The 144,179-nt window shown below is 37.4% G+C and overlaps 6 protein-coding genes across 21 annotated transcripts in view; 3 read left to right on the forward strand and 3 right to left on the reverse strand.

Moving 5' to 3' along the window:
* Positions 1 to 8,511: 8,511 nt before the first annotated feature.
* ccdc18 (coiled-coil domain containing 18) lies at positions 8,512 to 35,416 on the reverse strand. Of its 5 annotated transcripts, none has more exons than XM_059035029.1 (30): positions 35,320 to 35,416; positions 34,409 to 34,542; positions 33,931 to 34,117; positions 33,455 to 33,625; positions 33,017 to 33,126; positions 32,612 to 32,740; positions 31,973 to 32,069; positions 31,635 to 31,756; positions 31,143 to 31,443; positions 30,618 to 30,724; positions 30,137 to 30,276; positions 29,076 to 29,296; positions 28,524 to 28,634; positions 27,171 to 27,302; positions 26,740 to 26,874; positions 26,228 to 26,305; positions 25,946 to 26,062; positions 25,248 to 25,415; positions 23,751 to 23,867; positions 20,099 to 20,258; positions 19,192 to 19,405; positions 14,658 to 14,757; positions 14,407 to 14,502; positions 13,580 to 13,648; positions 12,123 to 12,263; positions 11,640 to 11,777; positions 10,701 to 10,913; positions 9,763 to 10,284; positions 9,167 to 9,240; positions 8,512 to 9,003 (listed from the first exon to the last, which is right to left on the reverse strand). In XM_059035029.1, the coding sequence occupies exons 2-29, from the start codon at positions 34,510 to 34,512 to the stop codon at positions 9,193 to 9,195; spliced, it is 4,248 nt and encodes a 1,415-aa protein (XP_058891012.1). In that variant the 5' UTR covers positions 34,513 to 34,542; positions 35,320 to 35,416; the 3' UTR covers positions 8,512 to 9,003; positions 9,167 to 9,192. The 5 variants fall into 5 exon arrangements, with proteins under 5 accessions (XP_058891012.1, XP_058891013.1, XP_058891010.1 ...); XM_059035030.1 differs by having other exon boundaries at positions 29,076 to 29,293; positions 35,166 to 35,411; XM_059035027.1 differs by having other exon boundaries at positions 35,166 to 35,411.
* Positions 35,417 to 37,289: 1,873 nt separating this feature from the next.
* LOC117416683 (metal-response element-binding transcription factor 2-like) lies at positions 37,290 to 44,958 on the reverse strand. 4 transcript variants are annotated; one of them, XM_059035033.1, is made up of 15 exons: positions 44,878 to 44,958; positions 43,693 to 43,891; positions 43,388 to 43,469; positions 42,280 to 42,375; positions 41,868 to 41,968; positions 41,535 to 41,683; positions 41,356 to 41,451; positions 41,179 to 41,247; positions 40,955 to 41,078; positions 40,303 to 40,370; positions 40,008 to 40,178; positions 39,695 to 39,791; positions 39,520 to 39,578; positions 39,328 to 39,429; positions 37,290 to 38,051 (listed from the first exon to the last, which is right to left on the reverse strand). In XM_059035033.1, exons 1-15 carry the CDS (start codon positions 44,928 to 44,930, stop codon positions 37,694 to 37,696), a joined length of 1,824 nt encoding a protein of 607 aa, XP_058891016.1. In that variant the 5' UTR covers positions 44,931 to 44,958; the 3' UTR covers positions 37,290 to 37,693. The 4 variants fall into 4 exon arrangements, with proteins under 4 accessions (XP_058891016.1, XP_058891015.1, XP_033883909.2 ...); XM_059035032.1 differs by having other exon boundaries at positions 39,328 to 39,432; XM_034028018.3 differs by having other exon boundaries at positions 39,328 to 39,432; positions 44,718 to 44,896.
* Positions 44,957 to 70,171, forward strand: LOC117417138 (divergent protein kinase domain 1A-like). Of its 2 annotated transcripts, none has more exons than XM_034028997.3 (6): positions 44,957 to 45,074; positions 49,041 to 49,122; positions 66,252 to 66,386; positions 66,984 to 67,091; positions 67,312 to 67,488; positions 68,143 to 70,171. In XM_034028997.3, exons 2-6 carry the CDS (start codon positions 49,069 to 49,071, stop codon positions 68,953 to 68,955), a joined length of 1,287 nt encoding a protein of 428 aa, XP_033884888.1. In that variant the 5' UTR covers positions 44,957 to 45,074; positions 49,041 to 49,068; the 3' UTR covers positions 68,956 to 70,171. The 2 variants fall into 2 exon arrangements, with proteins under 2 accessions (XP_033884888.1, XP_033884887.1); XM_034028996.3 differs by lacking the exon at positions 44,957 to 45,074 and adding an exon at positions 48,455 to 48,921.
* Positions 70,172 to 70,319: 148 nt separating this feature from the next.
* LOC117417200 (large ribosomal subunit protein uL18) lies at positions 70,320 to 76,247 on the reverse strand. Its single transcript, XM_034924789.2, has 9 exons — positions 76,230 to 76,247; positions 75,888 to 76,031; positions 75,129 to 75,198; positions 74,908 to 75,023; positions 74,680 to 74,814; positions 73,533 to 73,735; positions 72,230 to 72,407; positions 71,036 to 71,124; positions 70,320 to 70,474 (listed from the first exon to the last, which is right to left on the reverse strand). The coding sequence occupies exons 1-9, from the start codon at positions 76,245 to 76,247 to the stop codon at positions 70,375 to 70,377; spliced, it is 1,053 nt and encodes a 350-aa protein (XP_034780680.2). The 3' UTR covers positions 70,320 to 70,374.
* A 2,996-nt stretch (positions 76,248 to 79,243) lies between these two features.
* LOC117416722 (ecotropic viral integration site 5 protein homolog) lies at positions 79,244 to 137,064 on the forward strand. 7 transcript variants are annotated; one of them, XM_059035040.1, is made up of 21 exons: positions 79,245 to 79,534; positions 94,874 to 95,106; positions 101,814 to 102,003; positions 102,963 to 103,187; positions 104,232 to 104,306; positions 104,501 to 104,626; positions 105,225 to 105,368; positions 105,476 to 105,565; positions 105,990 to 106,087; positions 106,170 to 106,230; positions 106,557 to 106,610; positions 108,368 to 108,400; positions 108,851 to 108,997; positions 111,768 to 111,902; positions 112,398 to 112,538; positions 112,861 to 113,019; positions 114,718 to 114,864; positions 117,077 to 117,172; positions 125,921 to 126,016; positions 126,871 to 126,948; positions 133,441 to 133,570. In XM_059035040.1, the coding sequence occupies exons 2-20, from the start codon at positions 94,955 to 94,957 to the stop codon at positions 126,943 to 126,945; spliced, it is 2,244 nt and encodes a 747-aa protein (XP_058891023.1). In that variant the 5' UTR covers positions 79,245 to 79,534; positions 94,874 to 94,954; the 3' UTR covers positions 126,946 to 126,948; positions 133,441 to 133,570. The 7 variants fall into 7 exon arrangements, with proteins under 7 accessions (XP_058891020.1, XP_058891023.1, XP_033883991.1 ...); XM_034028100.3 differs by lacking the exon at positions 126,871 to 126,948 and having other exon boundaries at positions 79,246 to 79,534; positions 133,441 to 137,064; XM_059035037.1 differs by lacking the exons at positions 125,921 to 126,016; positions 126,871 to 126,948 and having other exon boundaries at positions 79,244 to 79,534; positions 133,441 to 137,064.
* A 1,599-nt stretch (positions 137,065 to 138,663) lies between these two features.
* Positions 138,664 to 144,179, forward strand: part of LOC117416725 (zinc finger protein Gfi-1-like) — a 9,028-nt gene continuing 3,512 nt past the window's right edge. Inside the window, exons 1-3 of one of the 2 annotated variants that reach the window (XM_034028107.3) lie at positions 138,664 to 138,800; positions 142,250 to 142,474; positions 143,365 to 143,565. In XM_034028107.3, coding sequence (XP_033883998.1) covers positions 142,363 to 142,474; positions 143,365 to 143,565 — 313 coding nt within the window. In that variant the 5' untranslated portion in view covers positions 138,664 to 138,800; positions 142,250 to 142,362. Of the gene's footprint in view, positions 139,204 to 142,249; positions 142,475 to 143,364; positions 143,566 to 144,179 lie in introns of both variants that reach the window. The other variant, XM_034028108.3, reaches the window with a different exon arrangement.

A 144,179-nucleotide genomic window follows, 5' to 3' on the forward strand; every position in this document is an offset into this window, starting at 1 on the left:
CTTTTAACATAGGGAAGTATAACCCACAGCATTGCACAGACTGAAGCAGCTCGAAATGCTAATTATTGTTTTTTGTAAATGAACAGGGCATTTCAGCTATAAGCCTAGAAACAACTTAAAAAAAGACAGCAATACCAGCACTTTCATGCCTTCCATTACTTATGTGTGCTTTACTGTGCATACAATAGTGTTTACACTCTACTATGACTTCATAGTTGTTTCTAAAATAAAGGCAAGTACACAAAAGTATGACTTTCTTTTGGACAGCCTCACTCTGCTCCGGATGTGTGAAAAACACCTGTGGTGGCAGGTAAATTGAGTCTGTCCTAAAAAGTCAGCAGCCATTGCCCCACATTGTACTGCAACATTGCAAAGGAAAGAGACTGGAGAGGTGGACTTCACTGTTATAAACAGATGGACTGGAACAACACACTGCACTTATAACTACATGTTACAGATGTTATTGTCCTAATGTGGTACTATGATGTGCTGTATGATGTTCAGTAAGATGATTTTTTTTTTTCCATTATTGAAGTTGACATTTTTTTATGTGTACATGTTGTACTCGTGAAAGGTCCTGATGTGGATCACGTGATCTGGTTCTGCATTAACAGATGTGGTGAGGATGTAAGCTACGAACTATGATTGAGAAACCTCTTTCCTCTACTCCTACATAAATGTTTGTTTGTATATCATTATTTGAAGACCAAAGGCCGGCTTCCCGATCTCCTAATCTCATCACACTGTAATCCTAGGAAACAAAGAGGAAGCATGAAAAACAGAAGCAGCATAATACCTACCAGAAATGAATCCCAGGGCGGGGCTTCTGTTTAACTGAATTTAAACATATTTACACTAACTAATGCTTAATGCAGTGAAATGCTTAACACTTTTCTGCCAGATAAGCTAAGCATTCGTTCAGTCTTCTAAGTCCTGTTACCTGATTAACAAAAATACATTAAAATAAGGTCTGATACTGTATAGAGCATCATAGAAAATGAATACAGTTTCTTATGAGGACATTTTATTTACACAACACACGCACACCCACACATATAAAATTTGGAACTTAATTTGATACAGATGTGGGTCACATGCTATCAATCTGAAACACAGCCTTTGTATGCAACATTCTGTTGCATTGAGATAAAAAGTTGTATGCCTGTTGAAAATATGTATTTATTTTCATGGCAACTTTGCAAGCCCAATAAGAAAAGCGTATATCAATTATAACAAGGGAAAGAACAAGGACAGACTTCAGATGATGAGCAAATCTGGACAACTTTAATACCAAAAATACATACATATACTGTATATTTATAAAAGATTGATATAAATAATCAAGAACTCACTGAACCATCAGTGCATGGGAGGAAGGCAGAAAATGGATGACACAGACCACTCTGTCTTCTCCAGAGCTTTGCAATGAACCACACAGGGCTCCTGCAGGCTCCTCTGGCAGTTAACTGTTACACAAGATCACATTCCAGCAAGCTGCAAGATTTAAATAGCATTAACCTACCTAACAAGCCCTGTATTGTTTTGCATACTGCAAGGAAAGCAGAAGGAAAATTAAATTAATTTCACGCTCACATAAACATTACAAAACAATGTCTAAAAACACACAGCAATCACAATACTCCTCCCAAATTGTAGGGAGGAGTAAAAATAGCAAGAAATACAGCTCAGCTAGGTGTATCTCTTCAAATGTTTTTGAAGCTACCTGTTTTAAACATGCAATCATTTGTGTTTCCAGGAGGGATGAACACAATTGTAGCCTTTCCCCACGGCAATAGGGGGGTGCCCCATATCAGCCATTCCCAGAGATTATGGAGCACTATGGTATTGCAAGAGGGTTGTTTCCTGCCAGAAAACTGCCTGTTCAGACATAGGCTTGTATCTTTATCTTTCAGTGTGGTGTAATGAGATTTCTTTGACAGACGGCTAGTTGTTCTTTTGATTCATAAAGGGAAGCCAGCAATAAGGCTTTTGTCAAGGCAATCAGGCTCACTTCTTGACTGTTTGTCAAACAACATTAATCTTAAACTGGTGTCAAAATGAACTGGTGGATCCTTGGGCTGTAATTTGGGTGTGGCACTTTTTCAGATGGGAGCACTCTTCAATTATAGACATATTTAGCATGGCTCTAACTACAGAGTGTACAGCAAAGCTTACAGAAACCAAAACAAAACTCCCTTACAACATTCTGAAGATGAGATGAAAATAATGATCAACCCTAGCAGGATAAAGCACAGCAGACGGGGAGTGGGAAACCTCGGATACTGCCATGACATTCTCTTCATACTCAATGTTGGAGGACTGGAATGAAGCACAGGCGATTGGTTTACATGACACTGAGGAATACACATGGTTTAAACTCTTTTAGAATCTTCCATCCTCTCTAACCACTCTCCCGGTCCCTCCAGTAAACCCCTGCAATACAAATACATGTGAACCAAGCTCTATTTAGTGTAACTGGATAGGTGTATTAATATATATATTTCTTCTCTTTATATGTTGATATGAATGGTTGTCATGGCTGTCCTATATGAATTGATTTCTTTCTACATTTCAGAAAATGTAAGGTCTGACGTATTGCAGTACACGGTTGTGGTGTTTCCTAAACAGCACCATCTCTGAAACAAGCTGTTGTTACATACAAAGAAGTGTGAAGCAGTGTGCATGTCACATCAATCGCAGTTTACAATATGAGGCTCACATTGTTTGTTGTGGACACTACATTAGCCTATCCTAATATTAGGTGCAGTATGCTGCTGAACAAGACTGGATTAATGCAGGACAATCCAGTCTCCTCTGGTTTTTTAAATGCCAGAAGTAGGTAAGAATAACTGGTTGATTTAGGAACTAGTTACTGATACATTGCATGCATTCCAACAACCAATATTCTCATTTAATAACACTGAAAGGTCCTCAATACATCTTTACCGTTTACATATTTAAAGCTGCAGTGTCCCACTCCAGTGTTCATCTTCACTCGCATATAAGGAGAGCTCTGCTTGCTGCACTATTCCTATGGTGCACTCAACTGTGAAATTCACTTGGTGGCTCCCTTGTCACCATTCTCTCCTGTAAAGGCATTTCTTTACAATCTATTGTGGCAAATGAAGGCTCACATGTTTGTTGTCTTACTTCAGCACAGTATACCTCTTCTACTCAAAAACATAAAAATAAAAATAAATGAAACCCCAAAATTAGTTTGGAAACAGAGCAGTGGTAAAATGTCTCTATCGATGGCAGTGAAAAGCATATTATTATTATTTGTTTCTTAGCAGACACCCTTCTCCAGAGCGGCTTACAATTACAAGATAACACATTCTTTTTACATACAATTACCCATTTATACAGTTGGGTTTTTACTGGAGCAATTTAGGTAAAGTACCTTGCTCAAAGGTACAGCAGCAGTGTCCCCTACCTGGAATTGAACCCACAATCCTCTGGTCAAGAGTCCAGAGCCCTAACCACTACTCTACACTGCAGCCGCTGTGCATTGCGGGCTAACTTTCACTATAGGTCTGTGTTGGATTGTACATGGCCTGTAGATATAAGACTGCAGTCTTCTACTCCTTTCACGGTATGTAGAGTAAAACCTGTATTTACAGTCACCTGAACTAAGCAGTCACCCAGAACATTTGTTTTTGCAATACAAATGAAAGGTAGAGGCTCCTTGAATAAGCAACCACAGATGTTCAGTCTGTGTGGTGACCAGCCAATTCTGGTTTAATGTTTAAGTAATGGTTCTCTCTTGTCCCCTTCAGTCAGGTTTGGCTCCTGTCCTGAGGAAGTCCTAAAAAATGTCTATTTCTGTGCTCTGAAAGAGGTCTGGTTTGTACAAATGCTTCCCTGGTGTGGTGTGTCTCATAGCAATCACACTGCACACCACTGAGCATTTGCTGTTGAGATTCCTTTAAGAGGTTGACATTATGAAAGCGGGTAGCTTGACAAGTTTAATTAAGGAATAAAAGGATGTGAAAAATAAAACAATAGACCATGAGAAAAAAAGACCACCTATTCGCTGTTTTCATTATGCTTTTCTCATTTACAGCGCTGAAGAATATGCATGCCAGTCCCTAAAATATCCTTAGATTAAAGTTGCGGTCACATGTGTTTGCCATTTACAGCAAAAGTTGAACACAGCATTTAATTCCATTAGCCTTTGCTCCAGCAGTCAAAAGTGAACTGTCATTCAGAAGCTGGATCAAACCCATTCTAGTTGCTGTGTAGCAATATACAGAGCTTGTTTAATAGAGTAGGCAAGGAGGCGTGGAAGGGGTAGATTTATGTTTATCAACTGCCATCCAAAGTACTTCTTGATTTTTTTTTTTGTGCAGTTGGCAAGCCAGACCCCAGATGTTGAAACCTAAAGAAGATTAAAGTAGCAGTGCAAAGATTCATATCATTTCCTACAAATGAAATGCAAATTAGATTTTTTTTTTTAAACAGAGGGTTAGGCTTACCCAGTATTTGAAGTACTACAGTTACAAGGGCACATTACCTTAGTGGAGTTCACAAAGCCTTAGCATGTCAGCAGATACACACAGCTTGGCTTTATGTACATGTGAAACCAGCCCCAGCCTGTTTCTTTCTTTGTTTAATGAGTCAAACACTTGGGGCCTAGGTGGCACGGCAGGATAATTCCCTACTCCCTTATTGCCTTTTTAGTCTCGAGGGGTTTTGTAGACTTATGAAGACCCAGAAATGGACAGCAGGGCAGGATTGAGGGATCCTGCCGAGACTGTATTTTACTGTATCCAATGTGATTGTCCCTCATCTTTCATAAGCAATGAATTCACACAAAATGACTTCTGTTCAGACAGTGTTAAGAGAAGTGCAATGTGGTTAAGAGGTCATAACTATTTAAGTTAGTATATACTGTACCTCAAGCCATTTGTGATTACACTAGGATCTGTTTTTAGTGAATCTAAAACAGCTGCTTTTCTGCGTGCACACAACATGCATTTCTTGAGAACAGCCATGCAGCACTTTAAGAAGAAAGTTCTGTGTGTGGAAAAAAGAGAATGTAACTCTGACTTTTACATTCCCTTTGGAAGGGAAAAAGTATTTCACTCCAGCACATTGACAGAAATGTGTGTTCAGCTTTTGCAAATGTTTGTAAACCATAAACTGGGACCCGTAACAAAGCTGTCCTTTGCCCATATTTACACCACAGGAAGCGTATCAATTGTTTCTATAATCACACTTTCACCTCCCGGGGATTATAAGTTTGACAAACAGAGGCTCCTCGTGAACTCCTGACTGACAGATCCAGCAGGCAAGCATGTATCAGTGGGTTAAAACTCTGGCTCACAACAATGCAGTTTCCCTCTAGTCAGGACTACATGGATTAAAGAGCTAAACACATCTCAAAACAAAGTGGACTGAATACTTACGGTGTGTGTTAGTGTGAGAAACACATTCATTCATGTGGGCATTTCGCTCACTTTTCTTCTTTTTCAGTCAATAAATCTGTATAATGTTTGTTTTCATGGAGAGGTCGAACTCTTAACAGATTGAATTTTAATAAACTTGTCTTGTAATAACATAGTATAGTGCTGCAGTTATTTCTGTTGAAGCCACATCCTAGTTTGTTTGCTGTTTATATTGCAGGTTGATCCCCAATTTGAAAAGGAACTGATTTCACAAGCATTTGGAAATGCAGCATTGCAAGTTCAGAAGCACAATGTCATTAACATGGTAGTTAACTATTTCATTTATATATCAGAATGCTAACAAATGTGTCTTCATATCCTCTATTATTGTGTTGCCCAGGAAGAATTACACATCTTTTCATGAGTCAGAAAAAGCCACAAAGACCTTTAGAGGTCTTAATAATCTTCGCAATGCCTGTCTGAAATAATCCAAAAAGATTTGTTTCTGTATAACACAGTAGTATTAGTGGAGTACAACCGGAATCTTAATTTCTAACCGCGAGGCACATTTCATTTCATACACTGAGGCACAAACTGTTGCAAACAAAATGTATGACTTGAAATAACTACAATGTTTTTCACACTGTTTCAAGTGAAGTCATTACAAACTCGAAATTTTGCCTACTTGATGTATTTTTTTTTTTAAAGAAAAACAAAGAATGCCTGAAAAAATAAAGAATTCTTATTTTGTTTTTCAACATCTTACATTCATTGATAACCAAGCCAAGCTCATTTCAAGGAGACTTGGGAACAATAGTTGTAGATAATGGTGACGCCGCTAAGGACATAGCAGAAAGGCGAGGAAAGGCATGTTGGGCACTTTCCCATTCAGATCGTTTGGTTGGATAGGATGGCCTCCTCTTGGTGACTAAACAAGGTCTGTGTGCTATCAGTCCTAATGCATGGCAAGGAGCCAATCTCACATAACAGGACACACGATTCTGAAGTGCTCTCCCCACAGTGGATGAAAAGAGCCTGCTGGCAGCAATGCAAGAGAGGAACGACAGTACGAGAGATCAGGCGATAGGGATGCCTCCCCTCTTCATAAGATAGTGACAGTGGCTACGGTCTCTCCATGTGTTGAGGATGAAAAGGGCAGGCTGGTAAAGAAGGCTGGACAGGCTGCTGCTGCTGTGGTGGTGAAGGGCTTGGGGAAATGAACGAGAAGTCAATCTATCAGTGACTCACAGCTACAAAAATACGAATACATTTATAATATAGTACTGGTATGTTTATTGTTGGTGTTAAGTTGAAGAGTTAGGGTTCTTTCAAATTTGTACAGGAGCAGAAACGTATTAAGTCTGGCCCTTTGAGTACCTAGATTATGAAAACTGACAGGGCACAACTCTTTAAACTGACATAACAGGACACGTGTTTCTTTCAAAATTGCACACCTATATAATGGATGGATGTGCACAGCAGAGAGCATGTGTGGAACTATTGTGTGAGCTACAATTACTTTAAAAGCAATGTGTACTCTGATCCCTTGTTAACTTGACAGAAATGACTAAGGTAAAAAATTATTTCTGTACCTACACAACACACAGCTTTCAAACCCATTCACCCACTTCCTCTTAATGGCACGACATCCTATTACCTCTAAAGATGACACATATTACATTCCAAAATGTATAACCCTAGCGAAGACACAGATTGCATACAACTCGAAAAATAGTGCAGTTCACACTAGCTGCTGTAAATAAGCATGTCATAAATGCACCAGAAAACATAAAAGGAGAATCAACAAGCTGCTGTGAATGAGCTGCTTAATAAACCCCTCCACCTGAATGTCAGACGAGGACTGAGAAATATAACTCCTATGAGAAGCATGCATGATGACTTACTGAACTGCAGCACCATTGAGCAATGAATCAGACATGGAACCACAACGTGATGCTACTCCCAGTACCATCTCATCTTTTACACTTGCATTAGAAGGCAGGTTCTTCCATGTGCATGAACAAATAGAAAAAAAGTGTTACTGCAGCATACTGCTAAATGAGGAACAAGTATGAATTTGCTCTGGCTACGCCTGTGCAAGGAGGCTACAAACGTGGTAGATGACTCTCTCTCTCTTCAGCGCGCACGCAAGAACTTGCAGACTTGATACAACTGTGTTGAAAATTTAAAAAGAAACCAAAGGGATTTTTAACTAAAGGTACCGGGAATATAGGCTGGTTTATACTTCTCTCGCAGACAAAAGCCGTACGTCAGCTGCAGACACGTCTACGGGTGCACCAGAAGGATAGAAGCACCCCCAAGTTGCAAAGTTTTAGTAGCTACTTTCATCCAGTCTGCTTTACTGCCGGTGTCGACTTGTGACTAGGGTTGCCAACAAGCGCCGCAATCCCGCGACACTTTTAGACAGAACGGGATTTTAAAATTGCCCCTAAACTGAACGAAGTGAATGTGTATATTGGGCTCCTATATATTTGCTAAAATGAATACCGTTGCTGAATTACTATGAGTAACAAACAAGTAAAACTGATCAGACGTACTGAACAGCTGAGCAACGTTACTGACTTGATTGGGAGAGTAATTGCATGTTATGGGCGGTTTAATATTAATGAACAGAAAATAAATAACGACGTTAACTTATTAGTGACTAATAACAGTAATACAAATAAATACATTGTATACATTATTGTTGTTATTATTATACAAGTGTTTGCTGCGCTTGGTATTTAAGCACCAATATTCATTTTAGGAAAGGTTAATTTATACTTTAATTTCATTCAGTTTAGGGGGAAGTTTAAAATCCTGTTCTGTTGTTCATGTTTATGAACTTCTTCTATTAAGAGTTCCTCAAAAACTTCCTCTATTGCGCTTCACCTGCTTGCGACCACGTGACAACTGTTGGATTTTTTTTAACATCATCCGATCCTGTGCGTTTTGCAATCTTTGACACACAAGAAATGGCAGTACGACTTTTCAAAAAAGACTAATCTCGCGGCAGTGCAGATGATGTAATTCCGACCGTCAGAGACCACTTGCTGATACCAATATAAACCAACCTTATGAGACTGCACGCCCAGAGGTTCTGGGGCTGAGCCCCGGCACAAATTAAGCACTGGTTACACAGTAAAGTCACGAAAGCATTTATTTCACAAGGCTGGATAGCATCTTCAAGTCGGGTTTGGAGTTGAAACTTGATTTTTTCATTTACTTGATCACTTTGATCACTTGATTTGTGCTTTTTAAAATAGACTAACGTTATAAGACATTGTTTGCCACAGTGGCAAAGTCTTGCAGGCCTGCAGAACTTAAAAATGCTCAAATGAAATGCGAATAGTGCATGATATATAGTGCTTAAATAACTAGAACACACACACACACACCTCCAGACTCTTCAGAAGGCCCGAAGGCTAATTGTGTTTAATTCACAGCCAAACCCAGCAGCAGCCCACAATCACATTCTCATTATTCTTGCACTAAATCACTCCTATTTTTTTTTTTAAAAGGACATTTTCTCATAATAGGTGATGCAACACGGCTCCTTGACTTTGTAAGCATTATCGTCTCAGTGGCTTTCGCACCACTGTCCTCGTCACTGGTGCTGCAGCAACAAAGACAAAGGATTTATCAAAAACCAAATATGTGCAGAATACAGTGCAGCACAATACTCCCATTGTTACAGACAACATATTTGTGCAGTGCTGTGTTATCATCAGAATCATGTTTTATTAGTTTACAAATTGGATTAAAATAATGCTTCATACCTGTATGGCTACTTTTCTGAAAATTCCTATGAAAGAGAATTTCTCTTAGATTTTAATGTGGATGCTCTTTTCTTCTGAAAACAAATATAAATATTTCGATGTACAAACAAATCCATATGGTCACTTTTACCACCTTTACGAGAAGTAACATTTTCAGATTTTACTTATTTACTTGAGTACTATAAAAACATTTATAATCACTGCACTGCCACATTCTTTACAAAGAGTACTTGAGATTTATAGCAGGGGAAAAGATGATGCATGTTGATAATGTTTCATATTGAAAATCTATCTCTGGCAATGGCAGGTTTTAACCTATTCTCTTTAACACACTTACTACAGCTGGAGGTCTGCTTATAGTCATCAGCATTTAAGTATTCAATATGGACACATTATAACTTCTCATACTGACGACCAAACAACCTCAATTGAAAGCGCTGCTGAAGTCAAACTTTAATACAATTTGCTTATGGTATAAAATATTAAAATGAGCAATACAAAATTGTGCATCTGTCAGACAATGCTTGATTTTGCTATTTTTGCTTGACGGCAGTAGTATTTACTACAACTGGAAACACTACATCTACCTATAGTACCTGGTGATCAGTGATCTGCTTCAGCCCAGGCAAACCTGCTGATCTGTGAAACGAGGCTGGCTCAGTCATCTCATTGTTGATAAACCTTAACATGCCACTCAAAGTGTCCAGGTCAGGCTTATCACTATCAGACACATCAGAGTCTATCAGAGTCTCATCAGCCACCGTGTAAGTCAGAGGATTAAAAGAGGATTCATCCTGAATGCATGTGCCATCATTTTCAATGCTGCCCTGCATTCCTTTGTTAGATTTGATGAGTGGCATCATTGAGTCTTCAAGGCTGTCTGCTATACTCCTTGGAAGGTCCAGGGAATCAGTGTCTGAACAATGAGGATTGGTATCAGAAGCACTTCTGGATTGATGGAGGTCCCTGAAGCTTGACTGGGTTTGCATTAGCGATTCATTGACATGTGCATTACACTGCCCCACAAAAGACAGCATTGAAAGACTGGAAGTGTTCTGCAGTCCCACTGTTCTTTCATAACTGGAGATTTTGGCTTGTAATCTTGCTACTTCTGATTCCTGGAATATAAAATAAATAAATAAATAAATAAATAAATAAATAATCATTCAAGCAGTTGAGTGTAAACTAGAAAAGGAATATTTCACTAAGTAACGTATTTCTGAAAGTAGTTTGCAAAGAGTTTTGAGATTGTCTTGTGATGTTGCTGGGCTGATCATTTTTTGTTTGAATTTTTTTGGACCGATTTCAGAAAAGCAATTATATGTTACAGTAAATGAATGACTGTATAGTCCTTGATTTCTAATGGGGTACATACAAGTAAAACAGTCTTAAGTGATATGTGCTTGTTACTAAACCCAATAAAAAACAGTTTATTTTAAAAAGTAAGAGCGTTTAAAAAGTAATGCGAAACATCTAGTAGTGGCAAGCTACCTCTTGCACTATAATATAAATGTTTACATCACTGCAAACCCACTTTAATAACCAGAGCTTCATTCGCAGCCTGGATCACCCCGTCTCGGATGTGCAGTTCTGCCTGTAGATTAAGAATGTTTCTCTCAGCCTCTTCCAGCTCCCTCTTAATCTCATGCAGCCGCTCATTCAGGTTATCCTGAGTGCTTTTGAGACTGCTGGAGAGTGTGCCAGTGGACATCAGCAACTTGGCTTGGCTTTCCTGCAGTCCTAAGAGCTGAAAGAACAGAATTCACCCTGTAGTTTGTCTATCTGAACTCACCTACCTCTGAGCATTAATTACATTGTTTGTAATATAGCAAATGAACAACAAAAACAGTTCCAAACACTCTTTATCTGCTGTACTTTCAGACCATGCTGTTAAATAAAATGATGCATATTTTCCTGGGCAAATACTTTTTTAATGAATAAGTTTGTTGCATGCTAATTGCACTGCCTTCTGCAAAACTTTTAAAATGGAAAACCATAATCCAACTACTGTAGCAGCACTGGAAGAAAGGAACAAACTGCAGCTTTCTTTCTGTTCTTGATTTCATTCAGATGCACTATTTGTTTGCACTGCTCATGGAATGAGTGCTCCAGGGGCTCAGAATGCTGTCTGCAGTGGTCAGTTTCAGTGTCGCCTGTTGGGTTCTCCAGAGATTCATGAGTAAATATAAAAACACAGTCATACCAGAAACTGAGTTTGTAATTTAAAAAATAAATAAATTAAATTAAATTAAATTAAACCACGATATTGGTAAATTGTAGGTTTTCATGTTCTGAAGTGGTTGGTTGAAGGCACCACAGTTTGTAAATGGTATCTTTTTTTGCAACTAGAGGCTAATAAGGGGAAACAGACATCTCTTTAGGTCACACCAGTTGACAATAATTTGTCAGCTAGCTCAGTTCCCATGGCAAGGGGAATTCACATACGAGTTTTGCCTCATACTAGCAGTTTTACCTCCTGCCTGTGGGCCTCTCGTAATTGCTCCATCTCTTCCTGCAGTGCCTTCAGCTTCGCCTGCATTTGTACTTCTACCTGTCTGGACCGGGCCTGTGCGGCTCCCAGCTCTTCTGCTAATCGTATTGTATTGGCCTCCTACAGCAATGAAATGAAAAAAGTCATAGGAAATGCCCAATTACAGCAGCAGAGATCTCAGGCAATAAATGTGAAGGGCTGCTTTGTAGAGCTATTTAAAATACATGTATAAAATATTGAAAGGTGTTACTATAGGTTGGGGGTCGATTACATTTAATATATTTATTATTAAATATATACCTACCTAAAAACCAAGAACAACTATCTTTTAAAAGGGGAACTAGTTCTATTTTGTTAATCACACCACCTGACTAGATTGAAATTGATGATACACAAATAAACAGGTAGATACATGTATGAAGGCATCATCTTAGTTGGATCCAGACAACATAAAGTGTCGGCTACCTTCTCCTGGGAGAGCTGGATGGTCTCATCGAGCTCTTGGGCAAGCCGTTCCCCTTGCCTGCCAGCCTCCTGCAGCTCCAGGTGGGTGTGCTGCAGCTGCTCCTGGGCCAGCCTGACCTGCTTCCCCAGCTCCAGAGCTTCCTACAAGGCAGAGCAGCAAACACAGCGTGCACCAGGTGTTCATTTCCTGCTGTGGAACCCTGCCGCAAGACACCTGCATTCACCTTTTAGCTACCCTGCTGACCACATTCAATCAACTGGGAGAAATTATTTAGGTAAACTGGAATTCCAGGCAATAAACAGAGTAAAGCATACTTCATGCTGTTATGGGTAGTAAGTGGTGATTTCAGAACTGTAGCAATGACGCTTTCATAAATGTATGGGTATGCTGCATAAACATAACAGAGAAAAAAAAAGAAACACATTTGAAATGGTACGTGTTTTTCCTCCCAGAGATGGGCCTTGATAAGTTCTTGTTTCTCATCGAACAGACCAGCCTGTATTCACAGTTAGCAGCAGCAAGTTAGGCAACACAATCAAGTGGAGTGCAACACTAGCAAAAATACTTTAGTATTGGTAACATTCAAAATTATGAGATCAAACAGACTTTCCACCCATCAGAAACTCAAAATAAGGCAATTTCAGGCTATGAAGAGGTGTTAGGACTGTGGATTGCTCTTCTGTGACGAGGGAAATTCAACAAATGGTCATATACCGTAGTCTTCATTAGCCCAGCTGATCAGAGGATAGAACTCTGCTTGTGAAGGAATGTGTTGTAACAACTGGAGGAGTGTTCCTTTTTTGTTAAATATCGTTCAAACTGATGGAGGTGACATGCATCCCCCAGGGCATTTACTTACTAAAATTTCACAGCAATGGGATTGACGATAAATGTAAGGGTAAGAAAGCATGGCGAGGGGGGGGTAAAGGAATTGCACGCGAGTAGTTCTCACTGCACATTTAGAGAAACCACACACACCTCCAAACACACAGTGAGCCTGGAGAAACCACACACACACCTCCAACACACAGTGAGCCTGGAGAAAACACACACACACCTCCAAACACACAGTGAGCCTGGAGAAAACACACACACACACACACCTCCAACACACAGTGAGCCTGGACAAAACACACAAACCAGCAACACACATTGAGCCTGGAGAATACACACACACACCTCCAAACACACAGTGAGCCTGGAGAAAACACACACACACCTCCAACACACAGTGAGCCTGGAGAAAACACACACACACACACACACCTCCAACACACAGTGAGCCTGGACAAAACACACAAACCAGCAACACACATTGAGCCTGGAGAATACACACACACACACACATGGTGCAAGTTCAGCTCTCTTCAGCACCTCGCTTTACTACACATAAAAACAAAAACACCACGAAGACTAAATTATAAACTCCACTATTCCCTGTCCCACTATTTCCTACCTTTTCAAACCTGTGTTTCTCCTGGAGTTGCTCCTTTGTGAACTCTAGCCTCTCCTCTAAGCTCTCAATCTGTACAGAGAGGACAGTAGCAGGTTAGGAAGGAGGGTCTGTCGAGGATTTCATTTATGAGATCAAACAGACCGATTTACACAATGTTAGTTAACTATCAGTGTATCATTGCAGACTTTTGTCTCCAAGAGATATATTTTCATGGTGTATTTTCATGGTGCACTTCTCACAACTGTCTGCGTTTAAACAGCTGAACAACAATGAAACTGATTTTAGTATCGATGTATGAGCAATTTAAGTGGACAAAATGTTATGTATCCAAATCTTATACATGGTACCGTGACATATTTTTTACATTTTCACTTTTTTTTCACTGTAAATAAATTCATATATTTAATCTGTGATAGAATGGGGCCTGTGAGTTTTATGTAACTTCATGTTAACCAGAAAAAAAAAACACCTTTTTAAAATTTCTACTGGCTACTGGTGGAGTTTAAGTTTCCTGTAATTATTTATTTGGCAACACTGGCTTCTTAGCAAGTGAAAAAGCAAAGCAAAAAATTTTAAAAAATATAAACACTTTATAGTTTCTGTTGGTAGGTTACAAACGGAACATCTTCCAGGGTTAAAAATATATATATAAAAGATGGGGTGGGAGGCAGATACAGGCTAGAGAATCAGGCACTCATAGAGAGATTCAAACATGGAAGCCAAATGAATGGATCTGGGAAAACGATATAAAAAGCTGGACGTGTCTTTACATAGTAACTGGAGATTCTGTCAAAAAACTGAATGTGAAATGTGAAAGGCATTCTTACCAGTCTATGGCCCTCTTTAACCTCAGCTTCTAATCCAATGATTTTCTGCTCCATTTCGTTTTTGTGTGCACGGACTGTCACGTCCAGCTTTGTAATCTGAAATGTGAACGTGTTTATAAATGACAGGATTGAAGTACAGTTAGTATAGAAGCATTAGCTTCCTGTCCACACACATGTACAACAGCATCAGATGTACATGTGAAGAAGAAGGTGCTCCAGACAACAGTGAACAGGTTGAGAAGCTGCTTTACCTGGTCAGCTCTCTGTTTGAGTTCCCACTGCCTCTCCTTCAGCGCCTGATCCATGTCTAGAAGCTCGTTGTTTCTGTCTTCCAACTCACCCTTACACTCTCTGCAGTGAAAAAAAAAACAAAAAAACAAGAACTACGAAATCACAATCAACAGCTTCTTTCCACTTTGACCCCTTTCACATACACCTTCACAAACAGGTTGACCTTGAACTCAATGGAAAGCCACACACAAAGCATGTGTCAAAGCACAGACAGAAGTTTACAAGATCAAAACAAGACAAAGTAAAAATATATCACTTGTAAATTTCCCCAAATTCGAATGCTAATTCTAATCACACGCAAATAAGCAAGACACACAGAAAAGTCTGATCTTAAAGTGTAAAAAACAGCACCTATTATGGGACTTAGCGTGAGTCAGCCCTTTCTGTTTTATTTATTTTTTAATTTTTACATACAACTATGGCCAAAAGTTTTGCATCACTTAGAATTTTAGGCTTACATAATTAAAAAAAAAATATTATATATATATACACACACACACACACACACACACACACATAATATATAAGGAACTCAAAGGAACTAAAATGAGATCGCAAAAGTCTACCGGAAGCCATAATAGTAGTACAGTATATGAAAAGCAGTATGTTAACATAACATTATTCAGCAGGTTTCATTCGACTTTATGAAGCAAAATGTGTTAATTCTATAGGGTGATGCTAAACTTTTGGCCACAGCTGTAGATTAAATGTTATTGGTTTTAAAAAAAAATCCACTGTGCATGGTCTGTATTACTGTACAGAAAAGGAAGGGGTGGGAGTTGAAGCACTGAAACTCATTTGGGAGTTTCTGTAACTCAGGTGTGCACAGATTTAGAGGTTACTCCCTGTATGGCCCCAGGTGAGGGAAGGGAAACAAACATCATAACCTTGCTTCACAAATCTGCTGATCATGAGGATTATTCAAGTTTTGACACTGATCCAACTGGCTAAACCAAACCAGTTTTTTGACTTTCTGCAGCATTGTTTATCTTCTACACTGAAGGGCATACTGTAATGGGAACGACAACATTAATTGAACGGTTTAACATGATATATATACTGTATATATCTATCTATCTATCTATCTATCTATCTATCTATCTATCTATCTATCTATCTATCTATCTATCTATCTATCTATATATATATATATATATATATATATATATATATATATATAGCCATCATTCAAACAATCACAATTTAAAACTATGTGGTGGTTTAGTGTTCATTTGTATTGGACAGCATTAGTAATGGAACATGACAGAGGATCATTGTATACATGTGTACCAGATGCAGAGACAATCGCTCAAAAGTGTACTGTGTATATATCAAATTAGCTCAATGACCGTCATATTATGGCAGCGATCAAGGCCACCAAAACATTTAGCATACAGTGTTTATATAACTCTGCAAATATGAAGTCACTACCTCTACTGGTCTCTGAGATATACAGCTTTGATAGTGTGGTGGCACAGCTTTGTCAAATTACAAAAGGGTTAATTTATTTTTTATACTACCCAGGATCAAACTGGAGAATCGTGGAGAATGAAGCCAGTATCTGAAAGCTAAGTTTGTGTCATCAGGAAAACAATATGCAGCCATTCTAGGTAAAAGGCGAATGGTGCAGTTATATTTTCTGCAACATTGAAAATGGCGTCTGGTATCTAACGGTTTAATAGAAATCAGTAGTTTCAGAAGTGGAGGCACTGCTAACTGCAGAACGCCAGGTCCCTTTAGAAAAATGATGTGTGTATGACCTCGACGATGAAGGCTTATTCCTCGTATTTGGCCAACTACTCATACTTTGACAGATTGCTTGTTAGAATAAATACATATGCCAGAGATCAGTCAAAAAATCTCCCTTTCTCACAATCCAAAGAAGAAAACATGGTGTGGAAGTAACGTTCCTTCAGGATGAAACTAAAAACATGGCAATCACTGGCATGAGCACGACACAAATAGCTTGCTTAAAAACTGGGATCTTAAAAACAGTACTTATCTGAAGAGACGGTCAGACGTATTTTTCAAAATGCTCAAATTCTTTTGCAAAGCATGATTTGATAAAAGTTAAGGCAGTTGAGCTTGTAAACATGTCTTAAAACAGGAAGTACACAGTACTGGGTTATTTGTGTAATGGCTTTTACAAGCCAGATGAAATGGCCATTTCACGGATACTGGTTATATCTGGGTAGTTAAACTTCCAATTATTTCAATTTTAGAGCTGCTAAAAGAAATGTGTTTGTCCTTATTTTATCATTTTACATGTTCTATCTCTTAAATCTTTTCAAAATCTAGGTTACGACCTTGTTAATTTGAATTTTTCTTTTAAGGATGTGCTTTGAAGCTGTACAAAAAAAATCACACTCTATCCACCCCACTCTCGCATGCTTTCTGAAGAAAGCGGACTTCTGTTATATCTTGTGCTATCTAGGTTCTGCATTTAAGATATGACTGTATTGTACATTCCAAGGTATATTTATAGTATGTATCAACTGAACAATTCATAAATACTAATTTGATTTGAACTGGAATTTGGAAATGCTGTATATTTTATAATGCATATGAAAGATTTAACCCACAAACCAGTAGTATATTCAGTGGCCTGTCCAGAGCAAGGCAACAACAATAAAAGGCTACCAATCAGCTAACAGTTCTGCATCTTGCTCACACAGCTTAAACAGGACACACTAGGTCAAACAGACAATTCCAGTTTAATGGGAGAAAATCCATTTTTGGCTGGAGTTGTCCGAGAGATCCAATGGGCCCTACATTCCACAGTGCTTAATACAAAATTACTTGTTTAATGATGTGAAATATCATTTTCTTTTCTTATACCCTTCCACATTTTCTTTGAACACTTAAATTGCGTTCACTTTCACAATGCATGTCCCTTTAACTTAAAATGAAAGGGCATCTTCAACACCACAAGGGAAAGTAAAAAAATCCAATATGTTTGCTTGTGAAATGTACTTCCATTTGAAGGCATTACAATCTACCTTTTTTTGGTACAGCAATACCCAGAGTGGTTTATTACTGGGCCTAGCTTTTCAAGGTTTATTTGTGTTTGTTTTGTTTAATTTTTTTGACTTTAGAGCTGTGTGTCTGTATTTTTTAGTGGGTATGTTGGTACATTTTAATATCAGTTTAACTGTACTGTAGTACTACAGGTAGGGTTGGAACAATAATCGATTATCGTGATATTATCGATAATGTTTTTGCATCGATAATTGTATTGCGTTGAAAAATAATTATCGATAATCATTTTATCGTCCGTTACCCACTATGATATGCTTGTGTGTAACAGTAACTCTGCATTGAAGCAGTAAGACAGGACTTAACTGTGCGTGAGGCGTAACACATGATCTGTGCTCACTGCGTAGTGGGAAGTTGTAACATGTGACGTAAGATTCACCAAGTAAAGGCAAACGTTTGAGCTAATGGCGATGGCAACTGCAGAAACTACCAAACCTTCCGAAAAGATTTTAGAAAAAAGAAACAGCATCAGTCCTGTGTGGCAGTTTTTTGGAGTGACAGAAAGTGATCCGCAAGGTAATAAGCCCGTCTGTAGGCAGTGTGGAAAAGCTGATATTTTTGAGTCGCAATTTATAATTTTTTTTTTTTTTTTAAAACACTATTTTTAATAAGTAGCCTATATTTCAAAAGTTGAAAAGCTACCAAACAAACATTTGGTTATATTATTTGTGCTTTTTAGTAACCAACCATTGTTTCATAACTTTTATTAAAGATGCTGGTCTTTTTGAAAATTGTCTAGTTTTATTTCTTCTAAACTCGTAGAGGCAGTTGTCATATTGCTTAAGTATATATAGCTTTAAATTTGATAAATTCCAAGACATTTTACATATGTTATTTTTTCAGCCGATAATCATGATTATCGTGATAATTTACAGCCGATAATTGATAACTGAAAATGTCATTATCGTCCAACCCTAACTACAGGCAGGTAAAATTCTGTTTAAAATTGTGCCCTTTTCTAGAAGAAAAACAAAACAAATAACACCATAAAGAGATAAAAACAAAATAAAATAAACTCTTGCCCGACATATAAAACACACAATACACAACATTTCAGATAAAATGTTATTAAGAGGTTTTTCAAAACACAAAACATTCAACTGTACTGGTAACAGAAAAAAAGACAAAAACTAATTAAAACATTTAAAATAAATTATATATCTATATAAAGTTAGAATTTTCTTTTGTATACAGAGTTTACTTAGAAGTACAACCTTTCTTTTAAAGAGACAAAAGCAGGTTACAGAACCAGTGCTCATAAAATACAGGTCTGAATCAGTTTCCAGTGAGGGCAGTGTGATTTACAGGTGAAGCAGCTGGAGGCAGGGTCAGGTCCACAGTGGTGAGGTGCAGAGAGGAGAGCAGGAGATGCAATGAAGAAGACAGTCAGGTCACAAGTCCTGATGTTGTGTGTGCAGTTGTTCAGTGCTGGGGGTCCTGAACGGGGCTCAGACTCACCTCAGCTCTGTGGCGAGCTTCTCAATGGCTGCTTCCTTCTCCCCGGTGGAGAGCTGCGTCTTCTGCAGCACGTCGCTCAGCTCCTGGAGCTGCCCCATGGTGTCCACCAGCTCCCCCCGCACCTTCATCAGCTGGGCCTCCAGCAGAAGGGTCCTCTGCAGGGAGTTGCGCCGGTCAGCCTCACTGCGATGAAGCTTCTCCTCCAGGTCTATCACTGAGCGGTGAACAAAGGTTCTTCAAAATACAGTATCTGCATCAATGTGTGACATTACAACATGCAAGCCATAGGACCCCGAGGTCTGAAGAGGGGTTCAGGTTTCTACTAAAGCAGAAAGGTTGCTTGAGTGCAGTATCTGTGCCTGTGTGTTTATCTGTTAGTTTTGTACCTCAGATTCAAAAAGGACACGCAAAAAGGTGCCTGTTTTGTAAGTGCAAGCAGATGGTTGAAGCTGCTTTCTTTTGCTACAGTTCCCAAGGCTAGCACAGAACTGGCTTCCCTTTTCTTCCTCATAAATTATAAAATAACCACTAAAGTAACACATAGTTTTATTTTTTTTTAAATGAAGGAGATTACAGTCTGTATCTAGAGAAAAAAAATGCAAACCTACTAGCTACAATGCTGTTAACTTCAAGCTATTTTCCTTTTTACTACTGATATGTATTTTTACTTATTATTCTAGAAAAATAAATACTTCAACCACTATGGTAATGGGTAAAATAAATAAATAAATAAATAAATAGAAATCTAATTCAAATTATGTTTCTGCAAATCCTTCAATCCCAAAACGAAGCCTAATAAACAGTATAAATTACACACACCACTGGCTAAAATGAAATGTTCCTGTAGCAAGATTGCTAACAGGCAACATTACAGTACCGAGGCTGGTAATAGGTAACGTTATTGTACCAAGATCAGACTTCTTGTCCAGCTGTCCCTGTGTTTCATGCAGGGTACACTCAAGCAGGTCGAGCTGGCTGGCCTTGGTGTTGCTGTCTCTTCTCAGCCTCAGGAGCTCCTTCTCCACCTCCATCAGCTTGTTCCTGCAGTCATCCATCTCCATCTTCATCTGTCTGAACAGCAAAACAGGGACACACAAGCAGGTTAGACACCACCACGGCACGGACACTGCCAGGGATGAAGGGGAGCAGCTCTTTATATAGACAGCATGAAACACCCTCCACAAAACCAGACTTTATGAAGCGTAGGAGTCATGAGACTGGAGATAGCCTAAAGCAACGTGACATTCCTAATCCTGGCCTCAGAAAATACTGGGAAATGTACACAAAAATCGTATTCATGACAGAGTATAGCTGACCAGTCTCGACAGTAATTTAGTTTTACTTGATAAATAATGCATGTGGTTTGGCTTGATGGTTATCTACAAAGAAAAACATAACCAAAGCCAATATTGTTTTGCACGCCATAAAAAGTTCAATGCACAGCAGTTTTATATTAATACAAAATAAAATTGTTAATTCAATGGATATATATTATATATATACAGTATATATATATATATATATATATATATATATATATATATACACATAGACACACACACACACAGTGTATATATATATATGTATATATATATATATATATATATATATATATATATATATATATATATATATACACACATACACACACACACACACACACAGTGTGTGTATATCTCAATCATCATCATCATCTTTAGCCTTTTTTCAATCTGCTGGATGAAGGCCTCCCCAAGATTCTTCCACAAAAGCCTGTCTCCTGCGTCCCTCCTCCACATTGTTCCGGCGTGTTTCCTAATTTCATCTTGCCATCTTCCTGGAGGTCTTCTTCATGGTCGCTTTATATCGCTTGGGATCCAGTCTAGTATCTCCTAGATCCAGCAATGGTCTGTTCTTGCTACATGTCCGTCCCACTGCCATTTCAGTTTTTTCGCTCTTATAATAACATTGTACACTTTTGTTTGTGTTTATTCCTTCCTTTTCCTGTCTCTTCTTGTTATTCCCAGCATGCATCTTTCCATACTCTGTTAAGTCGTTTGTAATTTTTGAGTCATTTTTGCATTGAGGGTCCAGGTCTCGCATCCATAAATTAGCACTGGTAGCACAAATTGGTCGAAGATTTTCTTCTTGAGGCATTTAAGAACCATGCTTAAATCTTCCAAAGGCACTCCAGACCATTTTTACTCTTCTGTTGATTTTGCACATTTGGTTCTCCGTTGCCGAAACTAACTGTTCTAAGTATACGTAGTTATTGACTTCTTCAAGCTTGATCCCATTGGCTTCAATTGCCTGTGGAGTGGTATATTTATTGAACATGACTTGAGTCTTCTTCAGATTAATTTTCAAACCCGCTTTGATGCTAGCCTCATGTAGTTCTTGTATTCTTGTTTGTAATTCTTCTGAGCACGTTGTAAATATAAGGATGTCGTCAGCAAATCGTAGGCGATTCAAGTAGGCTCCACTGATCTTCAGCCCCTTATTTACCCAATCCAGTGTTTTGAAAATGTCTTCTAGATTGGCCGTGAAGAGCTTTGGGGAAATTGTATCCTTGACGAACTCCTTTTTTAATCTTGATTTTGTCGCTGTTTTTATGGAGTCTTACTGTGGATGTTGCATTCTTCAATATGGTGCAAGTCTCTGTACGTTTTCTCAGTTCCTTGTCTTTTGAGAGAGTTTAATACAGATCTTGTGTAAACAGAGTCAAAGGCCTTTTCATAGTCGATGAATACCAATGAAAGTGGTAGTTCGTACTCGTTGCTGGTTTGAATCACTTGCCATACAACTTGAAGATGATCCATTGTGCTAAATCCACTCCTGAATCCTGCTTGCTCATTTGATTGTGCCGAGTTAAATTTATCTTAAAGTCTGTTAGTGAGTATCTTGGTAACAATGTTGTAGATTATAGGAAGTAATAGGTGTGTAGTTCTTGGGGTCTTCTTTGTCTCCTTTCTTATGTAAAAGTATCACCGATGCTTTGTTCCAGTCATTTGGCACTTTCTTTTGCTTAATACAATCTGTAAAAATATGCAACGGTATTTTTGTCACTTCTTTGAATATCATTTTACCCCTGTGGTAGTTTAGAGACTATGCTAGATTGTTCTGCATTATAATACAAATGCCAAACAATTGAAGGAGCCAATTGTTTGTACAAGGACTTGATCTATGTTATCAGACCATTTGTATTTTAAAGAAATGCTTACTGCTTGATAGGATTTTTTTTACTTGTTATGGTGTGTTCAGAAACAAATGTCTATATCAAGTTTAATCAAATTCAGGCAAATTGTTCACATACAACCTTCATAAGAGGATCTATAAAATCCAGAAATTGTGTAAAGCAGGTGAGATAGATCCTAAAAAAATCTCAAGAATGACCATAGATAACTTTAATCAGAATAAGATGAACGGCTCTCAACAAATATAACGTGTCCATTTTCATTATCTTGAGTTTGTTTCTGTCAAAAACCTCTGCCATTGAATCTCCATAACCAGTTAATTATAATTGGATTACTGGTTCTCTGAATATGTGCAAACAAGCTCCTCCAAAAATAGCCTAGTTGTGGGGGATATGAATAACCCACAGGGGATAATGACTGTGGAAAATGTAATTATGTCAAAGCAATGAACTATTTATAAAACAGGGTGCTTTGTTATTTATTTACTGTGGTATTCAGTAAAAGAAGGATCCCTGAACATATTTATAAAGCACAGTGTAGTACTGCATTCGTCAAGCTTCAATCACAAGGCATGTAAACAAGACACTTTACATCAGCATGAACTGAAAGTCATGAGCCTTGTCATGTTTTAAAAATACGTTTCGTTTAGATTTAGGATTCCGTACCAAAATCTTCAAGTGCCACTATCAACCTCAAACTAAACTCTGACATGTTGCTTGTGTAACAATACCTCAACGCTTTGTAAAAACACTGCCACAGTAGGGTTGTTTTTTCTTGCACAAAAAAACATCCTAATGCACATAATCTTTAACATATAGAAGCCAAAAGGCCTCATGGTCATAATATAGCATCCATATTAAGGTCACAGGTCTATGTGATAAGCACTGTAACATTTTGATACAAAAATCTTAAATTCCTTGTAAAAGCACATCAAAAATAAATCGTTCTCGCATGTGGAAACCTGTCATATGAAAATCTTTACGGTTCCATTTTATAATTAGATTAAAAGTAGATTCTGTATTAAACAGTAAGCTATAAAGACAAATATGTATCCCTTTTTTTTTTCTTTAAGGATTTTGCAGTCATAAGCTTTTTAACACCAAACACTAAAAGCTTATTTTAGTGCTCAGCCAGCCATGATAGAGGGCTCATAATCTTATTGGAATCTCTCTCTGTAATGGCATTTAGCACCCTAATATAATCCAGTATAAAAAAAAAAACAAAAAAAAACATTGTAACAATGCCCAATGGAGAGGACGTTACTGGTCAGAGAATTGTCAGGAATGCCCACTGCCTTGAACAATGTTCAGGTCATTTTCTCCATTGTGCCCACAGGCTGATTTTAATGAAACACTCCTACTTCATAGCAGAAGAAAGTCAGACCACCTGCCTTTCTTTATCTTCAGATTCCTGATAGACTTTCCGAAGCTTCTCTTCTGTGTTCCCCAGCTCTTCCTTCGCAGCCTGCTTCTGCTTCTGAAGTTCCTGCTCTAATTTGGAGACCTGTCATGAAATAAAAATCAGAATACGAGCATTGTAAAATAGCATGGGAGCGATGTAAGACTCGTACCTTCTCTTGTATTACAACCCCCACTGTTATATTGGGATTGGGTCAGCTAGATGCAGAGGAAAATGAAAATGTCCAGCCAAAGCAGAAGTATAATGTAAAAAACAACTGCTAGAGCCCCTTTTATATCAAGCATTTCCCACACATGGTGATCTGCACATAACGAGGGCTCTAATTTTGTATTTACAGCTAAGGCTGGTATGTAAGTTAAGCACATTTCCTTATACTTACCAAATCTCTGCCTAAATGGATATAAAAAGACAAAAAAATAAATAAAAAAAATAACTTGCAGCTGTTTTATTCTGAAGAATGTCTTGCATGTTGGTTGTTTTTTTTTTTAACTCAATTACAAAGAAGGATTGTGACTTTAGAGGAATTTAGGACTGTCAGAGCACAATATCCTCAAAGAAATGGGGTTTTAACAAAGTACCCCAGGACAGCACCCAGATTCCCTGCTGGAGCAGCTCCAGAATATCCAGGAGCAAGGTTACCACGTGCACATCTGGCAGGAACTACTTTTTTCTGATTATATCTCAAACAAGGGATGTAATTCAAGGAGTTATTGGTAACATCATCTTTATATGCCTTATCTCAATAAGCAGAGTATACACTTAACAGCCAGCAAATGTGTTATTTGAATTTATGTCTAGGTTTGGCCACACTAAACAGAGTACTGTACAAAGGCTAGTTTTATAGGCATGCCATGTGTTCCATGACATTTTCCTGCAGACATGGAAAACCATTCCACTCCAATTACAGACTGCCCACACCCCTGGCAGGTATTTACCAGAGGGTTCGCAAGATAGCTCATAGCTGATAAACATTTCACCTAATTCAACTGGAAACTCTGAAAGCACAGTAAACAGACCCACAGCAGTCGACTCCATCCAATTCAGGTTTCTAACTGAAAGCTGGTCCATTCCAAAGGATTTTTTAAATTTCTTTAAACTGATTTCAGATAGATGGGATTGTTCTTATGAAGCCTAGATAACTCAAAAGTTTGACATTCATCCAGTGAAATTTGCAACATTCTTGTGAAAGTAAATTCAAATTGTTGTTATAAAATCAGCAGCTAGAACTGTGTCCAATATTTTCCACACTAGGCAAACTGCAGGCAAATTACTCCTGAGTAGATCTTTGGAATGGGCAATGTGCCCCTTTCGAGGCCTTATACTAACCTTGACAAGGGCTTGTTACTAGATGTGTAACTAGTTTTATTACCAAAAATGTTGAAAAGGCCACTTTTAAGTATTAAGCAATCTGGCAAGCTGGTGTAAGCAGCTCCATACGGCTCACTTGTTGACTCCCGTGGGTACCTGTCTCTCGAGCTCCGTCTGGCTGTCCTCCAGCTCTCCGATCCGGCCGCTCCCCTGCAGTAACATCTGCTGCTGCTGCTGGAGGGTCTGCTGCAGGAGCACGTTCTGTTCGCTGGTCTCCTGCAGGGTCAGCATGCTGCACTTCATCTCTTTCTGCAGGAGATGGACCTGAAGAACACGCACATACTCAAACAACAAGCAAGCATTCCATGGGCCACTGGCTGGCACTTTGAACAGCAAATGGATTCAAATGCATACTTCTGTTGCTTCGATTTCTCAAGCCTTTCAACTAAAAGTACACTCACATGCCTACAGAAAAAAGTTAGGAGTCCACAACAGTAGTGATTGCAACAGAAAGCTGGTTAGAGACAACCATTGAAAGCATTTTTATTCTAATATTTTTTAATTAAAATTAATGATGAAAAATGAAAAAATAAATCTGCAAAATTTTAGGTAGCATTTTGTTTCTTTTTTTTGCATACACTTGTGCTTGAACGTTCATGTCTGTTTGGGGGTCATTCGTTCAAAGTTCATGATGGTTTCACACATCCATTTCCGATTTTTTTAGTTCTAGGCTTGTGTCACACAAGTTGGTTAACAGAAATCTATCACGTTATGCAAGTCCTGAACTAAACACAGTCTTGCGAGTGCTAAACCCTACATCTAGTACAGAATGTGTTAACAAGAAGCTGGTTCACCTCTTCAGACTTTTTCTGTAGCTGCATCTCAAAATGCTCCTTGTGGTCTTCCACTTCCCGCAGGTAGAACTTTAATTCATCTTTGCAAGTTGACAGTGCTGCCTCAAGGTACCTAATCTATAAAGATTCAGAAAGATAAAACACTGTGGTCAGTTTTTAAAAGAAAAGAAGCTTGATTCTTGTACATACAACACATTTCTCTTGTAATGAACTGTACTGGCATGTCTAAAACAGTGTGAACAATATGTAGCCCTTTAGGTGTACTTTTTAAATGAGACACACCTTCTCTGCTGCTTGTTCAGCTTGGTCCTGGAAATCCCGGAATGCTTCGTCATTCCTTTTAGTTTTTATTTCCAGCTCCTGTGAACACACAGCAAATTCTTACCAATACATAAATCAAAACAGCCATGTTACCATCCACTGCACCCAGCATTTTCCAACACACTGTTTCAAAGTTATTAAACACAAGATTTAATAACTTTTAAAGTAAAAAAGTAGTGAGAAGCAACTAAAAACTTGTAACTGCTCCTATTTTAATCTGTGCACTTATAGTCCATTGGCTGTCAAATTGTTCACTAAATATTTTGCAATTGCTGAAATGGTAAATGTTTGATCCTGAAATACAAAAGAATTTTGGAGAAAGTGCAGCGCTCCACAAAATGTTATTAATTTACTACCAAATGCAAAGCAACTGTGTGCGACACACTCCACCCCCGAAAAAGAGGACCAGTTCAATTGTGGCAGGTCCTGGCAGCCAGACCCTTGTCAGCCAAGCCCAGTCCAGCACAGCTCACCTGTTGGGTCTGTGCCAGCGCTGATTCCAGGGACTCTACTCTTCGGTGCTTGGCCTTGCTGTCCTGCTGCAGAACGGACAGAATTCTGGCCTGCTCTTTCAGTTTCAGCTGCTTCTGCTCAACATCACTCTGGAGCTAGTGAGAACACCCCATGCAAACAAATGATACACTTAGTGAAGAATGTCCCTGTCTTTGGAGAACAAAAACCAAGCAGAAGCGTAAACGTATTATATTTATTTATATTTACAGGATCACAAGCAGCACTACTAAGGTATTCATGAGAGGGTAAACTATATGATCACTAATGGATTTTATAAGCATATAAACCATTTACATGCCAATCCTGTGAATCAGTATTTTTAATATAACAATAATTATTAGTGATGTGTATTATTAGTGTCACTGATTTAAAAAAAAAAAAAAAAGCTTACCATTTCAATCTTGCCCTCCAGTTCTTTGCACTGTTCAATGTGAAGTTTTTGCGCATTTTCACCTGCCAACAGAATATCCTTCTGTTCTTTTTTTAAAATCCTTTTCAAGCTTTGAATTTGGTTGTTGCTTTCCTATCAAAATAGAAAAGAAATAAGAGAATTTGTTTGTGATGTATTATATAGTCCAAATAATGGCCATAATTAGGTACACAAATGTTAAATAAAATCTTATGGCTGTTTTTCACAGTAGCAGCATAACACACATTACGACATATAGGCAAAGTTTGCAACTGCAGTTTGGAGTTTGGCAACTGGAAATTTTTACTTAGCAAACAGTGGCACCAGGTGGCTAGATGACGAGATTGATAAGACTTAGAAGGTTAAAAATAACTACAAGGCTAAATTTCTTCCTTCAATCTGAAATTCAAGATTTAAACTATTTAACTTTTTTATTTTTTATTTGTGCAACTGAGCTTTGTAACATATTATTAAAGCAGATCATGGTTTAAACAGAGTGGCATTTGTTACAATCAAGACTGTGACAGAGAGCGAATGAATCTGAGTCAACAATCTCCTCCCGACCTGTGAGGGCATGGTATAACAGGAACAGTGTGCCCCGGACTGGATGGTTTGACAGTTCATTCCAGGGTTAGTCGGAAATCGGCCATCCAAAAAGGGGGCGAAGCCACAATACTAGAAGTCAGCGCCTTACTGCGGTAGGCGATGTGTCAGTCATGGATTGGAGGAGACGTGATTGCACTCACTACCAAAGGCGGCGTGACAGAAGGTATATCAGGGTGTGTGGCCGAGTGATCTGTTCCTCTGTTATGGTTACGGAATGACTGTGAGGAGTGAAACGAAACCGTGAATGTTAAGTGTTGTAATGTCTGTCTCATTAACTGCTGTTATTTGGCATTGTAGATGGCTAAATATCCAGGAGCTGTCGCTATTCAGCCAGCATCAAACCCGGACTGCACTGCACCACATAGCATTATTGCACGTATTCACAACACCACTTGCACCAGGAGCACTCACTGTTGGACTGGTGATTGTGTAGGTGTTTTAAAGTGTGTGTGTATTATTACTATACACATTGTTGTGTACAATCACTGTTATTATTTAAAAGCTTTAATAAAGCTTTGTTATTGAACTGTTGTTGGACTGTTGTTTCTAAGCACTGCATCACCTCTACACCTGTGCACTACAAACCACTTTACCACAAGACACATTAAAGTAATCGGTTTATAACTGACGAAGTGTAGATGTCTCTTTCTCTTTTCTTTAAAACAAATCTAGCTTATTTCTAACTGACGGCTGATAGACATTGAATTTTAAACCGTGTTGACAAGTTACCATCAGCTCCAGCTCCAGATCAGAAGTTCTCGATACTGCAGTGGAGTATGCATTGGACTTCTCTGCTAGTTGCTTCTCCATTGCTGAAAGCTGAGAATTTCTCTTCTTCATCTGCATTTTACAAAAGTGTTAAATACACCATCACAGCAGTAAATACAAATTTAGAGCTACAGCATCAGGGTCATAAAAAGTAGGTCGCTGTGACCATGTGACACATGTGCATGTCCTTTCACATCTTCAGCAAAACAAAAAAAAAAAAAAAAAAAGAAAGAAACTTCTCTTTGCTACAGAAATGTACAAAGGGATACGTGAATTCTACAGGAAGAGCATTGATATTGTAGAACAACACACTGGCAGAAAACTACAATCTAGTATCCAAAGAACTTTTCTCACCACAGTTTGTCTAGCTAATCACAGGAATGGTTCAGACGGCTATATGCTATTGAGACCTTATCTGAATCTCTACTGGCTGCATTGAGTTGGGCCAAGCTGCTAAAACAGAAACGCACATAATATAAAAAGCACAGCAAGCTCTCGTCACTCTACACCGACCTCTTGCTCCAGTTTGTTTGCCTCGGCTGCCTTGTCCAGCAGCTCGTTCTGAATCTCCTGAAACTGACTGGTACGCTGATCCATACGGGTCTGCAGGGAGCAGATCTCAGCTTCTGCCTCCACCAGCTGGGACTGCAGCTTCCTGATCTGACTCTCCTGTCTCCTCTTCTCCTCCTCAAGACCAAGGATCAAGGGCTGCAGCTGCTGGTACTTTTTCTCTGCTTAAAAAATAAGAAGCTGTAATAGGTTTTGTGTGTTGATACAGCTGAAGGATGAATAGTCAATGATGCATGAATTGATACGGTTATATAGATGCAGCAAAATATAGATGGATTTTAGCATCATTTATAATTCAGGATGCTGGTCGGACATCGACTGTGTTGCTTTTACTTTGCAGAGTTTGTATCTTTGTTTCCTTACTCTATGTAGGTGATTTTTTTGCACATTTGTATTGTTGTTATTTTTCTATAGTGACTGGCACCATATATACTGCTCTAATTTGAAAGTCCAAATGGGCTATAAGACTTAGAAACCAAGTCACTAAACCAAAAGTGTTTGCCTGCACAATCCACACTAATTTGCCTTAGGAAATGAGTTCAACAGGCATTTATGACACTGCCAACCTAAAGAAGAGCAAATGTGGTTGCATTTTCAGGACTGTTGTGTAAAAGATATACATAAAATATAAAATTATTATTATTATTATTATTATTTATTTCTTAGCAGACGCCCTTGTCCAGGGCGACTGACAATTGTTACAAGATATCACATTATACAGATATCACATTATTTATTTTTACATACAATTACCTATTTATATAGTTGGGTTTTTACTGGAGCAATGTAGGTAAAGTACCTTGCTCAAGGGTACAACAGCAGTGTCCCCCACTGGGGATTGAACCCACAACCCTCTGGTCAAGAGTCCAGAGCCCTAACCACTACTCCACACTGCTGCCCTGTCAGTTCAAAATCAGCTGTAAAAGACACACAGACAATATAACACAGGCAGACAGTCAGACAGAGACACACACCATGCCTTCTGAAATGAGTGATATGCTCACCTGGCTTCATACTCGACAGCTCTGTCTGAGTGCTGCTTGCGCTTCCCTGGTTCGTCTGAGAGAGGTGCTGAGCTGCCTTTCTGAAGGTGGACTCTGCCTGAAGCTTCTGAATCTCTGCTTCCTTCACAGAGAGCTGCAGCCTGGTTAGAAAAAAGGGAACAGCTCATATCATAAAGCAGGAGTTCCAACAGTCTTTTTTTTTGTTTGTTTTTTAATCGATTCTAAATTATTACTAGTAGCTGATGATATGGGAAACAAAAAGCTATGTTAACTATTTAAAACACTGAATAAAATGCCCAAACCAGTTATCTTTAACAGAGTTGTTTGTTTTGTTGTTTGGTGCTTTTTAAAAGCCTCTAAGGAGAGGACAGTGCCATAATGATAATTAAATCCTGGAATATGTTTAATTTCAGCAAAATATCCTGTATAAATATCTTTCAATGTCACAGTACAATACAGTTCACATCATCTGTTACTATACCTGAGGTCCTGAACCAGTGCTTTTGTTTGTTCACTGCTGTTGCCCAGACTTGAAGACAGTGAGTGGTTTGAACTGCTGGGTTTAGTATTTATTGTTCCAACTTCCACCTTTAAAAACAAAAAAAGCATTGTAAGGCGATCACATTCAAACATTATAAAACATTTCAAACATATGAAATCAAAATACAGTAAAGGTTTTTCAAATCAACATTTTTAAATGAGCCTGGTTGGAAAATGTCTGCTAAAGGCCATTTCTTTATGGTTGCACAGTAAACTAGTGCCATCCACATTGAGGCCAGCAGCAAAGTAATCATAAGGAAAGACTGTATGACACAGTATTCTTCCAGATGTACAAGTCATATCCTTTAAAAAAACAAATAAAACAAAAAACATAATTGTAACAAATCAATTTGTCACATAATTATACAGAAGTACTGAATACTGTACGTAATGACTAAGACTTCACTTAATTCCATGCCTACAGAATGCAAACGATCTGCAGCTTTTGTTTTAAATCAGCAGCTACCTCTCTGTTATTTAACTGTGACAGGATGGACTCCAGGCTGGCCAGCTCAGACTGTGTCTCTTCAATTTCTCTCTGGCACTCAACCAGTCTCTCACTCTGCTGAGTCGTGAGAGTTCTCAGTTCCTGGTTTTCCCTCTTCAAGGAGCCCCTTTCTTCTAGAATCTTATCTTTAGCTGTCAACTCTGATTCTAGTATAGAAATCTTCTGGTTGGATTCATTCAGGGCACATAACAGCTCCGTCTTTTCAGCCTCCATATTACTCAACGTTACTTGATCTTTGCTGGATCCTTCGTTTAGTTTCCTGTGGTAGAATAGTACAAAAAATAAAAATATTGAAGTCCTGCATTTTGTTACAATGTGTACAATGCCACATGACACATGTTTTGTATAGACAGTTCTGTGAGTTTCGCTGTGCTCAGTTTATTTGTAAAACGAACATGGGATTATAAAAAGTAAATATACAAGGACTTGTATATAAAAATGCTAAAATACCTAATGTGGCGTCTCATTCCCTCCATTTCCTGCTCAAGTGCAAAGCATTTCTTCTGAAGCTCTTCTCGTTCACTTTCACACTGCACCAGATTGCTCTTTAGTCTTCCTTCATTTTCACAGAGCTTAAAAAGAATAAATCTAAATTACTGGGTGCTGTAGTCACAGCGTATGTCATTTCCACTCCCAGGCAGAGCAGTGTTAGTAAACTACAAATAGAAGGGAAAAAAACAACCATTGTATTCAAACCTTTCTAGTTTGGAGGCATTCATTAAAACCAGGTTAACTAGAAAGCCTTTATATTCAAATCAAGCTGTGCACCACGGCCTGCTTGCTCTTACCTTCTTCAGTTTTTCTGAAAAGATGTCTTTGTTTTGTTGAAAAGCTACAGTCAGTTTTTCTGCGTTAATCAGGGCTTCATTCCTTTGTTGTTCAGCTCTGAGAAATAAATAAATACATCTGTCTATAGGAGATTGGTGACTTCCTCTAAATATGCTGAATCGCAGTCCACTCATTAATTCAATCATTTAAGAACGACCAATAAATTTCAAAATCAATTTCAAGTAATAAATGTATGTATTGGGCAGCAGTGTGGAGTAGTGGTTAGGGCTCTGGACTCTTGATCGGAGGATCGTGGGTTCAATCCCAGGTTGGGGACACTGCTGCTGTACCCTTAAGCAAGGTAATTTACCTAGATTGCTCCAGTAAAAACCCAACTGTATAAATGGGTAATTGTATGTAAAATAATAATGTGATATCTGTATAATGTGAAACAATGTGTATAATGTGATATCTTGTACAATTGTAAGTCGCCCTGGATAAGGGCGTCTGCTAAGAAATAATAATAATAATAATAATAATAATAATAATTGAGCTATGGCTTGAATAATCAAAACTCAAGTCTTTGTTTACCCTAACTCTATAAATGGTAGCTGGACAGATGATGCAAAAAATAACTCTAACAAAACTAAAAAACATACCTTTTCCCCAGTCTAGACTTCTCAGAGAATTCAGTTTTTGCTCTCCTCAGTTCCTCCTTCATCTTCTCCATTGCTCTCTCCATGGTCTTCACAGTCTGATGACTCTCTTCCAGCTTCTCTTCTGCATCTCTGGTAAGAAAACAGAAAAAAAAAAAAGAATGGTTTTTAAAACCGTAAAATTCTCAATGGATCCACAAGGCAAGGGCAACCGTATGGCAAGCTTCCCCAAACAGAACCACCTTCCATGGGCAAAGGGGAGATCAGCCTTCATGCCCATCCCACTATTGCATACTGCCAGGCCACTGATGGAAGGAGTAGTAGTCATGCATTCCCTAATCCCCCAAAATGACAAAGAACAGGTGTTACATTGAACTTTTTAATAAATGTGCAGCAGGGGATGCTTGCCTTAGTGCATTCTCTTGAGCTTCAACTTCAGCCTCCAGGCCAATGATCTGATCTTCCAACTCTGGCACACTGACAACTTTCGATGTAAGGGTTGATTCCAGGATCCGAATCTGTAAAATGTAAATGAAAAGGTCAATTTAACTGTTGCCTTTGCTACGCTCCCACCACCCATGGACACGACGCTTAGGTACGGTACTTATTAGTGTTACAAACAAATGCTTCACAGATCATTGTGGAGCACATTGGAATATTTTCCAAGATATTTAATAACTGTGTTTTAAGCCAACTGAAGAAAGTCTCTGGCTTCAGGATATGAGCTACAACAAGCTTTTCCTAACTGCAGGGAAAGTGAAAAGCGAGGACTTGAAAGTTTAACACCCAAAATGGAAAATTGGCTTCAAATATAAAAATGACTGTTCCTTGCCAAAAGATACCCACCTTTGATTTAGAATCTGTCAGTTCAAACTGTACGGACTCCAGGTCAGTAAGTAGCTGATGATTCTCTGAGATCAGAGAGTTATTCTCCTCCTGGATTACACTAAGCTTCTTCCGCAGTTTCTCATTTTCCAGCTCTATCATCCTGGAGGATGAGGAGAGACCTGAAAAGGACTAAAATCAAAGTAGCGTGAGACGATCTCGATGGACCTGCCTAGCTACTGCTGCATGCCATGTAAGCATGTCTTTTATGATTAACTTAAGGTCTGTGATAGGGGGAGGAATGGGCATCCTCATTTAATCACAGGACAATGCACATGGGCTGGTTCCCTGTACAACAGTAGTATTTATTTGCTTAAAAAGGTATCCAATCACATATACATCTAAGTCTAAGATTTACCATTCACCAAGATTATCAATTGTAAAATATTTACCAAGGTCATGCAATTGTGGCAATGCACCTGGCAATTGGTTCTTACTCTAGAACTGGTGTTGGCTCCAGCACTGTTCGAAGGCCTCTTGTGTTCAGCCATTCTGCGGCTCCTTGTGATGTGTTGGCTGCTTGATAAAGGTTCTGCTTCATCAGGCCAGTCCAGGTCTTCCAGCGTTAATCCAACAGGAAAACTACATTGGGAACTGTAGTCTGAGTGGTCGCTTGAGTTGTCCCTGATTTTAAAAAGTAATGACAGCTTAATGTGGGAAGCAATATTTTTCTTTTTTTTTTTCTCGTTATTGAAGAACTACATAGTGTCTGTTGCACATTCGGGACCAATTGTTTTACAGGCTCTGAAAGAGATTTTAAGGTTTGTTTATTCTCTATACTGCGAAAGTAGAAATATTCCCTACCAAAATAACATCTATGTGCTATTGTTTATTGGTGATAAATAGTGTACATGACTTTAAAATGCCTACACAAAAATAAAATAAAATAAATAAATACAACGACAGAGAACTTACTTAAGTTCTTCTCCTAAGTTCTGCAAGCTCTGTTCTGTGCACTTCAATCGTTTCCTTATAGCCACCACATTTGCTGTCAGGTTTTCTTCCCTGTTTTGGAACATTTATAACGCACTCTGCCAAGCAGTCATGCCCTGTAATTTTATGAAACAAAATTACAATTAGGCAATTAAAAGTTACAGAAAAATAAAACATCATGCAAAATTAGTGGCGGTTGCAATAAACCAGGGAGTGAAATCAGATTATATATTTAAATGTACAGTTCTGTCGTAGATCAACACCTGGGTTCGACAGAACCGATACGTTTTCTTTCGTGTTCTGTCTTATTAAAATTGCCATACCAGACAACGAAAGCAAGTCATATATTATTGACATATTTGATTTTCCTAGAGCTAACAGATACATAATCATTCTCACCTTCTAGTGCACACACTGTAGGATTATTATTATTATTATTATTCGGCGAGTTAAAATTACCAGTCTCGGTTTATTAATGTTAAACTATTAAGGCAGTATAATGTCTTTCACTCTGACATTACTGTATAGAGAGGTTTGTTCTTGACGAGTTGAACATTTGATACTGGTAGATTAGATTAACTATGATAAAAATCACTAGCTTTCAAGACCTTGAAAGTCTCTTCTTCGGGCGCAAGCGGACATTTAAAGAAATGTGAGTTTTTGGTTACTTTTGCATGCAAGAATTGTCTGAAACTGCAATGATAATATATAAACAAATAGATGCAGGTAGATCACCTACCTGTAACACTAACAATAGTAATGTATCCGAACTTCCAAAATTAAAAGGCATCACACATATACCATAAAACAAAACCAGTACATAAATATATTAAATTCAGTACAACTTTGCCGGTTACTTGTTTTTCAAATTATGAACATCGGTTCCGAAATACCATTTAAAGACGTAAATTAATGTTAATTTACAAATCCGTTTCTCCTGCCAGTTGCGTTGACACACTGGAAAAGAACATTGGCGAGCGCCGCGTTTTATGATTGGATAAAAGGGAACGGTCGAAAACATCTGTAGTTAAGATGATTGGTTTGTGTAGACACCGGAACTAGGACACCCGCGAATGAAGGCGCGTCTTGATACCATAGATACCAGGCATACGGTTAGAGTACAGCAAAAGAAAACAATTAAACACTGGGGGTAGCATTGATATAACGTACAACAGAAAGTCTTTGTTTGCAACTCCTTGCTCGGTGTGCCTGATGTATGTAACGATAACGTACACATACATACAAATTATAGTTTTAAAGGTCGACATACATCGTGCGAAATAGAATGACCGTAGTTACGAATTACTATGTCATGCATAGAGAACATTGGAAAGCACCTTTTCCCAGGAAAAGTTATTCAAATTCAACTATCATAACGTATATTTACAGAAGTTTTTCTCATTTGTATCAAATCCTACTTGCCTTCCATTTTTAATGAATTTAAAAACATGGTTAGCACTCCTGATGTTGCGGACATGGGTTTAATCTACAGTAAATAGGGTGTAGTGGGGGTCCAAATATTGTTAACAATGTTTGTTATTCTTATGCAAAAACAATGTTGTTGATTTTCCCCCCAGAATAAATTTCCCTTAATCTAAAATGTGTCTCTTTTTACATTAGACAGACATTGGTTTGTAATAGAAGGTAATGAAGTCGATGGACATTACATTAAACACAGCAGTACAAAGAAAGAGTCTTGTTCATTTTTAGAGGTTTTATTCTTTGGCCAAAGAAGCCTGTTCAAAGCCAGCAGAAAACAAAAAGTCTAACACTGGCAAAACAGAAAAAAAAGCTTTATTACATGTATTAAAAAAAAAATAGGAAATCATTGATGTTGATTTAAAAAAAAAGAAAAAAAAAAGACAGGAGGTATCAATGTCAAGGTAAAAGACTAGCCTCAAAATGTACTCTTCAAAAACACTGTGCATTTAAGACAACACATTACATTTAAAAGGCTACTGAAAATTACATGAGAACATTAAACAATATATACAGGGCAAAGTTTCTGCAAGCATCCTATTGTTGAAAAAGGAAGTTTCAAACCAGCACTGTTTGTGCTGCTTTGCTGTCGACATCTTTTGTCCACTATTCATCAAAATGCAGTCCATGTCATTTCCAAACAGGTTCAAAAAATATGTACAATAAACGTTGCTGATGACATCCTGAGAGATAAATACAAACTGTATGTACCAATTTAAGACAGATTCTAAATGCATATTTGCAACCAATAGCACCAGAAATTAGTCAAAACGTAACTAAATACTGCAAACTCCTCCTGAAGTAGAGCTATGGCAAAACTGTTTAACTTGAAAAATTGCTCTATTCTTGTTTCTTCAATACTTTCAATTGCATAGGGAACAGTTTACTAAAATACAAACCAGCAAGAAAATATGTTAAGACATTAACGGCTAGTCACATAATATTTACATTTAATAGGTTTACATATGTAGAGCTATATCGCACACTTCACATTGAACTTCCACATTTCTGTGAAGGACAATAGCAATAACACAGTACTTTGCCGGTGTAACTTGTGTTTGATAGTTATTTACTAATTAAAAATGCATTACAATTGAACAAAATCAATTTATCGACCTGTTTACAAAAAGGATTATCAAAATGTTTTGTCTGAAAAAAAAAGGCTTTGCAGTTAAACATTTTCTTGTTAATCCAGATCCCCAATAATGTATTAATGTACAGAAATACCCTTCACATTTCAGAAGAATCAAGACATACATGTCATTTAATACAATACATGAAATGCGTAAAATATTTTGTAGGAAATGATAGATATTTTGTGCTGCCAAAACACTTTGTCCGATAACATCTGCTGAATTATAAATTGTATTCAAATCACAAAACCTTTTTTTTTTTTTTTAATTACCTTCATTTACTTGAATCAACTTTAAAAGAAAGGGCAAATCTATGTCGATTTGTATATGTGAAAAGTTCACTAATATTTTTGGATCCTCTTTATATTCATACCAACAGCCTAAGTAAAACTGGGTATAGCAATACTGCTCATTTAGTAAAAGAATCAGATTGTACAAAGGAAAACCTAGCACTTCATAGGATAATGAAATTCAGTACAGCCAATTATACCTCCACTCGTACATCACGTGCTGGTCTGAATATGTTTGACTGGCAGATGGGATCCTTTATATATAAAAAAAAATAAACACCCAGTCACATTATTCATTCCTTCTCAGCCACATAACATGCCCTTACAGAATGAATATATGCAGTGAACATAATGCAACTCCAAGCTCATGATGCAGTAACTCCCTCCCATTCCACAAGATACTGCACTTTCCCGTCGAGAGTTACACGACGAGCCAAAACGCGGTATTTTTCCCCACAAGCCATTCTTCCAGCAGCACCAAAATAATTAGTGATGGAATTCTTCAGGTGATTTAGCTGCACCTCCTGATCTAAATTGCTAACAAGGTCGGTGTCTAATCCTGAGAACTGACAGTCGTCCTTGGGTTCCTCTTCGTCGATCTCGGGGTTTGAGGTCTGGAGTGTCCTTCGAGGTCGTCGTCCTCGCCTCTTCCCTCTTCTCAGAGGTGGGTGAGCGATGGGCCACAGTTTGCCTGCACGGGTTCTTCTGCTGGAGCTACAATGACTAAAACAAAAATACAGCCGATTAGCATACAACTGCCTTGAAGCAAAGAAAGGAAATATATTCTAAAACTATCTATAAAACTTTTTTTCTTTTTTTAAAAGCTAAACTGCAGGATACATTTAATAGTAACACCACCCAAATCAGGAATAGACAGGGGCTGGTTTGGATTATACTGAATTTGTAATCGTGGTAATAGAGTCAGCACTCACATATCCAACCCTATAAAATTTGGACTTCAGTGATGGTTAAACGCGTGCGACGCATATCTGATTATTTCATTTTGGCCCGTTCCAACCCTTGTACGTTTCAGGGAACACAAAAAAAAATAAAAAAAAAAAAAAAAAAATAATACATAGCTGAAATTTTAAAATAAGTAGGCTTCCATTTAGATGTACTGTATTGATTTTGTTGGTACAGTACTATATTTTCATCAGAATAAGTATTTTAATTCAGAACGAAGTTTCTGAAAATATCCCTTGCCAAAACTAAAGGGACGACATATTAACTACAACACAATACATACTTTTAAATCCAGCACATATTGCAGCAGTATGTAAAATTTCCCATTAACGACCTAACAGCAAAATTAAATATTAATGTTATCCATGCACAGAACTGCGTAAAACATAAAAGGCAATGCAATTTAGCAAAAACAAAAATGTTGCCAGAATTAACAGGATCCAAAGTTAGTATTCAAAATTGCAGAATATAGTGCTCGATAAGGCCCTAATGTAAGTTCACTTGCAAATGAAGGTGCACAAAAAAACTAAAGATCAGACAGAGGGATAAAAACAAACAAAAAAAAAACCACATCACAGGATCTAGAACTGTTTAAGGATTAACTGTTACATTACCCTAGCTTGTCTCATTCGCTTTGTTTTAGCTGTATTTTCGTGGACTGAAACTAGAGGAAGTGCTGTGTAACTGCACAATATAAAGACAGACTGATTCGGCATTCAGGGAGGTTTTTATATATAAAAACGTGGGCTGCAACGGATATTCAGATAAATTGTAACATTGAAGAGAAGAGATTGGCTTTAATTAATGCACTTTAGTAAATTTTATTTATATATATTATATATATATATATATATATATATATATATATATATATATATATATATACACATATATATACACACACACACACACACACACACACACAGGGATTGATTGATTCTTTATACAAGGGTGGTAAAATGCGACTGACGTGTATCAGGGTAACGGATATCCGAGTGCTGACTGTACCATAAAGTTGCTTAATTTAGTGAGTTACCTCGACTGTCTTGAAATGCTTGTTGAGGTAGTTTCAGTGGTGCTTGCAGCACCAGTCGATTCCACATCTGAGGTACTCGAGGACTGTGCAGATTTATCACTCCTGCTAATTATGAATACATAACATGTGCCAATGTCAGCAAATAACTTATATTTTATTATTATTATTATTAACAACAACAACAACAACCACCTTTTTGAAGAATGCAGATCCAAGGTATTGTTTTCAAAAACCGGTGGTTCGTCCAGATCCTAGCATTAAAAAAAAAGAGAGACAAGAAACTTGAGTATGAGATCTCACTGGCAAATTTAAAATGATACTCTACATGCATACAAACAAGACCCATTTACAGGGTTTTTATACTAACCTGGGTTGAAAGCTCCGAGGACCGTCTCAGTTTTGCAAGTGTTTCAAGTGAATGACTTACACACTTTCTTTTTCTTCCTACTCCATTTGTGATTTCACTGGTAAAAAATAATGTATTAAGGTTGTACTTAAAGTATATATCATTTAAAAGTATATATAATTGTCCAAAGCTTATTATACACACAAAACATCGCAGGATTAAAAAATAAACAAAATAAAACTTGACTTAAGTAATTTCTTAATTTTGATGGGTGGCAGACATGCCTTTACATGTATGTTTTTGAAATGCACCAGTATTAGAACATTCATTTTACCTGCTGTCTGGTAGGGGCTTCGTAGACTTTCTGCCCTTGATTTTGATTTCATGGGAAGCTCTCTCTGGCTCTTGTGCCGTTTTCGAGTCTGTATTCCGAGGAGCAGGAGGAAAACGAATTCTCAGCCCAAACAAATGTTTTTTTTTCTTTATTTCTTTCCCAGACATAAACCTTAAAAGGATTAAAGGAAAATGTTAATACTGTACAAATACAGATCACTTTTTAAATAAATCTATCAACTTTCTAATCTCTTTAGCGCAATCAAGAAGTACAAAATGTAATTGTCGACACTTACATGGTTTTGTTTTTATTTAGTGCTTCTAGAATATTATCGTATCTGTCGCATTTTGGAGTGTCTCCAAGCTGGAGATAAAAACAAAATTATAATCAGCTTTACAGTGTTCATAGTAGATAGAACTCCAGAAATTAATTCTCAAATAGAAACAAGATTTAAGATCACTAATCTGAACACATTACAAGTACTTATGAATTCTCAAAGACCGTATGCACTTATACACCAGGAGAATTTTTGTGTATGAACTCTCAGATTCAAAACTACAGTAATGTGCTCAAATCCAACTGCAATATTCCCTACATGAAACAAACCCAATTACACCACACCCATAAATCCTTGGAAGCCATTATTAAATTACATGGTTATCCGTTATATGAACGGACACATTTATTAGTGTGCCAGAAGGACACTGACTAAGCTTATTATTAACCCTTTTAATCTCATCTGCATATCACATATGGTATAATATATGGTTTAATATTTTGCAATCACCGTATCATATTGTGTTTATAATACAACTAACATTTTTATATAAGTTATACATTGCACGTTCCTGGATAGATCTTTAATTGTGTTTGTTGCAAGGAACAGGATCGAGTTACTTACAGAAGCTTTTCTGCATACTAAAATACTGTGTGTTTTAGAAACTTACATTAGAAAGTTGTAGTCTGTCCCAGTTGTCATTAATGTATGCCATCAGCTCCAGCTCTGAATCGAAGTATTTTTTCTTATGAATAACACTTAGATTGTAAAGGCTCAGGTGTGCTATATCTACCCTGTAAATATCAGACAACAATTAATACTCATACAAAAATTTAGGTTGTTTATTGAAATTAGAAAATCTTATATTAAAAGCACAACAAATACATTACTTACCATCGTAAGGGTAGACGTTTGAGGTACTCTGGTCCAGAATTGCAAACAGAACAAATAAATACATAGAACCTAAAAAAAAAACACAAGAATGTTTAAAAAAATGCAACTAATTTTTTTTTATCTATATCTATCTATCTAAATAAAATTATTGGTATAATAAAAGGTGGACCACCTTACCTGTCTCCATAAAGCATTGGCTTTTGGAAACACTGTATGCAGGCCTCATGAAACCACTGTCTACATTTACTGCACTGCAGCATCTTCAGGTACCAGCTGTGAAAGAGCATCAACAATCCTCAGCCAGTCATATATTTACATGTTGTAATATTATAAAACCTTATAAAAATTATACTCACTCTCCAGGCCCCCCACAATAGCAGTAACATTGCTGGATATTAGTTTTATGGCCCTCATCCCACACCAGGTCCTCCAACGTGTATGGCAATGCCTGCTTCATGACTTGCAGAGCTTTGGCATTCGGTCCTTTCTTAAGAGCGCCACCTCTCTACAATACAAGTTAAAAAAAAAAAAAACAGGGGGGTTTAAAAATGCATTGTGCTCAAGGTTTCTAAAAAATATCTAATTAAGTCAGAAACTTCTGTTCTCACTAAATCAATGGCTTTTGTTAACATTGCTGAAAACAGTTCTAGAAGATAGCTTTAGAATTTCCTCAAATAACTGCATTTTACCTTGGTTGTCGTTGCAAAAACACACTGGCGACAAAGCCACTTCTCATCCGATCCAATCACGCTGGAATCAATGTTTGGTGCATGGCATATCTGGTGATACCCTGCAGTACAAAGAATGTGTTTTAAATTAAGTAAAAATTTAGTTAACTCTTAAGCTGCACACTGGAAACTATGTTAGGTCCCATTATATGTAACACATGAAGTAACCTTAGGTAGGGAAATTAAATTTGGTTTTAAATTGTAGCAAAATCAAATTATGTAAGAAAAAAGGAAAATAAATGCAAACTAGTGACAGTCCTGTCATAACACTATGCTGAGGAAGCAATAGTTAAATGATCATTACATGTTTACAGCTAAGCACAGGAATGTGTCACATTTACCACAGACAAAACCAATTAACAATGAGATTTACCTTGCCCACACTTATCACAGATAACAATCTCATTTGGTGCTTCCGAGTTTTCCTCCTGGCATATTGTGCAGACCATCTCCCCACCACCACTGGCTCCTGAAATGGTAGAAAGCTATTTTACTATTAAAAATGAGAACAAAACAAGAAACAAGAAGAAAAAAACGCAGCACTTGCTGAAAACATAAAACACAAATATGAATTTAAAACACACAATCAGTACAATTCATCACAGTTCTGTGCTTTTAAAATATAGCAAAGTAAAGGTGAATTAGTATTCAAAGTCAATTGGTTATTGGTTAGCTGTAGGAGCTGGTTCAGTGTAAAATCCTAAACTAAAATCAGACATCATAACAATTCTGAAGCATGAGAGTGAGTAACATCCTTTATCTCCAATACAGGGAAAAAAACATTTTATATATATATATATATATATATATATATATATATATATATATATAAAATACAAACACATTAAAAAAAATAAATAAGGAGGCACAAGTACAAACATCAACACTAACAGAGATTTTAAAATACCTTCAATTATCACGTCACCGGATGACTGAAATATGTGATATCCTGTAACAATTGTAAGTTGCCCTGGACAAGGGCGTCTGCTAAGAAATAAATAATAATAATGACTTGTACAGCCTAAAGTTTGCGTATGCCCAGAGACCCAGAAGTCTGTCAACTGCTCAAAATTAAAATCAAATTCAACATAAGCATGAGCTGGATTGGAAAAGACAGAACAAACCGAGAAAGAAAATAAAACCCAGAGCCAAATGTTTATAGGAAAAATGTCTTTAGTAAACTAAACCATAACAATTTACAGCAACTTTGGACCACACTTACTGATGTTGATGTTCTTCCTTTAAGAAAAAAAGTTAATTGAAAACATAGAAATTAATTTCTTAGATTCATATTTTGCATGGAAAATAAAGGTCCATCTACAAGATATAGCCACATCAATGTTGATATCAAATCTAACGAGACATCTAATGTTTTAATTTTTTCACAAATGTATGAACCCCACAAAACACAAGACAAGCAGTACATCTAGTATGTTTATATTAAAGAATTATACCCACTGCAATCCAACAAAGTCACTTACCAGTTTGTATGTCCTTCCAGAGAACCCAGGATTTCGAACTGTCTTCAAAGACAACAAAGCAGCTGTGTTTATGTTTGTTTATCTGGAAAACCAATCAAATTGGAATGTGGTTTGTTACAGAAGAAAAAAAAAAAACTTCATTACATGTTATCTTTGCATTATATTATGAGGACATCACTAATCACATCCTGTGATAAATGTGGCATATTCAAGATATATTATAATGTTGATCAAATGTTATTCCACACTGAAATATTGTGATGTTAAAACACAGAGAAAAAAATAATACAACTTGTCCAAATTACCTTTGTGATAGTCCCAAGATAAAACAAGCCATCTGACCATCGGGCTAGGACATCTTGGCCTTCTTCAAATTTCCTGGCAAGCTTTTTTGTTTTCTGTCCATCCTTGAATGGCAGTTTAGCCAAGGACACAGGGGTCTTATGGGTTCTGTGGGACTGCGTTTTCTTGTGGACAGATAAATTCCCCACTCCCGTAGCGTCTCTGTTTAACAGAAAATACAACACTTTTACCAATGGGCATTCACTCAAATTCTGCTTGTTTAGTGGCAATGTCACCCAAAGCCACCTTGGTTGCAGTACTGTGTTTTGGAGGAATGGTTAATTAAAGCGGTAAGGCACTGGGGTAAATATATATATAATAAACACGTCACAATAAAATAAATGCTGTCTCTGGGAATCACCCCAGTATCTTACATACACCGACCTGCACGATTAAAACTGCCCAGTTGCGTGCTGCTGTAAATTACAGTACTCCAGTGCAAAGTTGATGCATGCATCAGGAAATGTTATTATTGGCAGGAAAGCTATTGCGTTTTGTTTTCTTATTTGTAAATGGCAACTACCGTATTTATAAATAGTCTACTACAAAAAAACTGCACCCCCTTTCGTTTCCAACAAAACCCTATACATTGTTTGTTTATGTTCATAGAGCGAAACACAACCGTACTGTAACTAGCCAATTAAAACATGCCTAACCTGCTGTACTAAATATATTTAAACGTGCAATGCTGTTTTCAGCTTATTTTTTCTCTTCACAAATATGAAACAACATCCCACAAATACAGTAGTGTACGTACGGCTCAAGGAGTAGCGTACGTACTAATTCTCTTTGTTATACGAACAATAACACATTCATTACCGATCAAACAAAAACATCAATATCGAGAATCATAGTGGGTACCTATTTAAAAAAAAAACGATAAAATCACCAAGGTAATGTAAAATTATATGTTTTATTGACTAGTCTCATTTTGTGATGAATACCCGGTACATAAAAACAACTCCAAGTAGAATCACTATATATTTACCTCATTCGGTCTCTACAGCTTGACAAACCGCTTCATACAGTAAAATTTTCTATATCTACAAAGACTTGCGTCTTCCTCCTAATAAACGGCCTTCTGCTACAAATGACCAGAAGTTTCCTCACAGTCTAATTTCCAAAGTGCTAGAAAATTACAAACTGACCCCTCTCCCCCAATAAATTCGCCATTTTGGTTTCCCGCTGAGATCGATTGCATTCTGGGAAATATCTGCACACCGGAGACATCTTCCCACCAGAGCTAGATTTGACCAGTATGCAGTTGCGGTGAAAAATGAAAGGGGGCCCTCTATATGTACAATTCAATTGCCTTCCTGAATATTACGAGAAAGAAAGGACAACGGTATGTGTTTTATTATTTAATTAAGCTAATTGTTTAAAAAAAACAACAACAAAAAAAAAACACAGAGATTCATTTTATTATTTATTTCTTAGCAGACGCCCTTATCCAGGGCGACTTACAATTGATACAAGATATCACATTATTTTTACATACAATTACCCATTTAAACAGTTGGGTTTTTACGGGAACAATCTAGGTAAAGTACCTTGTTCAAGGGTACAGCAGCAGTGTCCCCCCCACCTGGGATTAAACCAACGACCCTCCTAACCACTACTCCACACTGCTGCCCCTTTTTAATTATGTTAGATACCATAATTTGTCCAATTTTAATTATGTTACATACCATAATTTAACCAGTCTCAATAATATGTTTGCATTGCCTCGCATCGGCAGCTCTAAATGGATATTTGTTTTTTCAAATGATCGATCGTTGTTTTGTATAATCCTCGTAAAGAATGAGTTGTGCTGAATCGTGATGGTTTGCAGGATCAATGATTTATTTCATATTAGTATTCACAACAGGATTTCAACAGTGAATCCCCATCAACACCAGGGGATCCTGGGAGAAGATTCAGTTTATACTGTAACACTGATCACGTTGAAACAATGACACTTTCGACCATTTGAATAGAGTTTTTTGGGATCTATCTATCTAGCTATCTATCTATCTGTCTATCTATCTATCTATCTATCTATCTATCTGTCTATCTATCTATCTATCTATCTGTCTATCTATCTCTATCTATCTACAGTATATGTAGAGTGTCCTACGGTAAATTCTGTTGCCAATGCAAAATGCAATTTTTATTTGTTTTAAAATCATGGTTTCGCTTACTGTGTTATCCAATTGTGTTATCCTTGAGGACAGCAGTGTGGAGTAGTGGTTAGGGCTCTGGGCTCTTGACCGGAGGGTCGTGGGTTCAATCCCCGGTGGGGACACTGCTGCTGTACCCTTGAGCAAGGTACTTTACCTAGATTGCTCCAGTAAAAACCCAACTGTATAATGGGTAATTGTATGTAGAAATAATGTGATATCTTGTAACAATTGTAAGTCGCCCTGGATAAGGGCGTCAGCTAAGAAATAAATAATAATAATAATAATAATTGAGGAACCAACAGACCACAACAACCAGCAACTTCAACACAATTGATATGGAACAAATGTTGCACATTGATTCAGTGACAAACTGGTTAGGGTTCCACGAAACTGGTACATACCTTTGTGAAACTATTGGGTGGCATGATTCTACCAATCTTTACACCATTGTAAACTAGCTTGTGCTGCTAATAGGCCTTGGTACAGAATAATTCCATTGCAAATTGAAAGGGATGTATTAAGAACATAAGAACATAAGAAAGTTTACAAACGAGAGGAGGCCATTCAGCCCATCTTGCTCGTTTGGTTGTTAGTAGCTTATTGATCCCAGAATCTCATCAAGCAGCTTCTTGAAGGATCCCAGGGTGTCAGCTTCAACAACATTACTGGCAATGGCCAAAGTTTTCTCATCTGCTCGCTATGTATATTATCCACATTGTTAATAATTCATAATTTCAGTTCAGAACTGAAGATAGTAACATCCTTTATTCAGTGAAAATCAATGTCAATCCTCTATCTGCTGTCACATTGCACATTTACATTTTGTCTTGCAGTACGTTTTACTGGAATGAAGGCTTTGTATCTTTAGGTCTGCTCATAATTCATATCCGTTATAGGAATTTAAGACACGTCAAGTGTCGTAAAGCATAGTGAAACCATACTTAAGCACACAGGTGCAGAAGTACAGCTATGGCCAAAAGTTTTGCATAACCTAATAATTTTAGGATTGAGACACAATTTATGATATTGCAAAAGTCTACCGGCAGCCATAATAGCAGTACAGTATTTAATGTTAGATTTCAAAATGTCACATTTTTCAATTTGTGTCAGTTTTTCATTATGTATATGGAAAACTACAAAGCGGTATATAATTCAATATATTGTAGCGATCTCGGTTAATGGAGGCATGCGCATTACACAGGGCAAGGCAATCCACACACAGGCGGAGGACGGGCGTGAAACCGGAACCTCTCGTACTAAAGCATAGTGCCAATACTGCTGTACAAAAGAGCCGGCTCCTTTGCAAGGAGCGTATATCAGGCTTGTGTCTCTGTGTGTGATTACGTCACCTACCAGCCCTGCTGCTGCCTTCCCCCGTGCTCACTACACTCTCCCCTGCCAAACTTGCTCATCAGGCTACAGTCTGACAAGTGCGTGCTGGGGTACCTGCATCCCACTGCTAACACCAATGTAACGATCTCGGTTAATGCAGGCAGGCGCATCACCCAGGGCAAGGCAGTTCACACATAGGCGGAGGGTGGGTGCGAACCCAGGACCTCTCGCACGAAAGCATAGCGCTGATGCCGCTGTACAAAAGAGCCGGCTCCTTTGCAAGGAGTGTATATCGGGCTTATGTCTTTGTGTGTGATTATGTCACCTACCAGCCCTGCTGCTGCCTTCCCCCACGTACACAACAATATGTTAACATAACATTATTCAGCAGGTTTCATTCGACTTTATGAAGCAAAATGTGTTAATTCTATTATTTGTTTATTTAGCAGACGCCTTTATCCAAGACAACGTAATGAGATGAGGGTGTGTGAACTATGCATCTGTTGCAGAGTAACTTACAATTACGTCTCACCCGAAAGACGGAGCACAAGGAGGTTAAGTGACTTGCTCAGGGTCACACAATGAGTCAGTGGTTGAGGTTGGATTTGAACCAGGGACCTTCTGGTTACAAGCCATTTTCTTTAACCACTGGACCACACAGCCTCCTTAATTCTATAGGGTGATGCAAAACTTTTGGCCACAGCCATGTAGACTAAATGTTATTGGTTTAAAAAAAAAATCCACTGTGCATGGTCTGTATTACTGTACAGAAAAGGAAGGGGTGGGAGTTGAAGCACTGAAACACTACTGCAATAATACCGTGGATGTAGTGATGCCATGGAGAGCAAGGACAGCACCGGTTCAACACAGACAGTCTACAAGGAGTTGGAACTGTTCTGAATGGAGATGTGACCATTCTTTATTATAAGCAATATTTTCCCTTCTGGTAAATTGGGGTGAAAATCACCTGCATAGTCTGTTCTCTGTTGCCCTGTCTTTGACATGAAATCACTTGCAAACTGACAGTATATTCACCAGTATATTCTAAAATTGCCCTTCAAATACAAATATAATGCACATTAACTCAGTTGGGAGTTTCTGTAACATCATAACCTTGCTTCACAAATCTGCTGATCATGAGGATTATTCAAGTTTTGACACTGATCTAACCGGATAAACCAAACCAGTTTTTTTTTTTTTTTAAACGTTCTGCAGCATTGTTTATCTTCTACACTGAAGGGCATACTGTAATGGGAACGACAACTTTAATCGAACGGTTTAAAAGTCATATAGTAAAGCCCGGTAAAGGAAAAGCATACTTATTTTACTACACCAATATATCTATGTGGAAAGAATACTTATAAATAAAACCCAACTGGGAGGTTATTTAAAATACCGTAAGTCTAACTTCTCCACTCGCTTGAGCTTTCACTATAGAAACCCACTGTACTGTGTATTTTCGATTTTAACTCGTCTGACCTATTTTGTGTCGGCGAAAAGCTTATGCTGTTCTTCGCCTTTATATTATTCTGTGTTGAATTGAAGAAGACGAGCGAGTCGAGTATCCAGCGGTGGACTGCTAACAACAGCTGCAGTACTAAAGAGAAAGAAAAAAAAGCAACAGAGAAAGGAGGTGCTGTATTTGTATCGGAGGGTTAATAGTCCAGACCCATCCAACAGGAGGACAGGAATGACTGGGTAACACAAGTATCACATGATATTATTAATGAACATCTGCGGTTCCTTGTTTCCATTGTAAATATGCGGGCACTGGTCGTTGTGCGATTCTAATTCGGGGTCTCCTTTGCTTTCCGCAGGCTGATGTGGTGAGATGTGCTGTTTGTCATGGCGAGGGGGCTGTTTTCATGGGCCTGGCTAAGAAAGCCTTACTATATTCAGGTAGGCCAGCGGGAAAACACTTTCTCAGATCAATATTTGGTTTACAATTTGCTCTACGATTATCAAGACGTGTGTCACTGAATGAGTGTCTTGTTGAATGCTGCGTGTTTGCAATACTTACGGTAAGCGAGAAAGGGAATACATTACTTTCAAAATCAATGCCTTTCACCACGGCCTTAAAACTTTTAAGGTTTAACGACTTTACCACAAGTATATTTCGAAACCATTCTGGTCTATAAGCGTATTATATTTCGCAACTGCCTTTCCGTTAACGATAGCTTTTACTTTAGTTAGCAGACATGTAACGACCTTAAAAATAATATTATTACAGAAAGGGCGATGCACTGAATGCCAATGCAACACAAAAGGTTGTAAATATTCACGGACGCGTATTAACGAGTTCTGACTGCAGAAAGGAACGCATTCAGTCAGGCATTTGAAGTAACGTGCTCGAGAGGAGACGAGCTGTAGATCATGAGCATTTTGCTATGACGATTAACGTAGAGGTAACGGATGCAATTATAAATAACACTTGTTTTTGCACTCCTATCATGAAACAAATGTTTAAACCCGTATGTAGTAGTTCAGATTCTTAATTTTGGTGTAATACTCGAATGTTCATTTTTAGCTCGACAGCCTACGGGGCGATCTGATTGGTTGTGATGTACCATCAAAATGCACGTTATTTAGACAGACAGTGCAATGTATTTGCCTTTCCAAGTTTCCGCACTAATGTATTAGAAGAGTTTTTATAGTTATTTATTTGATACATCACACAAGTAGTTGTACTGTGGCTAACAAAACATTTTCATAAATCTTACCCAGATATTGTATGGCGTGTGTATTATTTTTAGTAACCCATAATGAGTTTGTAATACACACATTTTTGAAGCAAGAAAAACATTTTTGGCACCTGCAAAAATGTTTCTGTGTTTTTTGGTAGCTCCTTTTCTACTTTTTTTTTGGTTCCAAGCATTTTTTTAAAATAAATTAAATAATTTAAAAAAAAAAAGATCCAAAAGAATGGTTTATATTAGCCGTTTTGGTGTAGCATTTCTGCAGCATCATGAACAAACCTGTTTTCAGGGTAATAGGGTGTTATAGAACATTTTCAACTGCAAAATTTCCTTTGATTATCACCATCCTTGATTTGTCTCTTAAATGGGTTTAGGAGTACTACCTATACTATCTTATTGTTTGAGGTCATCAGCATACTGAAGGTTAAGGACTGAGAAAAGACCTCCACAGTATTTTTTAATTCTTTAATTAATGCTCGTCTTTGCCCCATGCAGTGTTGTTTGTCCAACAATGCATATTAGGTGTGACAAAATATGTTTGTTTTTGGTGTGGAAATGAGTATGAAGGTAAATAGAGAGTTGTATACTGAAATACAGACCCAGCAGGGTTTCTGTTAGTTGACCTGTATTTAGAGATTTCTTCTCCTGTTCATATCCACTTCTGATCTGATATAATGGTACTAAGAGAGGTCAGGGCGTGACATTCTCCCAGCAGCTGAGGTTGGAGTGTGCTTTATTTTCTTATTCCACCTGTTCCTTTGCGGCCCGCTGTGCAGCTAGTTCATTGTTTAAAACAAACTGACACGCAGAAGACGTTCTGTTACCTGCCCTTTCTAGGTGAAAAGAATCTATTAGAAAAGCTTCCTTTTTCTGCATGCAAGGACTGTGCTCTAAGGACTTGCTTAAAGAACATTTACTTTTCATATCTCATTTCACACAAGACACAGCTCTCTGGTGAACATTTCTATTCTTTCGGTGACCTCTTTCTGGGATTGCTGAGTATTTTCGACAGGATGTGCAAGCTAGTTTCAAATTGCATTTTTTTGGTTTTGTTCAGATTAGACATTTTGACTGCCGGTGTGCTGTTACAATGTATTTTGTTTTGAAAATGCAGTCGGTACACTTGTTCCATTGATCTGTGTTTCCTTGTATTTAAATTCGAAGTAAAGCTGTGGTTCACTTTCCTTTTTCTGATCCCCCTGTTCATTCTTGTGATTAGCTTAGTGATTTACTGAGCAGGGAGCTGAGTTGTTGTATATGATTCAAGATAAATTGTCCAGCCTATCAAATAAATCAGTTACATACCACTGGTCTTGGAGATGACGAGGCGATTGCCCCCGGAAAGGAGACACGGGTGCTGTGATACCCAAGCACAGGTTGACAAGCAGCAGCTGTTGGCTACATTTTCAGCTGCCGCAGTCTATTATTATTATTATTATTATTATTATTATTATTATTATTATTATTATTATTATTATTATTATTATTATTTATTTCTTAGCAGACGCCCTTATCCAGGGCGACTTACAGTCGTAAACAAATACATTTCAAGAATCACAGTACAAGTAATAATACAATTAAGAGCAAGATATATATACAATGACTTTGGTTCTAGCAAGTACAAGTATGACAAAATACGATTCAATAATACAGCAGATAACAGTGTCAGTGATAGTTACATCAGGATATAATTAAATACAAAATACTACAGATTAAATAACACTTGACAGATTACTGTACTCTAAGGTACAGGATTAAATGCAGTAAAATATAAGAGCAAGTAAAGCGCATTTAAGGAAGGGTGATAAGTGTCCCGGGGGAAAAACAGAGGAGTTCTACAGGTGCTTTCTGAAGAGGTGAGTCTTGAGGAGGCGCCGGAATGTGGTCAGGGACTGGGCAGTCCTGACATCTGTAGGAAGGTCATTCCACCACTGCGGGGCGAGGGTGGAGAAGGAGCGGGCTCTGGAGACAGGGGAGCGTAAAGGAGGTAGAGCCAGTCTTCTAGTGCAGGCGGAGCGGAGAGGTCGAGTGGGGGTGTAGGGAGAGATGAGGGTCTGGAGGTAGCTGGGTGCAGTCTGGTCAAGGCATCTGTAGGCTAGTACAAGAGTCTTGAACTGGATGCGAGCGGTGATCGGGAGCCAGTGGAGTGAGCGGAGTAGTGGAGTTGCATGGGAGAAGTGAGGCAGAGAGAACACCAGGCGAGCAGCAGAGTTCTGGATGAGCTGGAGCGGACAGGTGGCGGACGCAGGGAGGCCAGCCAGGAGGGAGTTGCAGTAGTCTAGGCGGGAGAGTACCAAGGTCTGAACCAGTCTATCCTCCCAACAGGTGTGTGTGATGGAGAGGAGGATAAAATTGATGACCAATCGCTATCAGTACAGTACAATATGCACTTGTAAAAGTGAAAAAGATAAGTTTCTTCACGTAGATACAATAGACGTTTTGGCGTGAGCTTTGATTACTCTTCTGAAATGAGCGGATTTGAACCCTTGCCTGAGAAGATGAAAGGCTTTTATAGCCTAACAATAAGTAACTTGTCAAGATGATAATTGAAATAAATAATGCACTAAAAAACCTTCATAGATAAGAAGGAAGTATCACAGCTTGACCTTTGCACAAACTTAGACGTAAATCAGAACAGCTTAGAGTGTAAACCAATTGTCGGTTTCTGTGTGTCTTTTCTGAAGCTTTTCAAAACGCAATTGTGAATCTGAAGCAGAAATAGTGGAACTACTCCGTGAGGCAAATAGCCAGGCTTCAGCTTCAGCTGCAACGTGCTGCAGAAGGAGGTTATACATGACATAGCCAAGATGTTTTATATCATGCTAAAGCAAATATAAAAAGTGCATTACCATTTATCCCCAGATGTATTTTTTGTTGTTGTATGTTCTATTCAGCAACATACAGTATGAATTAATAGTCCCTTGGTAACACTAACCCTGAGGCATGATACACACAGCCCATGACATTTAGATCCCTCAGCATTCTTGCAGTTAACCATTTGAAACCTTTCAAGTACACTTCACTGGCAAATGGAGAATTCTTGCTGAGTTTCCTGATTCCTTCCAACAGTCACGCATGTCTTCTGAAGGTCAATACAGGGTCAGATATGCGACGTTGTACTGTATCTAAATGAACAGGAAGTTATATAGAGATATCTCTAAATGGTTTATATATATCTTTAAATGAACAGGAAGTTATTTTGAGATATCTTTAAATGATTTAGATATATCTGAAAAATATTTAATGATCTCTCAAAAACATTTTGAGATATCTTAAAATGATTGAAAGATATCTGAAAATGCATTTTAGATATCTGTAAATCATTTAGAGATATCTCTAAATGTATTTTAGATATCCTAAAATGATTTAGAGATATCTTAAAATATTTAGAGATATCTATAAATTAATTTGAGATATCTCTAAATGATCATTTGGCTTGCCATAGTTAACATGTTATAGTGCAGGTCTAAAATTTATATTATATTTACATATCTTACGTCTCGTTATGAGCAGGTACTGTAATCCCTTTCAAAATAAATACAGTGCATTTGTCATCCACAAAGCTCAAAAGTATTTAATACACGCAGCAGTCATACAATAAAAAAAAAAGTTTTTAAACCGACATTCAAATCTTCAAGGGAAGAGCATGCCAAAAAGAATCCTTACAAAAATGTGTGTTTGTGTGTTTTTTTTTGTGAAATCAGGTCAGTTATTGTATTTTGTTTCATAATAACTGGATATATTTTATTTAAAGTGCATAATACATACAGTATAAACTGAAATAATGCAAAAACGCCAGTGGGTCGGATTGTGGGTGGGTGGGTGGGGGGGGGGGGGGGGGGCTATAAGGTGATTTTTTATTCAAGTCCTTGAGTATGGAACTAACAGAAAAGAGAAACCTGCTTGGAGGGGCTGGATGGATAGAGCTGTTCTGTCCTTTCCTACTCCTTTAAAAGAAAAAACCTGTGCTCATTAAATCTGTCAAACTTGATAAAGGAAAGTCATTATGAAGCCAGCCTCCAGTGGGTTTCAAAAGCATGGCATTTACAATGGCAGGAGAGTGCTGAAATGCGCGCAGTCTGCCTCAATGTAATGTTAGAGTTGTGGTATTTGCTTCCTTCATTTTGTTTCCTTTATAGTATTAAGGTACCATTATATTTCTATTTGAGCAACTGAATTGTCTGTATAAATACAGTGTATGCCCCACACTGTATTGTGGGTCTATTTGGACACCCTTCTTTATACAGTGGAGTGCACAGGTACCCTACTGAACAGAGCAATAAAAAAAGAAACAGAGCATTCTTCTTGAGAAGAGAACAGAATACCAGCTACTGCAAAAATTAATTACAGTTTATATAGCGGAAACAAGTCCTCTAATCTTAATCATTTCAGTCATTGTTGTTGCATGGCTGTATACAGATATATGAATCATTTCGTAGATCAGGGAGATCCAGTCAAATAGCATTAAGCATTTGGCATGATCCTGCACTAGCAAATCTCTGGGGAGGATATGAATTGAGCGGTTTGCAGGGATAGTTCTCATTTGATACAGTGGCAGTGGTTGATACAGTGGATTAAATGCTGCAGACTCTTTCAAACACAATAAAGCCCTGCAGTGCAATCCACTTGTTAGGTAACAGCATTGCTGCTTTCCAAGGCATTGGGAATTTGAAGCTGGCTCATCTGCCAGCATTGAATTGATTAATGGTTTTCCAGGACAGAAAGGTTGTGATTGATAAATGGTGGCTCCCCAGAGCTATCCTGCTGCTTGTTGTCATCTCTCAGAAATTGATGCGAGTCCTTGATGTAAGCGAGCCTTTTAAACGGTTCTCTGTATGGGGAAGGAAAAACAATGCCAAGTGAATTAGCGCTGTTTAGGATTTTGCATTCTTCTCGTATAATCTGTAATTTCGTCTTTTGCTAATTCATTTGCCAGTTTTAAAACACACAATAATGACTATCGCGATATTGAACTGTCGTTTTTCATAAGTAGCATATCATAATTTATTACTTTTTAATTACTGTCTATGGGAGTTGTCCTAATCTCTTTAGTCCATTACCACCTAAAGTACTTACCAACTCAAAACCTTTGGAGAGAAATGGAAAAGCAGCAGAGGTTTCTTTTAGATGAGTGTTTGATCATAATTAACTGAGAGCTGTACAAAATAAATTAATACATCGAAGTACTAAAAGTAATATAAAGGTGCCATTAGTAATACCTAAAGATAAAACTGATCACGACAGCAGTGGACAATAACAAATCAGGCAAAATTCAGCACTTTTGCACTCCGAACATTCAACTTGGTTGTGCAATTGAAGGAGAAAGACATACACATGTCAAAGAAACACAGCTTTTATTTTTGTCTTTTTCTAGACTAACTTGTTATCTGCTGATGACAACAGATGAAAGCCTCCCGTGGTATTCAAACTGCAGGGTGTGGATCAGGGGTGGCCAGAGTTCCATCCAGACTGAAGTAGTTCAGTATCTCATTTTACCTGTTTAACCTGGAGAGGAATGGCCCCACAAGACTGGGATTGGACACCACTGGTGTAAATTAAATCACAGGGCATGGATAAGTTGTTGTGTGTGCTACCTTGTCTCCCGTGTGAGGTCAGAACTTTAAATGGTTTCTCTCGCCACCAACAAGCAAGTCCATTTTATATTTAAGAGTGTATTGGAACACTTCATTGTGTGCTGAAAGTGCTTTTTGGTTTGACAGATTCAGTTTTGTGAAAAGAGTTATTTACTGTATCAGCAGAATTCATAAACCAACATTCCGTTCAGACAAGCTTCTACCACTGAAATATTTGTGGAAACTCTTCATTCTGTTTCCTAATACAGGTCTAGCACAAGAGGTTCATAGCTGATAGCCCACGTGATTCTCATCCGTAAGATAGCAGCCTGCATGTTCCTCTTGTTTTTTTATATCTTGTAAATTGTTTCTTAGATCAGATATGACACAGAAGATTCACACGTTCAGTACTGTACTTTTGTTCACTTAAAGCCCACAAGGTGAAAACTTGGTTTGTTAGAAAAACTACTGTTTTAAACCAGAACTTTGCAAGAATAGTCTTATATTCAGTTGTTATCCAGAACTGCTAAGAAATTGGAAGCTGAACATTTTCACAGATCTTTTGTAGGTCAGGAGTTCTGGCACTTTTCCATCGGCACCATGGAACCAGTCTCTAAAGCTCAGTGTAATCTTTATGAAATTGCAGCTGCTGCATTTGCAGTCCACAGTCCAATCCCGGGCATTACACAAAGCCAGAAGGTAGTATTTCCACTTTTTTTTTTTTTATAGAATTTCCATATATATAGGCCTACATTTCTTTACTGGTGTACCAATTGAAACCAGTTTGACCTGGGTATTCTGCTGATGGAAATGGACATGACTGATTTCAAAGCGATTTCAGCTCTGTCCCAATGCCAGATGGAAGTACAGAGTGCAGGGGTATTAACATTTCAACTGTAGCCAAGTTCCATCGCTTAGATCGCATCGCATAGAGAAAATAGTCCCATTGGAAATGTATATGGTAACATTTATACTCTGAGGGATACTAACTCTTAAAATACACACATAATTAATGTAATTAGTCAGGAGGAACTTCCATCTCAGCCTGTTGGTTTCTATAGGCAGATTGTATTCAATATACCATAAGCATTTTTCATTATATGAAGAGAATGCTCACACAGCTGATTTGTGCCTTCATTCACTTTTAAAGGCTGAACTACGCCAGTTCAAAACACAATGCGTTTTATTAACTTTTCAATGTTGAACAGCTAATATTACTGTTCTTGCTGTTGTGAATGTTATCACAGTAGAAGTTAAAGTTAATGCGTTCTGTGGGTATCAGATGAAGATGATACTCCCGCTGTGGCCAGAGCGATTAAGTGTCTTATTGAGCTGTTGGTTTTTCCAAACTCGGATTGCTTTGCTTGAGTGTATTGTTTTGCAGGCACTTGTGCACGCTGCTCTTAGTGCTGCCTCCTGTTCAGTCACGTCAACAATCAGTTCCCGGAGTGAATTATTCTTGGAATAAGAAATAACAGAGACCACCAGGAAATGGATTCATATTACAAATATTAAATCGATGCTCTGCTACATTCTGATGCTTCATCATTTAAAATGTATGCAGATCTTCCAATGTGTTTTAAAGTTATTAGTTAAATATAAATATATATTTTTATAAAATCTATTGAAAGGGAAGGTCATCACTCGGATGTATTGCTTTTTGTCTCAGAACAATAGTGCGTGTATAATGTTATACAATAATTATATAATTAAAGGGATTGCGCAAATGTGATCACAGAAATAATTCTAATCAACGATTATCTTTATTTCATAGCAGAACAGTCAGAAATGTTAATTTGCCTTTTTAATGTAGAAGTACAAAAAGGAAAGTGTTTAATACTTGAGGCTGAAAAGAATTGGCAGGGATAATATGATAAACACTGAAACAATTGTGCTTATTGTTGTACCTTAATTTAGACAAAAAGTCTTAGTGTTATAAGATTAAGACATCTTCTGTAGTCCTGAACCTAACAGTTTGAATCTGTTGGGATGTTCATGCTGTAATTCAGCCACAGCCTGATGATGATGATGATGATGATGATGATGATGATGATGATGATTCAATTATTAAGCCACCAGGAGACCATGCTGGAGAAATCCTTGATTAATCTGTACATATACTTATTGTTCAATGTATGAATTCCAGTAGCCCTATGACCTGTGTTGTGCATCTTAAAAGACGTTTGTTGAACCTGGTTTTGATATGATGTAGAAACTGAAAGTTTTGAAGAGGCAGGTAGCTGCATTAATACATCAGAAAAAATGTCAATTTTCATGTATATTGAGAGTCCGAGATGGTCTATAAATAAATATTTAGATTTGTCCATTTACCTATATATATATATATATATATATATATATATATACAGTACTATGCAAAAGTTTTAGGCAGGTGTGAAAAAATGCTGTAAAGTAAGAATGCTTTCAAAAATAGACATGTTAATAGATTATATTTATCAATTAACTAAATGCAAAGTGAGTGAACAGAAGAAAAATCTACATCAAATCAATATTTGGTGTGACCACCCTTTGCCTTCAAAACAGCATCAATTCTTCTAGGTACACTTGCACAAAGTCAGGGATTTTGTAGGCATATAGTCAGGTGTATGATTAAACAATTATACCAAACAGGTGCTAATGATCATCAATTCAATATGTAGGTTGAAACACAATCATTAACTGAAACAGAAACAGCTGTGTAGGAGGAATAAAACTGGGTGAGGAACAGCCAAACTCAGCTAACAAGGTGAGGTTGCTGAAGACAGTTTACTGTCAAAAGTCATACACCATGGCAAGACTGAGCACAGCAACAAGACACAAGGTATTTATACTGCATCAGCAAGGTCTCTCCCAGGCAGAAATTTCAAGGCAGACAGGGGTTCCAGATGTGCTGTCCAAGCTCTTTTGAAGAAGCACAAAGAAACGGGCAACGTTGAGGACCGTAGACGCAGTGGTTGGCCAAGGAAACTTACTGCAGCAGATGAAAGACACATCATGCTTACTTCCCTTCGCAATCGGAAGATGTCCAGCAGTGCCATCAGCTCAGAATTGGCAGAAAACAGTGGGACCCTGGTACACCCATCTACTGTCCGGAGAAGTCTGGTCAGAAGTGACCTTCATGGAAGACTTGCGGCCAAAACGCCATACCTCCGACGTGGAAACAAGGCCAAGCGACTCAACTATGCACGTAAACACAGGAACTGGGGTGTAGAAAAATGGCAGCAGGTACTCTGGACTGATGAGTCAAAATTTGAAATATTTGGCTGTAGCAGAAGGCAGTTTGTTCGCCGAAGGGCTGGAGAGCGGTACACGAATGAGTGTCTGCAGGCAACAGTGAAGCATGGTGGAGGTTCCTTGCAAGTTAGGGGCTGCATTTCTGCAAATGGAGTTGGGGATTTGGTCAGAATTAATGGTCTCTCTTCAATGCTGAGAAGTACAGGCAGATACTTATCCATCATGCAATACCATCAGGGAGGCATCTGATTGGCCCCAAATTTATTCTGCAGCATGACAACGACCCCAAACATACAGCGAAAGTCATTAAGAACTATCTTCAGCGTAAAGAAGAACAAGGAGTCCTGGAAGTGATGGTATGGTCCCCACAGAGCCCTGATCTCAACATCATCGAGTCTGTCTGGGATTACATGAAGAGAGAGAAGCAACTGAGGCTGCCTAAATCCACAGAAGAACTGTGGTTAGTTCTCCAAGATGTTTGGGCCAACTTACCTGCCGAGTTCCTTCAAAAACTGTGTGCAAGTGTACCTAGAAGAATTGATGCTGTTTTGAAGGCAAAGGGTGGTCACGCCAAATATTGATTTGATGTAGATTTTTCTTCTGTTCACTCACTTTGCATTTTGTTAATTGATAAATATAATCTATTAACATGTCTATTTTTGAAAGCATGTATATGCGTATATATATATATATATATATATATATATATATATATATATATATATATATATACGGTATATATATAATACATGGATGAAGGCTATATTTGCATCCTGAGCCATTCGAAAAAAGTCATAATACCACAGTAGTGACGTCAAAAAGTGATAATTCCTCTAGAGGAAAATATACTTGAACTTTGACCCATTCGACTCCTCAAGACCATCGCTTTCAATTCAAACACAAAATGTCTCGTTTTCAATCACTCAACAACACCCACAGTACAGAAATGTTCATTAATGATCAACCAAATAAGAATATGTTAAAAAAAAAAAGAAAAATTATGTAAAGCTATAAGAGAAACTGGAGAGGAACGGGAAATTAAAACAAGGTAAAAGCAATCATCCAAATAAAGCTGAAGCACTAACGGATAATGACATAGAACGTCTGTACAGTACTGAAACACTACATTTAAAAAAACAACAACTGTACTGCTGAACCTCATCTTATTTAATATTAGCATCATAATGGTATTCATGTATTATAAAAAATAATAGATGGGCTTCTTCAGTGAGTTACAGGAAAACAATTCCATCTTGGGTTTCTATGACAGTTTATAAATTACTCGACTTTCGGTCTCGTAATTTATGATGTCACAGAAACCCTAGATTGAATTATTTTCCGGTAACTCACTGAAGAAGCCCATCTATTATTCTCTCTCTCTCTCTCTCTCTCTCATTCATATATATATATGCCCGGGGATCACATATAAAAACATTTAGAATGGTACATAGAAACAAAGCCAACAAACAAAGAATGAAATCAATAATTACTTATTGTAATGTCTAAAGCACAGCAGTTATAATTTCATAGTGCTTGAAGTGCATTACAGACGGTATTAAGGAGGCTGTGTGGTCCAGTGGTTAAAGAAAAGGGCTTGTAACCAGGAGGTCCCCAGTTCAAATCCCACCTCAGCCACTGACTCATTGTGTGACCCTGAGTAAGTCACTTAACCTCCTTGTGCTCCGTCTTTCGGGTGAGATGTAAATGTGGGTGACTCTGCAGCTGATGCATAGTTCACACACCCTAGTCTCTGTAAGTCGCCTTGGATAAAGACGTCTGCTAAATAAATAAATAATAATAAATAATATTACAACAAAATGTAACCAGACCCCCAATGCATGAGCTCAAACGATCTCCGATTATAGCCCAGGACACCCATCTGCAGGAAAAAGGAGTGGCTTCAACATTTTCTTTTAGTTCTACGTGCCTGCTATACTGTAGGCATGTACAAAACAGACTAGAAATGCACTGACTGCTCCTAGCCTAGTGATCAGCCACTTGGATCAATATTCCTTTTGCTTTGCTGGTACAGTAACACTGCTGTGCTGTAGATGGTGCTGGTGACTACTGCAGGCATATAGAAATGAAGAGAAGCTTCTGAACTCAGTATTCTAAGCACAATCACACAGTAATGGCAGTAAGAATGACAATGAAAGAATTCTAGCAAAGTAAGGCTTTCTATTTATTTTGCTTCCACTTGATTATGGGCCACGGCTATTAATGTATACCTTCTTAATTTGCTTTAAAGGCACTGTCACACTGCAGGACTATAAAGTTATATTATTTTATAATGGACTGTGACAGGTTGGCCGAGTTGTGGTGACGTTCCCAGACCAGAAAGCTGACGGAGACAGACACACATGTACTACGGGTGAAAAGCGCTCTTGTGCGCCGTTTGTATTGAAAATTAAAAATAAACAAAAAGGTTGTACAAAAACACTGCTCACAGAGCAAAGATAAATGTTCAAACAAAAACAAAATCACAAACACAAACTGACACCAAACAAATTCAGTGCTTCCTGCATGCTTAGCAATTGCTTTCTTTCAGTTGGCGTTTCTCTCGCTCTCAAATACCTCCTGTCTGTACACCCACGACCAACACAGAAAAACACAAGCATATATATATATATATATATATATATATATATATATATATATATATATATATTTATATATATGTACCTCACCTTAATTACAACCCCTTAAACAATAACCCAATAAAAGGCTCCAGCCACATTCTCAGGAGCTGTCTGGCAGTGACAAGCTGCTACCATCGCATCTGCCAGACTACATCCAAACCACATCCAAAGCGAACAATAGCAAAGAAAACACATTGTACATTCAAAGCATACAATAACATCCCCCATTTAACTAAACTTAAACAATGCATTTGAAATCATGCAATACATTAAATCACCCATTTTCCAAATAAGCAAACAAACATTTATTTACACACAGGGATTTGCCCTGCCCCCTCTCATTATGTGTAGGGCTTTTCCTCTGCCCTGCCTCGTGGACAAATGTGTGATTTAGTTCACTTGTAGAATTAACTGTGAACTGTGGGGAAATCTGTTTAGTATATCTACTGTACAGCTAACGCATACATTTTAATAGTACAGTTTTGATTGGTGTGCAGTATTTGTTCTTGATAGCTGTGGATATGTGTCAGTAATTGTGTTTTTTAATCCATTTGCTGGCAGTGTTTGTTGTATGATATTTTCTTCTTTCACACTGTACAGACTATGTGTCTTGTTGCGCCTTCGTTTGTCGTATTCGATTTTTAAAAGGTTTTACGTACTGTGTGTGTAATTACGGCAGTAATGCCCCCCCCCCCCCCCCCCCCCCCGAAATTGAATTCCCATTTGCTACTGTTTTGTAATGGAGGGTTAATTGTTTTTCCACCAGTCATCAGGACAATAAATGTCCTCTGTGCCAAAAAATCAATCCTCTTAATTTGTTTTCAGTACAGCAGATATCCATCAATCTTTAATGAGGCATCTTCAAGACAGCCAAAAAATTTGTTTACAATGAACAGTCTTGCATTTCTGTTCAGTATGTGCTTTATGGTATCATATTGTATATCAGCATCTAGAAACAGTGAATAGTAGGACCCTACTTGTTTGTGATTCTCTCTGACTCATTCCTTTATTATATAATACACAGCCCTGTGATAACGTAGCATAAACATCTGTTGTGTAACAGTAATCACTAACATTGAGTGGTCTGTTATTGCACATTATGATGTCCTTGGTTGTTTTATGCCTAATTTAAAATAAAATGTAGTGTTTGCAAAGGGTAGTTGGGACAGTATTTTGCTAATAAAAAAGTGCATACCAATCATTAACTTCAGGCCATTTTAAGTACTGTAATAAAACAAGAAGTGTTATTAATAATTAAATTGCAGTATAATGGCTACATAGGATGATCTGTTATAGCCTCAGGGGTCCTTAAAAATATGTTGCTAATGTATACCTCGTAAAATGGAAAGCATTTTCCCTTTTACTGGTCCTCCCCCACATACAAGCCCTTCCAAGATTAGACTAAATGTGGCTCTTCTACAAAAGGGCTGGAAATACACAGGGGTTGGCCAAAGCAAACTTTGAAACACTGACTCTACTGTGTAACAATGTCACCATGGGCAGCAAGGGTGGGACTGATTCAATGTGACGATGTCTGCAAGGAGGACCTTTGAATTGTTCTGGACCGACGGGGACAGTCCTCATTATTGTCTCTAATTCCTTTAGGGAATTCCAATAGATTGATCCAGTATTTGTTGTTAGATACAGAAGCACGTGCCTCTTGAGCGTCTACTATTAGTCCTCTATCAAAGCCAGTCTGATCTGTTGTGCCCATTGTGAATATATCTGACTTGCAACAGTCAATTTACATATTAAAGTATGTGTTACATATGTTGTGTGTTCCCAGTTTAACCTTTGTAGGTGGCACTTTAAAACGATGGCTGGAAACCCATGGGATACCATTTATATATTCTCTAAATTAAAAGGACAATATTTCAAATTACAAAGCACAGTTCAGGAAGGAATTATCCGAACCAACTGCTTTACACTTTGATTACAAGAGTAGTTATGATTGTCTTGCTTTCGGATCTCCACATGCCTCTTGCTGTGAAATCACAGCATTGTGTATTAAAGGCTTTTTTTATTACTGCAGCTGGTCTTCAGCTTTATTAAATGAAACCCCTCTTTTGACCTCAGGAGTCTCGGCTAAACTCCTCTGAAAACATTCGCTTGATCAGTTCAGTGCAGGACCTCTTTGGACACCACCATATTGACATAGAGAAAGATGATTTATTCCTTTCTCTGCAGAAGAGGAGAGAGAGATGTGTAGAATAACCACAGGCTGCATATCTCTCTGACACGTCAACAGTGCAAACCCTCTGGAGTATAAACCCAACATGAAAGTCAAGTCAAAGTAAGAAATTAATACTGGCACTGCGACTGCTGGAAGCTGTAGCACTGTTGAATTTGTACTGCTAATATAATAACATACTTTTACTATAAGGGTCGGATGGAGCTTTAACACCAGTGCAATGATGTGCTTTAAAATATATTTTAAAAAGGCAGGTCTTTAAAGGGTCTTCTGGACCACTAAAATACATACTGTAAGTACAGCTGTACCAAACTTCTTAGTTACTCACAGCGTTAGTACAGTAATAAACATGCTGCTATGAAGTCCATAAGTATTATCACAAACATTCTATTGAACATTTGGAGGCTTTAATGATTTTGGGAGGCGATTATATAACTAACTGGGCTGTCAGATTTGAAAAACACATTAAATGAAGTTCAGGGTCTGTGTATTTTCTGTTCCAAGAAAAGAAGAAGGTGGCCTATGGGCATTATTTTCATAATTCTTTGGGAAAGAAAAAATCCAGTTCACGTTACAAATTTGCTACAGTAACACACAGTCTTTGCTAGTTTTATAACATTAATAATTGTGGCTGTCCAAATTGCATTTGGGCATAAAGATCTAAATCTTTTGATGTCCATGTTTTGGTGGTGGAGCTGGCTGTCAGTATGGGAGTTGGAACAGCTTGTTCTGCTTCTTTGTAGAGTTTTAAGTAACTTCTGGAGATGACTGATCCTGTTGGAAACTGTGTGGTGACAGAATTGAAGGGTGTTTGGGCCTCTCTTGACAGGGTCACACAGACGCGCACAAGCTCTCAAAGTGTAAGCTTTCAATCTTGTTTCACGCTCATAGCCAAAACCGAGCTGACAAGGTCAGAACCTGTGTAGGCATGAGATTTCAGGAGGTTTGCTTGTGTTGCCGTTAAAATGCTTGGTGAGATTGAAAGCCTCTGCCACAGCGTTAGACATTTCAGGTCTGCATGAGTGTAGGAGAGACAACGGTTTCAGTCTCGCTGATGGACATAGAATATTTACAGTATTCGGTGTGAGTTAACATACTATACTGTGTGCTGGAATACTTGACTGTTGTAGAATGTTAACAAGGTTTCAAAATTCCCATACCAACATTCTGACAAGTCCCTAATATTGTTTTCCAAACTTGACTGGTGAAGCCTCTTGCCATTGCCTTATTCATTTGGAAAGTTGCTGTTGGGAATGTATATTGAAGCCTGCTGGCCGAACTCTCACAGAACATTTACTGTTTTGATTAAATACAGAGAATCATTGACCTGCTGATTATATAGTAGTGTTATAACCAGACATTATTCTCAGAATCCTGTACCCCATGCGGCTTGTAACCAAGGGCATTGAAAATGTTACAGCACCCCCCACACAGTGCCGCATTTCACACAACGGACACTGCTGGGGGTGGGGGGTAGCTTTCTTTTAATCCTGTCATTCTGTTAAATTGTAGGGAATTAATCTGCAGGATTTGTGTATGTATAAAAAATAATGTGCATGTGCACCTGTTTCTTTCACAAATCCAAGCTTTGCACGGTGGCCCAAAAGAAGGTACTTAGGCATTTTAGATAAGAAAAGCACCCCTAGCAGCCGTAAAGAGGGGTCATTTTAAAAGGATTTACTAGTTATTTTTCTTGCGTTTTGGGTACAGAGCAGAAAACAAAATAACGTTTGATACAGAATAAGCAGGAAGCATTTAAATGAGCAATATAATATTATTATTTGTTTATTTAGCAGACACCTTTATCCAAGGCGACTTACAGAGACTAGGGTGTGTGAACTATGCATCAGCTGCAGAGTCACTTACAGTTACGTCTCACCTGAAAGACGGAGCACAAGGAGGTTAAGTGACTTACTCAGGGTCACACAATGAGTCAGTGGCTGAGGTGGGATTTGAACCGGGACCTCCTGGTTACAAGCCCTCTTCTTTAACCACTGGACCACACAGCCTCCTATTAAACGTAGCCAGTTATTGGGCGAATCTTCATAATGTCAGTCTAGGAGTGGATGCACACTCCTTTGCAGTTGCTTATTTTTCGTTGGGCTGGTTTCACAGACCCTGATTAGCACATGGTATGTGAAACCAGCCTTTTGTCTTTGTCTTACTGCTTATTATATATATATATATATATATATATATATATATATATATATATATATATATATAATATCCTTTCATAGTTTTTATGATGAAGCAGAATAAGGGCATTCTTTAGCATAAGTTACTGAGTAACCAGAATCTGTGGATACTGTAACAGGGGAGACCTATTTGTCAATTCTAACATCCCTATATGGCACATTTTAACATGGAGGGCTGTTTTTTTTTATCTAATGGATCTAACTGGCTATTTATAGACTTGGTGAAGAATGTGTTAATACTAACCCTTTTTCATGAGAGAGAAAATCAGTCAAACAACATTTAAGTCGTCAAGAGGAAGTCTTAGTACCGGAGCAGGTTAGCAGCTAGACCTCTCAAATCAATCGCCTGGTTCTATGTGCTTATTCTTTTCTCACTGTCTCATTTTAAAGGCAGCTCAGCCTACAGTACTTGCTTTCTGTCACAAAGGTTTAAAGACAGTGGGCTAGTTCCATGTTTAATTACTCTACAATGTCTTTGCCTTTTTTTTCACAAACAGGCTCGTTTGTCATATATGCGCATGAAGTATTTCTTCTTCAGCTGGCTGGCTGTGTTCATTGGCAGCTGGGTGGTGTATGTCCAGTATTCCACCTACACAGAGCTCTGCCGAGGCCAGGACTGCAAGAACACAATAGTAAGTTTTTACTTTAGCACTTCCAGTTAACGTTGATAAAGTATGAGTAGTTATGTTGTTTCTAACAACTAATTTACTATACTGTATTTGAATTGCAGATTTTTTAAAGTATGTATGATACATTCCACATGTTGGCATATTAATGATTTAATCAACATGAATTGAACATACTGTTAAACTGATGAAGCAGTAATATAAGCTGTAGTGATATGCTGTATATGGTATTTGTTCAGGAGAATTTCTCCAGCCTTTCGCCAGCCTACAGACGATAGTCTGCTAAATAGTGCCACCTTCTGGAGGCAAGCTTGAAAGTGAAGGACAAACTGGTGATGATTGCAGTGCAATCGCTGTATCTTTAAATACACAAGTGCACAGGACTGTCCATGGCTAGCATGAGCACTGCACACAATATGACATTTTGAAGTTCACATAATCAAGCGTTTACTGTATCGTTGTTAATATTGTTTCAGTAAGTGTGTCCTTAATTTTCTACCTTTCCTGAAAAGAAATGTAACCAACTGATATCACTGATGTAGATGTGCTTGAAGTTCCCTTGACCACTGTTAATGTGTGTAACCCATGCTGGTTCTGTCTCAGTGTGATAAATACAGAAAGGGGGTGATCGATGGGTCAGCCTGCAGCAGCTTGTGTGACAAGGAAACCCTCTATCTGGGGAAGTGCCTGTCAACTAGATCCAATAACCAGGTAGATTGGTCTTTTCAATTGTCTTAATCTCGTCCTGCATTAGACTGCAGTGCACCTACCAGCATGCTTATGCTGTATAAACATAGTGATTAAGGTTTCCTCAGTGTCTCATTTGTTAGTGTCACTGGTAATTTGTATGCTGTATCTGTCACATGAATCCGAGTACTTTTTTAACAGTATCTGTGTCCTTGTTATATATGCTGCACATTACTTATTCTAGGTCTACATGGGAAGTTGGGGAGATTTAGAGGCAGTGATAAAATGCCAGATGGAGGAAGCGGTTCGTTTCGATTTGGGAGCAGATACGGAGCCGAGAAAGGGAGCAGTGTTATTTGACAAGCCAACCAAAGGGACCTCCGTTGAAAAATTTAAAGAAATGGTGTTCAGTCATTTGAAGGTAAGAAGGAACCTTAAGAAACATGTTTAACACGTCCATACTGGGGCAGGTACAATTACTTACAGATATTAAATGGTGTTGTTATATCAATGCTTGACATCCACTCTCATATGTGCTGCTTTCTTTTGCCAGATAATTGATTAAAAAGGTACAGAGTAAATCTTGTATGTTTTTAAATCTGTGTAGTTTTAGATTATTCTATGGTAAATATTATGTGGATATTTTGAAATATTTTCCTTCTTGATCTATGTATAACAGATATCTGAATTAAAAGCATGTGTCCCTGTATGGCAGGAGACTAATCTGTCAGAGAAAGTAGTAACACAAATGTACTGAAGTAAAACATAATTGTGGAACACTGCAGGGTTAACTAATGAACAAAGGTGCTGTTTTTGTTTTTTTAGATTGTTGAATTTGTATCCTGCTTTTATACCTGCTAACATTTGTAAATAAATAAATGAATGTATAAATAAAACCACAAATCCAGACACATTACAAATCCTAGTGAAAATGTTTTTTTGGGTGAATCCTGAGTGGACTGCCAGTGTGAAGGTAAATAGAAAATGTTTCCAGGAAAAAGGAAAAAAAATGTAAGGAATTAAACTGAATGCGAAGTAAATCATTTTGTGTGTTTGATTTATTTTATTTTTTTAGGGAAAGGTTGGTGATCAGGCAAACCTGCTGGATCTGGTTGGTCTAATCATCTCTGTGACAGACGGGAATAAGGATGGCCATATCTCTTTACCGGAAGCGAAATCCACATGGGCACTCCTGCAGCTAAACGAGTTTCTGCTGATGATAATACTTCAGGATAAAGAGCACACTCCCAAACTGCTGGGATTCTGCGGGAACCTTTATGTCATGGAAAAAGTGCAGTATACCTCTTTATATGGGATCAGCATTCCTTGGATCATGGAATTGTTTGTTCCCTCTGGAGCGAGGCGGAGTATGGACCAGTGGTTTACACCATCCTGGCCTAGAAAGGCCAAGATCTCCATTGGGCTGCTGGAATTCGTGGAAGACATCTTCCACGGGACTTTTGGGAACTTCCTGATGTGTGACACCAGTGCCAACAATTTTGGCTACAATGCCAAGCACGACCTTAAAATGGTGGACATGAGGAAAATCGTTCCTGAAGTTAGTTTCAAAGACCTCATCAGAGACCATCACTGTGAGACTGATGAAGACTGTGTCTATGGTATGGATTGCAGGACCACCTGTGACCAAACTAAAAAGAAGTGCACCACAGAGGTGATCCAGCCTAACCTGGCCAAGGCGTGTCAGTCCCTGAAAGACTACCTTCTGCGGGGGGCCCCTCCTGAGATCAGAGAGGAGCTGGAGAAGCAGCTGTACTCCTGCATCGCCCTCAAGGGAACTGCAGACCAGATGGAAATGGAACACTCCTTAATACTGAACAACTTGAAAACGTTGCTGTGGAAAAAGATTTCGCACACAAAAGACTCCTAATGAAGAAACTGCGCTAAGATTTTGTTTGTTTGTGTTTGTTTTCTTTGTGGGCCTTTTTAAGAACCTAACAATGTGATTATTTTTTTCTTCTAGTACCAATGCCTTTTTCCAGTCACAGGTGAGCCTTTTTTTGTGTTTGTGTACCGTGTACATTATAAATGTGGTACTGTACATTTTAAACTATTTGACTAGTATCTGTTAATTACCATATACTGAGTATTGATTGTGCCATATACAAGGAGCTTGCTTCAAGATGGTGAGAATTTTTTTTTGTTTTAAAAGTGAAAACAAACTCACAAGCAAAATATTAGCAGTGGCTAAAGTCATGTAATAATCTACTATACCACAGTATGCTGTTTACTACTTCTGAAGGAAGTTCATAAAATAAGTTACAGTATTTTGATGCTGCAGTTGCCTCATTTGTTAATCTTCATGTGTATACAAATATGTTGTACCTGTAATGTTTTAATATTTTTAACCAAGAAACCACTATTTAGTACATGCTGTGGTTATGGTCATTGTTGCCGTTTCAGAATGAATTGCTATGCTCAGATCATTCAGATGTTTACTAAAAGTTGAGCATGACAAATTTGCACATTAAAGAATAACAAAATTAACATGTTTCTATAATTAAAGTAATGCCTGATCAAAGGTTTCTTATTGAAGTGACCAATTACACATCAAAACTACTTCATAAATTCACATGAGGAATCTCCAAAAGTTAGTTGCAATAAACATTGTGTTTATTTAAAAAAAAAAAAAAGTTGGTGTGCAAATTTTGATTACAATAGGGAGTTTATTGAATTATCTAGGGATAATTGTTTAAGTTTGCAGAAAACCACCACCGGTACAGACTGCTCTGGTTGCAGAGAGTCATACACTTGTTTCCATTTGAACAATGCGTAGGGAGCTATGGATTGTAGGATCCGAAGGCCATTCTTACATATTTGGCCAGTCACTGAAATAGTTATTACCTGTAACATTGAAAAATTGCAGAGTTCTGAGCTGTATCGACACAAACAATGATGCTCCATTGTTTGGTGACAAACAAATACACAACACGTCTACAAGAGAACACTTCAGCAGAATGTGGTTACCTCAACTTGGGGAAATTACACAAAGGTTCCAGAAGAGCCACGTGGGGAGTAAACCATTTTAAAACAGGATGTTCAGGATTTGTCAATTTGATAAAATTTCAGTATAGATCTAATGTGTAATGAAATCCTGAATCTTGCAGTCCAGGTTAGCACTATGCTGTTTACAGACATTACTATAAAACAATTCTCTCTTCCAGATTAGTGAGAAAATGGAATACATAAATTAAAAGCAAAAAAGGTAATTTACTCAAACACACACAACCAAAATGTCTTTTCCAATATATTTATTAGAACAAGTGTATTGAAAATTGGAAGCAACACTTTAGCTGTCATCGGCCTGTTCCTGTGCTCGGAGGAAGCTGCTCTTCTTCTGAGCAACACGGTCCTTTCTCTGAGCCAGAGACAACTTGGCGCGGTTCCACCTGCGTTTAAAGACACGATCAGAACAGGTGCTTTCTAACGTAAGGATTTATACAGCATATTTTTACCAACACACAAACTCTACAGTGAAAAACAGATTATTTGAGAGACCACTGGTGTCAAGTCATTTTTACATCCAAAATACACAACTTAAAACATGAGGCTCAAATACTTGTTCGTTCTTAATAAAAGCAGGGCAAGCCATGCTAAAGATGATAGATGATGCCAAATAACTCATGTGACAGACCAGTATTCCAGACTACAGTGCATGTCTTCATTTAGTTTCCAGTCACTGGTCATTGGACAGAAGTATCAAATATTACAAAACACCATTGGTTTGTTAAGGCCAGGCCAACTACCAGACAGTAATGCCCACACATAGTTAAACAACTGGGAATAAGTAGCCCAGTAAAAATTGCAAAATTCTAATCTGTATAGAATGGAGGCTACAGGTTACATTGAGAATATTCAAGCCTTTAGGATTTATCAAAATGCTTTCAGGAAAACAGAACGCATTCTCAAACCCTCATTGAAAACAACAACTTCTACAGTATGAAACATACCTCTTCTTCTTGACTTCTTTCAGGGGTTTCTTTTCATGCACAGGATTCTCCCGGATAGCAGCATGAGCCTTGGTATACATGTCATTAACCTGCAAAAACCGAGGTAACAGCAATTACTACTGGAACAGTTCACTTAAGAGTGTACTCTATATAGAAATACAAACTACATGGACTGCAATTACTGCATGCTTCAAGGACACATTTGAAATAGTAACATTTCAATTTGAATAGTAAGTTTTGTACTTTTGATTAGATCACCCTGGAACATTTCTCAAACCACCAGGGACGAAGGCATGTTTAAAATTGACTTGACTATTCTGCTCTATTTGTAGGACCCTCTCAAAAAAGGTCAAGTGAGATTCAGGCTGGACAAATTAACCAGTCTCTGCAACACTGTAGATATTGTCTCTTCAGACTTTCTACCGATTCACACAGTGAAGTATGCATCATTTATCAACACATTGCATATTAAAATTCAGATCCTGTAGCAGGACCTTTGCAATGTGCTTCATTTTCCCATCACGGGAAATAGAATACCCCAGAACCAAAAATCATATACACTAGCCATTAGGAACGAATGTAATGTTTTAACTTTGAAAACATCTTCCTGCAAAAAGCCATCTACTACAATTGTTTCAACGACATACTGTAGTGTGTAAAACTACAATAAAATTGAGAAGTTGTGAGAAAAACACAAGACAATTGGCTATGGCTAGTGTCAGTTTCAGGCAGAAGTATTGACACAAATTTAGACCAATTGTCCATGCCAAGTGACTTCTGGGTGGTTCAGTCCAACAACAAATTCCTTACTTTTCATTGAAAGAATGCAGAAAAACGGGTTCTTAAATATTGCAATACCCAAATCCTAAGATTCAGAACCACATAACATGTAACAAGATGTAGGCAAATTAGGAAACAACCACCAATAACGTACCAACAGTGACTTGAGTCATCTTAAAAACACCTCTTGCAGCCTCAAGAGACAGCCGTTGCCATCTAGTGGTAACGGACAGTTGTACATAACCCACTCCAGAATTCAAACCAAGATGAAAAGTTTAAAATGAGCTAGTTTTGATTTAGTTTGCTTCAAAGCAAGTCCTGGGGTTTGCATAGAAAATGTGGATCATTTAATTTTCAATTTAGGAGCAGACCAAGTTGATTATAAAACAAATTAATAAAAAAAACCCCTCTTACCTTGTCGGGAGTAACGCCATTTTTGATAAACCTGGAGAACTGCTTCTTGTAGGCGTCCTCATCTTCCTCCATCAGATAGCTCATGTACTCCGCGACGTTCTGGCCCATGATGTGCTTGCGGTGGACCTCTGCGTTGAACTCCTTACTCTCACAATCATAACCGGGGAAGCGTTTGGTGCTGCAGAATTAAGCGAGGCAATTTGGAACAACTAGCAACCTGCTAACATGACATTTAAAACCAGACAACTGTTGCATTTTACATGAACAAGGTTTGCTTGGTCCAAAGGGCTTCAGAACAAGTTATCAACCAAGCAAACAAAAGTAACCTGTGGAAGGTAGAACAGGTTTCAATGCAAGTCAGCTGCATCTACTGTGCAAAATGTATCCCCAGTGAGGGATAAAAACTGACCATAACCATTACATTTGCACTAAAGAGTTTATTGAATGGTTTTATACTATGTAGACACGTTGTGAAACTCTCCAGAAGCTTAATGTTTCTTACTGTGCACCGATATTTTGAGAATGTAGTTAATGTTATTAGATTGTGAAATGCTTAAAACAAACAGAATGATTGCAAGTGGTCATTTTACTGTAGCACACTAGGAAATAGTCGTTTACAGTTGGTCAATGTTAACTTATCGATTTTATTTAGGCAGGACTTCAGCTGTTTCTGTATTATCAAATCATGAGTACCCGTACTATGGAAAATGTAGGGACCTACTGACAAAACAGCGATAACGCAGGTATATTTTGGATCGCAATTTGAAGCGTGGGCCAACACTGCTGTTAAACAAAGTAAAGGAATATTTAATAGCTTCAAAAAACCATTACTGGGTGGATACAATACAGTCCTCCCAGTGGCAGCACCAGGACTTTGTTTCTGGTGTGGAAAGAGATTTTTTGATGATGGCTAATAACACTGGTGTAGTAAGGATTTCATTTTGGGGTGGGGGGCTGGCAAATGATTGCTATGATTTCATTTCGCTAGGGGGGGGGGGGGGGGCTGTGGATCATGATTTTTGCACATGGCTGATTTTCTAGTGCCTCACTTTGTAAAGGGACAAGTGTCGAACTACCACTGTAGTGGCTGGCTATTAAATACTAAAACCGCACCTTACCAAGCCAAATGTTTTTTCTTCAGTTTAACTTTGACACTAGTGTGTTATATAAAGTACACATGTCAAAGTTAATATAATGTTGTGGATTTTGAGAGCATCTTGCTGACAGAGAAATTCCATTTGACAAATGCTCTTGAAGTGCAGTCAACCCCCAACAAACTACCTTTATTTTCTATCAAGTCTACCTGTGAGGGATGGACAGTCCACCATCAACAGCTCCTTTCAGGGCGCCGAACACTTTGTTGCCAGTAGTTGTTCTTGCAAGACCGGCATCCAAGTAACAAGTGAAGGCACCCGGCTTGCCATCGATGCTCTCCACATTGTACTCGTCACCAGTTACCTCAAGCTGGCCTTCGTACACGCTGTCCAATCCAAATTTATTCAGCAACTGCAAGCAAGGAGGATTAGAAATTTACTTTGTGGATAGATTTTCACAAACCTGCTCTACATTGCAAATTAAGTTATACAGCACAAAAGCAAATGCAAAGTGGACTGCCTTAACCAGTACAGGAAAGACTCTTCGGTTTCAATTATAGTGACAACATTTTCTTCTGTTTTAGACTACCACCATACAATTAGGTGTCTACTTTCACCCTCAAAATACTGGTCATGGGATCTCCAACATTTAGCTACATTAAAAAACACAGGCTTGAAAACCCAAGCTCTAGTACTTCACTGGTACTAAAAGGCATGGATTTCCCCAAGTGCATTTCTTGGTTGAGAGAATATTTTTTATACAGAAAGCATGCATGTTCATGTCAGCGCAGGTATGGGATACCCTTCTACTTAAACTGTTAAAGTCTGAACCACAACATAGTTGTACATAGACACTTTGTACTAGACAATGTTTGCTCAATATAAACAAATATGTATGAAGGCATCCAATATAGTAAACCATGTAGCTGAAGCAGAAAGTTGTATAAATGCTGTATGCAACAACAGCAACACATGGTCCAAAATACAGGGCCAATTAAAACAGTTGCAGAATTAATTTAGGAAGTTAATTTTTTAAACCGGTTAGGCTGCTGGTGTTGACAATGAGTGTGTGAATGATTGGAGTACCCAGCCACTCATCTGCTATAACAGGGATAGAAATAAGCCTTCCACTTCATAGGAGTTTGATCCCTTCCTAGTTTTACTATGAGTTTAATATGCAACTTGACACTCAAGTACATCTTAAAACCTAGAATGGGTGAAACTGCTGTGCAAGAAGTCTTATTTCCATCCCTGAACAGAATGTTGGTGTGCCATCAAGGATGTAACATGCTACTGCTATCTGTCACGGTGGTAACATTGAGGTTTTAGATTCAGAAGGATGAAAACAGTTCTTACCCTGCGGGCCAGCAGCAGACCAGTGCAATAGGCTGCAGCATAGTTTGTCAACCCCACACTAATTCCATACTTGGGTAGTTCATGGGAATAGGCAGCACAGACAATCATATCCCCTTCGATTTTGGCATAGGCGATCTGCAACAGAAAAAAAGCACATCGAATACACTGAAACAGCACACAAGGTAAGAAACCACAAGCACTCCGACAGAAGTGAAATGCGATGCCCACCTGGCAGATGATGTCCCGGTTGGTGAATCGTACAATCATCCTGTATTTAGGAGTATTGTACTTGTTCTTGTCCTGAATCACCAGGCGCTTGCGGGCAAAGTAGTCAGTTTTACCCTCTGGAAGGAAGCACATGTGTCGACAGTTGTAACACTAGTACAGAGCGCAGTCTTGCACGCAGAAATGAAAATCAAAGCAAAGGTTAAGCGAAATACTACACTTACCTCGCCTTCGCCTGAATTTCACCTGGTACCTCTTAAAGTACGCCTTGTTCTTCACAACTTTGACAAACCCCTGTGAACACCAACACATACGTTAAAAAGTCTGCGCGACAGGTCTGCCAATACAAAAATGCAAACAACTTGCAATGTGGCAATTGTTTTTTTTGTTTGTTTTTTTTTTCAAACACCAATATATCCACGATGGTTACTTTGCACCACTCCATGACAGGTAAGGAAAAGGCCTATGCACTTATGTGTCATGAAACCGAATGATCAGACTGCAGCCCCAAAAAAATACATGATGTAAATCAAATAAAACCGGCAGCTACCACGAGTGGGCATTTTGTTTTATTAAAATGTCACGCGACAAACAGCTCATTAAATGTCTATATTAACAAGGCCTAAGGGGGGACACAAATCAACATGTATTCAAAACCGTAATATGGCGATTCACCCGGCCACCTCCCTTACAAAAAGCTCTTTAAAACACGCTCAAAAATGCATTTTGGAATACATTTAATAGCCGCGACACACACAATGCTCAAAACACCCCGCCAAGACTAGTATTTCCATTTTCAAAAACATGAACAGAAATTCAGCAGCCATTAGGCCACGTTGGAAGGGACCCCGGTGAAGCTGACACTCTTACAATCTCACATCATCCAATAAATTCCAAAAATATTTTAAAGCAGAACTCAACGCCTTTTAGTTGTTAGAAGTCTTATCTGATTATTTTTGTGTGTATTTTGCCCATTTACTAACCATTTTGCTGACTTTTCGCCCACTGTTAGATGGGAGAGCGGAGTCACAGGACGGATTTAAGACTCCGCTGGACTGAGAAAAGGCCGAGCGTTCTGCGCATGTTCCGTAAATAGTGTCACGGAGCACAGACAGCAGCGTAACAGACTAGATTGGTCGGAGAAACTCATTTATGGTGCCATCTGTTGCCCGGGAGTATTATAGAACTTTAAGAACAAACGTGTGCTGCTGTTTTTAAATACGCATTCAGTAAAACACTTTACTACATTTGCGTCATCATATTTCTGCAATCCTCGGCTTAGTGATCATTGCACGTACTGTAGTTTACGTATTTATCGGACACACTTCCAAATTCAGGTACATGTTGTAGCTACACTGTATTTACAGCTTTGTTACAATATTAAATAAATGTACTTTCAAGAAGCTGTGGAAAACACGATGTAAAGTTCCATCCTCATAATCACAGCATTGTGTGCGAAGCCCATGCAGTGGTACATATTAGTAAATGGTGGAAGCGTATCCTGTTTTAGGTCTTTTGTGTATGTGTTGTGTCTGTTCAGCTAAAACGACACTGTCAATAATATTTTCTTTCTAATAATGTGCTCAGTAGGCCAAGCAATGGAAAAAGACAGTAAACAGATACACAATGATTTGTTATGCAGTGCCATATATGATTTTGTGAAAGCGTATTACACTGTCATTCTTGTAAACACTGACCTTGTAGACCTTTCCAGGTCTGATAAAAGTAGATTTAAAACACACGAAAAACAACAAGAAGTCATAAAATAAAAACATAAATAATATAAGGGATTGATATACCGGTATAGAAACTATACAAAATGTTCCTGTTTTGTAGGAAAATAAATATAAATATTGTAATGGTATAAAACTAGCAAGAAATAAATAATTTAACAGCTACCGCTTGACTCAGTCACAGGTTTTAAATTACATTTTTTAGAAGTTTTAAAACTGTTAGAACTCTATGGAGTTTTCCAACTTTGAAAAAAAAACAACATTATGCATTACAAAATAGATACATAAGTTAACATGGCACAATTATTGAAGGGGACATACAATTGTTTAGACCTTTACAATTCATATTAGGACCCACAAAAGCTTTACAAAAATCTTGAAAAACAAATTACTATGCTAGTCAAGTTTTTAAGATCAATTTCTTATCATGGCATATTTCTTCTCTTGAAGATCTTTTGTTGTTTTATGTTTCCATTGAATACTTTATTTTTGAATGCATATATTTCAATGACAGTGCCTAATCTATCACTGCCTGTGTGGTGCTGCAGTTCAAACGCGACAGTTCAATATACAATTCTTTACCCATTTGTATATCCTGAATTAATGGAAGGAAAAGTGAAGACTCAAAAGATTCCCAGCACAATCAAAGTGAGACCTGTAATAATGTTACTACAGCTAACACCTACGCTCTCTGCTACACAGTAGCCATTGCATGCAATTCAAAAGCAATGTGGAGCTTAAGTTTATGTTTACTAGGCATTCAAAACTGCTAAATAATGCCAAAAAAACAAACAAAAAAAAACTATTGTGTTTAATACTGTGTTAGTAAATGTAATGATTTTACTCACTCAGTTGTAAGAAGTATACAAAAACAAACTTACATTTAATTAAGAAACAGCAGCCCGTAAAGCACATTGAATTGTATGTAGGTGCTGTAAAGGTGATCTGTAGAGTAATGCAGATTGACAATGTGATAGCAAGGCTCTCAGACCCCTGATAACCCAGTTATACAAGTACTCGTGTCACTTCAGGCTAATGCAGAGCCTGGCTTAGGTGCCAGAGGCACACTTTAACCCTTTTATTCACTAATGTTTCTGGAATGCTAAATAAAAATGGTGTGAATATCACAGCCGATCTCACTTTCACGTTATGTAATCTATGAAGTTAAACGCTCAGCTGAACTTCATGTTGTGGTCTCCTGTGATTCCCTGGGTCTCCAGAAGATTATAAATAAGATGCTCTTTTTGTTAAGGGACACCAAGCGGCGTAAGCAGTACTTGCAGTCTTTTTCCAGATACACACTGCACGATTTAAATACAAACACACACAGGTTAATATTTGTATGATTTTGTGTTAAGTACACTTGTGTACCGTGGTATACATGGAAAAGCATTGTCAAGTGCCACAAAGCACAGTGAAACCTGTTGAAGCACACGCCCACAAATCACTGATAGTGTAAGTAAAGCAAGGTACAAACGAGGAAAAATGTACAAGTGCGATAGTGCGATATTATATGCATATCTATCAAAGCCAGCTATCTATCTGTTCGTGACATTCAGCTCCAAAACATCCAACATCCAACCATTTATTTTCTTTTACATTTAAAACGCGGATTTTATCTCCGCAACAGCTCGGGAGAATTAAAGGACTGCACTGTGATGTGACGATTTTACCTCCACAAGCCGTGGGAACGTCTACGCCAATGTCAGAGACATCATCACTCGATGACTCCAGAGGTGTAAGGCGGTGCGTGATGCATCGGGAACCGGAACACATTCCACCCATCTAACATAAGGGGGCAGCAGCTGTTCTTGCAAGCGGACTATCCTATGATGTGGAAACAAGATCCCCACTGCATAAAAGGTTTTACTGTAAGATCAAATGGGCTCAAATAAGCAACTGTCAGGTTATTGCACAAGCATACCTAACCTAAACCAGACACCGCTGACAGATTATAGCTGTGTTTTTCATTGTCAATACACTGAACCAAAGCTTCTAAATTAAACAACATCTAAACAGAATAACAGTCGTGAACAGATTTGTTTTTCCTTGGCCATTTGAAATGTAATGCATCTAAGAATAAGGTGTAACCTGCAGTTTTACCCTCATCTCTGCCTTTGTGCCCTGATAGTTAAAGGTGTGTCTAGGCAAAGTCTGAGTAACTTAACTCGTTCATGCATGAAATAGTGAAAATATTTTAAAAACAAGTACCGGTAGTTTTGGACACATAATAAATATATTTTTCATTGAACATTATATATATATATATATATATATATATATATATATATATATATATATATATATATATATATATATATATATATATATATGGTGTAGCCATGCAAAGGGTTAAATCATAAATGGAAACCTGCGTGGTACATTTATGCTTTCATGCGAACAAACTGGAAAAGTAGGTTATTATCTTGTTGAAAGGCGGGGTAACTGATCTGTTTTCGCCGTGTTACATTACTCTTTGCCTTTGTGTTTACGGAGATGACAAAACGTAAGCTTAAGTGAGTGAATTCTTGTAATAAGCTGTAACATGTGTTGTGTAGACGGGTGGGTATTCAAATATGTGATTAACTGCGTTCCAGCACCCAGAACTCTACTAACCAGCGTCCCCTTTAATTTTGGCGCATGCCTGGTGAGTGGGCTCCTTGACGTCGAGCACTGACTGCCTGCTGGGTCTTGTTCGCTGGCTGGCTAGCCTGGCTGCTCGTTGGTGCTAGTGAGTTTCAGTGGACGTGGAAACATAGGTAGTGTGAAGAAAAAAAACAAACAAAAACACTAGAGCTATTGAACTTTGTAACCCATTTCATCTGTACAAACGGGACTCTGAACCGTGCTGAATGGAAAGTTAATGTTTAAAACCAGTGTTCGTATACGCTTCCAAGGTAAGAAGAGTTTCTATTGCCTCTGTTCTGGCTGCGTTCAATTTACAGACTGGAAACACGCAGCTCTCTTAAAACATTACCGGTGTTTATCCTATCTGGTGGAGTGGCCGTGGGAATGCATGGGGCTGATCTTTCTTAACGGAGCGCAATTTAGTAAAGAGGGAATTGTTTGACTGTTTTTAAATACTATATTGTTTAAGGCAAATTGGGGCGGGTGGTTCGTTTGGTGGTAGGCCTAAATGTGCACAAACGAAACATGTTTTCTCATTTTTAATACTACGCCTGTTGAAACATAGCAAGCCAACTGTATAGCTGTATAAAAAAAACACAGTAAAAGTACGAGATAGGGTGTATTGGGTAAGGCCATACACTGCAACTTACAAATATAGTTGTACATCATCAGTACCTACAGTGAGAGTACTTGTGTCTTTTGTATAGATTTCACTTGCTCGGGCGGCATCCTGGTTTTAATGTACTTACTACAGTGAAGTATGATGTAAGTCACTGTGGGGAGCGCTGGTTTAACGAATGTGAAGTATTAAAATATATTTGAAATTATTAATGTAGAGTTTTATTTTGTGTATTGCTGTTGTGTTTGCGAGTTTTGCCTTAGGGTTATGGTCAAATACAGTAAATACCACAGGATGCTGAATTCTGACACCGTGACATCTTTTAAATGATTATTGCTCTTTCATATTATTATTATTATTATTATTATTATTATTATTATTATACTTTTTCAGAAATGCGCATGTATCGTCAGCTTATTTAGGAGCCAGACGCATAAACAACAGTGCTCACTGGCTACGTCTACTACTTGCTGGTTTTGCAGCTGATTCCAATTGCGATATTAACATATTTTGAAGAGCTACACATTTTAATTCGAAATAAATTGAACATGCAGGGTCACTCCTGTTCTAGGGTGTTGTTCTGTTCATTCGCCACATTAAACTATGCAGTAACAAATGATGGCCTCATCACACAAGACAGCATGGCGTTTATTTTTATTTATTTATTTGTGTATTTTTAAATAGTGAAATTCCATACAGAGTCTGTCCTTATCAAAACAGTTTTCAGTGTTTGGCGCACAGTACATTTTCACTTTAAATCATCTTTAAAATCTTTTTTTTTTCTTTTTTTTTCCAGTTCTTGGAAGCTTCTGCTTTCTATGAACACTGCCTGAGTTGTACTTAATTCTGTCAAGTACTGATCAAATTTTCAACTGACACACAACCTTACAGGGGAAATTCCATGTCTCAGTTTTTAGAAAAAACAAAATGTAAATGTATAATTCTTTGTGCGACTTTTCTGTTCTTAAATAAAAACATGTTCATCCACATTTCCGTATCTGGGTTTTGTTGAACCCTGATTTATATGAACACATTTAATGTCTTCAGAAACAAAACAATTTTATCATCACTCCTAATTTGAGGTCAGATTCCACAGTATACTGTAAGGCCTTTTCTGACTGTAACAAATTAAATGGCAGTGAACCAAATGGTTAACTTGCAGTATGACAGCCATGTACATACATGCAAAACGCAGGGTCAAAATAAGCAAACAGGAAATGAGTATGACTCAGTATTGCAATTGGTTGGATACATCTTCTATTAATCTTTAACGAAATGATGTTTTATCATCTCGCAGTATTTCTTCCCTATATGCAAATCTAAATTGCTGGAAATCTTTCAAAAGTCTTTATTGGTTTAAAACAGTGACTGCTGAAAGAAGCTTTTCTATAACAGATCCAGTACGCATTATGGAGCGCCATTTGTGCCAAAACTATCCCGCCATTAATTTGTCAATTCGTTTGTCAATTCATGAATTGGTCAATTTGTCCAGAAATTCATCCATAAATACATAAAGTAATTCTTAAACTTATTTGTTAATTCATCTAATAATTCATTAAATACTTTGTCAATTCATTAATACAAAAGGCTGTATGGACTTTAGTGTGAAGCGTTTGCTCAGCGCTTGACTTCAAATTTCCAATCAACCGGACAAACTTCTCAACAAACAGACAAACTTCCAAATGCCCAAAGTCTTTTGAAGAAAAACAGCAACATTAGGTTGGAGGACTTGCTTAAGCATAAATTAGATTCAATGTCACACATTACTATGGCCATGTTTTTAACAAGCCTAACTTTCAGTAATTATGACTTTTTGAGAGATTTTACAATTTTTAACCCTTTTTTTGAAATACCTTGATTTGAGGTCTGTTGTTTTGTACAGGGGATTTCTTGGGATACACAAAAGTTTAATAGGGAAAAATTGTAAAATATTTCCATAATAACTTGATCAGTTGTAAACATATATGCATGTCACTTAGAGTAAAGACTTGACCACATTTTCCAATCTCTAATTTAATTTTTACGTTAAATAACATAATATGGTATGGCTGGACGAGTTTTGTCTCGGTTCTCAAGAATGCCTGAGCAATGATCTATCTACTGTATATGTCTGTCTCTGTTTATCTATCTAGCTATCAATTTAGCTATGTACCTGTCAAACGTATAGAAATAATTTATAAAGAAATTTCCGTATTCAGTATGGAAAAAGGATGAAGGGGCCCCCAGGGCAGCAATTCAAACTGAATTATCATTTTTCATCTCGCTATTTTTTTTTACTTTATTTTTTTCTTCCTTGCTGTCGGAGGGCAGGGAGCTAGCGGCTGATTCAAGACAGGCACAGTAGGCTGTACTACAAAGAGAAATTACATTTTACACTCTTTTAAAATCATTGTTTGATAAACATAATTGTTTTAATGTGTTTCGACTGGAAGTTTCAAACATGCTTCTGCTTGCCTTGCCTTCTTTAGCCAAGATAAAATGTCAGCAAATTGCAACATGCCACAGTAAATGCAAATCAAATTAAGATGTGTATTGTAAAGCATGCTAGCAGCAAGTCCTATGCTTACAAGAAAAAAAAAAATTCAGATGAACAGTATGCATAAATATAGTAGTAGCCATTGACTTACAGTAACACAAAAAATCACTTCTCACAAATATACCAACACTGGTGTTTGTCTGGGTTTCAGCTGCTGAGGCTTCAACTTCCTAGACAGAATGCATGCCAAGAATGAAAAAGGCACAGAACGAAATGTTTAGTTTAGTGGTTAATGTTGAGACAATGCTCAAATAAAGGGTTTGGACAGCTGTGTTAACTTTCATTCAAGGAGCCCCCTACAGACTCACTCGCACAACACACAAATCTGTTATACTGCTTGCATTGTGATGGGTGATTCATAACAACTTTACTCTCTGGTCTATTTTCTAGAGCTGTCAGACATTGTAATTGTTGGTTTGTTCACAGGACTCTCATGCTTTGCTTCTGTACCCAATGTCTTCAGTAGTTAGATCTGTGGTCCAGTGATTTTCCATATTTGTTTATTTGCAGTGTATTTTGGTGGGCTAATCCATTTCATTTCTCTTGCTGCAAGCACAGCCTTAACTGAGACGAAGACTCAGCTGCTCATGGTTGAAGATCAGTAATTTGTGACCCAGCACTGAATTATAATCAGTCGCTGTTACAGTAGGTACACTTGAGCATTACATTTGCATCTGTTTTGTATTGGGTGCCTTTACACTATTTACTCTAGCACATCATTACTTTCAATTGAATTGGTTTTCACGCCCTTTCACAGTGGAAGATAATTAAGGTCTTCAGAGGAATTTATTAAGTGACTCTGATTTCCATTACACGAGAGTAGATGTTAAAACTTCATGCTGATTTGAACTCGGCGCTCGCCAAGATACAGTATGTATTTAAACTGATTTGCATTCAGTTTCCAAGGTTTTTTTTTTTTTTTTTTTTTTTTTTAAACTGTTATAAAAACCTTTTTTAAAACCGTTATTGTCACAAGAGAGTGTGTCTGCTTAGCTGCTTTCCTGCCGAGTAAACTACAACAAAACACTGATATATAGGGGTTGGTTATTAGTCAAACATATTTGGTCATGGTCAAATTGCTGTAAGAGGGGTTTCAATAGAAGGGTTTTAGGTGGTGGTACTGTATTTTTAGAGCATGAGGATGTGAACTGTTAACAGGAATTTGAGAGCCAGTGTCAAGACACTCCCACACAAACACACATCTGACGTGGCATTGAAAATACTCCCTTTACTTCAATGGTTGTTACAGAAAAAAAAAAAAAGAAAATGTGTGTGACCTGTCTGTCACCCTGTTCAAGTATTTTTTATACACTCTACCATATACAATTTGTTAAGGGTGGCCCTGTTAATTAAATATTCAAACAATACACAGTAGTCTAGAAATGTCATGGAATAAATAACTAATTACTCCGAACTGGTTTTTAAAGATTTTGTGAATATTTCCTGAAAGCATCATTTGTTTATTTGATACATTTTGTTATGCCAGATCATTTCAAAAATGTTATTTATAATACTTCTCTACAAAAACAGATAATATTCCATTTGTAATATTGAATATAAAGCCACTAAGTATTCTAAAAACTCATATTAAATAACAAAACAAAACCTGGGATTTTCTCAAAAGATATATTTATATAAAAAGTGACTTACTCATGACGAAATGTCACACGTTTCCAGAACTGAATACATGGTGGTGGTTCATTCTGCCTTTTGGAGGGAGTGAGTGTACTGTACACATTTTATTATGAATAGCACATCGAGTGATATCTTGGCCAGGGGAAGAAATCTAGAGCTAAAAATCTTCCTAATATGGGGATTGGTTTGTTAAGCGCTGGGAAAAAAAAAAAAAAAAAAAAGACCAAAATGGTCTGATAAGAAAATAATATTCCGTGATATAAGAAAAAAAAAAACACTTCTAAGAAGCTTAATGATGAGTGTTAAATCTTCAAATTGCGTTAAGCAAAATCACAGCAACGTCATGCTGCAGAAAAAGCTAAATGTTAAGGAGAAATTGTGCAGTAAAATTAACCAACTAATAATTTCATGAACATTTGCATTATTCATCTTAATGCTGACAACCGCCTTGGATATCTCTCCAGTGATTATGCAAATGCATGATGTGTTTGTCAGAGTATTAAACCTGTTCTCTCTGAGTGAATCCCTGCTATATTCCAGTACATGCTGCTGTCCTGTTGGAAGATATCAGATCTGATTCACATCTTGTTGAAAGTTTCCTTGTGGCTTGCAACCTGGTGACCTCAAAATGAATTAAAGAACAAGATAATGGTACATCAGGTGCTTGTCTTCAGTTCAGGGAGTGAAAACATTTTAGTGTATTTGAAACACTAATAATTTTAATTAAAAAAACTGAGCACCGTCCCTGTCTATCCGTCCTTTCAGCTTGTGTTATCCAGAGGCAGAACTTTATTTCTTCATTCGCCATCTCGACAGCAAAGCATTGTATAGAGTAAGCTGTATTGAAAGAAATGTCTCAAACCCTCTACTGTGTGGGATTTTTTTTTGTTAAATGTCAATATGACCAAAGAAAAGTTGAATGCAAACTGTGCTAGCGACTCGTATTGTGGAGGCATGACCAATCTCCGGGATCAGTTGACAAGCGCGTAAGTTATTATTGTTATTACTTTTATTTGTAGCTGTGCAGTTTGTCTCTGGGGAGGGACTGCTGTAATGGTTTTGGGGCAATCTGTTATTTGAGTAAGCAAGAACTGTATACAGTTCAGCTTCAGGTCTCTTTGGATTTATTAGGTTTGATACTGTATACTGTAGCAGGTTCATGGTTTTCTTAAAGAAGCAGATGAGGCTTTTGGGGTGATTTTCATTTGATCTGTATACAGAACAATACATCTATTAAGCTGTGAAATTATGTGCAGTAAGAGTTAATAGCCGAAGCCCTGGCTGACAGTACATTCTATTTTTAGGAACATGTCTTAATGCTGCTTTGGCTTGCTTGCTAACTCTGATAAAGCCTGGCGGATATGCTTTGTCCGGGGCCCCTTACTGTACTTGACATTAATGTGTGCAATGTGTTCTGTTTGACTAGATTTACTATTACCAGCACAGCTCCACATCAAAATCAGCAGGGCTCTTCTTTCTTCTGATTGACTTGGTAATAGAAGCAGTGAAAGCTTTTCTTTTTTTTTTTTTTTCTAATGCCAGATAACTTTTTTTATGCTGCATGCTTTGTACAGAATACTGTATATTGTTTTAATATAGAATTTTAGCATATAGGCCTAGGTGTGGGAATTTCTAATAAAAGCAGATTTGAGTACTCTAAGAACTACACATTTGCAGCATGCAAATGCTAGTCCAGTGACAAGCAGATCAAAGCTTGTGGGTTAATAAATTGCAGTTATGCTGCCATCACACCTGCACCTTTGTCAATCTTTCAGTTCTGTGGCCAGTGGGGGGTAGCGAGGGACAGTGATTGAACCACATCTTACAGGTAAGTATTTCCTGGTTGTAGCCAGGGCATTCTCCTAAAAGTGATGTTAGAATTTAGGCTGTTTTTCCATTTGGCCTTGGCATGTGTAAAGTTGCTTCTTGCAGTCCAGTGGAAGCTGTTTGTATTCCAGTATACAGTGATTAAGCTAATCCTTTAATTTAACCAGATGCCTAAGATTCTCTGAACACTTATTAAAAACAATCCTCCTGCCAGGTATTTGTGAAACTTCAACAACTGGTGTTCTTTGAAGTTGTCCCTTTCTCAGTAGGTTTGTTTCCTATGTCAATGCAGTAAACAGATTCAAATCATTGTAGTAGACAAATGTATTTTGTAAGCAATTGAATATTATGAAAAACCTGCTTGTTACAAGGTACTGTAGAGTGTATGGTTACAATAAAAGGGTACTGTGGACTCTGCTTTCTTTGGGTATTCATTTTATTAGTGGGTTTTTTGCCCCTTGAGTATGAATCTATTTTGTTTTACTGTTTTACAAACAGCCACAAGCAAAAAGAAACAGACTTAAACGGTCTTCTCTTCAGTAGTAACAGCTGTTTGCATTTGCATTTCAGCAAAGAACCATCTGCAGCTGCCATGCAGGGTGTGATGCAATGATCAGGGCCGTCTGACCATGAGTAGAGAGGATTTAGTAAGTTCAAGGGAATTGGGAGTTCAAAAGAAAATGGCAAGATTCTGTAGACATTTTCAGATTTGTTTGGTGCTATCCTACAGTATTTGTACAGTATAACTTACAATATGTCTGCTTGTCACTCACAGAGCCACAGTCTAGTTGGTCAGAAATGTAGTAGAATAGTCTAACTACCAGTACTGTATGTTCAAAATGTATTTTAAAATGTTAATGCTGTGCATTTACAGTAATGCAGTCAACTTGCGTTAGTGCTGCCACTTTTTTTTAAAATACTGCTCAAACAATATATACAAATTGAAGTTAAAATTGACAAGTGTGTGATTTTGATATTAAAAAAAAACTGACCCTGAGAGTGCAAGACAAGTTGTATTGTCTCGGGAAGCAACATGCTATACTGTATGACACATCCGTGAAACATTTCCTCGGTGACTCAGAGCTGGAACAGACACAACACATACAAAGTGAAAAGAGGGTGGGGGTTGGGGGAGATTGGGTTCCCTGAACAGTTTTTAGAAAAGAACGGCTTTCCTTCTGCCGCCCTGGGCTTGTATTGCAATCCATTTTCTCTTTTTCTTTTTTTTTTTTTTTTAAAGCAGTAATTTACCCAGGGTAGCGCAATGGAGTACATTACAGCATCTTGCAGTATATTCACTGGGGACCTGCAGTGTTTCTCTCTGTGCTTGCTGTACTGTTGTAGCTGAGAGGACTGAAGCGGAGAGCTGACATGCCCGAGGCCAATCACTGAGTGAACCACTTTGAGTTTGAACCACTGGGACAAACTACCTTCATAATATTACCTAAGTGATGCCATGTTTAACCACAACATGTTTTAAGTCTTTTGAAAGCTTGTGGATACTACAGTATAAGCCTTTCCAAGCTGAAGCTGATGTGCATTGGTTTGGGTGAGGACACAAATAATCGCTCTAAAGAGTCAGAGGAAGTGATGGTGATACAGTGTGGGAGTGCAAACATATCAACTGTGTAGCTGCATACAGTACAACAAAAGTATTGTTGTCATCAGTCCAGCAAATTAGCCCTTTGCTTCCCCTATAGTATTGACAAATGTGTCATCGTCTTGGTTATTAAACATGCCCCTTGATTTCGGCTGGTTGTGGATAGCAGCCTACAGTACAAACTGTACGTTCAGAGCTTTGCTGTTTTATAAGATATACAGTAGGCTACTTTACAGGAATACCTTTATTTACTTTTTGAACATTCTTGTTTTCTTATCCGATTAAATTGTTTTTAAATAAAATTAAAAGTTAAGTCAATAGTAATAATCATGACAAACATCACAAGGCTTGAGTATTTGTATACAGCAGGCCTAAGTGATCTAGCACATGGAACCCTTTTTAATGTGATTAATGCCAGCTGACATTCATGAGAGAAGAGTTACTGGAATTTCAATACAGCCAGGTGCTATCATATTGTGTATTGGATACCATACTCGGGCCACCATGCAGTGTAAATCTAAACTAAAACTTAATGGACAAACTTCATTTAATGACAGTGTTATGAATGTGTTCTCTTTCCTTTTAATTTGAATGTGGAACAAGTGTACACATGGCCAGCTCCAGATGGGATGTTTATGCGATTGTATTCAAGTTTATGCACATTTTGTTGCTTTGTAGAGCTTCTGCATTGTAGATGAGAGATTTTAGTTGCTGTGCACTACAGTAAATCTACCCACGCTGCACTTAGTACAGTATGTACTTTTTTGGTCTGTTTTTCAAGGCTAGATATATAGCACAGTAGCCTGCTTTCATCTCTCTTTATAAACAGGCGCCTGAGGGGATGGTGGAAAATGTTCTTCATATTTTCTAATTTTTGTTGCAAATCGTAAATTCCATATGACGTTTAATATTGTATACTGTGTTTCACAACCTTGATCCTGAATATTACACCAGCTACACTTGGAAAGTGCGAAAAATAATAATAATGGTCTTTTGAAATGAAGCGCTGGTGGAGACAACTCTTAAGCTTGGTAATTGGGTGTTTAAGAGCGTGCAACTATTGTTTTTCTGGTTTAGTATTGTATGCAGCTTTTTCTTGTATGTGTGCTGTTTTGTAATATATATAATTGAAAGTAATGGTAGCATTTTCACACTTAAATATAACAGTACTTGCCAATTACCTTAGCCTGGCTTTAAGACCATACAGAATTATTTTGCTGAGCGAGTGAAATATATATATATATATATATATATATATATATATATATATATATATATATATATATATATACAGTGCCTTGCAAAAGTATTCAGACCCCTGACCATTTCTCTCATATTACTGAATTACAAATGGTACATTGAAATTTCGTTCTGTTTGATATTTTATTTTAAAACACTGAAACTCAAAATCAATTATTGTAAGGTGACATTGGTTTTATGTTGGGAAATATTTTTAAGAAATAAAAAACTGAAATATCTTGCTTGCATAAGTATTCAACCCCCACACATTAATATTTGGTAGAGCCACCTTTTGCTGCAATAACAGCTTTAAGTCTTTTGGGGTAAGTATGTACCAGCTTTGCACACAGTGTCGGAGTGATTTTGGCCCATCTTGGCAGATTTGTCCAGGTTGTTCAGGTTGGTTGGATGACGCTTGTGGACCGCAATTTTCAAATAGTGCCACAGATTCTCAATGGGATTGAGATCAGGACTTTGACTAGGCCACTGTAGGACATTCACCTTTTTGTTCTTGAGCCACTCCAATGTTGCTTTGGCCTTGTGCTTGGGATCATTGTCCTGCTGAAAGGTGAATTCCCTCCCAAGCTTCAGTTTTTTAGCGGACTGAAGCAGGTTCTCTTGCAGTATTTCCCTGTATTTTGCTCCATCCATTCTTCCTTCAATTTTAACAAGATGCCCAGTCCCTGCTGATGAGAAGCATCCCCACAGCATGATGCTGCCACCACCATACTTCACTGTAGGGATGGTGTGTCTTGAGGCATGGGCAGCGTTAGGTTTGCGCCACACATAGCGCTTTGAGTTTTGGCCAAAAAGCTCTATCTTGGTCTCATCTGACCACAAAACCTTTTCCCACATCGCAGCTGGGTCACTCTCATGTTTTCTGGCAAACTCCAGGTGTGCTTTCAGATGGTACTTTTTGAGTAACGGCGTCTTTCTTGCCACCCTCCCATATAGGCCAGTGTTATGCAGAGCTCTTGATATGGTTGACTGGTGCACCATTACTCCACTCCCAGCCACTGAACTCTGTAGCTCCTTCAAAGTGATTGTTGGCCTCTCTGTGGCTTCTCTCACAAGTCTCCTTCTTGTTTGAGCACTGAGTTTTGAGGGACGGCCTTTTCTTGGCAGTGCCTGGGTGGTGTGATGCAGCTTCCACTTCCTGATTTATTGATCCAACTGTGCTCTCTGGGATATCCAAACACTTGGATATTATTTTGTACCCTTTCCCTAATCTATGCATTTGTATTACTTTATCTCGAACTTCTGTAGAATGCTCTTTGGTTTTCATTTTCCTTCAGATTCACAGCCTGACCAATGATCCTTCAACAGTGGGGTTTTTCATCCAGAAAATGTGACGGCAACTTTAATGGTTCACAGGTTGAGGCCAATGGTAAGGTAATTGTGTCCTCGTTAGGGCAATTTCTTTCATCGGTGTAAACTGGGAGATTCCACAGCACAGGGGTTGAATACTTATGCAAGCAAGATATTTCAGTTTTTTATTTTTCTTAAATATTTCCCAACATAAAACCAATTTTTTTAACTGGAGTTTTCCTGTATGAGTAGTGCTGTATGTACTGTACAGAGCTGTTTCTTTTTATGTGTTAATGGCTGTGGAGGTGAATTCCAGCCATGTGTCACAGGGACAGCTGGGTGAGGCCCCTGGAGATTCCAGCTGAATAGGTTTCAATGCACTTTCTGTAGAGCTGTGAAAGTTGTATCCAAGTGCAGACTGCCTGGCAGTACAGTATCTTTAGTTAGGAGAGCACTTTGACCCTGGGCAAAGCACAGCAACAAAAGACTCGAAGAATGTTCACTGCAGGAGGGGCACAAGGCTGAATTATCAGTTTTAACAACATGCTTTGAAAACCAGCCTCACGGAAATGGAAGACCGGAGTTTATATTCAATCAGTAATCTTTTTTTGTTTTTGTTTTTTTTGATTGGTTTTCAGTAAGGAATGGAGTAGTTTTTGAACCAGTGCAAAATGTATGACAATTTTAGAATGTTAATTTACAGTAACTACTGTACTTGCACTTGTTGGATGTGTTTATTGCGGTTTTTAAAAATGTAATTCGAATTTACAGTGCAGTAAAGACATACACTATATGAAATACAAAAGAGGTATTGGGTGTTTTTAATAATCTAGTTTGATAGTTCTTTCGGGAAAAGTTCTGTACAGTGCCACATTTCTAAAGCATACGCTTTTTGATGATCATACTCAAGGTAGACCTGTTGCCATGATATACAAAACCCTAGTAAATTCCCATGGAATGACCCAAAAGTCACGTTTTAGTCACCTACTGTACTATACTGTGATATTACTGCCTGTACATCAAGGGTAAACTATGATACTGTATGGGAAGCCATGTATATTTACAGTAAATGTGCATCTAAGCCTTACTTTCTTTACACTTTTTGCGCTCTTTAATGTGTGTTACATTAACGTACAGTGCAGTTAAACTAGAGTAGTGCATGAGCAGTGTCTCTCTCACTGACAGTGCGCCTCTATTACAATAGATCAGAGTGTTGAACGCCTTATCGATTGTTTGCAACACACAAGTTTGCAGTGACAGCATTTCCTGTATGGGATCTTCTTGGCCAGCTCTATCAGCTTGCATTGCAGGGGAGTTCTCTCAGATTTCCATTTAGGGAACGAGAGCATCTGGGTGTTTGCCGTGGGACCTTTGTTCAAATGTTTAATTAGTTAATGTCTCATCTGAAGGGAATTGCGTCCAACTGCTCAGTGCCCTAACAGCCAATACAGATGGACTACAATATGTCTCTTACTTTTCTCAGGCAGGAGTTGCTACTGTTGTATGGGTTTGCCACCTACTGTAGGTTATGTGATATTGGCATTAGTGAACCACCATAGCACAGTAGTGTTGTAAATCAGAATTATTCATCTGTTTGTTTTTATTTATTTATTTATTTATTTATTTATTTATTTATTTATTTATTTTAAGATTGACTTCAGTAAATTGAATGCTTTCTGTATTTCTAAACATAATGGGTGTGAGCTTTTAAAATGTTATTTTCTCTGTGCAAATAGATATCGTGCATTACATATTGAATGCAGATTGGCAACCTTGTTTTAAAATATTCTTTTCAGTGGTTCTGTGGTTTCCTATTTGGACGATTTGTGAAAGTTTCCATGTGTGTGTATTTGTCAGAGGTCATGTAGACTATGTTATACTATATATGCTCATCTAAATAGAAACACATTTTTCCGGGTGGTTTAGAACCAGATTTCCTGTCCATGGTTTAAAATGAGAGAAGGGTGGCCCTGCATTCAACTCCTCGAGACCATCAATTTCAATTAAAACACAAAATGTCTTGTTTTCAATGACTCGACAACACTCACAGTACATAAATGTTCATGAATGATCAACAATATTAAAAAAAAAAAAAAAAAAAAAAATGTAAAGCTGGTACATTCGTATATCAGAGAAACTGAAGAGGAACGGGAAATTAAAACAAGGTAAAGACAATCATCCAAATAAAGCTGAAGCACTAACGGATAATGACATAGAACATCTGTACAGCACTGAAACACTACATTTAAAAAAAAAACAACTGTACTGCTGAACCTCATCTTATTTAATATTAGCATCACAATGGTATTCATGTATTATAAAAAATAATAGATGGGCCTTTTCAGTGAGTTACAGGAAAACAATTCCATCTCGGGTTTCTGTGACAGTTTATAAGTCTCGTAATTTAGATATCACAGAAACCCTGGAATTATTATCCTGCAACTCACTGAAGCCCATCTATCTATCTATATCTATCTATCTATCTATCTATCTCTATCTATCTATCTCTATCTATCTATCTATCTATCTAATATATATATATATATATATATATATATAATGTATATATACACACACACACACACTATAGTTGATATACTGCCTTTGACCACATATGATCGCAAGGTTTATGCTTTTCTACATTTTACTGTATTTTGATTTTGCTGGTTTTACTGTGTGCCCTGTTGTCAGATTGCAATTACTTTAGGAACCCACAAATAGAAAATCAGGGTAATTGAGTAGTATTCATCCCAATTGTACAGTGTATTACACGTCAGAAAATAGCTTTTATGTTGACAACTTTCTTGAACCTGTTGTCCAGATGTCTTTGTTTTTAATATTTGCTTTAGCCTGCTGTGAACATTATTGATTTTGTGAATATCTTGGTAAGTCTTTGGCCCTGCTCCAATCCTATTTGCCAGATTACCATCAGGTTCTTGGAAATGCTGCAGTTGCAGTCTCTCCGTTGTGTTTCCAGTGACCGCACACGCTATTTTTTATAGAAAAAATGAATCTTGCTAAACCTTAATCCTAGAATGACTGTGCAGTAGAGTACAACTACATGCTCCGAACTGTTGTGGAAAAGCAGGAAGCTATTAACCCCCTGCATTGATTCCTTGACATGAAGGGAAATGTTTGTAGGCAACTTCTGTCTCCAGATATAGCTTCCCCACTAGAAACCTATCTGGGCTGCAGCCCAGCTTTTGAAGTGATAAATGATGTTACTGTTTTTATGCTTGAGCGCATATGTGTAAGTGCACATGGCTTCCGTTTCATTAACACAGGAAAATGTACCAGTGTGCCAAAAAGCTGAAAATGAATTTATGAACCAATTTTCTAAAACATAACTACGGCCCTCCCCCCTCCAATAACGTCATCATTGAACTAATCCAAACTTCTCCGCCACATGTCATATTTATTGTACAGTCAGAATCTGAGACTATGTACCGAAGTGCTGTTGGTAAGACTTGTTCTCTCGACAGGGCAAATTTGGGTTTTCTACAACTAAGCAACCAACTGCTCCAATAAGCCAAAAGGAAAGCGCTGAACTCAATAATGATAAAGAGAAATTATGAAAAAAAAAAATTCAGACAAAAATTTTGAGTGGCATGGAAGAAATACTTAATCTGGCTTCATTAGGTCATGTTCTGCCTAGTTTGCCACCGGTTTCCCAGACTTGCAGATAAAACAGCAGCTTTTTTTTTTGTTTGTTGGGAATTCAACATTTCGTTTACGTCGTATCCAGTCTCTCACAGTAGTAGTTTGCAAGATAGCAGGTGTTTGTCTGCTGTGACTGCAGTGGAAAAAGATGCACCAATGGATCCCCATTTGCGCCGCATGGAAGCTGGACAACGGGATCGAATGGGCAAACTTTGATTTGGGATACTATGTGTTCAGGTCAGAAATGCCATTCGCAATCTTTCCAGGACTCGTTGGTATCAGCAATAAAATGTGGTGCTGACTTGCTTATGAAAAAATGACTATTGGTTACCGTACACATTAGAAACACGCGTAAATTAAAAACCATCATGAAAAAATAAATAATAATACATTTTATATATTGGGACAGAATTGTACCTGGGCCAGTACAAATACTAGCTCAGTTGTCGAAGGGGCTAGTAGTTACAAATATAAACGTAGAGCCCTGTTGTGGCTATTGTAATTCCTGATATTGGCTGGAGTGGTGGGTAAGTTCAAGCAGAGCTCTGAGGATTCTGTCAGCACAAAACACTGTACTAAAATTGTATACTGTAAATGCATCTTGAAGAGAGAACACATTTAATAAAAGATGAATTGAAGTACAAAATAACCTGATTGGATTTACTTTGCAGCTGATGGAAGATTTCATCGTAGTGTACAGTACTTTCACCAAGGCTGCCCACATCTTTTATTTATTTATTTATTTATTTTACGCTCCCTGTTGCTTTGAAAAATTGCAATTTAGTTGAATTTTAACAACACCGCACTTTAAATCACACTTTCATTTCTTTAAGCACGAGGTGTTGCAGGGTGATTCAAGCTGTTGTAACTGTTGGACAATTCATCGTAATGTTTTTGCCGGGCATAATACTTAAAGTAATCCGGTTGTAACCTCAGCATCATTAATTTATGTCCAGTACAGTAGCAAACAAACTAACACAAACTTATTAGTGTCATTCAAGTTTGTATTTGCTTCATATCTACCCCATGCTACAGTATTCATGCAAAACTTTGTGCATTTGTGCATTACAGTTATATAAAATGGACCACTCTGGTGACAGAGCCAATCTACAGTATTTTAACTGTAGATTGTTATTTTAACACAGGTTTCATTTGTACAATAATAATTTATGTGATCTCCACAGGTGGCGACAGAAAAGGTTACAGGAAAGCTGAGTTCTACTCTCTCATGGGTGAAGAACACAGTGTCACATACTGTCAGTCAAATGGCTAGTCAGGTGGCGAGCCCATCTGCCTCCTTACACACTACCTCCTCCTCCTCCACAACACTCTCCACACCTGCGCTGTCGCCCTCCTCGCCCACCCAGCTCAACCCTGATGAACTGGAGCTGCTGGCAAAGCTAGAGGAGCAGAACAGGTACTGTCCTGTAGAAAATACCTGGTGGAGTTATTCCTAGATTTTCTAACATTCAAATTGGTCATCCAGGATTCCATTCGTTTTGTGGCTTGTCTAAAATCAATGCAGTTCCGTGATGTGCAGGTTAATAACCAGTTTTAGTAACACACACTAATGTGACAGACAATGCAGTGCCTTCAGACACATACAGTAACATTCCAGAATATCGTGGACTGTAATGCTGGGACAGTGAGTCCATTGTGATGTAATGGTTTCTGTGGTTGGGGCAGGAGTTAGGTTGCATCTATTTACATTGCCTTTACTGTACATGCAGTGTCCCACCTCATACCTATATTATCGGCCAATTAAACCCTGCAATCTTAAACTGTAGATCTTTCCTCTACAGACTCCTGGGGGCTGATCCCACCTGATCAGCCCCCAGGAGTCTGCAGAGGAAAGATCTCACTGAGGCTCGGGGTATAGTGAAAGGCAGGAGAGGATGTGAAGTTCAAATCCATGCGTCTCTGTCTCAACAGATCTTGCCATGGGCTGGGTCTGATGCTTGCATTAAGACAGTTCATGCAAGGGAATTAAGCTGCATATCAATAGGGTTGTTGGAGAAAGAGAATGCAACTGAAAAAATGCAAAAACTGTACAGCACGTTTCAAGACTTTCACAATACAATGCAATACAATTGTTTTTTATATAGTGTCTTTCATAACAGAGTGATCACAAAGCGCTGAACAATTAAGAATAATTCAAATAAAAAAGGTACCCTTTTAACCTACTTTTTAAAAATTGAATTTCAGTCTGGGAGCATGATTTAGAAAAAGCTCTTCCACCCATAGAGAGAAGGTGGAAAGAAGGAACAGAGTAGACCTGAATTGATATTATTATCATAAGACTTGATGAATGACTCATGTTTTGCAGCATCTTCCCTTTTTCCTCATTATTGGTAGAAGACTGGGGGTTAAGGAATGTGTATGAATTTAGCAAAACCATAAATTTTCATCAGCTTGTAATGACTGTGTTTTCTGGCTCTTCCTTACTCAGGACCACATAGTGGTATACAAGGCAGGGGGAAGGGTGCTGAGCAACATTTTAATTAACCTGCTGAGTATCAATAGGATTGTGTGACTGGTGCTGCAGGAGAGAGACATTTCCCTTGATCCCCAATTTGCCTACAGTACCTATTTGAATAGTATTTCTTCTCACTTGGTGTAATACACTAGTAGAGAGCTATGGAGGTTTTTTTCTTTTTAGTCATATTTCTAAATAACCACACCTGTGGTTTAAAGTGAGTCTTTTAATATGAAAACATTCTCTGCCTTTCTACGTCTTAGCAATAACAGCTGTCTACAGCAGCCAAACTCCAAAGAGTTGACGGAAGTTCTCTTTGCAGACCGCTTTATTTAGCTGTCAGTTAGATTTTTGCCTGTTGAGAGAGATTCATGTAACTTTGGGTTGTTTTTACTCAAAAGCCAATAACAGGAACATTTCTGTTTTGCATGTTATTGTTATTGTTATTATTATTATTATTATATGTTCATAAGGCATATTTCTAGTATGCCTTGTTTTTCTTCTTCCATTCTGTTTGGCCCGCTGCAATCAGTTGTTTTTAATCCAAACAGGAAAAGATCAGAGTTCTTGAAGTGCTGATAACCTGCTGTAAAATGAATAAAACACAAGAACAGATTGTTTTGGCCACAGTGTTCTGGTTTGTGATGAATGGCAGATTTGAGGAACGTGTCCCCTTCGTTTTCTCTTCATTCATTCATAGTGACCCTGATCCAGGAACAGCAAATCTATTCCCTGGCCGACCCCTGTCCCCTGACCTTTTTGAAGTGCATCCTAAAAGACAGGACAAACGCAAAAAGGAAAATGTGCTGTTAACCTCTGCAGCATCTCCTGCTTTTTCTGCTAACCTTACTATACCTTCAGTAAGGATAGCATAATCAGAGGCAGTGCAAGCTTCCTTTACAACATCAAGTTTGCCACGAAGGGGGGTGAGGGTGCAGTTCAGTCACAATGCCAAACAATTTATTTGCTTCTTTTTAGACTGTTTGTATGCAGGTTTTGTGGACTGTTGACTGAGACCACCAGCATGTGACCCAAGTCAGACTGAACGCATCACCCCTTTATTTGCTTCATGTACAGTATATTTCAAGTAGTTCTCCCTTTTAAAGGTTCCTTTGTCTGCAATGGTTGATGATGTCAGAGGGGGAGGGGGGAGTAGGCATAGCACACCACATTGTTACGTGTAATGTTTATCAGTTTCTGCTTCTCAAGGACAATCAAGCTCTTAAAGTCGGGCAGAAGTCTCCCCTACATTTGATTATCCTGCGTACAGCCCCTATCAGAAGTGGTGATAGCAGTGGGACCTAAGCAACCCGAAAACCTTCAGTAGGAAAGTTAATACTTCTCCATACCTGATGCTTTCAGACTGCTGTGTAAATAATGTGTTTCAAATACCAGTGTGGTGACTGAGACTGGAGAAACTGTAATAGTTTCCTCTGGCTGTGTTATTGTATATTTCAGAAAGACTTGTAACAGCATTGGGCTACAGTAAAATTAAAATACATGATGCTCCATACACAGAAGCACCCATGCTTCCATTGTCTATTTACTTTAACACTACTGGGACCTCAGGAAGTACAAATTGGTGTCTGAAGAAGGTACCTGACATACTTTTTGTTTTGCAAACATAACCCATTTTTCCACATTAATTTTACTTCATGTTTACAAGCCATTCATTCCACTTACAGTATGCCCCCCCGGGATTAGAAAAGCATTAGAAAACATGTCTTGTTGCTGTGAGCCTTTGAAATATACCATTAGCCGTTTTGACTTCTGTCACACTTCCTATTTTTCCAGTTGTTTCTAAACAGACAATGGGGATTCAACAGTGTTTTCTGAAAACACCAAGGCTGCTAATACTGTATGTTAATTGAAATTTATGTGGAACATTGACACAGAAGCTCCTGTAATCTGAGAATTTACAGTGAATCATTTATATTGCAAACGCTAGTGGCTTTTGCATTTTTAATGCCTTCTTCACTTGGATCCAAATGAAAACAATAAGTTTGTGTATACATACATCCATGCATATGCAATTCACATGCATGTGCCTTTCTAAACCGTACAGATAATGTTAAACAGACTAGACACCATTGTTTGCTATTTTAAAATGAATAGCAAGTGATAGATGACTCAAACTTTGATACATCGTTTCTCCTACTGTATTACTAAAGGTATACTGTATATAATTTGCAGCAGTATATACTTAAATGGAGCCCACTGCAGCCACTGAATTATTAGACTGAGGTAAAAACAGGCTTGGGCAAGCATGAGTAAATATGTCTTGACATTTTTTATTTATTTTTTTAACTCGTCTAACAGAATCTGCAAACATTACGATACCTTTAAGAGTTTATGTGCTTTCTGAAGCAGCAATATTATATTGACTTGCAGCTGTAGTGAGCAATCCTGGGTCTGAAATGTGTTAGGAGTTTACAGTAAATAAGAATGAGGCTGACAACCCTACATGTGTACATACTTAATTATCCTGTATACATTTTGCACCTATATAAAAGCACCCTCTAGAAATAGTTAATGTATATATCTATTTGTACTGTATGTGGTTGTGTTTGTCTGTACTGGTAACTGTTCCAAACCTCAGGAACATTTCTTCTTCCCTTGTCTGATATACTGTACCAGTGGCTTCAGTAACTCCTCTTCTGTGTCACTTTAATATATGTTCAGGAATAAAAAGCAATCAGAAGCTGATTGTATTGGGAATGCAAAATTACACACGAAGAGTGAAAAATCGGTACAGTTCTATAGGAACTGAGGAGAAGCCACATAAACAACCATGTGAAAATACTGCTTCTGGGGCCTGGTTACTTGGTCCGTGTAAGATTGAACAAATCCCAAAGCTTGAAAGAAAAAGGAAAACTGCACAGTAGAACTAGGTTGGAAGTTTGAACTTTGCACTTTTGGACTTACGAGATAGTCATAGGCATATAGTTTAAAAAAAACAAACAAAACACACACAAGATTTTATCAGCGCTCTAATAACACTAACAGGTGTATTAAGTAAAACAGCACAACTGTTGGTGCTCACAAGTGAAAAAGATAACATGTTTTGTCTTGTATTTTTATTTTTTTTGCTATCCCTATCTTTGCATTTGGGAAGCTGCACCCAAGTCACAACAGTACCACTCAGTATGACCTTATTGAGAAACCACAGTTACACCCAGTCACACTATCCCCTGTGGTACAGTCCATGTCATCATCCAAGGGTTGCTGCTAATCAGAGAAAGCAGTTCAAATAATCAGAGGTTTTGTAACTTGTATGCCTCCACATGCTCTCTGCAGGTAAACCAAAAAGATTTTTAAAGCATTATGAGTCTTTCATGGTAAGTATGCTTGTTTTTTTTTCATTCAAGTCTTTCTACTCAGAGTTAAACAGGAATTTGGCATTTTTGGACTAAGTTGAGGAGAGGATAATGTACAGTATTTAAAATAAAATAAGCTAGTTTTCCTTATGTACTGTTTGTAAAACAGTATAGTGCAATACAACATTTTTAAATGGATGCTGTATTGAAACATTTTTACAAACAGCTCCTGTAACACAGGTTCTTCTGTATAGGTTTTACTGCATACTGCTATTGAATAGATTTGAGATATTATAATAGTGTTTCAGGAATGAACTGTCTGGAAAAAAATCTTACAGGACCTGTCACCTTTATTTTTAAAAATATTTTGTAAGGAAATGTAGTCGGGGAATTGTTACACAACTGCAATAGAAATGTGCTACCTTTGTTTGTCTATTGGTACATTTTTAATTTAAAAAAATCAACACGGCAAAACTACTTATCAGTAAGCTTCTTTAAAACAGAAATGTATTATCAATATAATGTTCTTATACAGGTTTTATATTTTTGACTGAAGTTAATCGGTTAGCCCATTATTGGATTTGGTACTGCATCAATATGTGTGTTAAAGTACATTTTACATTTTAAAAGTATTTAACATGTTGCTAGTGTACACAATCAAGCTTTTCTTATCAAAGCTGTTTGTGTTGGTGGTCCACTATGAAAGATGCTATATAAAATAAAGATTGATTGATTATCTAACACTGCAATTGTCTCAGTTTGCTGAACTCTGTTGGTTACACATTAAAGACGAGTCATTCTTTTATTTAGTTGTGTGGAACAAGACCAGAAATGCAACAACATTGTGACATTACAAAATTAATTTGAATGTGCTTTTACACCAGATGTTGCTACATTTGAGATTTTCTGTTCCAGCTATGTAATTAGATTGGTTGGTTTTTAGGTTTGTGGTGGGGTAATTGAGACAGCTTTTTGGCATATGCTGTCTTGTGAATCCAGAGCAATTCTTTACTCATTTATTTTTAGAGATCAATGCTAAATAACTTGGACCATGTTGAAGATTATCTACATAGTGCAGGAGGATAATGTGCCCATGCTATTATTCAGTGATTTCCCACACGTCAGATGCTGTGCACATCCACTCATCGGGGCTGTGAAAGTTAGTTATGGGAAGTGTATCAAGGGTGTCTTTGTAAATACACTGTTGCTGCTTCTTTTAACAGCTCATATCTCAGATGGTGACTTTATATTTTCAGTGTAGTATGGTTAAATCACAGTGATGTTCATATCCATTTTACAGTCCTCCTTTCCCCTTGCATTAAGCCCTTGGGTTGCTGTGTTTGTGTTCACATAGATACCCAATGTTTGTGATTCAATACCAACAGAATAACTCTTCGCTTGCATTTGTGTAATGCTCATTTAAATTTATATTAACAAACTGTAAAATTTAAATAATGTTGTTTGTTTATATCTATCTTATATATATATATATATATATAATTTATGTACAAGCTTGCAACATCTTGCATCTCTTCCCTGGCCTATTCTCAGTTTTTATATTAAAAACAAAACAAAAAAATAAGCATTTTAAATAGTTAGACATTAGTCCCCAAGAGTCATTTTAAACATAATTTGGTTTAATCTTCTAGGCCTTGGCAACACTCTTTATCTGTCTGACATATTAACCTTTTTATGTCGCTCCCTGAGACATCCTTGAAGCATGTTTGCTAATTGATTTTTCCAGACACTTTTTTTTTTTTTTTTTGTTTACACCGAGAGAGATTGCAATTTATGAATGCACTTGCTCTCTGAATCGTCATCCCTCGTGATTTGACTGTGCACTTTGATAAAAGCCATTTAAAACCCACCTGCTCACTATTTGTAGTTCCAGTTCCACTCTGCAATGTTGTGCTGGTGTTTACCAAAGCCGTTCCACATCAACGCAGTGTACACATGGAGTTTAAATAACACCCTCTATTCCACATCTGAGTCAGGGCATTAACTACTTTGCTGTACTGTGGTCAGATGGTGGGATTCAGTAACTTTTTTACAAGGTGGGGAAAGGGAGGATATAGGGGGAGGAACAAATGAAGTTAATATACGATTATCCCCCCGCCCCCATCCTAGCATGTCATTACCTTGAACGACTTGTCAAACTGCAAACTCAACCTTTTAATTCTGAAAATCCTGCCACAACAGGTCTGTTTTTAAAAAAAAAAAAAAAAAAAAAAAAAAAAAGTCACTGATTTTTTAAATGCAGTGCAATGTAAATTAAAAACGTGTTTATAAGCACACGTATTGCTGTGAGAGTGTTCCTGTTTTTTCCTACAGGCTTTTAGAAACCGACACCAAGTCCCTGCGATCCGTTAATGGATCGCGGAGAAACAGCGGCTCTTCCCTCGTGTCCAGCTCTTCAGCCTCCAGTAATCTCAGCCATCTGGAAGAGGACACCTGGATACTCTGGGGGAGGATCGTCAACGAGTGGGAAGAAGTGCGCAAAAAGAAAGATAAGCAACTCAAGGTAATTTACATCATGGAGTGGAACCCTGGAACTGTGAATCTGTGGAGTGCAGCTACAAAACAATGTTCTGCCTGAAGCATTCCTTTTTGGAATTTACACTTAACTGGATTCCTATCAAGGATGTTTTCTTTACTGTGAGACTTTACTATTTGACTACTATGATACACTGTGAGCCAAGTAAGCTGCTACAGTATTACTTGCAGAAGGAGGTTATAAATTACATCTTCAAGCCTGTTATTGGGAAATAAAACCCCTTTCTTCAGTTCATGCTCTTGGGATTCATGTAGTGCTTCTGACAAGAAATAGCACTACAGAGTACAATAGACATATTCTGTTGAAGTGATCTCATTTAGCATGTCCAGTACATCATTGTATTTTGGTAGACTCTGCAAGCAAATAATTATTCAATTGGTTCAAGAGCTAACAGGAAGCAAAACAGCATGCATGACTGAAATAGTAAACCAAACCCATCACATTTAGTCTGTGATTGAAGGACAGTACTTTGCTGTGAAAATTGATGTTTTAATTTTATTGTTCGTATGCATATATATTTGTATTAGGGTGATGTATTTAACACAATGCTTGCTGTCCATTATTACTCCAGACCTACCCCAGAGAGGTAGTCTGCTGTCATTGTATTTTATGGGGACGTAGGAATTAATCATTTAGACAGTGTCACTGAAGTAAATTTACTATTTGACAGAGGGCAGTACATGTGTATAGGGGGTGCTGTCGTTGATTTTGCTATTGTTTTAAAGAAGTGTCCTCTATGCACCTTTTACCACCCTCTTTCAGAAGTGTAACAAAGCATCTTAGTCTTGTATGCCATTGTAGTCCTTGTATGTCAAATATAAACTTTAATTTGACATTTCCTTCAAAAGTAATTGCCACAAAACTTTTGAGTGCTGGCTTTCAAACAATCCAAAATGTAATTCTATATTATTTCCTTGCATTTGCAGGAACTTGTGAGAAAAGGGGTTCCCCATCACTTCAGAGCGATAGTCTGGCAGCTCTTGTGCAATGCACAGAACATGCCTATCAAAGAGCAATATTCCGAACTGCTGAAGATGACCTCACCGTGTGAAAAACTTATCCGAAGGGACATTGCACGAACATATCCAGAGCATGAATTCTTTAAAGAGAAAGACAGCCTTGGACAAGAGGTTTTATTTAATGTAATGAAGGTATGTCAGCTACTCCCTGAAATTCTACCCCCCTTACAAAGTGTGTTTATGTACTTGTTTAATTATTGTGTGTGTGCGCGCGCACCATCTGGTGGTCAAAAGTAACTTGTGATTAAGGAGATTTCTGTGTAGAGCACAAACCACCTAGTGGTTGAACAGTGTAATTGTGTTTACTCTGGAAGGACCTTTTAATGTAAATGTAAAATCTGTATGTTCTGCAAGCTCCTTCATTGACTCATATGACCCCTAGGATCAGAGTTGAATAAACTCGGTACTGTTAACCTTTCTTGTCAAGGGTTTTAACCTGTTTCTATTGACCTCAAGTTTTGTATAGCTGTCATTTAGATTACAATGGTCGGATTATAAATATGTACACAATATGGAGTTGTTATTGTTTTTTGTTTGTTGCAAAAATAAAACTTTAGAAACACAAAACTATTCCTACAGGTGCTGTACAATCAAGCATTGGTCATAAAGGTTTCAGGCTGTTTAATAAATAATGAAGTGTGGCAATTCTCTTTTGTGCATCTGCATATTTTTAGTTTCCATCCTTGTGGGAAAGGCATTCTATCCATACAGCAGAGAACTGCTGCATCTTGCTCTCTTCTGTTACCACAATATGACATTTAACATGTCACCTTTATAGTATTACATTTCATACCTCTTGATACTGCAATAGGACTGCTCAAAGATGTCTTTAAGAATAAATCAAATGCATTATTTCAAGTGAAAGTTGGAAGACTTCCACTTGACCGCATCTGTCAAGGTCATTTGTGTTTTGTATTAAAAAAATAAATAAATACATTTTAAAAAATCATGTTTGCATCATTTGAAAGATGTGCCATTTTGTTTTAATACAGTGTAAGACGTTTGTACTTGAATATGTCGATCAAGTTAGCAAAGGCCAACGATATTACAAATGCATGTTAAACAAACCTGACATTTCAGCTAATAGGGAAATGTAGAGGCAAGTAAAAGATAAAGCTCAAAGCCAATGAATATAAATGTACTCCTGTGTTGACCTTCACTTTATTTTTTTATTAGGCTTATTCTCTTGTTGACCGTGAGGTGGGCTACTGTCAAGGAAGTGCTTTTATTGTTGGATTGCTGCTTATGCAGGTAAGAAATGGTAGTCCTTAAAATGCAGCAAGTTGTTAAAGATAAGCAACCTTCTTTTATACACTGTTCCTGTATTTCCAGCAAGTGTATGTACAGCTGATCCTGTATCTTCTGGTGTAGAACTGGCATATCTTTTAGGCATGGGGTGCTCAAGAGAACTGCGTCTGAGTTAACAGCACCTGTTTGTATTACAGATGCCAGAAGAGGAAGCGTTCTGCGTGTTTGTTAAGTTAATGCAGGACTATCGACTACGAGAACTCTTCAAACCCACGATGGCTGAGCTGGGTCTCTGCATGTACCAGTTTGAGTGGATGATACAGGTCAATCAGACTTCTAACACATTAAACATATTTTACATTTTTGCACAGTGTAATAAAAAATAATAAATAAATAAAAAAAGATATTTCACTCGAACACTGGTATTCTGATTCTATTACACTGTAAAAGCTGATAGTGTTTGGTCTTCGGTGGTGGATGTTAGTAGGATTACTTTCAGAATCCTTGCAGCATTCACACAGACGTACAACCACTGTACTCTCCACTTCACCATTAAAAGATACTGTTTTACATGTTTTTTTATTTTATTTCTGGTGTACTAGATCCAAGAGCCTTAGTCTACATTCATTGTTTTGAATTTTAATTTTAAAAATGTTACTAAGGAATGCAAGGTATAATATTACTCCTCGGTGCTTATTTAAAACAATGAAACTGCAGATTGGAAGCAATGGGACGTAAGGGTGGTTGGGGAGTACCAGAATGAGTCAGTAGCTGTGGGTTCTAGCTGGAGTTTCACCATCTCTTTCACTCTGAAAGGCTGTCAGGAAATGGTTTAAGGGGAATGGGTAACGGCTGTAAATCTCCTGTGGTGAAACCTTGCTTTCTGTTTTGCTGACTGTGCTGTGCATTGTGTCTCTTCAGGAGCAGCTGCCAGAGCTTCAGGTGCACTTCCAGTCCCAGAGTTTTCATACCTCCATGTACGCCTCCTCCTGGTTTTTAACCATCTTCCTCACCTCCTTTCCACTGCCAGTTGCTACAAGGATTTTTGATATATTTATGTGCGAGGTAAGTCAAATGGGTATTTGTATTTGTGGTTACAGTTCTTAAACTGCACCTTTTTTTCTCTTTTTAAAGTAAGGAAATGAGCTAAAATGATAATTGTGTCTTCCCAGGGTTTAGAGATTGTGTTTCGAGTAGGATTAGCTATTCTTCAAATGAATCAATCAGAATTAATGCAACTTGACATGGAAGGAATGCTACAGGTAAGATAATCTTTCATGTTCTTAAAAGGCAAGGATTTTAGTTCCATGCAGAGTATTTTTGGGGGTATTAGAAGAATTAGCTACTTTTAGGATTGGGGAAAATAAAGGCTACTGTATATCTTCCGATTTATTTTTACAATTAATTATTTTGCATAGCGAGAATCTAGCTTCCAGTAACCTTTTCAATACCCCTGGCATCTGATTGACTACGCTGCTAAAACATGCCTTGTTCTTCATGTATCTGTGTGTGGAGGGGTACATCATTTAAAGGAAAAAAGCCTTTCAATTACAATAGGAAAATAAGTTTATAAACCAAATGCTGCCATTCTGCAGATAGTCAGTATTTGTTGAGATATGTTTAAATGTTCCCTTTGATTACATTGGTTTCCATCTGACTAACCTGGTTGTCCTGCTTGTTCCCCAGCACTTTCAGAAGGTCATTCCACACCAGTTGGACAGTGGTCCAGATAAGGTGATCCAGACAGCATATCAAGTCAAATACAATGCAAAAAAGATGAAGAAGTAAGTATGCCATGCTAATGCCTTAAAATCCATTACTTTCAGCTTGTGTGTTTATGTCATTTTTTTATATTCTCTATCTTAGGTTAGAAAAGGAATACACTACAATAAAAAGTAAGGAGATGGAAGAACAAGTAGAAATCAAGGTAATTTTTTTTTAACCTGGTCTGGAAAGCCCTATTCAAATAATTGTGATAGATTAATTTCCATATTCTCTGTATATTTAAACTCAACAGGTTAACATACTATGTATTATAAATCTACTCTCTCTGGGGGGGGGGTCTCATTTTCCTATTAAACTGTTTTATTATGAAGTGGCACTGAAAAGCATTCAAATTTACATACATTCATTATGGTAAGAAGTATTCAACGTTTAAAAATGAAATTGCATGAGCAGGATTTACATATCATGGGTTTTTGACCAGAAAGTTGACTTAAAAAAAGGAAATAAGTTTTATTTTACATTTTACAGAGGTTACGCACAGAAAACCGACTTCTAAAGCAGCGGATCGATACGTTGGAGAAAGTGAGTACTGCAGAGATCGGTATGGTAATTCCAATGCAAGTTCCAAATCTCGACCTGCATTGCCATTGTTCTAATCAGTGTATGGTAATTCCAATGCAAGTTCCAAATCTCGACCTGCATTGCCATTGTTCTAATCAGTGTATGGTAACTTGCAGAGATCATATGATTCTAATTTGTATTAACTTATTACTTTTTTTTTAATCCTTTGTGGGCAACTAGCAAATACCGGCCTTGTTCACAAACTGTGCTTACAGTGCAAAAAATGTTGATTAACCAACTGTGCACACAATTAGAGCAAATGGTAACTTTGTTTAATTTGCTGTTTTCACAAATATTTACTCTGGGGTTTTGTCAGAACGGTAACATCTGAATTCATACATAATAAATTATATTATTATTTTATTTTACCCGACAGTTATATTTTCATGGCTGCATTTTTTAGGAGATATTAAGAGATGGGTGCTTCAACATGATAATAGGAAAGACCTCCTTTAGGTACAGTCCCCTTGTCCTACTGGAATTCCTCGCATAAATACAGAAATGTTTATATCATTCACATTCAAGGTAATTCTTAAATGGTAAACAAACTAGTTGACAATGCTATGCATTCACCACTTGCAAAATGGTAAATAGTTAAGTTTGTAGGATATAATGCAATTAATTTGGAAGGACATTTTAATTTTCTTCCAAATGATTTATTGCAAGGTAAGAAGAAACATACAGGTAGTTTGGGGTAGGTTTGCACTGGCAACTAACATTTAGCAGCCTAGTAAGCTACCATACTCTCATAACTGGTGTGTACTATATCATTTAGACTAAGTCATTAGGTTGGTACAATTAGTTTAAATACCCATATAACTGTGTCTCTCTGTACTGCAGTGTCAGTAATAATCTGCTGCATGTGAGTGGACTGCTTGGTTGTAACAAATCAGTAGTAGAACTTTTAACTCTATTTGCATGACGTTCTCAGTTCATCCCTTGCTTTGGTTAGAACAGTGATCTGCATTGGAGGGAGGATTATTGCATGTGCGAGTGCAGCGGAACATTGCATAACTTTTCCAAAGCTGTGAAAAAAAAAAAAAAAAAAAACAGTTAGTGGAATGCTGCTTTTCGGTGCTGGTGGCGAGGGATAATTGTTCTATTTAAAATTTAAATTAAAAACCATAATGCTACGAAGAAAACAATGTCTATTTAGTAGTATGGCTCCCAATACATGTAATCCTAACTCGCTAAAGACATGGGCATGGTTTTGAATCAAGTGCAAAGACACATTTTGTAAGAGGAATAAAACAACTGTAATGGTAGAAAACTAGCATTGTGAAGGATCAGTTCCGGGCAGTTTCTTTCTAGTTGTTTACAGTTTTTAAATAATTTCCCCCCTATATTCCTCTTTCACATTTGTTTAAAAATAGGCCCACAAACCTTTTCTTTACCCCATTCATGTATCATTTGCTTTGCTGCTTTGGGTTCTTTTCTGTTGCACACTAATCTATGCTTTGCCACTACTTACACTTCTTACTGTTATCAGATCTGAAGGCTTCTGTTCACTTTCTACCTCCCGTAATGCCACAGTCACATTACTGACTGTTTGATCTTCTCCACAGCCAAAAAAAAAAAAAAAAAAAGCTCAATCAAAACGAAGGAGAAATATGAACAAGCCATGTTGTCTTTCAAAATCAATATTGCCACTTTTATTTTGTTGATTCTTTGGTTTTTTTTCTCTCTTATGCTTCTGTCTGGATGTTTCCTTTTTGTAGGAAAGTGCTTCCTTGGCAGATAGATTGATCCAGGTATATATTTATGCTCTCCTTATCTATTATTAAATAGAAATGCTGCACCCCTTCTTCCCTTAAATTTGCATGTATTGCTGTCTGTCTCTAGATGCCAGACGGTTCCTATATTTGCTAGTAAAATTAGCATAAAATACATGTTTTGATCTGTTTGTTATAAATCCCTTTTTATGACCATTAATCATAACTGGGACTAGTAAGAATCGGCGTGAACTCCCATATTTTTGAGAAGTGCATGAAAAATAATTCTGCATGCCCCAAAATTTAAAAAAAGAGAAGAAAATTCTAATAAACACAATCCTAATGACACAAATGAAAATATGAGCAAACCCATATTTATTACCAAATAAAACCTTACCCATTTGATGGCATGCTTCCTTAATGTAGTCAAGTGAACTGCCTAGCTTCAGCTTCCATCCATCGACCCTCATGCAATAATTATGTCCCAAGGGACAAGTGACAAGGGCACAAGAGGCCGAGGAAAACTACCTCATAAAACGGGAGCTGGGCACCATCAAACAGCAGGGCGATGAGGCCAGTGCTAAGCTGGAGCACGCTCAGCGTACCATCAGGGAGCTTCAGGAGCAGCAGCAAGTGGTAAGGAGCCTAGGAGCATCTATAGCCTTTACTGTTTCTCTTCTTTTACTGCAGGTTCGAGCAGTGCACACATTTCAAACACTTTTCTTTTGTTGCATTACTGTCTTCCAGCCCTCCATATGACTGTCTGCACAGTACCTTGTGATTTAAAATCTATATTGTTTTTTAATACTACTTTAATTTACAGAATCACAGTGATTTGGTATTTGAAGAGTTGCTGATGAGACTTCATGTTGTGTACTTTTATTTAAATGATAGCTGAGCTGCACATGAATCGGTGTTAGCTGTGCTGCCAGAGTAAGATCAATTACACTTAGAGAAGGCATTTATTCAACAGGAAACATTTGAACTCTATAAAGTGTTGCTGAGTAGAGCTTCCTTGCAGTATGTCATTGTGTATGTGGTTGGTATTAACAGTGCATAAAATCAGCACCTCACACAGAATCTGTCAAAGTTTGACATTTTTACATGTTAGTCTGGTTGTCTGTGTCGTTGGTATTCAATACAGTTAAATGTCCTCTTTTTTTTTTCTTTTTCTACATAGTAAAATAAAGCCATTTGTTAAACAAGTGTTGAATACATTTGTAAAGTTTACTCATTGTCTTCTGACCGTCGTCCGCACAGTTTACCTACAAAGGACTTCATATTACAGTTGGAATGGATCAGAAGAATATTTAAATAAATTGCTTCCCAAAATGTTCACCATGCTGTGCTTGCTAGAAAACACACTGTGGCTTTCCTGTTATTGATTGTGGCTTCTGTTTACTGTTGCTGTGTTCTTTAGGAACCTAGCCTGATGAGTTCTGATTCCACACACGATAACTGTTAATATGGGGTAAAAGCTCTGGTTTAAGAAGTTCTTCATGTTAATTTGAAGAAATTGGCGTAACATGTGGGGATGCATATGCCTGTCGATGTTGATGTACTTGTAAATCCTTCTGTCAATCACATGTATCTAGAGAACTGCTTGTTATTGAGAGTATCAGAATTTGTGGGTGTATGGAGGCTGGCTGTCTGTGTACAACCGTCTTATTGGTGTATTTAAAGTTTTAATGCTTTTGCACTTTGTTGAGCTGATTTATATGTGACTTTATTGTCCATCAAGAGTAGTAATGCATTATTTAGATACATGATTTGATTTTGAGGAACAGCCAACTTCAGTCATATTGACCAGATCAAAAAAAAAAGTGGAAACAGATTTAATTAAACATTTTGTGCTTTTATTGTAAACAAGTAACTAACTGTGAGTACTGTGTTCTATAACTCTTTACCGGTCGTCCATTTGCATAGATTAATAGTGTGTTCACACAATGCTATTGGGAGGGATATGGTAGAGAAGCTCAGAGTTGTTTGTCTTAAAATGGAGGTTTGTAAATGTAAGGTGTTTGTGACAATATGAAATAATTAAGACAGGTGAATTCTATGGCTAGAGTATATTTTCATGGCCATGTCTTGGTTTATACTGTACTGACGATCGGAGTGATAACAGAGCCTTGTTTTTTTATTATGAGCCCTGTTTTTTCTGTATAAATTATATTAGAATGATACTGTACTAAAACACTATTGAATTGTAGCACACCCACACACACTCCTCTTGTTGAAATCACTGATATATGAAACATGTATAACCCCTGTTAAGGACATTGTGGTAGTAACATAATATAACCCATTTGCATGCTTGTATTATGCATATGATTTTAAATAAGCTTGAATTATTAATAATACACAGGCTATATATGTTAAATTGTTTGTTAGCTGTGTAACAGACCTAAACACAGCAGATTTTACATTTACACATCAGTTTAAAAGGTGCTTAACAATTCTAGACTATTTAAGCATGCAGGCGTCAGCTGATAATGTGCAAGTCATTTAGTATTTAGAATTATACAGAATGTTTTTATGGTTTCTACAGTGAAGCTTCTTAATGATTCATATGAATCCTGAAGCAGGGATGAGCTGCTTTTGGTTCTACTTGGTTACATGCACTATATGTAAACTAAAGACATTTTTGCAATTTAGCTTCAAAGTATGATTTTTGTAAAACTAAGGTTTAATAATAAGGTTTTGTTTTATTTTTTTACACAAATATGTTGTAGCACATGCCTCGTCATGCAGGAATTTGAAACCGATCTTCTGAGGATAGACCTAATATGTATGTGTTTGTGTTACTAGGGTTACATCAATAAGATTTTACATCCCATTTATACACAGACTTCCTCCTGTTTTTTGGCAGTGAATCAAGATGTTATTAGATACTGTACAATGGGTGTGTCTTTAGTGACAGATAGCCTAATATGTATTTTTATATAAACCTTCAGCTGATATATTCAGCCTAGCAGTTGAACTACTATCAGGGAAAATATACTGCCCTAGGTTACAGCTCCAAAGTTTGGTTCATGTCTTGAAAAACATTGCCAGTCAATACATGCATATGTAGTGCAGGATATGTGAAATTAAAGTGCAGTTTTAAACTGAATGTCTGTCCAGGTATCGGTGGAGTCTGCAGCATCGTTTTTTGTATACATGTTGAGAGTTTTTAGCTTGAACACTAGCCTCAGAATGTTTGAAGAAGGAAATGCAGCTCTGTCATAAAAAAAATAAAAATAATAATAATAATAAAGCGTTTTAAAAATATTTTGTTGACAAGTTGAAATAATATTAGTTGTTTCATGTTGATAGTGTGTTTTAATATAAATGCAAACCAGCAAGTAATGTAAGATTTTTGTTCACTGTATACATTGTCATGTTCATGTATTCCTCTTTCTGTTAGCATAAATGCCATCCACGCTACACAGAAGTCTTCGTGCTGCAGCTGGAGCAGGAGCTGGTCCAGGCCCGACTGAAGGAAGCTGAATCTCAGTGTGCGCTTAAGGAGATGCAAGACAAGATCCTCGACATGGAAAAGGTTTAAACAAAACTTCAGCTTTTTAAAAAGTTCATTCTCTTTTTAAATGTGTATCACATACTGTGCTGTGAAGTGTGTCTTTGTATATTCATAATACTGAAAGCACAATATGTGTACTATAGCAGTGTGAACCACTAAAATGTGTTTATTCTGAATGATGTTGTGTAGTGCTACAGACTAGTTACTTAACTAAAACTGGCACGGTACACAAATATTTACATTTTGTATTTATTTTGGCTACCTTAATTTGATTTGAAATCATGTACAGTTCAGTTGTCTCACTTAAACAAAGTTGTATGATACTATAACAATGACTTTTTTCCCTACGTTAAAATGATATGGAATCCAAAGCTGGAAAGACAAAGCTGAATAGTGGGAGCTGTCTCATAAATGTTTCTGCAGGAGAATAGTCCCATAATATTTGTCAGAGATGGGGTTTTCAGTAGGCGTGCACTGCATTCATCCCGATGACTTAAGTAATGTTTCTGTGCACAGAGGAACAATTCCCTGCCCGATGACAATAACGTTGCCAGGCTCCAGGATGAGCTAATAGGTGTGAAACTGAGAGAAGCAGAGGCCCTGATGGGATTGAAAGAACTGCGTCAGCAAGTGCGAGATTTGGAAGAACACTGGCAGGTAAGGTGTCTGGACACACTGCACTCGTACCTGGAGTGAAAGCTGCCGACTTGAGATCTCTCAAGAGAGTCTGTGCCGAAAGGAATGCCCTTTAAAATATATTTAAATCTATCTGCTAGGAGGTGTGCTGTATATATTAAAAATAATATGTACCCGTCACAATGGCAGATGGTCCTTGGCTTATTATAAGTAACAGTATAGGGGATATACCGTATAGGCTTTTAAAGAAGCAATAAAAGTAGCAGAGCGCTTTTTTTTTTTTTTTTTTTTTTTTTTTTTTTTTTAAGTTCTGCTTGCTAATGAGGATCAATAATTTTTGTAGCGGCATCTAGCCAGAACTACAGGAAGGTGGAAGGACTCCCCTAGAAAGAACACAGTCAATGAACTGCAGGATGAGCTGATGACGGTTCGGCTTCGGGAGGCTGAGACACTGGCTGAGCTGAAGGAGACCAAGCAAAGGATGCTGGAGCTGGAAATGCAGGTAAGGAGTCTGTGTGCAAAACATTGCAGCCTGTTGAACCTGCTGAGCTGTGTGATGTAATTCAGTGTCAGGAATCTGTGTTTTATTATTTGAAGATATTTTAAGAGAAATCATTAAAGCTAAGCTACATAAGTACTATGATTTAAGCTGGTTTTTTTTAAAATGGAGATCTTTATATGCACAACAAACATTTAGAGCTGTGCTGTGCCCCGTGACATCATTCTCACTGTTAGTAGAAGTATTTTAGTCACAAGATAAACAAACAAATCACCTCATAAAGAACATATAAGAAATATGATTATAATTTTAGTACTAAATGATTTTTAAATGTTTTTATTTTTTGGTTTACTAATGGGAGAGAAAAAAAAAGAATGTAGGTAAAATGGGCCATATTCCATTATGTTTTTGGTGTACACTTTAGAAGAATGTCCACTAGAGGGCAGTGTTGATCTACTGCTCATTAAATTGGTTTCAAAACTGGATTTAAACTGTTAAACATGATCAGTGATGTAGCTGTTCAGATAGGTATTGTATCTCACACTGGGGTGTAGTGCTGCGGGGTCGGTAGGGAGCGCACTACTTCCGTATTTCACGTGTAAAATATTTAACTGTTTTGCTCCTATTAATATATGGCGATAGAGATACATGTGTATAACCCATACAATAAGCAAAGAATACAATAACCTTAAGAAATACTTGAGAATAATGAAAAAGTTTGAATATAGCGTGCCTGGTCTAAAGCAACAGATATGAATAATGTGTAAGAGAGGTGAAGGGAACCTGTATCAACGCTGTGCTAAGGAGTCAACGTTTTACAATTGGATGTAATAATTGGAACATTTTCTTATTTTTAGACCCATATGTCAGAAGTCAAATAGATAAAATAAGTTAAACATTTATTTAAAAGATAAAACTCAATAGCAACAAACAAATAAAGGGTACCTGGCTGTGGCCTTACACATCTTTTTTTGCAAACGGATGCACTTTAGTTTCAAAACCTCAGTATCATTGCCTCTTAAGCGGCTGCAATAGGACAGTGAGACGAGCTGATTCTGGACAAAACAATTCAATATACAAAGGGAGGGGGGTGGGTGTTACTCATAGGATTATTAATAATAATGATGGTATTTTAATCGTGCGTATTAGTGTATGAAACTAGTTATGAAAATGTGTATTTATTTGTATATTTATTTATTTGTTTAGCTTTTAATATAAATAGCTGGAAGTCTAGTGCCTTGCATATATTATTGCTTCACAATAATACCTCAGTACCTGATTGCCTGAATTTATAATGAATTGGTATACTTGTAAGCCTCTTCAAGTACGGTTACTACTGGAGAGTGATAAACTGCGGTTATGTTGAGTGTATGGGGAAACGGGGACCACAGGGGGGCAGTGAGGGTAGATAATAGTGACCCCTCACGTCTAAATATAGCACTACTATATAGTAGGTTCATTGTATTCATAACATTAGTTTGACAAACATGATTTTAGCAGTCAGAGCAAGCATCTTGGGACACCTTGATAATTCACATCATTGGCGATCTCTTTTTTTGAGTAGTTCGTTGTATTTCGATAGTTTACACGTGCTGCTCTGACCAAGCCTGAGAGGGCACGATGAGTCTTTACTTGAGATGGCATGATAAAATATCTTCTCTCTTTTCCTTTGTCAATCCTGTTCTTTTGCTGCATCTGCAGAATCAGATCAACAGCAACCACCTGCGGAGAGCTGAGAAGGAGATGAGAAGCTTGCAGGAGAAGATGCAGTACCTCACAGCTCAGAACAAGGGGCTGCTTACCCAGCACAATGAAATCAAGCGCAAGCAAGCTGAGATCGACTGCAAGGTAAGACCATTCAACACAAGAGAGAAACAAAATGATTCATTTTACATGGGGGAGGGGGGAGGGGGGGAGGGGGGGGGGGGGTGACGCGACGCTCACAGTTCACATAAATGTACTGATTAATAGTGTTGGCGGGGGATATATGTGTTACTGAGGTTTATGTATAAGTGCATAGCAGCCCAGAAGCCACCTCTTTAGACTGCAAACAGTATACTGAAACCGGAACAGTGAATAAATACTGGTTGTATTTTATTTAAAGACAATTGAAAAAAACAATAAAAGAAAAATAAAAAAAGTTTTAGGAGCTTGATGCATTTATGTACTTTATTAATAAAGCCAGATGTATTTTTAAATACATTTAAACAGTTAAAAGTCTGGAGTTGTGCAGACTGTAACAAACAAGTTTCTTCCCCTTTTCACGGTGATCAAGGTGGTTATGCCCGATAAGGTTTGGTAATCATGACTTGTCCTTTTCTGGAAGTGTAAATGTATACGCTCCGTGCTTGTCCCGACACTGTCCAGTGCATTGCTAAGCATGTAAATGTATGCCGAGTCTGAATCTTGTCTCCTAGATGCAAAAAAAGAAATAAATTATAAAAAAATAAAGCAAGATTTATTTATTTCTAAAACTGCACCAAGAAAGGGTCTAGAATGTATACCTAGGCTCTTTAGTGCAGAACCAGTTGATGTGAAATACAAGCAAGCTGACTGAAATGTGATTGGGAACAGCAACCCTAAGACACAAGCATAATGGCTCTGTGGTTTCTCACTTGTGGAGATGCAGTTAGCTGTTAGCGTGTATATTGATTAGTTATATTGCAATTTTGACAGCAGTGTATAAAGACCAAAGCCTCCAAAAGGTGAAAATGAACACAGTACCAGATTCAAGTTTAGAACAGTAAAGGGAGGAGACTCTAGAGATTCTTGAAAATGTTGAATTTAATCGCCGGCTGTGAGCAGGTTTTAGAAAGAGCAAAATCATTTCCACCTGCCCCCCCCCCCCCCCCTTACACTTTTTACAACATACATGTGTTCAAGGGGCAGAGCTGCAATATCTATTTAACTACTCATTCCTGTATCATTATTATCTAAGCCTTATTATATTGTATAAATAACAAATGGCTAAACATACACTTTTAGATTCGTATTTTACAAAATACACCAGAATCACTATGGACAGTGACAGTGGCAAAGAAACCGAAATAAGAAGTGATGTAGACCAGCAGATCCCAAACTGTCCCAAGGTGGGTCTCGGATCAGGGCATAGTAAACTCTTACAAATAGATTTCCACAGCAATGTAAAGGACAGTATTCTTTTTCAATTCTATAAAAAAAAAAAAAAAAAAAAAAACGCTCACTAGATTTTTTTTATAAGGAATTTGGTTAACAACGCCCGCACTCCCCTTATTTCTCAACCAGAAATACGATGTGTCATATTTTTAGGAAGCTTATCAGAAGCATCATCAAATCTTGCTACTTTGACTCTGCGCCATTTGGTTAAAAAAGCAATTTAATATAGAGATCATAAAAAAAGCAGTTACTTACTTTCTGTAGCTGTGAATTACCCCCCCCCCCCCCCCCCCCCCCCCCCCCCCCCCCGACACACACACACACACACACACACACATTTGGACTCAGATCCCACCTATGAGCAAGGTGATTTTGTAAAAAACAAAGATGGCCGCCAAGAACACAGAAACCATTTTGGACTGATGGTGTGTACTTGGTAATGTGTGAGAAAAATTGAGATGGATAGCAAAACAAGTGTTAATGGAAACTGTGAGGTAAAAGCATTAGTGAAACAGTGTGATCTAAGTGAGGGCTACAGGAGTCCTGGCTAAAAAACATGCTTAGAAAAGACAGTAAAACCAAACATAGATATTGGTACCATTTTGTTAACTGCAACTCTTCTGTTGAGTCCTGACCGGTGACGAGCCTTTCGCTATCACATTCAAGAACTTGCTGATGAAATGCAACATTTTCTAGTAATTCTGCTCCTTTGTAATGCTCTCCAGCAAGTATAGATAACCCCTATATGTCTGCATCATTGCATGCAAGCTTGCTCAGTTATCAACTAATGGTTTTTAATCTGAGGAACTCATGAGGCTTGAGGCTAGGCAGCTCTCCTCACCTCGTCATAAAGTGCTTTTCCAGCTTCTAAGATTCTGTCTCAGTTTTGTAAGTGCTAAACCACATGACTTGTTTCTCCTTTCAGAACAAAGAAGAAGTAATGGCTGTAAGGCTTAGAGAAGCAGACAGCATGGCAGTGGTGGCTGAACTGCAGCAGCACATTGCTGAGCTAGAGATTCAGGTACTGTATCTATCGCTTGTACCTGTTGATTGCATGCTTTGGACTTCAAAGTAATACCCTGGGTGGCTGCATATATGCAATGCATGTGACCACAGTTTTATACAGTACATTTTTTTAAAAAGTTTTACATTTGCTGTATACAACAGAGCTGTCAAAATATCTCTAGTGAATGCTTCTTTGTAGAGGCCCTGGAAGATAAAAGCTTGTCAGGTGGTTTCAAACCTTGTTGAAAGCATGAAAAAATAATACCATTTCCTAAAAAAATAAGCAGTTTGCACCTGACCTAATTTTTGCCACTGTGTGTGTAATTTCAGTTTACTTCACAGGAAGATGTGTCTTTCTTATAAAGCACTGATATCTTTTAATTGAAGACGCATCACTAACCAAATGGTTATCTCATTGCATCCTTTCCTAACCTCCACGGGACAGAGGCATTTTGGTTGATAAGGCACTGGGAGGACTGAGAGTAATGAGTAGCCCTGAAACCGGGTTTGACTTCACAGTAAGATAACATGGGTTGAGAATTACACAAGGGCACACCCTGAACATTGGCAGTGCAGCGCTGGTTTGAATCATGTCCTGCTGTCTTAGTAGGAGGGTGCTGGACTGGCGCGTGATAAAGGTCAGTCCTAGTGCATAACCTTCTGAGCCACAGCCAAGAGCTGTGTATAAAATGAATGCAGAGTTTGAAATCTGCAGGTTTGCAGTTAAAAACTAGCTGATAACTGAAAGATTGTTTTCCACGAACAAACCTTTAAATATATACTGCGTGATGAAATTTTTGTTCAAATGATGCAGAATGTATGACAGGAGGAGGATGGCGGTGGGTGGGTGTAGGTGTAATAAAAATGTTCCTATTACCTGTTTTGGGGAGGAGAGTGAAGTGTAACAGATTTTATGATTAAGCAGCATCTAGTCTCTTGACTTTGGTATATTGGGGGTTGTCTTATCTATTTATTGTATGGTAAAAACAGGAAAATGTGAAAACAGTTGAGTCTTGCCAGTTTATTGCAGATTGTTGCATCAACTTGTAATTTTAGATGTGTCTTCTGGTGGTTTGTTCTTGATACAGAGTCATACTTTAGCATTTAGGATTCATTAATAGACATCTATATAAATATATTAAGCCAGGTATTCATGGTTATTAATAGGAGATAATTGTTTCACTGTAAACACTGAATCATAACACATGCACACTGAAAAGTAATACAATAGACGATAATTCTTCATCAATGTCGTGTTTTTTTTGTTTTGTTTTTAATCTCACACTGCTTCATGTGCTGTATTTTGTAAGTCTTGCATGTAAAATACAACTTAGTTATACAGGGTGGGCCAAAAGTCGGGCAACGTAGAAATGTATTTTTATTTTAGCAAATTCTCAAATTGTCGTTCTTGTTTATTGCAAACATTTCTATGAGGGCACATTGCAGGTTTTCCCAATTATGTAAGAAAGAATAAAAAGACAATGGCTGTTCAGTGACTCTGTAGTCTTATTGTTAATTAGGGGTTTAACTGTTCCGTTAGTAAAGAGGTAAGTGGTATTACAGTTATGCATAGAGTTGCTTCAGATAAATGATAGATAATTAACTTTAGCTGCCATTCGTATAGATAATTTAAAATAATGCCCTGCTTCTGTTTTAAATAGAAATTCTGTTTTTGTGTAGTCCTAATCGGCTGATTCTGTACTGTAGAGCAGAGGGAGCCAACAGACATTTGATAGACGGGCACAACATGATTTCCTGGAATGGGGCAAACTAAATAATCTGAGCACTTGAGGTGAATTTAGCAGAAAGCTTTAGGGAAACAAAAACAAATACAACTCCTTTTTGGAGCAGAAGAATTCAGGACCGCTTGGAGTGATTGCAAGAAAAAGTAAGGGGAGAAAACTCACTTAAACTGGCATTTAAATAGGTTTACTCTTGTAGTAGATTTAAAGGAAAGAGAAGAGTTCAGAGGAAGCAGAATGGGTACACTCCCAATAAATGTGTTCCATTCTCAGCAGCGTGATTTAGATGCCAGCTCATTTTGATTCTGTACCACACCACCCATTTCTAACCTTAACTATTCTCAGATGTGTAAAGCAGCTATCTAGTGCTCAGACGTGCGAGACATTTGTTGTCTAGTTTTTCAAAATGTTCTTTGTACATCTCCACCCACCTGTTGCTGATATTAGTATTTTAACTACTGTACTGAAATTCTAGGTTTTAAATCTGTGTTAAAGGGTCATAGTCATACACCATTTCAAAGTAATTGTTTCAAACAAATGGAAGCTAAACTCACTTTACCCAGACTGATAATTGAGGGTCATGTTTGCATCTAAAATGTATTTCCTTCCTCGCATGGCTGTGCTAAAGTCAAGAGCATTTAAGGTACAAGAACTGCAGGTTAAGGGTTTTGTGGGTTGGTTTTCTGCTGCTTACTGTAGCAACGGGAGATGAGTTCAGCCACAGATTCAGGCAGTATATTATATTTTAGCCAAGGCTGTGTCTGAATTTATCCTATTTTGGACCATGGTTACGTAAAGCGCTCAGGATAGAGGGATTTCATCCAAAAATAAACTGTTTCACAGTTTTAAGATATATTAAAGCTTGATTCCCTTTACTACATTTTTTTTAATGGGTGTTGTTAGGCAGTGTTGGGTGTGAGTTGGTTTGTGGTTAGTGTGCCTGGTTGCACTGTAGATGGCTTGGGTTAGAACCTTGTCTTATCAGAGGGTGGTTCCCCATCTAACCCTGCTGCAAATGAGAGACTAGTGTTAGGCTGGTTAGTCTTAGATAAATAGGCACAGCAGTGCACTGGCTACAAAATAAACATCTGCTGTACTAGTCACTGAAGGAAAGTCTGTTTTCCGCTAGTTATCAATTTCCTTTTTAAAATCAAAATGTGAATTGTTGTTGTTTTTTTTTTATTATATATATTTTTTTTTTAAATGTCTATCACATCTACACCCCAGACACCAGGTTATCCTACACTTACCACCAAAAAATTAACTGAGCAGCTCCTTCCTGCAAAGGATAAATGACATTTGCACTACTTGTGCTGTGTTAAAGTTTATTTAAAAAAAAAAACAAAACGCTTGCTGTTTGCTTTCATTGAATTTACTGGAAAATGACAGCCATTTAAGAGCAGTGGAGTAGACGGGCTTTTCATGACATGTACAAAGGTTAAAATGAGTCACCAGTGCATGCTGCTTAGAGGACACTTGAAACCACGTGTTTCCCACTATGCACAGGAGGGCTTCGTGTCCAGCAGGAAACCTCTACCTCTGCTTCACCATAAAACTACAGTGAGACTATACTTTGGAAATCAAGGCCAACAGGAGCTGGACAATTGGTTTTCAGAAGTAAAGTGTCTAGGAGAATAGATTGAAATGCGTTCTCTGTAGTGTATATGCACTGCAAATATTTTGTATTGCCCTGGTTAGTAGTATACAAATATTGATTGGAGTTGAGGCTTGGAGTGTAAAACTGCTGCAATGAGGATTGACAAAGTGACATGCAGTGTGTTGCATAGTGCTATATTCAATCCTATTCAGTAGCACAAACTACTTCTATTGATGTGGCTCTGCATTAGCCAATAGGGTTAATTGTAGCAATCCTAAGGGTTTGAGAATACTGTACAAGCTAGGTCCTTTCCATAGCAGCAACAGAGGGTGTAGTTGGTCTGGTTTCTGATAGACGGCTGTTTTTGTAACCCTTTCGATTTGTTATGTATGACATTGACTTTGTAAGTCTATAGTTTGTTCTCCTCAGTGTTTTAATTCATTTTTGTTAAGTTTTTTTTTTAATATATATATATATATATATATATATATATATATATATATATATATATATATATATATATATATAAAAATAAATAAAACTTAACAAAAATGATTCTTTTTTTATATAATGTCTGTTTTGTGAGTTTGAATATAAGTTCTTTGTTTGAAATAAAGGTTACAAAATGTTGGGAGATAAAACTTTGAGCATTTGCAGCAGGCTCATTTTATTATTGTCTGTAACCCTGCTGTTCATTTAATTATATATGTCAAAAAAACCTGTGCTCAGGTTCATGAACTGTGTTTAGACCACAAGTCAGCATGTATTCACTACAAAATGTGAAACCACATCCTTTCTACCGTACATCTAAGATTTTTTATTTTTTTCTAAAAACTTGGGTAGCAAAATGTAAATAAGTTGTTTTGTTTGCTGAAAATCCAGCATCTGTCTGAAGGATTATACATATTTCAAAGGTTATATAACAAAGTTGTTTGGTCATCTTATTACAAAGTTTTCTTTAAAAAAAAAAGTTTTTTTAAAAAACAGGAAATATGGTTTAAACAAAATTGTCATGTGGTTTAAGGTTCAACATAATCCTTAATTACAGAAAACCAGAATTTAGACTTCTTCTTTTCTCTGTTATAACATGTATTATTTCTTTAAATGTATTATGGGTTTATACCTTGAAGCAATATTTAAAGCAGAGTGCAGTTTGTGTAGAGTGTATAAGTCCTCATTTATTAACAGTTGCCTTAAATTATAGTATTTATTTCAAAACGTTTCCCCTGAATAAAAGGTTAATGAAACAGGGGACCTGGGGCTGAAAAGTGATACCCACTCAATCACTGAAACACTTAGTTTAAAGATACTAAACTAATATAAAGTCATTTTTTAGTGTTGGGAAGTTGGGTGTTTGTGTACAGAGTAGCAGAGCTCCCTACAATGTATTCAGTATTTTCAATTTGTAGGTGCATTATAACTATCTGACAATCGGCTGCACTCGCGCTGCTATATTAGGAGCCAGTAGAGGTGGTGGTTTCGTGCTGTTGATTTAATGCCCACTGGGAAATGTGCTGAGATTGCAGTAACCCGCTTCTGTCTCGCCTAGCTGCCCACAAAACAAGCCATGTAGGCACCCCGTATATTTTAAAGACCGCTGCAGTAAAGGGGCTGCCCCATATTGTTTTACATATTGCTACAATTGAGAGCCAAGTATAGATTTACTGGAAACATACTGGGTCAAAGGGGTAGTTGACTTAATACACAGGGACCAACTGTGAAGCCTGGTTTGCAAGGTAATTCTACAGCCACATTATTTACACAATTAGACTTAACTAATATATATATATATATATATATATATACACACACACACAGTGCCATGAAAAAGTATTTGCGCCCGTCTGATTTTCTGCATTTTTACACATTTTTCACATTGTATTTGGTCAGATTTTTTTGTGGGTTGTAGTAGTTTATAGAGGGAGTCTGAGAGAAAAAATGACACCAAAGTTTGGTGCTTCTTTCATTTGTTTGGTGTGCAAGGTAATCAAACATGCAATCTTCAGGTGTGAAAAAGTTATTGCCCCCCCCCCCCCCCCCCCCTCAGTTAACCCAATTAAAGGGATAATTAGGGTCAGCTGTTTGAGTACTTTGGCTACAACCAGGCCTAATATAAATCTGACTAACTTTGGCCCTTACCATCAGAGTGAAGTTGTCAGCACACAGATTCTAGAGGCACATCATGCCACGAACAAAAGAAATTCCTGAAGACCTCCGGAAAGAAGTTGTTGATGCCTATCAGTCTGGAAAGGGTTACAAAGCCATTTCTAAGGCTCTGGAGCTCCACCGAACCACAGTCAGAGCCATATTGTCCAAATGGAGAAAGTTCGGGACAGTAGTGAATCTTCCCTGAGTGGCCGTCCTGCCAAAATCTCTCCAAGAGCAAGGCATAAAATTGTCCAGGAAGTCACAAAGAACCCTAGAACAACATCCAGGGATCTACAGGCCTCTCTCGCCTCGGCTAAGGTCAGTGTTCATGACTCCACCATGAGAAAGACACTGGGCAAAAATGGGATTCATGGCACAGTAGCAAGGCGTAAACCATTGCTCACTAAGAAGAACATGAGTGCTCGTCTCAAGTTTGCCAAAAAGCACCTGGATGATCCTCAAGAGTTCTGGAACAATGTAGACAGATGAGTCAAAAGTGAAACTTTTTGGCCAACTGTCTGGCGAAAACCAAACACTGCATTCCACAGTAAGAACCTCATACCAACGGTCAAGCATGGTGGTGGTAGTGTCATGGTTTGGGGATGCTTTGCTGCATCAGGACCTGGACGCCCTTCCATCATTGAAGGAACCATGAATTCTGCTCTGTATCAGAGAATTCTACAGGAGAATGTCATGCCATCCGTCCGTGAGCTGAAGCTGAAGCGCAGCTGGGTCATGCAGCAAGACAATGATCCGAAACACACAAGCAAGTCTACATCAGAATGGTGGAAGAACAAGAAATTTAAAGTTTTGGAATGGCCTAGTCAAAGTCCAGACCTAAACCCCATTGAGATGTTGTGGCAGGACCTGAAATGAGCAGTTAATGCTCAAAAACCCACAAATGTCACTTTGAAGCAGTTCTGCATGGAGGAGTGGGCCAAAATTCCTCCACGGCGCTGTGAGAGACTAATCAATAACTACAGGAAGCGTTTGGTTGCAGTTATTGCTGCTAAAGGTGGCGTAACCAGTTATGGAGTCTTAGGGGGCGATTACTTTTTCACACTGGGGCATTGGGTGTTGCATAACTTTATTTAATAAATAAATGAAATATGTATCAAATTTTTGTGTTATTTGTTCACTCAGGGTCCCTTTTATGTAATATTAGGTTTTGGTTGAAGATCTGATAACATTCAGTGTCAAAAATATGCAAAAATGCAGAAAATCAGATGGGGCATATACTTTTTCATGGCACTATTCTCTCTCTCTCTCTCTCTCTCTCTCTCTCTCTCTCTCTCTCTCTCTCTCTCTCTCTCTCGCTCTCATCATTGAACCCTCAGGTCTGGGATATACTATATACTGTGTTTTGTATAACCTGTAAAATTGTAAATGTCACCTTTCCAATTAAGAAACCTCAAGAAATAATTACAAATAACCCCATGTTCATTTTTAAATGTACAATCCACTGTATGTTAAATGCCAGAGATAGACGGCTGGTTAATGCATTGTACACAATCAAACCGGTTACCAGATAAGACATGTTATTCAAACATAGACTGCAGGGTTTTTGGATATTGTAAATATTCTTACTTGCAGAACATTATTCAGATCTTTTTAAGGGTTCTTTGTGTGCCAAGGTTATGAAAATCAAACATCTAGGAATGGTCCTGTTTTGAATGGTTTTGAACAACTGTGCTACTGTATTTAGATTTGCTGTTTTAGATCAGTTGGATAGCACCAATAATAAGGCCCTATTTTGAAGCATATGCAGGTCTTCTGAGAGTAATAAAGCAATTGGAATGAAATGGAACTAGTAAGAAACAGTAATTGCTGGAAGGAGCCATTCAAGTGGTGTTCTTGGTAGATTATTTTTTTTGTTTCTCTCATTTTACACATTATATTATATTCCTCTGGAAATATTGGCACATTATCTGTGTTTTTTTTTTTTTTTTTTTTTTTAGAATGGAATTGAAAACCTAAAACTATTCCAGTGAATTGGCTTGTATTGTTTAAATTCTCGTTGTGTCAACACAATAAAAGAGAATTCACAGTTGTAACAAATTAGTATTGTGGCGACCATTCTACAACAACATACTCAGACAAACTAGGAAGTCATTACTTACAGACGTTTGACATCTTTTCTCCACATTCTGGCACCTGCTTATTCATACAACTGAACATAGGAAGCCTGTTAACTGCCTTTTTGTTATCAGACGCATGAGGGAAAACCTCAAAAAAAAAAAAAAAACATATACTTGGAAGAATGTATTAGTTAATATCCACGCAGATGCCATATTCTTATAGCATATCAGGAACAAACACATGAGCACAGCTTAACCATAGCTGTCAATTAAAGCAGCAGGACCCTGTTTTATGTTCAAGGCCCTGGGAGTCTTTCCATCGCTCACCTTTCACCTCACAAACTTTGTTTGTTTGTGTGCGAAAAACAAAAGAACACAACCCAGCAAACTTAAGCTTTCCCAGGCTGATTGAAGGTGGGGGTTTCTACTCAACTGTTGTTTTATTGTATGCTGTAGTCCATGCCCATGTGTCTACCAGTTCAAACATAATAGGATTTTTTGTTTTAATTATATTAATACTTTCCATTGTGAGCAGAAGTGTGTTTTTTTTTTTTTTTTGGTTTGTTGGTATTATTCTTTAAGTTGTATTTATTTTTGTTAATGCAGTTTATTGGTGACAGGTATCAATACCTTTTGATCCTCTTTTGGCTGAGATGAGTAGATAAAGTGTTTGGTTTTGGCACCGTTACACCCAAATGTATGATAACAAAATGAAACATTAATAACATAGACACCTCAGATACTTTTTAGATGGGTGACAAATTGGGCTGACTGTGCAAACCAATCAATATTGTGTTGTTGTAACTAATCTTGGTGAATTTATAACGGTATGGTTCTGAATTAGCTTGCAGAACACATCAGCAAATGACATTCTTGTAGTTTCTTTTTTGACTGATTTAAGTCAGTATTTTGTGCACTTAAGTGTATTTTGCCTTGTGAATGAATGACTTTTTTTTTTTTTTTACTTGTTATTTTTATATATCTATACTTTGTCTTGTTAGAATAAAACTTGTACATTTTTATTTTTTTTTCCAGAAAGGCCATTTTATTTTGAAGGTGTTTTTGTTAGTTTGTTTTGAAAAAAACATTGGAAAGCATGTCTGGTCACATGTATAGTAAAAAATTATACAAACACCTGTTTAGTTAATCTGAAATGTCTTTAGCACTAAACCAAGACTTTTACCTCCACTCTTTTACAGAAAGAAGAAGGGAAGTTTCAAGGGCAGCTTGATAACTCCGGCTATAAACAGTATATCAGGGAATTGAAGGATAAGATAGACGAGCAGAAGGAGGAGGTGAGTGATAATATACCACAAACTCTGCTTGCTTATATCTTATTTTTCCATTAGCTTGAAAATTAACAAGATTTTGTCTCAACGACTAGAAAATAACCCAACAAGTCTGACGACCTCTCTGGTGTAGATATGTGCCCATTGCAAAATTCTGCGGAGTCTGAGACACCTTTGGTCTGAAAGATACTGTCCGCCTTTATCTTGCTTCCTTTCCTCCATATTGCTGTTGTCTGTCTGTTATCCCGTGCTGCTTGACACAACAACCACATTGTTGTGATATATAGAGCTACAATGGCTCTCCTTTAGTTGTCTGCATCGTTTACAATCCACATGGGCCACTTCTTGAAAGTTCTGTGCACTTAAGCCAACAAAATATTTGCCACCCCACAGACAAATACAAAATTCGAGCTTTCAAGATCATGAAAATGTCAATGGAATGACCTACATCCGCTGTATGTATGGTTGACTTTCTGAAATACTGGAGGACAGATTCTGCCATATAATTGGTTGATTGCCCAACTGAACTTGTGTCTTTTTGTAAATGTCTCTTGTGGAAGTTGATATATCAACTTTTTAAATTGGTTTAAAAATATATACAATAATTTTTTTTTTCTGTCGAAGCCGTGCAAGTTGTCTCGGCAGTGTATTTTTTAAGATGCTATAAATAACATCCAAACTGCCTTTTACATTTTGTACAACTTGCGATATTCAGTTATATTTTGGGTCCGTGGCCTTCACAAGTTGAGATGTTTGCGATGTGTTTGTTGTCACCTTATATAGAACATATTTCAAAGAAAATGTGTGCGTCTGCTGTTATTTTTTTGTTACTCAGAAGTCAGATTTTTCTTTTTTTTCAGGTTTTTTATTTTGACGCCACCTGCTTACTTCAGAATGTGTTAACTACGCCTGTCAGTAGTATCCTTCCTGACTAATGGGTGTGTAAATGTGCCAGCACACCCTGTGTGCTTTTATTCTTTAAACATATCACTTCACACCTAGAATTATAGATTTTTTTCTGTTATTGTTATGTCTTGCTAAAGCAAATTTGGTTACATTCTAGTTTTAATACTCCATTTTTAAATTTGTGATTTAAAAGTTGTTGACTTGATATCAAGGAATAGCCATTTATAACATGTTAATGACACATTGCTATTGTCATTTGATTAAGTAATTATAAGGTTTCTATAAATGCCTCAGTTGCATCTTTTATTTCCCTGTACCACTAATGCATGTTTTATTGTTTTTACAGCAACGTTCTTTAAAACACATTTGTTTCCGCAAATGGGGCATCAAATGAATTAATAATATGGTTGCACAAGGAAAATAATAACTTTAACTAACTGCTGTTAGTTTAAATGTTTTACAGCATTAGGAGTATTCAAGTTATTCTAAATGCCTGTTCTCTCAGTGCTCGGTAAAAGTCCTTGTGTACATAGACACACTTTAATCAAGCAAACTGAAATTGTTAGTATTAGACTGGTTCATCGGGCACCACTTTGCTGTTGGGACAGACGTTTGCTGACCAAGCATTAAGAGCCCCCGCCCAAATGAGATACTGTCACCTTTTTAACCCTTAGTTTGATGCATTTAAAATTGAGGTGTAAATAACTGGTTGGGTTTACTAGTCTGAAATAGCACCGTTTTTGTCTAACATACGGTTTCTGATTAAGCATTTTGCATGTAATAGTGCTTGAGAGACTTTTTAAATCCTTGTTTTGTGGTATTTGTCCTATAAGTCCCAGTACTGTGAACTTTCTACAGTTTTAGTTTTTAACTTGTACACTCAAAACAGAGAACCTTTTGGTCAAGATGTATGCATGTTTAAAGGGAATAGACTTTAATGTAACTTTAAAATAACAGCTTCTGTGCAGTTGCTATTTTAAATGAACTTGCGTGTAGTTGTTTTCTTTCTAGTTTTGAAAAATCACTGTTTTGTATTATCAAACTTAGGTAAATGTGGAGCAAACTCGGCACTGGAGTGAAAGCTTATTAAATCTACACAGAAGCCTTTTAGCTGCACTCTGCGCCTTGCAGGATTCTCATTCACATTTTATTTGCATTGAAGGGCTGTTTCCCTGTGGTCATGCACCTCTGGGTGCTCGCCAGTTCACCTGTTGTCTAAAGCCCTGCAGCGGCTTTAGCTATATTGATATACGCCTTTGTTATCAGCAGAACAATCTGAGTTTACTTCTCCAACTGTTCGTGGAACCTCTGAGAAACAGACTTGCACATTCTTCTTCCTGAAGATAGGGATGCTCTCTACATGTAACGCTGACCACAACCGCCCAACACCCCGCCTACGTATGAACTAGGGCTGAAGCAGAAGTGTACTACAACATACACTCAACTGATTTCAGTAGACTTTAAAAGTACATATAAATACATAAAACTACTGTATAATGTTTTTCAAGTACAAATGTATCTGTTAACCTTATGGTAAAAACAACCTAATTTTACTCTACGGTGTGTTCATGTGCTAAAGGAAATCCTTATTTTTCAGTTTATCCTAAAAACTGTCCTGAAAAAGGCTACAAAGAGTTTGTTAGTCATTATTACTATAATAAAATGTAGGTATGATCCTAACAAATTGACATTATTATATGTATTGCTCCTTTTAAACTAACCCTTTGGGGTAAACAGTACTGCACAGAAAGCGTCTTTTAAAGAGGAAACTTTCAACCTAAATGGTACAAACCAAAACAAAACGATCAAATTCAATCAACAGTCCTTGACAGGCCGTTTCGTGGCGTTCACTAAGCTCAGTACATTAACATTTAAAGAAACCTTGTAAGCGAACATTTCCTTGGTAATGGTAAGGTGAGAAACAGAGGGCTGAGGGTTGCACTATCCGCCTAATGCAGCAGCAGGATAGAAAGTCCGACTGCAGCATCTTACAAAACAATTGTGGAAATCGGTGGCCTCCTGAAGTGGATCCCTGAGCGTTCCCTCAACTGAGGAGCATGCTGTCCCTATTCAGGTCTGTCTTGTGATCAGTATGCTAAAACTTTATTCAAAACCTCAACGGTAATGTTTGATTGTGTGCTATTTAGCTACAGAACTGCGGCATGCAGTTTATTGCTTGCCGCCCAGTACAGTCCATCTTCATTTACTTCCTGCTGGATGGTGTAAGGCTAAAATGTCCTACCTAGATTACAGGAGTGTGGTATAAGAGATTGCTACATCTCACCCAACTTCCCCAGCACCACAATTACAATAACATCTTCTCAAAGATGCCACAGGTGCCAGATTACAAACATGTCAGAACAGGCTGTTTTATTTGTACAGGAACAAACTGGTTTCGCCCTACATCTGGGATCCAAAAAATGTATTGCTGTTCCAACAATATTATTATAAAACTGATGTTTTATTTATTGTATTTAATATTTTTAGTAAAACGGTAAAAAAAAAAAAAAAAAATGGGGGCTTGAACATCAGTTACATTCACTATAAAAATGCTGGCCAGTGTATTGTTTTGTTGTACTTTAGCAGCCATGTTTTTATATTTTTTTTATATATAAAATATTACTGATTAAAAAAAATACAAAAGCAAGCCATAGTTTGCCTTATATCTACATTAAGTTTGGTGCAACCCACATATGAATTAAAACTCTTTCCCCCGGTCAGTGAATTAGAGAGAGAGATGGTCAGATTTGCACAAAAAATTAGTGTCTTGTGGTTAAATTGCACTGCACTAAATCATGCATTGTGTTTTTCAAAACCCCCCTATCTTGAAAGTGCAGTTGGGCAAAGGAGAGACGATCAGATTTGCTCCCTCTGCAAGCAGAGTTTTTTACATGGGTTTGCTGGGCTGCTGAAAGCACTATCAGATTGTCAGTACGTGTCAGAGATCCCGAGTCACCTCGCTGCCGGAGTCTGATTTAAGTGGTTGTGGTCGGCCTAAGGAACCTGTGATGTGATAAGATAGTACGTGCAGAGCTCATGTGGTTTACAAACACCCTACTTAAATTTTAGCAGGATCAAGTTTGAGTACAGATAGAACTTCACAGCTAAGAATTCAGTGTAAACACTTACCGACTGTGGCGTGTTTGCAGTATACCTCTTTATTAGACTGTCTAAGGAAGTTAATGTGTACTATTTGCTTTGCTTTCTCTTATGATCAGGGTGTTAACAGCATAGTTATTTTCAGTTTTTTATTTCGGATTTTAAAAATGTTCAACCTGTTTAGCCTGGCCTTTTCTTTGCTAGGAGTTTGCAAATGAAGTGCAGATTTAGGGGTGAGGTATTCTCATTATTTTTTACAGATTTGCTTGTCCAGCTCATTTTCAGAATCTTCGTCTCTAATTTGGTTAGGCTCGGTTTGTTTACTGTACTCTACTGTAGACTTCTGTTGATCTTACACAGTGATGGCCCCCTGTCATTACCAATATTATGGGTAAAGCAGCACAATACATTTTGGTCTGTAGGTGCTGCGTGTTTGTTTTTTTTGCAAGGAAGAAATCTGTTTTAAAATGTTTACTTTGTTTGTCGCTCCAGCAGATTGGGGTTGCTTGAATGACTTACTGGAAAAATAAAACTTTCTTCATAGTTGGAATATATAAGACTTTTTTTACTTTGAAATTAGAGGATGTTAAGTCTTGGCATATTTGGGTTTTGTTAGAAATCCTTTACAAATATACAAATGTAATATGTTTTCCTTTTAAGCATGTATAGTAATTTCTAAACCAAGCAAACTTTATTAATCTACAGATAAAATAACTGCATACCACAGAAAGAGTGGGTATTCTTATCTGCTTAATACCACAACAAGGCTGCTTGGCTTTAGGTAATTTTACCTTTTTTTCCAAGATGCAGTAATACTGGAGAAACAGAATCAAACTGTATGCAAATATGGACCAGAATTAAGGCTTGTAGGGGAAAACTGTATTTCTCACTGAAGGTGAACAGTGGCTTTGTTTGCATAGTATGCATGTTCATGTTCTAGAAGAGATGTAGCCCAAGGCTTACACACTCATGAAAGATACGCCCTTTGTTGCATTCTGTATACATTTTCAGTCAACAGTTGAAAAACAGTTACCCTTGGATAAGGTTAGACACATTACTGTGATTGTTTAGTAATGCACCTGTTGTTGCAGTCTGTGCAGTCTGTGGCTGTATGCATGTACCAGCAGTTGTGTAGCTCAGCATATACACTCATTTATTGAAGTTTTTTTTTTTTTTGGGGGGGGGGGGAGGGAGGGCAGCCAGTATTTAAATATTTATCGCCACCACATGCTTTTAATTCACACGTATCTGGTCATGCTGTACAGTTGTGAAGATGCCTCTCTGCCTCTTTTATTTAAGTGTGTTTTAAATTTTTTTTTTTTTTTTTTTTAGTATCTGCTGTCACATGGTTTGTATGTGGTAATTAGATTAGTCACGTAAAGATAGTGTAGCAACAACAAAAAAAGAACTCGATTGGAACCCTTTTAAGATGCTGATTGATCTACACGCAGCAGAGCTTGTCTGCAGGCTCAGTATTTATTTCTGATCCTCTGTGGTTCAGTCTAGCTGTACGTAGTTCCAAGTCGAGATACACTAATGGTTATCACTGCAGCTATTTTGTTTCTATTTCAATCACGTATTTTCTAAAGGTCTTGAAAGTTGAAATCAGCCACAGAGCTAAGCGCAAAACCATACTCTGCTACGTTTAAGATCGAGAAGTCATGACCTATGGGTGATACAGCTTTTATTTTGGTTTCCTGTTCTGATTCACTGGAAGCCTTGTTTTTTTTTTTTTTTTACAATCATCACCAGTTTTGAACTTTGTCACGTTCACAGCGTCTTTTGAGTTCAATAAAAATGAAACAGATTCATTGCATGCAAACAAATTCACGATTTAATCGCATTTAATCAACTGTAGCGGCTTCTCAACAGCAACAAAAAAAGATGACTAATTAGAGAGTGGAAATGTTATATGTGTATGAATCTCGAGTTATTGCTAAGAACTTACAGTGTGCACAAATTGGTCTGAGCATCCCAACCAAGCCTTAAAAAAACATTTAAATAATACTACTAATAAAATGACCCTGCTTAGATCTTAATTGTATGTGTTGCTGCCGGTTTTACAGCAGTAGGTAGAGGATTTGGGCACTGAAAAAGGTTGAGAAACTCATTTCATCCTTTTTGGAATACTGCTTTTGCTCACTTTAACTGCTTCCTCTTCCTTCGGTCTCCCACAGTCAGTTCCTAAACCTGCAACGTTTTGAGTGTTATCATTTTATCTGAGGTCAGCATCAAGCATGGAAGTTTTAAAGTATATTCAAAGCTAATTCTGCGGTTTCTTTTAATGTCCCCAGTAAAGTGTAGCTCAGCTGATGCACTTCAAATTATCATAACAAATAAAACCGTACTACTCACCCCCCAGAAATAAAATTAACTTTATGTATGATTTAATTACACCTGGACATTTCATCTCTGTTTTTGATTACTAGACATTACCCTGCTCTCCACAATGATTTCCATTACACGAGAGTAGATGTTAAAACTTCATGCTGATTTGAACTCGGCTTTCGCCAAGATAAGCACCAACTAAGACGTAGCTTTACAGTAAACTAATGTGATCCATATGTGTCCATCCATTTACGTTTCCTTCCATATGATGATGTAGATATCCTTTTGTCTGGTGTTAATGGCTGAAGTGTAATGCTGGATCCAGGGATCAGCTTATTTTGCCTCCCTGGCGCATCAGCACACACACAACGGCTGCGAGCATTTACAGCACTAAGCATTTACCTGGACAATGCTAGGAAGTCTCACTACAACTAAAGTCATTTTTATTTCTTGCCATGGGTTTAAAGGCAATAACTTGACCTGAACGTCAGTGGTAGCCCATGTAAAAATGCTTTTGCTGTATGTGATGTGGTTTGTGGTGGTTTCTCCTAAATTGCTCTCTCTTCACTGCCTTCTTCCCACATGCCTGGCTTGATGAGGTAGTCTGTAGTAGGTAAGAGTGACTGCCTGCAGTGCATTAGCATCAGACATTACTGCAGTCTGTACTGTATATGTACTGCTGTGACTGGAACCTCACCTGGGTTTAGAATTCCACTTCTCATTTATAAATTTATATAGAGTGCCCACCTTGCTGCTGCCTTCTTGCACCTGTATATGTATATTTCATACACTTTTTTTATTTCTTATTGGATTGCATGCTCTTGCATTTGTTTTCCAGTTTTAACCCTTTCATGCACATGTCCTCATATAAGGCTGTAAAGAGTGTTCAACTTAAACAGCTGTGTGCGTGAAAGGGTTAAGGCCTGCTACCCTTTTTATTGCAATGCTGGTTTGGACACCTGTGCTTGATCTCAGTTATTCTTTATCATATAATGTTGTTTTTTTTTTCCACCACATAATTTTAAATATAGTTGTGTTCTCAATGAAGTGTAAGTAACATGAATTAACGAAGCCTGTGTCTTTTTTTTGTTGTACAGATCCAATTCTTAAAAAAACAGAGGGGCTTGTCAGACCGACCCACTTCTGAAGGGATACACATAGTGAACCACTACATTGGAGACGAAGAGTCCTTCCATTTCTCAGATGAAGACCCAATGTCCAATTCCATGAGTGAGGATCTGATCTGCGGCGTTCCTCGTCCGTTTGTACACCACCATAAAACCCCAAAGGTGCTGCTGCATGCTAGAATAGAGGACAGTGACAGTGACAATGACAATCCGGATGAGGGTGGAGATGGGCTCCTGTACCAGCCTGCCCGGACCAGCAGCCAAAACGAAATCGGTCAAAAGAACATGGAATCCTATTCCACTACCGTTTGAGCTGGGAGGATTTTCAATTCACCCACGGGATTTAAACATTTGGCCTGCCTTAACTCTTTCTTCTTATATCGGATACAAAAAACCAGTCAGTCATTCAAAGTAGATGGAGGAAGGGATTATAATATAATTCTACCTGTCTTTTTATTGTCTTGCTTATTGTTGCCAAATGTGCATATCGTTGCCGTGCAGTAGACTGAAAATGGGTTGATGAACAAGAGAAATGGGACACTAGCAGTATTACGTAATGTGCTTTTTCTCTTCATCGTGCTCGTAACATTAACATGCCTGGTTTCAAGTGACTGGAAGAGATACCGTACCAGGGAGACCACCTGAGATAAATGTTGTGCAATATTGTGTTTTATGCTTGACGGAACAAATTTGACATGTTTTATTTTTTAAACTGATCTTTTCTCTTTCCATTTCTTTGGATATATTTTGTGAGTTGGTTGATCAGGGCCTTGAGGTATCTGATGAGCAAGCTGCCATTTGAATCCTAAAATAGTAAAATAATTTTATTGAATTGGAATGAAATGTATTTTAAGGGACAACCCTGTGTGTGGTATTAATGTGAGCCAAAATAGGTCACAGCACAGAAATATTTCTATGACAACTTAGTCTGTTTTTTCATTATTATTATTATTATTATTATTATTATTGTCACAGTAATATGACATTCTGTGTGAGAAATGGATGTACAATAGGCTTTTTAAAATGTTTGGTTTTTTATGTGTGTTTTGATGTGTTGATAGCAAATATGGTCACTTAGTGTTTGTAACGTGTGTGTGTGTGTGTTCTCTCATTCTTTCTTTATCTGTACATCTGTGCATTGACTTGAAGATATGCCTTTTTATTGATATAGCACAAGTGCTGCTGTTGCAGTTTTGCATCACTTCTATCAGTCTGCAACCTAAAAAGGGGATACAGTAGTTTGTAAATAAATATATATTCTAACTGATAGTGTTGCAAGATATTACTGAAGTAACACTGAGGTGGAAAAACGGCATCTGCTCTTGTATGTTAAAACATGCTTGCCAGTTAACACTAGCGATTTAACACCATGAAATATACATTTACAAAAATAACACTATTCTATTGAATTCTTAACTTGAGATTATATATATATATATATATATATATATATATATATATATATATATATATATATATATATATATATATATAATTGATAACAATTTAATTAACTTCTTACTGTCCAGCATTATTTTTCTCATTTACAAAACTTAATATAAAGATGGAAATGCAAATTAGATATATATAGCATCAACTACTGTCTTGAAAAAAGGCCCAGGCTTTTAAAGCTATGTAATTAGTTTGGTCTTTTGTTAGTCTTGCCTCCCATGGCAATATATTCAGCCACCACAAATCAAAGTAACATGTTTGCACTAGCACTATTTTGGTAAAAACATTAAGACATAATTGTGCGTGTGTTGTGCCCAACATGGCAAACAAAGTCTTTGCCTGAACTGGGATTCAAAGCTTGGGTTATTCTGACTACCCATCAACAGATTCAGCAATACAGTAGATGACATCGCTCTGGTTGGCTGTTAGTGTAATGGTTATGGTTGCCAGGCATTCTCTAATCTTATGCGCTTCAATCTGTTTAAAATGATCATGGCTCTTAAAGTATAGTACTTTCCAGACTTTTACAATGTTAGCAAAGGCTGTTTGATATGAGGGAAACTGAAAAGAAAACTTGAAAGTCTTGAAATTAGTAGGTGGTTTTGAAAAAGGTTTCACATTTGAAAGCATACTTTCAATGACCTTGGCTGTGCCAACCTTTTGGAAGATTTGTTTAAAGTATATATTACACACACACATATATATATATATATATATATATATATATATATATATATAGTTGAGGTATACAAATGATTGTTGTAGTCAATCATTTGTATACCTCAACTATACATGCAACTTTTAGATTTAGTTAACCAATTAAGTTATGATTGTACGATATTAAAAGTGTACTTTTTTTTCAAGTTTTACTTTTTGTTGTTCTTAATCACCATTTTGTCAGTCATCGGTTACCACTGACTATGTTACAAGAATAAACTAAGTAAATGATCACAAAAACATTTTTTGGTAGAAACTCAAATACAACTAAACAAAAACCCCAATTAAAAAGCAGTTTGATTGCAAGTTTCAAAATTAGTCAAATTTATTGTAAAAAAAATCTCTTGAGTGGCCACCTGTTCGAAGGAGAGAATAATTACTATTAATAAGTAATACATACATACATACATACATACATACAAACTAAAATAAATATTGAAGGAAGCTGTCTATTCTGAAATCAGGTTAAATCCTCATTTAAGAAAAGATTTTGTTCCGGGAGAATGTGATCATCTGAAGAGTTTGCTCAAGTATGCGCTTTGCTTTTCAATGGTTGATTGTACACTGGGCAGACTTTTCAGGGTCCTGAAAATAGAAATTATTTTCACACAGGAACCAAGAAAATAGCGCTCGCTGAGATCATACACATTGAGATAAGATTAATATACAAGTAGCTTCATCGCTATTACTTTCTATCAGTGCAAGCATTGCTGGAAATGGTGCACTACTGCAAGCCCACTTTTTTTAACACTAGTGTGTGGTCAATATATGCGTACTCACCTCACTGTGTGATTTTGATATATCACTTGATATTAAAACAAGTATTGACTATATAAAGTGAAGCAGGAAATGGTCATGGAACAGATTAAACGCGTACTATGACTCGCAGCCGAAGGAATGAGATCTCAAAAGATGGCTGCTTAATATACTGTTTTACCCAGTATTGTAGGTTAGGCAACTCTATACGACAGTTTGTCTAGTTTTGAGTTTCTTGAAAAGGCTTGCATGAAAGAGGAGATAAACAAAAACCTGTCTAAATATACCGTTAGACTGCTGTTGTAACAATTGTCATCTTTGCCACTGCATGGCCTTTCCTGAACGTCATGTGTACACGACATGGGTTTTATATACTATACTTGTATATAGTTCTATATGCAGAAGCTCACGTTATAACCGCGTGTTGACCTCATAAGCACGCATGGAGAGATCAGAGACGCTGTCAGCTCTTAGAAGGATCTCCGATTTATATTGGATTCCTGCGCATCGCACATATTGTGAACACCACCTTTAGAAGCAGCTGGCTGAACTATATGATTGCTGAAGATTCATGAAACCTGCACGTAATTATACAAACTATGTAGCTCTTGTCGTTGTCCTTAAGGAATTTGTTTCTGACAAAATGAATAAAGAATAATATAAACTATATTTTATATTTCTGTAACTTTCTTTATTTATACACTGTTCTGTGGACACACAAGGAAATCCGTTGAATAATTAACCTATACGTGGAAGTGATAAATAGGCAGAATATAGTGTTCTCCATGGATATAATACGAGAGCCCAGTTATATAGAGAGTTTTCTATATAATTAGGTACAAAAACGATGCAAATCTCGTTTTATGTAAATACATATGTTGTATGTTTTTTTTTGTTTTTTTTTCCCGTATTGCAGTCCCTTTAAACCTGATGAACGAAGGGGAATTTTCAACCCATTTACAACAGCGACCTGGCTTATGACGGACAAACCACCTAAGGAAGCTGAACCCAACAGTCATGTTATGTGTCGCTTTACAACTAAATCTGAAAGGTTTATATGGCTATCTGTCTATTCCCGACTTCCTTGAAACTGAGCACAAAATTCAGTTCACAAAGGAACCAAAAATACACAAAAGACGACCATAGTGTACTGTAAATGAAAAGAGGAACTACGTGTATGAGTTTGTATGTAGAGCTGCTTTTATGCGGCGATCTGATGTTAGATTTTCACGCGTCAAGAGCTCCACGCCAGTTTTCATTCAGTGCGTGTCTAAAAAAGACTTAAGAAACCTCAAATAAACCTATACATTCCTATAAATAAACAGACCTGTTCGTTGATAAGAGTCCATGCGTATTTTACAGTAATGCAACATTTAAATGAGGGTGTAGACAGACAGACTGTCTTCATTAATTTTGGTAGAAAATCTGTTATGACAGTGTTGTAGTCTGTAGAGTGGGTTGGTGTATTATTTGGAATTGCTATTTTAATGTCAGTAAATGCTGTAAGTGGGTTCCCCCGCCCAAATGCGATTCCAAATTTAAGAATTACCTACACTCAAACGGAAAGGAGCAAAAGATCAAATTCAGTTATGTTCGGTACAGGACACTTGGATGTTTGTTTAGCTGCTCAGAGCGACAGAGCAGAACGTAGAGGGCGCTGCACTGAAATAGGGTCTTTTTCTGCAGCTGCAGTTAGTTGTGAGGGGTGTGTGTGTGTGTGTTTTTTTTTCTTTTTCTTTTACAAAAGTACAAAAAAATGTGACCCACAAGTTAAGATGTCCTCCGTATTTTTAATTTTTTTTTTTTAAATATATATATATATATATATATATATATATATATATATATATATATATATATATATATATTTATTTTTATATACTGGTATACTAAAATACCAGTTACACCCTTCCTTCCTTCATTATTGTGTTTAAGCGAAAGAACGTTGTACATGTTTTTAAATCTGTGCTGCTGTAAATCTTTTTTTATAGATATTATAAGCGAAATGTCTATAAAAATCAGTTTAATTCCGGATAAGTCATTTTTGACATATATTGACAGATCATTAGAAGTCTACATGTTGCGACCCAACAAATATAATGAAATTATAAAATAGAATTGTAATAATTTTAAGAAAACTTCCGTTTATGTCTTGCCTGCATTCACATGAAATCCATTGCAAAAGTTATCTCTAACGTTCAGGAAGTTGTCTTGTGGTTTGGGGGCTGGACCATTAGAGCTGAAATTGAAATATATTTTTCAGAAGTAGCCTGTTTAGAACACTATACTTATGTCGTTTACAGAATATAGCAATGTTTTTTCGCCACACGCCTGTTGTGGATTTATAATTTGTAATTAATCCCGTCTCATCTGGGTTACCAGTAGTCCTACAACAATCGATATATGTAAGTTACATTTTAACTTAATTGATTGTATTGTATTTTTCACAATCCGTAATGTCCTATTATTATTAATGAGAATGCACGCACCATTAATTATAGCGCGGTTAATAAATAAAACCGATGTTACCAAGTGATCGGTGAATTGGAGGGTTGCAAGCGCGCAAATCACAGTTTTGTGTCAACCATAACTGTAGCCTGCAGAGGGGAAAGTTTACATCTTGTATATATAAATATATATCAGTCATGTTTTTGGCATGAGATTTATCCAACAGAAGACCGTATTGCAGTAAATCATTTTCATGCAAAGTCCTGTTGTAGTTCAGTAGAACATACCCCATCGTGTTTTTTTGGGGAAATAAAATGTAGGCTACTTTCTGCGTTCTGCACGATGCTGTCACTTGAAAAGGTACGTGTTTCTGTATATTTTATTTGACAGGAAAGTCATTTATTTCAATTCCATCATTACTTTTATTGCAACTCTGTGAACAATGTCTTACGTTTCGAATACAGCAAGTTAGGCATTTTTTTATGTATTTTGTATTTATTGTTTGTACTGTTTTGCTTTAAAACCAAAGTTTTCTTAACTTTTTAGAACAAAGCTCAAAACTTGGAGCGAACAACGCAGAATCAGTATTGCTTTACACCACAGCAGGGCTTTTCTTTTGTTTAATTTACTTTTAAAAAAAAACAAAAAAAAACAACACACACTTTTGAATAATTTTTCCAAGTTAAAACTAGATGTTGAAGATAATACTAGAAGTCTATAACGTGGGTTCAAATGTTTAGAATGTGCGTTGAAGTATATTTTAGCACTTCATGTTTCTGCTTTTGATGTCTTTGGGTATATTATCAATAGAAGCTGTGAGTCCCAAGCATGTGTGTAACCTGTTTTATCTTGGCTGTGTTCTTGCAGATGGAGCAGTCGATTCCCTTTCCCACATTTATTGGCTGCATTGCATATATGTGCTGTATTGTTCGTCCTTGGACACAGCCGATTAGCACATCACGAAAGCTATGATTTTATTTACTGAACTAGTTCAGATTTCACGAAATCAGCCAGCTAAAGCAATGCAGAAATATAGTTTTCAGTACAGAAGTTTGTAAATAATAATAATGTTGTTACTACACATTTTTAAAATTCTGAATCGATGGTCTAGTTTAATAATAATAAAAAAAAGTATGAAAATCGTACCGCAGTTATATTGAGAAGAAAGTATAGCTGGGGTTTGCAATTGATTTGGCTGAATATAGGCTGTGATGACATCGACTGTTGCATCTTTTTGAAAAAAAAAAACCGCACGATAATGTCTTATTGCTGGTTATCGACAGAGGGCACACCAGCCTGTCTGTGCGCGAGACAGACATAAATATTGTGTCAACATATTTATCAAACTGCTTTGATTTCTTTGGGTGATGATGTTTAACGCGAGCTCCTTCTCAAGGTTGGAGGTGTTTGTATTATGGAAGCAGCTGAAGCAGGAGTGTACATTTCCCACCAGCTTGTAGTTATGACATGTTATTTGAGTATCAAATATACACAGGCTATAAAAAAAGAATGTCAACGCACAACACTTAAAAATATCTAATAGGCTAACCATCAACTACATAGGGGACCATTATATTAACCCTCTATTTGTGTCAAAGCTAGTCTATAATGCAACAAAAACAAAGTCAAATCAAGTGTGTTTAATAATTTAACATAATCTAATGCAACATGTTTTAAAAAGCTTGTTTGTTGCAAGACTTTAGACACGAACAGAAACACAACTGCTGCCAAAAAAGCTGCGATGCGTCTTTACAGCTTTTACAGTATAAACACCGAGATGCCTTTACCATCTGTTGCATACCGTTTTGACTCCCGTATGTTCATTTGCATAAATATAAAAAAACACATCCCTACACGCAGCATTGCCCCTACAAACGTTTGATAGGAGATTCAACATCGCTTTAAAATGCAGTGGTTAACATTCTCTCACGTGTGTTGTATTTCAAAGTGCAGAATGAGTATGTATACACGATAACCTAATTGGAAGAATAATGTTGAATGCGTCATTACTAACATCAACATGTGGCATTTCTGGTTATTTTGTTATATTTTTAAGATTTTAGACTTACAGAGCCTCCTATAACGTAATTATTTTCTCTATAAAAAAGACAACAAAGACATCTGCATTTTATCTTAATATAATGGCGAACTAAAACACAATAGGTAGTAGGTATCCTCTGAGACGAGTCTCAGTCTTATGTATTTATTTATTTATGAAAGGTGATTAGGGTTAATAATGAGACGTTCCAGTGAAAGGATTAGAGGAATCGCTGGTGCACATCGCTGTAAAGAAATGGAATAGCGCATGGTGCCTGTTTGCAGTCTGCTGTGTGAAGTGAATGCACACAGCTACTGTTGTGTGTCCTATAATTAGAGTGGATGGTATTAAGTGGATGAGCTGTGTGAGCAGCGAACAGGCAGCTATGTTTACCCTCTCGAGTTTACCTTATCCCTGGAAGAAACTCGAGCCTGCAGAAGGGTCAGCGCGTGGCCCATTATTCCCCTGGTTCACTTCACCTCACAGATGTGATGCACACTTATTGTAAAGTTGTTAGCAACTTGTGTGGTTAATAATACACACTTATATGGGCTACAGGGCCCTATTTTGAAGCAAGGACAACGGCAAAAGCATCTTTGCTTTAAAATTAACCATAGGGCCTATAATCTAATGTCAGTATAAATCTAGCAACACATAGATACAATACGCATTATTGCTTAGCTTCTACATTACCTGCAACTGCATAAGCTTTCAATAAAGGTCTATTTGTTCTTTTTCTGGGCTAAATTACAACGGTGAAATTGCTCCTTCTAATCTGATTTGGTTACATTACATACATTGTAGAATTAAAATATGACTTCTGTGTTACTGTTTCCACTAGGGTGACGGTCACAAAATAGAAGAATAATACAAATAAATACATAATACAATAGAAGGTATTCAAAAGTCATTGAAACGCCAGGATTATATTGTCTTGTTGTGTTGTATAAATATAGGACTATCATTCTCCTAACCCCAAATAATAAAACAACCACCAAACGCTTAAAAATAAAGAAAAAGATTATACCCAGGTCGCGCTGGCACTTCGTGGCCAGTTTCCTCCATTTCATATCTCCCTGGTGGTAAGGTATTGGGTAACAAAGTGATAGATAGCGTCACTTATCCTGAAGCCTTCATCCTAAATTCCCAGTGGAAATACTGTCGGATCCAACCAGCAGACTACCACTTGTTCGAAGATCAGCCAATCACAGGCCAGGGATTTGCAGGATAGATGTTTCGTTAATGACCTGCCTGTCTGGGTAACACCTGGTAAACGGAGAGGCAGCGCCACGCATGCTCCACCTCCTGCCAAAAAAAAATCCCTTATATTGGCGTCGTCATCAACCAATGATGTTCAAATCTTTACAGATATATATGTATATATATAATCGAGGACCCGTGCACGAACGACTTCCATCCAGACCCGACTTTCTTCCCTGATTTTGGAGGCTTTGACAGAAGCTGAGAGTGAAGGATTCAACATGCCCAGGTCGTTTTTGGTGAAGAGTAAGAAAGCTCACAGCTACCATCAGCCGAGGTCCATAGAAGACGACTACAACAGACTGGATAATATTTTAGCACATATATGTGCAGGTATGACATTTTGTAGTCCTTATTCCATAAAGTCAAATGATTCATATATGATATTTGTTACTATTTAAAAAAAAAAAAAAACGTTTTCTCCAGTTATTGTTAGGTATGGTTTGTTATTGGCACGTGTAGTGAATTCCTTCAGTGTAAGACGTTTTATTTAGAATTGTCTTCATAAGAGAAGTATGAATTACATCTGCAAGAAATTAAAAACAAAAATCACGGTTATTCTATTCTCTGCTGCTGTTATTGTTTATGAGTGAAATTAAATTGTGTTTGGTGTTTTTGTTTTCATGGTGCTGCATTTTACTTTTGTTTATATAATCTAACATTAAAAAAAATTCTGTGCAGTTTTAAAAGCAGAATCCTTTTTATTAAATGAGGTGTGTGTGTATGTATGTATATATATATATATATATATATATATATATATATATATATATATATATATATATATATATTGCAATGCTTTGAAACTGTAAAAATCATATATCCAAATTCTATGAAGATATCAAAGCTAAATACAAGGATGTGACTAATTTGTTTGATATAAAAACCGAGCAACATAATTAGCCTATACAAATATCTTTTATAGGTGGATTTCCCCAGCGCGCAAACTATTGTACAGTATATAGATTTACATTTTTAAAGGGTTTAGGACCCTGTAAATTATTATTATTATTTTCTAAAATTTCTTCGAAAAAAATGATTTTATTAACAATTTTAATTCATAAAATGTTTAAAATCTTTAAAAAATAAAATAAAATCATGAGAACAACTACATATTAATAGTTCTTAACTCAGCTATAGATATTACAGAGCCTATAGAACCACGACATGTTTAATTGACTCTGACTCGCATTTAATTCATTGTGTACAATTGCTCCTCACAGAAATTAAAATTCCAGAAGAAGCGAGTTGCCACTCTGAGTCTCCTGGTTCAGATTCCAAAGGCAGATTCTCGCCGGAGTCTCACCTGGTTGAGACGGCTGACTTCTCCTCCAAGTCTCCGCTGAGCTGTGAAGGTAGTGTCTGTGGCCAATCTTCAGACTATGAAGATTACTGGAGGCCGCCTTCTCCATCTGCATCACCGGGCAAGTGCAGTTATATCATATACAGTTATAATGATACTATTTCAGTTAATGTGAGCGAGTATCTTAAGGCATTTGGAACTTTATCTGGGTTTAGAATGCATTGTTTAGCAACGGAAGTTGATTGATTCCCATGTTAAATACAAAACAAACTGAATAATGTGGACCTCTGCCAACGTTGATCACATGATGACCACCAAAAAGACAACAATAGCATCTAAAAACTGTTTTTTCCTCGGTGATATGCTTTAATTATTTGAACTTTTTTTTTTTTTAAAGTAAGATATCTAAAAGAACAAACGTCACAAAAATAGCTTTAAAATGACGATGAATAAAAGAGCTGTTACCAAAATTTAAAAGTGGGTAAATGCTGTAAATAAAATGATCTGAAGATAGTGTTTTTATTATTTAGTAAAATAAATCATCGGCCCAATTAAGATCCTAGCCAGGGAAGATTCAGTATTAGATTGCTGCGGACTGCAAACACGACACTTTAGCCATCAGAGAAACTCAATAAAGATGTGTAAGTTGCACTTATGCATTCAAATTAACGAATAAACATATGCTTTTTCAAATCTGGCCAAATATTTAATTGCAGTATTTATATAGCCTAGGCA

Source organism: Acipenser ruthenus, chromosome 12 (assembly GCF_902713425.1).
Source record: "Acipenser ruthenus chromosome 12, fAciRut3.2 maternal haplotype, whole genome shotgun sequence".
In the NCBI taxonomy this organism is placed as follows: Eukaryota; Metazoa; Chordata; class Actinopteri; order Acipenseriformes; family Acipenseridae; genus Acipenser; species Acipenser ruthenus.

What these genes read in the sequence shown, in the direction of transcription:
- LOC117417200 (XM_034924789.2), bottom strand. An exon ending in ACCGGGACATCATCTGCCAG is followed by an intron (nt 74,815 to 74,907) that starts GTGGGCATCGCA and finishes TTTCTGTTGCAG; the next exon opens with ATCGCCTATGCCAAAATCGA. An exon ending in GGACTGTCCATCCCTCACAG is followed by an intron (nt 72,408 to 73,532) that starts GTAGACTTGATA and finishes TTAATTCTGCAG; the next exon opens with CACCAAACGCTTCCCCGGTT.
- LOC117416683 (XM_059035032.1), bottom strand. Translation starts at nt 44,930, where the DNA reads ATGCAATCGATCTCAGCGGGAAACCAAAATGGCGAATTTATTGGGGGA. An exon ending in ATCTTGGGACTATCACAAAG is followed by an intron (nt 43,470 to 43,692) that starts GTAATTTGGACA and finishes TTGGTTTTCCAG; the next exon opens with ATAAACAAACATAAACACAG. An exon ending in CCTCGGAGCTTTCAACCCAG is followed by an intron (nt 39,579 to 39,694) that starts GTTAGTATAAAA and finishes TTTTAATGCTAG; the next exon opens with GATCTGGACGAACCACCGGT.
- LOC117416722 (XM_034028100.3), top strand. Translation starts at nt 94,955, where the DNA reads ATGGCTAGTCAGGTGGCGAGCCCATCTGCCTCCTTACACACTACCTCC. An exon ending in TTGATATATTTATGTGCGAG is followed by an intron (nt 105,369 to 105,475) that starts GTAAGTCAAATG and finishes GTGTCTTCCCAG; the next exon opens with GGTTTAGAGATTGTGTTTCG. An exon ending in TTCAGGAGCAGCAGCAAGTG is followed by an intron (nt 108,998 to 111,767) that starts GTAAGGAGCCTA and finishes TCTTTCTGTTAG; the next exon opens with CATAAATGCCATCCACGCTA.
- LOC117417138 (XM_034028997.3), top strand. Translation starts at nt 49,069, where the DNA reads ATGGCGAGGGGGCTGTTTTCATGGGCCTGGCTAAGAAAGCCTTACTAT. An exon ending in AGGACTGCAAGAACACAATA is followed by an intron (nt 66,387 to 66,983) that starts GTAAGTTTTTAC and finishes GTTCTGTCTCAG; the next exon opens with TGTGATAAATACAGAAAGGG. An exon ending in TGGTGTTCAGTCATTTGAAG is followed by an intron (nt 67,489 to 68,142) that starts GTAAGAAGGAAC and finishes TTATTTTTTTAG; the next exon opens with GGAAAGGTTGGTGATCAGGC.
- ccdc18 (XM_059035029.1), bottom strand. Translation starts at nt 34,512, where the DNA reads ATGTTCCAAAACAGGGAAGAAAACCTGACAGCAAATGTGGTGGCTATA. An exon ending in CAAACAAACTGGAGCAAGAG is followed by an intron (nt 28,635 to 29,075) that starts GTCGGTGTAGAG and finishes TGTAAAATGCAG; the next exon opens with ATGAAGAAGAGAAATTCTCA. An exon ending in CTGAACAAGCAGCAGAGAAG is followed by an intron (nt 26,063 to 26,227) that starts GTGTGTCTCATT and finishes GAATCTTTATAG; the next exon opens with ATTAGGTACCTTGAGGCAGC.